This window comes from Haliotis rubra, unplaced genomic scaffold, assembly GCF_003918875.1.
Source record: "Haliotis rubra isolate DU_JTF1 unplaced genomic scaffold, ASM391887v1 Scf195, whole genome shotgun sequence".
In the NCBI taxonomy this organism is placed as follows: domain Eukaryota; kingdom Metazoa; phylum Mollusca; class Gastropoda; order Lepetellida; family Haliotidae; genus Haliotis; species Haliotis rubra.
In genome coordinates this window covers 1,447,919-1,551,032 of record NW_025765947.1, presented here as the reverse complement: position 1 = coordinate 1,551,032, position 103,114 = coordinate 1,447,919, and the positions used below count along the sequence as shown (strand labels likewise).

Here is a 103,114-nt window from a genome sequence, read left to right as displayed (position 1 = left end):
AGTCATACTCACTCACTCACTCACTCGCAACCCAATGGTTTATTTATTCATTATGATCTTGAGGGAACAATGATTTCACAATGCAACTTTGATGAATGACATACGCGAGGATACTCTTTTCTTCACAGATTATAATAACATCTGCATAACATCAAGGAAAACTAAACTCAAATGTTACCTCTCCACTCACATCTTCAGCAGTGGATGATTGAGGCATTTGATTTGTATGTATGTGTGCTACGATAGGAATAGAGGTGAAACAGAAATCAGCTAATCATGTTGTGTGCCTCGTTAGGAATAGAGATGAAACTGAATTCAACTAATCATGTTATGTGTGCCATGTTGGGAATAGAGGTGAAACGTGTGAGTGTATTCACGTGGCGCAGAAGGACTGTTGTTCGATGTCCTGGTTAGCGTCATACCAAAGACGTTACATGGTGATATGTATTGTTACCCCTCCTGGTACTCAGCAATACGTATTTATCAAAGGGAGTGATCGCCTCGGTGCCATTACAATGTGTCTGAGTTGATATCAACTTCCGGGTTGTATCATATAAAGATGGCTACTAAACGTGCTGATAAAATAGGACAGATGTCTTTACACGGTGCTTTGAGAACGGTGAATATCCGGGTCAGAATGTGTCTTCAACAACCCATGTTTGTCGTCAGAGGCGGCTAAGGGAATTGGGTGGTCAGTTTCGTTGACGTGGTTGACACATGTCATCGTATCCCAATTGATGCTCATGAAGTTGATCACTAGATCACTGGCCATATAGCTGGAATATTGCTGAGTGCGGTGTTAAACAACGAACAAAATAAAGATGTGAAGAGAAATGTTACGAATGATATGCTGCATTAATTAGATTAGATCGGAGATTTGTTATTCCTGCAAGGATTGTCTGTTCCTTACCGTTGGTTGGCAACCAAGAGACAAAAGCTATGAAACGTTGTTTGTCACCGGAAGTACTGAGATCTCGCGAAGTGCCGTGACCTTCTTACGGATCCCAGTGTCGTCGGAAGGACATGTGAATAGAGGAATTGGCATATTTAGACGGATAAACACAGTATTGTCACAATGAATATGTATAACAATCACTACATTATTTACAGTAGATTTTGGTATACGTTCTTCTTTTGTTCTGAGCCGCTTCAACTTGACAACATCTCAGTTCTGTCCTCTACCAACAGCTCCACAGTCTCACCTTTCTGAAAGTGGTAGATTCCATGAACACAAATTAAATTTTAATTAAAATTACAACAAGGCTATATGTTTTATATTTAATCCGCTGATAAGATTTCAAAACTAAGGAATGCTGAAACAAAAGATAAAAACGTTTTCAACATCATATCTAGTTTCAACACACTAGTCCATATTCATGGTATAGTTCGTGTTTTCCCGAATACCCCTCAAGTAAATAGCATGTGGAAATTAATCACGAGTAAATATCCTGAGTAAAATATCCTCTGGACGTAGAGGGACAGCCAGTCCGTAATACGGTGTTTCGGTCAAGTTCACCGTCGTTACCCGAAAGAAAGGCAGGACATGTGGCCCTCTCAAAATAACTTTTAGTGATCAAGTAAAAATAATTCGTATTGGGTAAGATCATTTAGTTTACATAAGGTACATGAAGTATTCACATTCATTTGCTACGTGGACTATAAAAGCACTGATATTATTCATTGCCCTCACGACGCGTGAAGATCCGGATTAGAATTGATCTTCAGTAACCCATGCTTGTCGTAAGAGGCGACTAACGGGATCGGGTGGTCAGGCTCGCTGACTTGGTTGACACATGTCATAGTATCCCAATCCATGCTCATGATGCTGGATCGTTTGGCCCAGACTCGATTATTTACAGACCGCCGCCATATAGCTGGAATATTGCTGAGTGCGGCGTAAAACTAAACTCACTCACTGTCTTCACGTTATGACTTGCCCGGATAACTATGGTGTCCTATAATTGCCATCGCGTGGGGCGTAAAAAAAGAACTACGTCGTGGGCGACGTCGCCCACGACGTAGTTCTTTTTTTATGCGCCACGCGATGGCAATTATAGGAAACCATAGATAACCCACATTCGCTTGTTAAATTGTCAGGTCATAATCTTATAAATTCGTTAAACAATACTGACAAATAATGCAAACACTGAATGATTCAAAAGATTCACTTAGCACAAATAATATTAAATGATATGATTGATCAATAGCGCAAATACTGAAAGGACGTGTACATTTAGTGGGAAAATACCTCCTTGTTGTAAAGAGAAGCGACAAAATCTTTTCCACATTCATAAAAATGTCCGTCCTCAGACAATGAGTGAATGTGGTTTACGCAACTTTTAGCAATATTCCAGCAAGATCACGGCGACTGACTCTGGAAATGGGCTTCACACTTTGTCCCGTGTGGGGAATCGAACCCGAGTCTCCAGTGCGACTATTTGGCTCCCCACCGCCCTTCCTCTGACAAAGAAGATGTACACCAGTGGAGTCAAACATAATCTTTTTTCGCCAAACCATAAAAGTGACAGCTGTTAAATGTACGATGAAATGTAATTACAGAAAGATTAATTTCGCACATGTTATGTTCGAAATGTAATTACTTACTTAGAAAGAGAGCAGTGGCAGCCACAATGAGAATGACTATTACAGATCCCAGTGTGGCGGAAGCAACGATTACTGGCTTGGAATCTGAAACTGTCAAAAGATTTGAAGTTATTATGGTTCCAATGATAATGAAGTAAAACCTTCGCGGTTATGTATGGTAATGCTTAGAGACGTAAACAGTAACACTGCACCTTACGTGTCACAGCTGCGCTTGAATTTGATGAAAATCCGTAAGACATTTCTGAAAATAGCATTGTTATCGTTATAGTTTTTAGGGTTTTTTGGTTGTTGTTGATTTTATTTTTTTGGTTTTGGTTTCTTTTCTTTCTTGTTGTTTAGCAATATTTCAGCAATATTCCAGCTATATGGCGGCGGTCTGTATTAATCGAGTCCGGACCAGACAAATCAGTTATGAACAGCATGATCATCGATCTACGCAATTGGGATACGGTGACATGTGTCAGCCAAGTCAGTGAGCCTGACCACCCGATCCCTTTAGTCGTCTCTTACCGTTAGTAGCTTAAATATTCAGAACATAGTTTTTTTACCAATTGTATACACCTCATGAATGAGTAAGAATTAGCCCTGAAGCGTTGTGATAAAGAATAAAAAGACGTTGTTATCCATAAAACGTGTCATGTATTCATGTTCGTCCTGTGGCGTATTTCTGTTATGAATTTCTGGGGGGTCCACAAAAAGACGTTGTTATTCATAAGACGTGTCATGTATTCATGACATACCTCTAAATGCCTTTCAAAAACTTCAGTTATATGCTCTTCAAAAATAAAACTTGACACAGGTAAAGAGAAATGTGATTATTGTTAATAAATGAAATAAATCGTAACGGCGAAGAAGTAAGTCAATGATGCCTAAACGGTAGGAAACACGCCCGATTTGCATAAACATAGCTCTACTGAAACGCAAACCTCAGAGATGCACCATGGTGTTCCGTTACTGCGCATACCGATCCCTGTGGGCCGGGCAGTGTCGGACCACATGACGACGCAATAATGCCAAGGTCGACTTCGGTTTAATGCAATAACTGGGAGAAGGCAAGCAGGAGGAAGTCAGCAAGATTTGGCAAGATACTCTGATGTGTACTGACAGGGCATCTCTGCTTTATGGACAAGGTACAACACCATTCAAACCGTCAATGACAGGGCACTGTCAGGTCAGAGTAACCACTGCCGCTCAAGATCTAGGAGTAGGACTGGCAATGTGCCGGACTGTTGGGTCTCGTTTTCTCCTGTCTATAAACGTCGACGGGAACGTTATGCCCCAAAGTCGATTGTTTTGGTGTTTGCAGTGTAATGATGTAGACAGGTACGACGCCTCCTGTGCATGTAGCAGGTGCACTGACGGACATCAGATATCGTGACGTGAAGCTGCAACACCAAGTCATGCTGCTCAACGGAAGACTGTTCCAGAATGACAACGGTAGGATGAGTTTCTACAGTGCCATAACCTGCACAAATTGTCTTGCCCGTTCGCCCAATTTGTCTCCAATCTAAGATTTATGGAATGCACCGGATAGCGTGTGCGCCGGAAGAATCCACCACCCCAGACATTTTCGCAACTTCGTACGCCACTGCAGCATGAAAGGCAGAACATTCCACATGGTGTTGTGCAACGTTTGATTGTTTCCGTGCGTCTCCGCTGCATTGCTGCCATTGCTGTCATGGCTCATGGTCGTCATTACTGATATTGGCATTTTGCCTTATGTCACTCTCATGTCTGTTTACATGTTTCAAGTAATTTCATGTTGATACTTTTGGGGGCATGTCTAGGGTTATCCCTTTCCCATGGTGTCAGGATCGATTATTGCTTGCAACATTTATATTTTGTCTACCAGCTTTTTAATTTCGAAATTGATGGTCAAGTTTTCTTTTTTAAGGGTATATATCAGAGAATGTTATCATATTGACACATGTATGCTTATAATGTTGAAATATAAAAATGCAGACAATGCAAAAACTCTTATGTTGATTAGTGAGAATAGAAGTCAAATGTTATAATCGAGATTACACTATGCTAATAAAGTACAAAGGTTGAGTTGAGTCCCATTCAAGTTTGATCCCAAATGTAATCCCATTTAATGTGGAAAGGTCTCATTTACCTGATATTTTTTACTTTCTTTACGAGAATACAAGTCATAGTCCCAATGTACAAAACATTATTCAGTTATCCCAATGTAAAAAACAGTATTCATTTACATTCACAACTTTGACTTACGTTCTCGATCTGCAAGAAATACCATGGCTGCTTTGTCTCCCTTGAATTATGCAAGATCATGCATATGCAAGAAATCAGTGTAAGTGAAACTGTTCTACGATAACGACAACCATTTATGAGAATGTATATGTACTATTTATGCCGCGGTTCATATCTACATTCTGTGCATGCTTGCCCTTCTTGTGAACACATTGAGTCATCACTAATTTTCAGTGATCCATTCATATGATTTAGGTAAGGTTTAAATTGGTCTTCAGTAACCCATGCTTGTCGTAAAAGGCAACTAACGGGATCGGGTGGTCAGACTCGCTGACTTCGTTGACACATGTCATCGAATTTAAGTTGTGAAGATCAATGTTCATGCTGTTGATCACTGGATTGCCTGGTCCAGACACGATTATTTATAGACCGCCGCCATATCGTTGGAATATTACTGAGTGCGGCGTTAAACAACCAACCACCCAACCAACCACTAACGCTCTATATTTGAATGCGAGGTTAAAGTTTTGTGCCGAGGATTTCCTCATTGTTACACATACGAAAAAATATATCCCACACGGAAAATGTTTTTGTAATCATATTGTATAACACAGGTATGTCAGGGTGTGATTACTTGTTGCATGAATACACGGTCATGTTTACTATCATGAATAGTTGGTTCGTGTATGTAGTAACTAACGAATTATACATGCCTCGATAGTGATCTTCCCACCTGGGATAACAGGGAGATACACCGAGTGTGTGTGTGTGTGTGTGTTTGGGGGCGTTACATGGATCCTTTGGATAGAAGCTGTCTGCCGTCATCGTCATGGACATCTGTAGGATAAAGAGTTTCCTTCATAAACTCATGCTAATAATGGTTGTCACCCCCTTCAATTTTTTTAATTGGAGACGGGTGGGGGGTGGGAGGGGGGTGACAACCATTATTGGCATGAGTATACTTCCTTCATACAAACTCCCAGTTGCATCTACTCTTTGAGTCGATAAAGCACATAAACCCAGCATCACTCTTTTCTTTGCAATGACAATTAACGATGTTATTATCTTAATAACAATACCTCGAAGAAAGCCTCGCTCACATTTCAGGCTTTCAGAACAACCATACAGTGTATTATCTACATGACTCGTGAGAAGGTCACGGCACCTTGCCAAACGTTAGTACTTCCGGTGACAAACATCGTTTCATACCTTTTCGAATGGTCTCGTGGTTGCCAGTTGACAGTAAGAAACCGATAACACTTGCAGGAATAACACATTTCCGATCTAATCATCTCCAAATTAGCCTACTATTACGACTGTCAACAGGTGGGACAGCCAAGCATGGCTGTATACTTGGTCCATTTGGAACCAGAGCTGGTTCTTGAGTATACACTTGTCACCGGAAATCTGCTAAGCTCGCATATCGCAAGTTGGCTCGCGCAAAGGAATCGTGAACCAGCTCAGCACCGGAAGTAGCGCCTTGCGAGACTTGTCACTGTGCTGTCACAGAGACGCAGTGTAGTATTATATTGCCTCTATATTGATCAGAAAGATACATCAGCATTAGGTTCCAGAATCTTTTCTGTTAGGAGTTCCCCATTGATATTCCAAATGTCTGTGTAATTTCACAGTTGTAGGTAGTAGACCCTAATACCCCACATACTTCGTGCCGTTGTATGTGCAGAGTTCTTCAGCTATCTAGTGATGGTTAATATTATTGCAGAAATAGTAGTCTCACATTACGTACCGTTGTATGAGCAATATTCTTCAGCAATCTAGTGATGGTTAATATAAATGCAGAAATCGTAGAGTCTGACATTCATTATGTCATACCTAAATGTACTTTGATGGTCACATACAATTTTTTATTTCTTACTTGGAAACAGGTGTACCAAAAGCCCAGGTCTTATAGCTACACTAGCCAAGTGTTCCATATATATCTTACATTGCGAGGTGAGTCGGACTGCCAAGTATTGACTGGGGACAAACTTCACGTGGATGTTCTGCACGGCACTAGGGGCTACACAAGTAAAACAAGTCTTTGTTAACGTCATCGACATGTGAAAATGTTCAATATTAAATATGTGAAGCCAGCTCGAATTATCCTTAGCTATAGGCTACAGTTGACTCGCAGAATATTGGAATATTATGTGTATAAAGATTGAATCTTAGGTTCGTGCTCACTGCCATGGCACATAGTGCTTACAAAACTGTTTTATGGGTTAAATATATTGATAATTTACAATATCCGTTAATCTATGTGTGACCAAATGAATTCTGTATTTTACTTATAGTTTCTCAACGACACTAACTGCTTTGTGTCGTTGTGGCAGATTTGGATTTTGCCATTGGTGAGCTAAATATATTGATAATTTACAATAATCCAAATAGATTCTGTAATTTTTTAGTTTCCCAAAGATACTAACTGCTGTACAGCGTTGTGACAGATTTGGATATAGCCATGGGTGAGCTAAACATATAGATGATTTACTATATTCTTTTATCTATCACTGAACAGATTCAATATTTTACGTATAGTTTCTCCACGATACTAACCATTGATAATTTACAATATCCTTTTATCTATGTGTGTCCAAATAAGTTCTGTATTTTACTTACAGTTTCACCAGGATACTGACTGCTTGGTAGCGTTGTGACAGATTTGGATTTTGCCAGTGGTGAGTTTCCAGCGATGGTACCAGCTGTCGTGGTGACCATGTACCTCCAGGAGGTCAACAACCTTCAACTTAATATTCACGATAGGCAATGAAGCTACTGGACATCCTGTTTATGGCCTGAAGAACTGTAACTTTGTATGCCGTAGGTCCAGCATTGTGTGAAGGAATATCCCATTTAATATAGATGGCTGACTGATTCACAGCAGTAAGCCGGATGTTGGTTGGTGGTGCTGGAACTGAAGACAACATACAGTGTGAGATAATGAGACAATACTTTGTTTAATAACTAATAATAATACTAATTATTATGATAATAATAACAATAGTGCATGTTTATAATGAGCAAATAGCCAAGCTCGTAAGCATGCTGATGGCGCTAACACATTATTACCCCGAATAACCCAAGCTGCCTGTAAGAAGCTAGAAGATTATGATCACATGACTTATCCCACCGAGTACCCATTTTCTGCTGTATGAACAGAGGCAATTTTGAACAAACTCCCTTGCCTACGGTGAGACCACATGCATCACGTGTGCTTCGTTGTAACGACTGATGTCCTGGAAACTCTCATGAGTCAAGCTGCCAAACACGGTCACCCATCCAATAACACTCCGCGCCCAATGTTGCTTAACTTCAACTGATTTGTGACCTGAGCTCTATGCTGACTGACTGAGTTTTAGTTTTACGCCGCTTTTAGCAATATTCCAGCAATATCACGGCGGGGGACACCAGAAATGGGCTTAACACATTGTGCCCATGTGGGGAATCGAACCCGGGTCTTCGGCGTGACGAGCCAACGCTTTAACCACTAGGCTACCCCACCGCCCCTGAGCTCTATGCACAGGTCCACACACCACAGCTATATTGCAAGTGACACCGTGGCATCAAGCAACACTACTTGCGAGAGGAAAATGATGAAAATGCTGGTGGAATTATTCATAAGAACTGACGACTAAACATGGCTGCACCGCTTTTTTATGTTAAGGGAAAAATATATTAAAGTCAGTTCTAAAATAGAAGAGGAGCAACCTATTCTGAAGAGGCGACTAACGGGATCGGGTGGTCAGGCTCGCTGACTCATTTCATCCCAACTGCGTAGATCGATGAAGCATTGTTGTTGATCACTGTCTGGCCTGTCCGGGATGACGGGGACAGATTTTCTTAGAAACCGTTATTGATAGGGAAACCAAATTTGGTATGTGTGTTTAGGACATGAATGCCTTGATGGAGTTCAAAAACGGGAACCAAATAAACGAGTTATGGCCCTTGCCATGCGTTTCATGGCATCGGCAATGAGGACAGATTTTCTCAGAAACCGTTATAGATAGGGAAACCAAATGTGGTGTGTGTTCTCAGGACATGAATGTCGTGACGAAGTTAAAAACCAAATAGGAACAGAACACTGTGGTGGGGGATATTGATGACCATGTCTTCTTGTTTACAGCTTGAATTGCTGAGTTAAACAACATCAATCAACCACATTTAAATGTCACATCTTTCCAGTCTTCTTTCGTCAAATACCCGTTGTACAATAATAATAAAAAAGACGTATACAATACTTTATTCTTAGAACAGTCCCTATCTTTGAACCATTTGTCGTAGGCACTTTGATGGGGTATGGGTTTTATCGGGAAATATAGACATGTTTGTATATTCTCTGAGTTAAGTTAAAGTTGTGTTATCTTAATCTAAATCACAGTGCTGACGATATACATGAAATAATAGCAGCTTATTATCATGACCATCAGCACAGCCATGTACAGATCAGCTGCCTACGTGTAATTAACCCTAATGAACCTTAGTGTATGGCAGGTTGGCCACGGAAGTTTAACATTGTGGATGAGGTGCATGCTGGATACTGCAGGTTGACCATACATGTATCGTAATACGATACAGGGCAGCCTGACAGTCAGTAGTATATAGACAATGAATTCCTAATGTAACGGGACTTGACCCTCGGACAGCGGCTAGGCAGGTGGGCTGACGATCGCCTCTGTGATGCCGCCTGGCCGTTGCTGCACTACCATGTAATTACATATCTAGCTGCCGAATAATGTGTTGTGGACCCACTGGTGGACTTCTGTATTTGAAGAGACAGATATCCCCCAAAAACGCTTTGACCAGCCCGGGATACTTTATAACATAGACTCTACCTGTTCAGATTGAATGGTTATTGTATAAAACTGAGTCTATATAGCGACATGTACCTCCAATATCTGTCTTCACAGTGAGTGTGACATTTTCCCCGATAGCGGCGTCAAAAGCAGCGGCGACAGCGATAACGTAGTCTGTGTACGACGTCAGTGACTTGACGTTGTGAGACATGTTTCCATGACACTCATCATATGAAACTGTGGTACCCGCATTTATGGTGGAGCAAGTCTACAGGTGAGAAAACATGCCAACGATCGATCTTTCACCAGTGTACAATATTCTTCAGCTGAAAAAATCTCTTGTGTTAGATGAAGAGCAAATATGGCAAATGTGCTGAACTAATGAAATACGGATTGTATATGCATAGTTGTTTGGAACTATACTAGCCACATAAAGAAACTGTGCACACAGAAAATGCCTTCAGAATTGGAATACAACACACCAAAGACAAAATGATGTAGACACTTTATAAGCTAAAGTATCGGACCACAACGAAATGTCAAACGAACATGAACAATATCCGTAACGATGACGTCAGAAGTTCAAAATCGAGTAGGGGGTGAAGCACAGTAGTGCATCGAAGACGCATAGAGGCTACCAAATGAGCATTGAAGGCCTGGGGAATGGTTTTGGACGTGGTCACTGCTGTCTGGAACCTTTATCTGAGATGAGTCACCCGAATCCATCTGTCCTGTCTTGGCGTCGTTACGTCGGGAACGACCAGAACGTGGGTGGTTCGCGACGTCATTACTGTTTCGATAACGCCTGAGCAATGCAGATATCGTGTTACGATGGCATTGGAAATGTGCTGCCACCTGTTGTGGGCTCATTCCTGCTCGAACCATTCCAATGGCTTCATGACGTTGAGCAGATGTTAATCTTGGCATGATGTGCATGTGATTTCTCATGTGAATTTGTGAACGTTTGAATGACCAAAGATCAAGCTTTCGACAGTGACAGCAATTTAAGAATTTCACATGTTGTGTGCAGCTGCACCGGCTGCACGTGCAGTAACACATTGCAAGGCCATAGGCCACCGTCAATGACGTCACATCGCCTGGCACGTGCATGAGCGTTTGATTGTCTCAATTACTTGCTATGTTCACAAATGTAGTTATGTATAAAGACGCTGTGTGCCTATATTTATATTTTCTATGTGCACAGTTTCTTTATGCGGCCAGTACATAAGCATTTTACACGTTGTACTAACATGGAGAATGGAACCTTTGTCTCTAGTATTACATGCCACACTACCAACCCTCAATACAGGAATACACGTTCATGTACATTTTAAGGTTGGTTGGTTGTTGTTCAACGCCGCACTCAGCAGTATTGCAGCCATGTGGCGGCGGCCTGTAAATAATCGAGTCTGAGCCAGATAACCCAGTGATCAATAGCATGAGCATCGATCTACGCATTTGGGATACGATGAAATGTGGCAACTAAGCCAGCGAACCTGACCACCCGACCCCGTTAGTCGCCTCTTAGACAAGCATTGGTTATTGCTAACTTTTAAGGGATTTGCTAATCAATAAATCAAAAATCTACAAGCTTATCTTGAGATGAGAAATACACTCCAGAGATTGAAACTTTGGATAAAGCTGGAGTGAATAAACTTACATTTACATAAATTGTTTGATTTGGGGAGCAGCTGATTATGTCGGCTTGTTTACATTTGCCCTCCGTCATTACAAAGACGACGGAGTTTGTGAAGGGGATGTTACTTGATGATACCGTCCACGATAGACCAATGGTCGACGATGTAACGGACGTCGTCTTCGCATCGTCGACTTTACCTGGGACTCGGTTACTTCCTAATACCTGGAAATCAATTTCATTTTTGAGTGAGGGGGTATAGTGTTACGAATATTCCAGCAATATCATGGCGGGGGACACCAGAAATGGGTTTTACACATTGTACCGATATTGGGAATCGAACCCGGGTCTTCGGCCTAAGGAGCGAACGCTTCAACCACTAGGCTACCCCACCGCCCTATTTTCATTTATATTGAGTATAAGGGCGTTAGATGTCATCATGTACAGATATGGGTGGAACATGGTAGGCCAGATACTTACATTTCACTCTTTATATTATTTTGTAGGTATGAGGTACTTGATTGAACACTGGATTTAACATCTTTTTGAATAATATACTGCCATTTTTTACACTGATGTATGCCACATGATGTGGCGTTTAATTATAATTTCAACCTCACAGAATATTCAATCTTGATTATCTACCAAAACATGCTCCCTTCAGCGCCACAGTGCGGTGAAAATGATATCAATGGAAAATTTGTGGTGGCACAAGGCGTTTATGAAAAGGATAGCATGGCCTACCCTACCGTTACTACCCGCTCCTCTCACAATTTGCGTGAAACGACAAACATATAATACCCTCTTCAGAAAAAGAAACGCATAATCTAGTTTAGAAGAATTTATTGCGTTAGTTTAAGAGGAATTGTTTCATGTAATTTGAAAGGTAAAAATGTGAAAATCCCCACGTCTATAGACAAAGAGTTCGCCCACACAATAGCAGATCGAGTTTATCCCATAGGTGTTTATGACAGAAAAGTTACAGATGAAGTAGATCACTCCGGTAAGAACGGTAACGGTAAACAGTTTTGGAGGACTCTGAAACGCCATTTTGACCCATTCTCAAGTAATACAATAAACGCAAGCAAATGGCAAACTTATTTCGGGAACTTACTGAACCCCGATGTCATGACAGGAGACAAATCTCAAAGTGTTATAAACCACTTCATAGACCAACACTCATGCGAAGACTAGTGGTTTAGCTGACAGTGATGCCTCTCTGGAAGACGAAATCAAGGAAGAAGAAATCAAACGGTCAATCCACGGCTTTGTCAACGGTATATCACCGGGTCGAGATGGTATACCCCCAGAACTGTTCAAACTGATTAGTGGTTTTTTTCCTTGAAAATCTGAAATTGCTTTTCAATTAAGTATCAGACATTGAAACTTTCCTAGGTGAATCGACAATGGAATGGTTATCCCCATCTTCAAATCAGGAGACCCAAAGGATCCAAACAACTATAGGGGTATCTGATCACTTCTCAAAGTCATTTGGGAAATATTTACTGATATTATCGAAGAGAGGTTTAGACGACGGGTTGAAACAAACGAACTTATCTTACCTTCATGTAAAATACTTTAATTTCATTGGTCAATGACGCATTAGGTTTCCGTGTCACTCCTCCCAGGAGGGTGACAGCTAGAAAATATATTACCGGCTGCCACGGTAACTGCCAAACTCTCCGCCGAGAAACTGTATCGCTAACAATCGTATGACGTCATAATATGACGCATGCAGTGCCCGGAGTTCGAAAAGCTTTCGTTTAGCTGTTTTTGAGTTCACTATGTACACATTTATTTTATAGACTTTCACTGCTTTATTTAAACTATTTTATACACTGAATCGTTTGCACACTTAATTTAAACATAATTAACCACTTTAAAGCAGTTTTAAGCTTGTCAGAATATGTTTCACTGATTTGAAAAACCCAGTCGAGAGGCAGACGGGATTTTGTTTACATGTCTTTTAGTCGGTAGCAATATTCAAAATAAAATAAATTAATATTTTGTACATTTAACATATCAAAAAGATAAATAAGGTGTATGCTTCTCCCTCGGGTAAGACGGTCTGATGTACGCATCGTTGTAGCAGTGTTATCCCTCGCCTACCGGCACGGGTAACACTGCAACAAAGATGCGTACATCAGAATGTATTACCCTCGACAGAACCATACAACTTATATTATATCAGAAAGTCAAGTGGGATTCCGTCCCGGATATTCTACAGCAGATCATCTATTCATGCTTCAATCAATATGCTCAAAATATCTTTGTAAATCAAAGGGTAGATTTTATTGTTGTTTTGAAGACTTCCGAAAGGCCTTCGATCTTGTGGACAGGAAAAGAATGTTGACTCTATTGCTTCAAAAAGGATGTCATGGAAAACTCATTAATCTTCTTAAGAGATAACGCAACTGAAATATTCACAACATCTGCAGGGGTTCGACAAGGTCCATTCTCAGCCCAGTGTTATTTATATTGATATTTTTTCTGATTTTCGTTTAAATTGTGCAAACCCAAATCACACCGAAAAAACTTCAAATAACATGATTGCCTTTTTGGAAGACAGATTTTCATGTCCTTAACAGATATCATGCTTACCTTTAAACTGGGAGATGACATAACAAGTGAAATCAAATTGGAACAGATATATTAGAGTGAGTGAGTTTAGTTTTCCGCCGCACTCAGCAATATTATATCTATATGGCGGCGGTTTGTAAATAATCGAATCTGGATCAGACAATTAAGTGATCAACAGCATGAACATCGATCTACGCATTTGGGATACGAGGGCATGTGTCAGCCAAATCAGCGAGCCTGACCGACCACACGATACCGTTAGTCGCCTCTTACGACAAGCATGGGTTACTGAAAATTGATTCTCACTGGATTGTGTGGTCCAGACTTGATTATTTACATACATCTGGATTATTGTTAAGTGTGGCTTTAAACAACAGACAAAAAAAAACTAAAGCGCTTGCTCGTGATACATTTGGAATCGTACAATCGGTTCAGCATGTACCAGACATGGGGTGGGTTCTATCGCATTTAAACAGACAAGGATGATCCTCCTATGCGTGTCCTTTCTGCTGAAAGACTCAACGACTCATTTTTTGATTGACAGTGTGGACTTTGCAACTGCACGGGATTCCCATTATGACAATTAAAGCATGTTGTGACAGACAGTGTTCTAAATTGCAAATAAAATTGCTTTTGACACTGTACCCATGTTGTGAAGAGCGAACACTTTACCCTCTAAGCTAACCGTGGTGCCTTACACGTGGCTGTCTTATATGATTCGGTTAATGTCCCGATATATAGAAGGACATACAAAGAGACATGTAGGTCTGTACACGGGGCTTGGTGATATTACTAGTATTCATAGAGGCTCAACTGTAAACAGTTATTTATCAAACACGAAACTAAACAAAACCAAAATTAAGCCCACTCTCGAATAGATGTCCATTGTGACTGAATGCTGGGAGCATTACCAGGCACTGTTTATGTAACGTCAAGGCGCGTTTTATTTACATATGTACAACGCCTTTAACTGTGACCGTTGCACTGTTGCACAATACACAGTCAAATGTAGGGCACGTTATCAGCTCGTGACAGTGTTGCTATGCTACCGTCGACCCTTATCGATACCAGTGTGACGTGGTGTGGAGTATGTAAATAAGGAATGGATGCTAATTCATTCTGCTTTAACAGAAGCAAACTAGGAATGTGCAAAACCTAATGATTTATTTGATTGGTAAATTGTATAAATGCACTATTTAAACCTTTCATATTTTGACTGCATATAATGACTTGCAGCCAGCATGTCAAGTTATGAAACGTTGTTTGTCACCGGAAGTACTAAGGTCTCGCGAAGTGCCGTGACCTTCTTACGGACCCCATTGTCGTCGGGAGGACATGTGAATAGAGACGTTGGCATATTTACCAATGACGGACAAACACAGTATTGTCCCAGTGAGTATTTATAAAAATCACTACATTATTCACAGTAGATTTTGGTATACGTTCTTCTTTTGTTCTGTGCCGCTTCACCTTGACAAGATCCCAGTCCTGTCCTCTACCAACAAGTCCCACAGTCTCACCTTTCTGAAAGTGGTAGAGTGATTCAGATTGTTAAAATTCCCTGAACACACATTAAATTTTAAACTTAAAATTACAAGACTGTATGTTTTGTATTTGATCCGCTGATAAGATAAGAACATCATATTTAGTTTCAACACACTGGTCCATAGCTATGGTATAGTTCGTGTTTTCCCGAATACCCTCAAGTAAATAACATGTAGAAATAATAACGAGTAAATATCCTGAGTAAAATATCCTCTTGACGTAGAGGGACAGACAATGTATAATACAGTGTTTCTTTCAAGTTCACTGTCGTTACCCAAAAGAAAGTCATGTTGCCCTCTCAAAATAACTTACAGTGACCAAGTAAAAATACTTCTTATTGGGTAAGATCAATTTGTTGTGTAAGGGAAATGAACTATTCACATTCATTTGCTACGTGGACTTTAAAAGCACTGTAACTGATCATGAATTCATTGCCTTCACGTTATGGCTTGCCCGGATAACACACATTCGCTTGTTCAATTGTCGTAATTCTAGAAGTTCATAAAGCCATACTGACAAATAATACAAGCACTGAATGATTCGAAAGATTCACGTAGCACAGATAATATTAAATGATATGATTGATCAACTACTGCCGACCAAACTTCAGAAACATCGCATGGCACATAAATAGCAGCAAATACTGAAAGTCATTTACAAAGATTCGGCAAATACCTCCTTGTTGTAAATAAAAGCGACAAAATCTATTCCAAATTCATAACATGTCCTTCCTCAGACAGTCAGTGAGTGTGGCTTAATGCCGCTTATAGCAATATTCCAGCAAGATCGCGGCGTTTGACTCTGGAAATGGGCTTCACACATTGTCCCGTGTGGGGAATCGAACCCGGGTCTCCAGCGTGACAATTTGGCTTCCCCACCGCCCCTCCTCTGACAAAGAAGATGTACATCAATAGAGTGAAATAAGTTGAACATAATTTATTTCGCCAATCTGTCAAATTGGGAGATGTTAAATATACGATGAAATGTAATTACAGAAAGATTGATTTCGCACATGTTATGTTCGAAATGTAATTACTTACTTAGAAAGAGAGCAGTGGCAGCCACAATGAGAATGACTATTACAGATCCCAGTGTGGCGGAAGCAACGATTACTGGCTTGGAACCTGAAATTGTCAAAAGATTTAAATTTATTGTGGCTCCAATTATAATGAGGTAAAACCTTCGCGGTTACGTATGGTAATGCTTAGAGACGGAAACAGTAACACTGCACCTTACCTGTCACAGTTGTGCTTGAATTTGATGAAAATCCGTAAGACATTTCTGTAACACAGCATTCTTATCGTTAGGTTTTAGTTTGTTTCGTTTTTGTTGTTGTTGTTGTTTTGCTTTTGTTTTCTTTGTTTTGTTTTTTGTTTTTACTTTCTTGTTGTTTAGCAATATTTCAGCAATATTCCAGCAATATGGCAAGGTCTGTATTTAATCGAGTCTGGACAAGACAATCCAGTGATCAACAGCATGAGCATCGATCTACGCAACTGGGGTACGGTGACATGTGTCAACCAAGTCAGCGAGTCTGGCCACCCTCTTACCGTTAGTAGCTCAGCTGTACCATTCCAGAACGTAGTTCTTTACCAATTATACACATCTGATGAATGAGCAAGAATTAGCCCTGAAGCGTTGTGACAAAGAATAAAAAGACGTTGTTATCCATAAAACGTGTCATGTATTCATGTTCGTCCAACATCTAAATGCCTTTCAAGAACTTCAGTTATATACTCTTCCAAAAATGAAACTTGACACAGGTAAAGATCATGTTATTATTGTTACAGAATGAAATAAATCGTTACGACAAGAAAGTAGATCAACGAATGCCTGAACGGTAAGAAATACGCCCGATTCTCATAAACATAGATGTACTGAAACGCAAAAACGCCAACGTCAGAGATGCATCAAGGTGTTCTGTTGCCGCGCGTGCCGAACCCTGTGGGCCGGGCATGAAAGGCCACATCATCAGTGATGGACCGCATGATGACACAAAAATGTCAAGATCAACGTGGGTTCAATGAGACTGCAATCAGGAGGAACTCAGAAAGCTGTGGCAACTTGAAGGTACTCTGATGTGTAGAGACAGGCCACCACTGCTTTATAGGTACGGTACAACACCACACAAATCGTACAATTCGATCGTTTTGGTGTTTGCAGTGTAATGATGTAGACAGGTACGACGCCTCCTGTGCATGTAGCAGGTGCACTGACGGACATCAGATATCGTGACGTGAAGCTGCAACACCAAGTCATGCTGCTCAACGAAAGACTGTTCCAGCATGACAACGCCAGGAGGAGTTTCTACCGTGCCATAACTTGCCCAAATTGTCTTGCCCGTTCGCCCAATTTGTCTCCAATCGAAGATCTATGGAATGCACCGGATAGTGTGTGCGCCGGAAGAATCCACCACCCCAGACACTTTCGCAACTTCGTACGCCACTGCAGCATGAGAGGCAGAACATTCCACATGGTGTTGTGCAACGTTTGATTGTTTCCGTGCGTCACCGCTGCATTGCTGTCATCACTAGTGGTCATTACTGACATTGGCATTTTGCCCACTCGTATTTCACTCTCATGCCTGTTAACATGTTTCAGCTGGTTTCATATAGATATTGTTTGTGTTATGTTTAGTGTTATCCCTTTCCTATAGTGTCACGATCTTTTTTTGCTTGCAACATTTATTTTGTCAACCAGCTTTTAAATTTTGAAAGAGATGGTCAAGTTTCCTTTTTTAAGGGTATATATCCGAGAATGTTATTATACTGGTACATGTATGCTTATAATGTTGAACTATGTAAATGCATACAATGCAAATATTCTTATGTTGGAACTTGGAAGATGTTTAGTGAGAATGTTATCAATGTTATATTCATGATTACACTATGCTAATAAAGTACAATGCTAGTACTTTTTGATATTGAGTCCCATCCAAGTTTGATCCCAAATTTAATCCCATTTAATGTGGAAAGGTCTAATTTACCTGATATTTTTTTTAACTTTGTTAAAGAGAATAAAAGTCACCGTCCCCAAAGTGAACAAAACATTATTCAGTTAAATTCACAACTTTCACTTACGTGCTCGATCTGCTAGAAATACCGTAGTTGCTTTGTCTCCCTTGAATTCAGCATTTGCCCATATCTGCATGTGCAAGAGATCAGTGTAAGTGAAACTGTTCTACGATAACGACAACCATTTATGAGAATGTATATGTACTATTTATGCCGTAGTTCATATCTTCATTCTGTGCATGCTTACCCTTCTCGTGAACACTTTGAGTCATCATTTTCAGTGATCCATTCACATGATTTAAGCAACTGGATTTCAGTTACATGAAATGAATCTGTTTCTCATAATATAATCAAGATTGGGTATTCTCTTGCACTACTCGTGAAGATCCGGGCTAAAATTGGTCTTCAGAAACCCAAAAGGCAACTAAAGGGATCGGATGGTCGGACTCACTGACTTGGTTGACACATGTCATCGAATCCCGATTTTGAAGCCCGATGCTCATGCTGTTGATCACTGGATTGTCTGGCCCAGACTCGATTATTTATAGACAGCCGCCATATAGCTGGAATATTGCTGGGTGCGGCGTTAAACAACAAACCAGCCAACCAACCACTAACGCTGTATATATGAATGCAACGTTTTGTGCCGAGGATTTCCTATTTGTTACACATATGATAAAAAATATCCCACACGGAAAATGTTTCTTTTTGTTATCTTATTTCATAACACGGGTATGTCAGGGAGTGAGTACTTGTTTCATGAATACACGGTCATGTTTACTATCATGAATAGTTTGTTCGTGTATGTAAACTCAGGGGCAAAAGAAACGCTGGTTTTATAAACATTGACACAATTTTAATCCACACCTAAAACCATGGTCAGATACATTGTAAAAGCATTCTCCCAAACGTAACGGTCATTTCTTTGGCCTCTTATTGAATCTGCATCACGATTTTTCTGTGAAATGTGGGTTTTTCGGGGTTTTTTCGAGAAAATGCATAAGGAAAATTATGTGCAAGGATCGGGTATAAATCATGCCCAGAATCCTTCCTTAGCATTGAATGGTTGGATTTCACCAACAAGAATGTCACGTTTGACGTCTGAGCAGCGAGAGAGAGCGATAGGGATGTTGCAGATGGGGGCAACTCAGGCCAGAGTTGCACAAATCATGTGTTGCCACAAAACCACAATTGAGAGGATGATGAAACGTCTCAGAGATATTGGTCGGACATCAGACAGACCATGAAGTGGAAGACCACGGGTAACCATGGCCAACGAAGACCGCCATCTTCGTCTGCTGCACCTTCGTGACAGGTTCCTCACTGTGACGTCATCAGCACGAGATGCTATACAACACCCCGTCAGCAGGAGGACTGTAGCCCGACGTCTCCGCCATTTTGGTTTGAGAGCTTACCAACCCTTTAGGGGAATGACCTTGACCCGACAACATCGACTCAACAGATTGAGGTGGGCTCGCATTGTGCAACGCTGGCAAAAACAACATTGGGACAGAGTGCTGTTTTCGGATGAAAGCAGGTTCCAGCTTTACAGTGCTGACGGCCGAGTGCGAGTTTACCGGCGTAGAGGCGAACGAACGTCACGTTGCTGCGTCCAAGAAGTGCATCCTCGTGGCGGCGGAAGTGTGATGATTTGGGGCAGTATTTGTGGTGGCACTAAGACCGACCTGGTGGTTACAAATGGTACCCTCAACGCTGACCGCTACATTAACCAGGTCTTGACACCAGTCGTGCTTCCATTCCTGCAGAATAACCCAAGAACGCTGTACCAACAGGATAACGCCACTCCACACACTGCACGTGTTACCAGAGAGTATTTCAATGTCAACAACATACAAGTTCTTCCGTGTCCAGCCAGATCCCCTGACATGAATCCCATAGAACATCTCTGGGACCATCTTTGGAGACGGATTCGGCAACGTCAGCAACGTCCACATGACAGACAGACGTTGACGCAGGCACCGCAAGAACAGTGGCGTCACATCACTCCAGCCATTGTGAGGGGACGGGTAACGTCTGTACGACATCGTGTCAGGGACTGCATACTTGCTATAGGTAGACATACTCGCTATTGATGATGGAATGTGACTTTTAACTGATTTGTGTAATGGTAACATGAAATGGAATGTGAACGAATTATGGACAATCCAACACATGTTACAAGAATGCTCACTATTCCTTACAATGTCATCATGTGGTTGTTAAAGTCGGTCAACCTGATGTTAATTGTTGTGTCTGTGAAATACAATGATATCTGTTGACATACCTTGTCATATGTTTTTATTAGATGAGAAAATTAGAAGCCAGCGTTTCTTTTGCCCCTCAGTTTAGTAACTAACGAATTATACATGCCTCGATAGTGATCTTCCCATCTGGGATAACAGGGAGATACACCGAGTGGGGGGCGGTGCATGGATCCTCTGGGTAGAAGCTGCCTGCCGTCATCGTCATGGACACCTGTAGGATAAAGAGTTTCCTTCATACTTCCTTCATACAAGCTCCCAGTTGCATCTACTTTTTGTGTCGATAAAGCACATAATCCAAGCATCACTCTTTTCTTTGCAATGACAATGAACGATGTTATTATCTGAATAACAATACCTCGAAAAAAAAACCTCGCTCAAATTTCAGGCTTTCGTAACAACCATACAGTGTATTATCTATAGGACTCGTGAGAAGGTCACGGCACTTTGCGAAACGTTAGTACTTCCGATGACAAACAATGTTTCATACCTTTTCGAATTGTCTCGTGGTTGCCAGTTGACAATAAGAAACCGATAATCCTTTCAGGAATAACAAATTTCCGATCTAACATCCCCAAATTAGCTAACTATTACGACTGTCAACATCTGTGACAGCCAAGCATGGATGTAAACTTGGTCCGGTCTAGTAAAGTCATATTGGGCAGTCGCACAATTTGGAACCAGAACTAGTTCCTGAATACATGAATACGCTTGTCACCGGAAAGCTGGTAACGGAAGTAAGCTCGCATATCGCAAGCTGGCGCGTGCAAAGGGAACCGTGAAGCAGCTTAGTACCAGAGACTTGTCACGGTGCTGTTACAGAGACGCAGTATTGTATTTTATAGCCTTTGTATTGATCAGAAGTCTTTTCTGTTAGGCATCCCCCTTTAATATTCCAAATGTCTACGTAATTTCACAGTTGGAGGATGCCCCACATACTTCTTCGTTCGTAATGTCTTTAGCTGGCATTCTTCACGTCATAGATCACAATCCACGCAATGATCCAAATATATGTTTCTATGCATATATACATCCTTGGTAACGGGAGTTTATATACCGTCGTATGAGAAATATTCTTCAGCAATCTAGAATCTAGTGATGGTTAATGTTTATACAGAAATAGTAGTCTCAAATTATGTACCGTCGTATGAGCAATATTCTTCAGTAATCTTGTGATGGTTATTGTTAATACAGAAATAATTATATATTCCATATCTAAATCTACTTTTAACATCACGTACATTTTTTTCTTTCATACTTAGAAACAAGTTAACAAAGGCCCAGGTCTTATTGCTACAGTAACCAAGTGTTCCATGTTATAATCTTACATTGCCTGTGTATTTGACAGTGTAGTTTGTGATGTACCCATTCCTCATCTTCTCGGGGGGACATTCCCAGGTGAGTCGGACTGCCAAGTACTGACTGGGGACAAACTTCACGTGGATGTTCTGCACGGCACTAGGGGCTACACAAGTAAAACAAGTCTTTGTTAAGGTCATCGAGATGTGAAAATGTTCAATATTAAATATGTGACGCCAGCTCAAACTATCGTTAGCTATAGGTTACATTTGACTCGCAGAATATTGGAATATTATTTGTATAAAGATTGAATCTTAGATTCGTGCTCACGGGCATGGTACGTACCAAACTGTTTTATGAGCTTAATATTTTGATCATTTACAGATCATTTACATTTATTCTTTTATCTTTGACCAAATAAATTCTATAGTTTACTCATAGTTTATCAACTATACTAACTGCTTGGCAGCGTTGTGGCAGATTTGGATTTTCCATGGGTGAACTAAATATACTGATAATTTACAATAATCCTTTGTTCAATGACCAAATAGATTTTGTAGGGTTTTTTATTGCGTGTCAACGATACTAACTGCTTGGCAGCGTTGTGAAAGATTTGGATATTACCATGGGTGAACTGAACATATAGATAATGTATGATATCCTTTCATCTACCACCGAACAGATTCAATATTTTTCTCTACGATACCAAACATATTGCCATGGGTGAGCTAAATATAGTGATGATTTACAATATCCTTGTATCTATGTGTGACCAAATAAGTTCTGTATTTAACTTATAGTTTCTCCACGATACTAACTGCTTGGCAGCGTTGTGACAGGTTTGGATTTGCCAGTTTTGAGTTTCCAGCGATGGTACCAGCTGTCATGGTGACCATGTACCTCCAGGAGCTCAACAACCCTGTCACTGGGAGTTCATTGCTTGTCCAACCTGCATCACACAATATAGAATGAACATGGAGGAACAATCAATATAACAGAATGATTTCAAATGCCCCACGTGTCACAGAAACAAGCTAAGAAACGTACACCTTAAAACATAATTTGAATACTGATCTGGTGTTTGTTATGAGTACTAGTAATTCCAGACGCCAAATAGATACTGTCGTTTCCCGAATGTATACATTCATTTAGTATTTACATTTAATGGGAATATGTTCATAGGCCTGTTTAAAATGGTGTTGTTATCAGTTCATACGTGTAGGCATTCTAAATTTAGCGGGGCGATGTGGTACGTAGACACGTGGTTAAAGCGTTCGCTCGTCACGCCAAAGACCTGGGTTCGATTCCCCACATGGGTGAAGCCCATTTCCAGTGTCTCTAACCCCAAATGACATACAGGGCGGGGTCACTTACTTTGTACATAAAATATCAACGATTCCTTAATTACACAAATTCTGTGGAAACTGTAAAATGGCTCTAACCTTCAACTAAATATTCACGATAGGCAATGAAGGTACTGGACGTCTTGTTCATGGCCTGAAGAACTGTAACTTTGTACGCCGTAGGTCCAGCATTGTGTGAAGGAATATCCCATTTAACAAAGATGGCTGACTGATTCACAGCAGTAAACCGAATGTTGGTTGGTGGTGCTGGAACTGAAGACAACACACAATGTGAGACAGTGAGACATTACTTTGATAAATAATAATAATAATAATATTATGCATGTTTATAATGAGCACATATCAACGCCCGTAAACATCGTCATGGCGCTAACACATTATTACCCCGAATAACCCAAGCTGCCTGTTAGGCGTTAAATGACTTATCCCACACGGGTACCCATTTTCTGCTGGATGAACAGAGGCAATTTTGAACAAACTCACTTGCTAAAGGTGATAGCACATGTATCACATGTGCTTGTTGTGGAGCAGGACTGAAGTCCTAGAAACTCTCTGGAGTCAAGCTGCAAAACACGATCACCCATCCAACGACTCTCCGCGCCCTACGCTGTTTAACTTCAACTGATTTGTGACCTGAGCTCTATGCAGAGGACTACACATCACAACTACATTGCAAGTGACCCCCTGGCATCAAACAACACTACTTGCGTTTACATTTCCGAATGATGGTTCCTGGTGATAGATCGGTGAAGGAGGAGAGGAAAATGATGAAAATACTGGTGAAATTCTTCATAAGATTGGACTACTACACATGGGTGCACCGCTTTTTATGTTAAGGGCAAAATATATTAAAGTCATTCTAAACTAGAAGAGGATCTGGAGACTTCAGCAACCTATGCTGAAGAGGCGACTAACGGGATCGGGTGGTCAGGCTCGCTGACTCATTTCATCCCAACTGCGTAGATCGACGAAGCATTGTTGTTGATCACTGTCTGGTCTGTCCGAAATGATGGGAACAGATTTTCTTAGAAACCGTTATAGACAGGGAAACCAAATTTGGTATGTGTGTTTAGGACATGAATGCCTTCATGTAGTTCAAAAACAGGAACCAAATAAACTAGTTAAAGCCTTTGTCATGCATGTTTCTTGTCTTAGTGCATGGCATCGGCAATGAGGCAGATTTTCTCAGAAACCGTTATAGATGGGGAAACCAAATGAGGTATGTGTTTGCAGGACATGAATGTCGTGGTGAAGTTAAAAACAGGAACCAGATAGGAACAGAACACTGTGGCGGGGGATATTGATGACCATGTCTTCTTGTTTACAGCTTGAATTGCTGAGTTACACAACATCAATCAATCACATTTAAATGTCACTTCTTTCCATACCCGTTGTACAAAAATACTAAAAAAGACTGACTGACTGACTGAGTTTAGTTTTACGCCGCTTTTAGCAATATTCCAGCAATATCACGGCGGGGGACACCAGAAATGGTACTAAAAAAGACGTATACAGTACTTAAATCTTAGAACAGACATACCTTTGAACCTTTATGATATAGACTCTACATATTCAGATTGAATAGTTATTGTATAAAACTGAGTCTATATTGCCACATGTACAGTATACCCTGGTTATAATGCCACCGTTTGTCCAGGAGAAAATATGGCATTATATCCAGGGTGGCATTACAACCAGGTAGGGCAGTTAGAGGCCCTATGCAAGCTACAAGGTGATTGAGCTGTACCTCCAATATCTGTCTTCGCGGGTGAGTGTGACATTTTCCCCTATAGTGGCTTGATCAGCAGCGGCGATAGCGATAACGTAGTCTGTGTACGACGTCAGTGACTTGACGCTGTGAGACATGTTTCCATGACACTCATCATATGAAGCTACTGCACCCGCCATTATGTAGGAGCATTGAAACTGAAGGTGAGAAAACATGTCAACGATCGATATTTCACCAGTGTACAGTATTCTTCAGCTGAAAAAAATCTCTTTTGAGAGATGAGTGAGTTACTGAGTTTAGTTTTACGCCGCACTCAGCAATATTCAAGCTATATGGCGGCGGTCTGTAAATAATCGAGTCTGGTCCAGACAATTCAGTGATCAACAGCATGAGCATCGATCGGCGCAATTTGGAACTGATGACATGTGTCAACCAAGTCAGCGAGCCTGACCACCCGATCCCGTTAGTCGCCTCTTACGACAAGCATGATTTACTGAAGATCAATATTCTAACCCGGACCTTCACGGGTGAACTTTCACGGGTTTTGTGAGATGAAAAGCAAATATGGAAAAAGCGTTGAACTAATAAAATACGGATTGTATATGCATAGTTCTTAGGAACTATAAGCATTTTACACGTTGTACTAACATGGAGAATGGAACCTTTGTCCCTAGTATTATATATACACTACCAACCCGCAATACTGGAATGCACGTTCAAGTACATTTTCAAAATATCTAACTTTTAAGGCTGGTTGGTTGTTGTTTAACACCGCACTCAGCAGTATTGCTGCCATGTGGCCGCGGCCTGTAAATAATCGAGCCTGGGCAAGACAACCCAGTGATCAACAGCATGAGCATCGATCTACGCAATTGGGATACGACGACGTGTCAAACAAGTCACCCGATCCCGTTAGTCGCCCTTCACGACAAGCATTTGCGATTTGCTAATCAATAAACGAAAAATCTACAAGCTTATCTTGACAAGAGAAATATGCTCCAGAGAGTGAAACCCTGGATAAAGCTAGAGTGAATAAACTTACGTTTACATAAATTGTTTGATTTGGAGAGCACTTGATAAAGTTGGCTTGTGTACACTTGCCCCCCGTCATTATAAAGACGACGTAGTTTGTGAAGGGGATGTTACTTGATGATACCGTCCACGATAGACCAATGGTCGACGATGTCACGGACGTCGTCTTCGCATCGTTGACTTTACCTGGAAGTGGGTGACTTCCTAACACCTGGAAATCAATTTCAGTTTTTGAGTGAGGGGATAGTGTTTTACGACACTTTAAGCAATATCACAGCGGGAGACTCCAGAAATGGGCTTTACACATTGTACCGATATTGGGAATAGAACCCGGGTCTTCGGTCTGATGAGCAAACGCTTTAACCACTAGGCTACCCCACTGCCTTATTTTCATTATATCGGCATATAAGGGCATTAGATGTCATCATGTACAGATAGGACTGGAACATTGTAGGCCAGATACTAACGTTTCACTCTTTATAATATTTTGTAGCCACCATATAGCTGGAATATTGCTGAGTGCGGCGTAAAACTTAACTCACTCACTCACTAAATACTATTTTGTAGGCATGAGGTACTTGATTGAAAACTGAATTAACATCCCTTTGAATTATATACTGCCATTTTTTACATTGATGTATGCCACATGATGTGGCGTTTAATTATAATTTCAACCTCACAGAATATTGATTCTTGATTATCTACCGAAACAGGCTCCATTCAGCGCCTAACGCCAAACTGCTGTGAAAATGATATAAATGGAAAATCTGTTGTGGCACAAGGCGTTTATGGAAAGGATAGCATGGCCTACCCTACCGTTACTACCTGCTCCTCTCACAATTTGCATGAAACAACAAACATATAATACACTCTTCGAAAAAGAAACGCATAGACCATTTTTAGACGAATTTTAATGTGTTAGTTTAACAGTAATTATTTCATGTAATTTCAATTGCAAAAATGTAAAAATTCACAGCTTCAAAGCGGCCTATGGCGATGTTTCCATTGGCGGCACTCAGTCATGGCCAATCCTCTTTTCCAGGCAAAAACGAATGACAAAATTAAACACAACGTTTGCTTTTTTATAGTGATCGACACCGCATGCTTTTCCGCTTACTTGCACGTGCATTTTGCTTTGTATGTTTTCTCGGTGACGTTTTGGCAAATATTTCTTCAAACGCTTCTAAAACAAGGATAAAGACTTTAAATTGCGGCGTTTTGGCAATCACTCAAAGATGACGTTTTGGAAAGAAATAGTACACTTGTATCGTTTTGGCCGCAGCTACATGAGTCCATTATTGAAGAATGTAAAACTCACGATATGTTTGTCTCTCATTCACTTTGAACCTCAAAGGGTGTGAAGCCCATTTCTGGTGTCCCCCGCCGTAATCGATGTAGCTGAAATACTGCTCAAAGTGGTTTAAAACCCAACTCACTTGAACCTCAAAGTCAGAAAATGAATTTACATAGACCACATCTGCACACTTACATTTTGAACAAGTCAGTTGTCATCGTGCAAAGAGTAATAACACTTTCTCAGGGTCACTCAGCTTATTTCGGTATATCCTCAGTACCATGGATAACACCATTCTGCACCAGTCGTCCCTCCGTAACCTGCACGGCGGTATTCGTCTTCTACCGGAATAACACTTGTTGGTAACGAAGGGTGTAATAATACTGGTGATATTTTGCCTGTTTTTTCGTTAAAATCGTGCAAACCCATATCACACTGACAAAATCTTCGAATAACATGATTGCCTTTTGGGAAGACAGATTTTCATGTCCTCAACAGATATCATGCTTACCCTCAAATTTGGAGATGATATAGCAAGTGGAATCAAATTGGAACAGAGTGAGTTTAGTTTTACGCCGCACTCAGCAATATTCCAGCTATATGGCGGCAGTTTGTAAATAATCAGAAAATCCAGTTGGTCAACAGCATGAGAATCGATCTACGCAATTGGGAACCGATGACACGTGTCAGCCAAGACAGCGAGCCTGACTGACCACCCGATACCGTTAGTCGCCTCTTACGATAAGCATGGGTTACTGAATGTTCATTCTACTGGATTGTGTGACCCAGACTCGATTATTTATATACATCTGGAGTATTACTAAGTGTGGCTTTTAACAATAAACAAACTGAAGCGCTTGATCGTGATACTGTTGGAATCGTACAATCGGTTCTGCTTGTACCAGACATTGCTCATGGGGTGGGTTCTGTCGCATTTAAACAGACAAGGATGATCCTCCTATGCGTATCCTTTCTGCTGAAAGACTCAACGACTCATACTTTGCTTGACAGTGTGGACTTTGCAACTGCACGGGATTCACATTATGAAACAGTAAACCTGAAAGACCTGTTTTCCTGAGCTGTTATCTCAGAATAAGCTAATTTAAGGAAATTGACCTGTACCAATAACTATAAATATCACATATGTATTATTAATTGCTCGTTTTTAAATTTAGGCTTTTAGTCCGTGTTATAGATTGTAAATATACCATTCAAAAAAAGTAGGTGATATTGGATTTACAAGATTTATAAAATGCAAATGATGAATCCAATGAGGAAACAAATAATGAAGAGAAATTAAGGGAAAATGTGACACTTTATTCCATTTCTTTGGAAATGCTTCTTCTGTATGGATATATATTACTTTTTCTCATATACATTGGAATTGGTTAGTGGTATGCTCGCAAAATGGAATATCCCCTACTTTTTGTAATGGTATAGTATTGTCAGAGCCCATTTATTAAAATTGTGAATGATATTGTGACAGCCCGAGTTCTAAATTGTAAATTGTGCACATGAAAACTTGAGTTTGTTTGAGTGAGTTTGTGTTAGTAATGGGTTTGTGTCTATGTGTAAAATGTGGTCTCGTCGCTACATCGCTGAAATAGTATGTTAGCTGCATTACAGTGTAACTCGGTTACTGATTAGTTTTCTCCAATAAGTAAACTGAGATGATTTTATGAGCGCTTTATTCTAGTTTCCACGTGAGGACGGGTCTGAAGCTGCCATCAGCAATATTCAAGCAACACACCATAAAATTCCCGTTCACATTGTAACTTCGTTGTGAATCCATGTGAAGAGCGAACGTCTTACCCTCTAAGCTAACTGTGGTGCCTTACCTCTGTATCGTTCGGGAAATGTCAAGCTACATGGAAGGACATACAAACAAGCATGCTGGTCTGTACACATGGGTTGGTGGTAATACACGTATTTACTAAAGCTGAAGAGGGCAAAAGAAACATAATCGTAAACAGTTCTATCTACTCACCTGAGGTGCAAACGCGAAACTAAACATGGCCAGAATTAAGCCTAGTCTCGAATAGGTGGCCATTTTGAATGAATGATGGGAGTATTACAAGGCCCTGTTTACGTGACGTCAAGGCGCGTTGTATTTTCATATGCACAACGCCTTTGACTATGACCGGTGCACTGTTGCACATAACCCAGTCAAATGTAGGCCACGTTATCAGCTCGTGACACTGTTGCTACGCTACCGTCGAGCCTTATCGATACCAGTGTCATGTGGTGTGGGGTATGTAAATAGGGAAAAAAATGCTAATTAATTATGTTTTGACAAGAAGCAGATTAGGAAAGTGTAAAATCTATTGATTTATTTTCCTAAAATGGAAATGTAAAGTAACTTTAACTTCGTGTACCATTTCGTATGAAATATATTATCAATTATTGTTATCTTCTTTAAATTATGGTAAAATGTATAAATGAACCTTTTGAAACATTTTATTTTTATAATGCATATATAAAAATTGCAGCCAACCTGTTGTAAACGTGTAATTTTCGAATGCATGGTTATTTTTAGCTGAAATGTGAAACTTAGCTCAAATTTTGTTTGAGCAAGGTGACAACAATGTCAGTAAGTCCGTAAGATATCTTCATTCTATTCTGATCAAGTAAAGACGCCATGTCATCAAATGTACTGTAGTGATTTACATATCCAACTTGTTAGATAAATAGTATGGACATATTAGACACCAAAACCAATTTCTTTTTGTCCAGTTCAAATCAATTGTAATGACAAGCGAGAAGCATTTAGAGAGATTTACGATTGTGACTCACTTCGTAAACAAAACTTCGATTGCGAATGTCAACAACATGTATGTTAATCAAATGGAAATGTAATGCATTGCGTAACTGAGTATGGACTTGTTTGTTTGAGTTTCAAGGCTGAAGAGGCTTGTACCCAGTGGGAGTCTGTTTCTTGACGGAAGGTCTCACAAGTCAGGAAAATGTTGGCCATAGGGAAATTAAGCATTTCGCATGTCAAATTTCATGCATTTCTAATCACAGCCTCGGTCGTGGTGTAAATTGATTTACAAGCAAGCTTATCAAGGCACAGCACCTGATTCACCTGTGGGTATTTAGCATGTCGTAAAATCGGGTGTCACTTGTGTCGGTTAAATTTGAGATATACTGAAAGAAACAAATAAAGGAAAATAGGAAAATTCATGTGTTCCTTCAATATTTTCCACTTTTCATAACCAGCTCTGAATAGCGACGTGGGGGGAAATCTGAGAATAAATAAAGGAACACTGCCATGAAGTGGTGTTCCTTATTTATTTCCCTCAGTGTTTATACTCGAATATTTCAATAAAACGATAGCAGTAATATTTTTATTTTCAAAATGTGTTGGTTCGAGAGGGTGAAGGATGGATCCGCACTGTCAATCAACTGAGGACTTAATAAGTACCAATGCAGTATCGTTCAAAGATAACTTTATTGTGACGTTGTTTCTTGTACAATGAACTAGATATACGTTCCACTTTGTTCTAAACACGTCCATGGTGACGATCAGCCCACCAAATACTGTTGGCCTTCAGATGTGAAACCTCTAGATCTTGCTGAAAGTGGTAAAATGACCTTTTATGTTATTTGTTTCAAGTGAAAGAATTTGGACAAGATTTTATATTTGCTACATTGTGTCTCCTTCAAAGTTACACAAATTTCATTACAATTGTAATGGTATCTATAAAATCTTAGCCTCGCCTCAGTTAATATAGCCGTCATTATGATGCATTGAGAAATGCATGTGCCAAAGGAAGGAAGCACGTTTATGCCAATGCATTCATCCCAACATACCGGAACAGTCTAGTTCAAGAGAATACCCCTTCATTTTATTGGACACAAAACCGCGGACTTGTACAGGACTTTTAATATGTTCTAATTTAATTGTAAGAAATAAATGTAGAGAAAGTAGAGAGTCGTCCTGAATTATAATAAAACAATGCATTGCCACAAGAAGGAAGTCGTCAATTTGCGACGCACCCACATACTCCACCCACACATATACCCATCCCACACCTCCGTTTCACATGCCTTCCATGTCAACTCTTTATCGCGAATCATGCTGTATGTGTATCGTTACCCAACCGCGTGATCAATTATCCTTAGAGTTATTTACAATGAGCGAGTATAGTTTTATGCCGCTTTTCAGAAATATCGCGAGAGGGGGACGGGATAGAAGGGAACTAAAAATAGGCTTTACATTAAACCCATGTAAGGAGTCGAACCTGTGTCTTTGGCGTGACGAACCCTTTAACTACAAGGCTACCCACTTCCCTAAAGACAGCTCAAACTTCAAAGATCAATAAGGCCAGGTGAATTACTCAGTAGTATTAATTACTTCCATAGACCCAGATTAACTATTTCACGTAGACGGTCACATGGTCACGTACGACCAGGTGTCTACTCACTCATGATCAAAGGGTAAAAGATAAGCTCACAGGATCATACAATATGCAAAGTCTTTCAGGCCAGTATTGATTTGCTACATGACAAAGTACTCACTTAGATATAGAGCAATGATAGCGACAAAGAGGATGGCTATTACGGAGCCACATGTGGCGGATGCAATGACAAGGTTGTGGGAATCTGAAATGTAGAAAATGAGGTTAAGTTATTGCCTGTGGAAATATGTGAATTCATTATTATGTTGTGTTTGAAGCGGGAATTTTGGAAACATCGAGAAAATAGCATGTGTCGTGTTTACATTTGAACTTCAGGATACCATATCGGGTTAGAGTGAGTGAGTGAATTTAGTTTTACGCCGCCTTCAGCAGTACTCCAGCAATATAACGGACACAAGAAATGGGCTTCACACATTGTACCCATGTGGGGAATCGAACCCGGGGCTTCAGCGTGACGAGTGGACGTTTTAACCACTAGGCTATATCACCGCCCCCAATATTTGGTTACAATTAAAGTTTCCAATAACCTATGCTCCTAGCAAGATCTGATTAGTTGAAATGGACTTATTGTTGAGCTTGCTTGTGATATCAGTCTCTGTTTTCGTTTGTTTGTTTTTTCGTTAACAAAACTTGATTGTTTACCGGTCGCTTTTATACAGTTTGAATAAACATAAATTACTTTCACATTCCATAACGGTGTTAGTATATATACACGAATACATCACTACAGTTTACCTGATGTCGACGCTGTAGTGTTGGTAAACGGTGGTAAATTGAAGGACATTTCTGAAAAAGCATGTTTTCATCACTCAATTCGCTCATTAATATCATCAACGTCATTTGAAATATAATATCACTCCCGTGGAATATAAGCATTCAATTGCCAATTCAACGTTATGATAAATGGTATCAAACATGGATTGAGAAAAAATTAAAACTACCAGGTATATATACTGCTCACAAAAAGTAGGGGATATTGAACTTAAACAGAGCGACAAAAACACAGGAATGTAGATTTCTCCGAGTACGTTCGGTATGTTTGAGGATAACCATTGGCTAGCATGTTGTACATTGACCGCCTGGTGTCCTGAGATCCGAAAACATTGGACCCAAACGCACCGTGGGTGGGTATGAAACATCACACCATGTTTCACACGTGCAAATGATGAGTCAAGGTTCACCTTGGACTTCAATGACGGCCGTCATCGTGTCTGGCGACGCCCTGGTGAACGCCACCAGCCAGCTGCCTTGATTCCATATGATCGATATGGAAGGGGGTCTGTTATGGCGTGGGGTGGGATCACGATGACGGGCAGGACCGACCTCCACATCTGCCAAGGGAGAGTCACTGGTGTCGACTACCGTGACCATATCATCACGCCACACGTACTGCCGTTTTCACGCCGCCACGGACAAGGATTCATTTTCCAGGATGATAACGCCAGGGTTCACCCCCATGACAGGACTTGGCAGAACTGGGCGTTGCACTCCAAGAGGAATGGCAGTGGATTCCTAAAGTTGACATTGGTCACCTCATTAGGATTATTAGACGTCGGTGTCATGCTTGTTTGGCAGCTAATGATGGTCCAACCCGTACTTAACCAGTTTGTGACTTTTGGGTTATCACCACTGGTGAACTTCGCATTGTCTACAAAGAACATCTGCATCGTTATCAAAGTTAATTTGTTGAAAACGGTTGCTAGACATCCTTATTTCCACATGAATATTGTTTCCCAATGACAAGTAAACATACGTTTGCTTTTATTTTATCTTTTCAATATCCCCTACTGTTTGTGAGCAGTAGATTACAATCTATTCACTGTTGTAACGATGTAAACTCACTATCGCGGTCTGCTACAAATATCATTGCTGATTTGTTTCCTTGAAATTCGGCGTTGGCCCAGATCTGTGAAAAACAGGAAATACAGCCATTGAGAACAGCATACATATGGCCAGGGTCATTTTCTTTTGTGTGTGTTTTTTGTATTAACAAATACAATTTCTGATCTATTTCTCAAGTTCGTTCAAAGCAGCATTTCATTTAGTTAGTTTTAGATACCTTGCTTCCATCCTAATACTTTTTTAATTATCTTGAAACGTTCGACCTTTGCGCCACAGTTTTACTTATCTTTATTGCTCTATTGCTCTATTGCTGTCGCTTCACTTAGCCAATTGGCATAAGCCATACGGTTGATGATGGATTCATGAGTGTGTACCATATGAGGAATTCATACTACTGACATATGAAGCTGGGATAAGATATGACGACAAGATAACACGAGGCATTTGATACTTTTTTTAATGTTCTCAACATTGCATTGATCAAAAAGTATGCAATTTTCATTGTAATTTATTTGATCTTAAAATATTATAAACAGCTAATCTTGAAACTGCATATTTATGGCATATCCAAATGAAATCAATGTTCTCAAATTTCTCTCAATAAAAACTGAACGAAAGCAACATATTATGTTACTGAAGATAGTTTGAAGTGCCTTGCTTCTGTCTTGTCTTTGTTTAATCCTGCCTTAGAGTTACATTTACTTTCTTTATTGATATATTTCGTGGATATCGTTTCATACATATAATGGTCTGTCTCAACAATTATTAACATGGATTCGTTATGTTCCACACCGAGGACATACATTTTATGAACCAGAATGAGATACGACCAGTGTTCTTGTTGTAACATAACATGCAAATTTAATCCCTCACTAATAACTTAACACAACGAAATAACTTGCGCCATACAAACCTGAACAACATACTTCCCATCTGGGATGACAGGGAGATACACAGTGTGGGGGGAGGTGCAAGGATCCTCTGGGTAGAAGCTGCCTGCCGTCAACGTCATGGATATCTGCAGTGTCAAGACATATGTCAGTATCTAAATTTAAACAATCCTTTTGTGGGGAACTACTGTAACTACCATTTCAGGAATGTACCCAGCTCAATGAATCGAGAAACGATTCCAGGAGGGTTTTGTCAATGTGCTAAAGGCCATGTGCACGGTAAATACCAAACAAATTTTAGTTGATATACGAGTGAGTGAATGAGTGAGTATGGTTTTACGCCGCGTTTAGCAATATTCCAGCAATATCACGGCGGGGGGACACCAGAGATGGAGTTGACATACGAACATGGACATAGAATGATTTATTTTGTAGCACTTATACTGCCGAAGACGAAGTTTTCTATAAAACGTGGTTTATGCCAAAAGACGAAGCATGCATGACATTTGGCTCAATCGTTAAAATAGTGTTTGTTCACAAAGAAAGGTTCGATTTGCGTCAGACCTTATGTAAGGTTTATATGTTGTTTAGCTCTTTACAATAATCAGCTTATATAGATTTTCTGTGAAAATTTAAAACGAAAGTAGGCACTGATATCTTTAACAATTCTGTGTTAATACAATATCAAGAAAATACGTCATAAGAATGTCAAATTGAAATAAAGCTTATGTTAATTATAAAACACAAATGAATTCTAGTGTATGTTTATGACGACTAGTAGTACTAATTAATCATTAAAGACTGAACATTCAGTTGATGTCAATAGACGCTAATTGTCCCATGATAAAATGTCCTACATTGCCTGAGTAGGAGACTGTGTAGCTTGTGATGCGCCCATTCCTCATCTTCTCGAGTGGACATTCCCAAGTGAGTCTGACGGCTAGGTATTGACTGTGGTCATATTTTACACGGATATTCTGCACTTCACCGGGAGCTGCAAGTGAGAAGCCATAACACATATTTATTAGTCCACACCCAAACATCGTATTTTTATGTGGCTTGAACACACAATAATGTAATACAACTCGGTGTCAACTGCTTTGGATTAATAAGTTGAGCCTTGAAGATCCAGGCTATTTGATGTTCAGTAACCCATGCCTGTCGTAAGCGGCGACTTACGGGATCGGGTGGTCAGGCTTGCTGACTTGGTTTGCACATGTCATCGTATCCCAGTTGCGTAGATCGATGCTCATGCCGTTGGCCCTTTGAATTTCTGACCCAGACTCGATTATTTGCATACATCTTGAGTATTGCTCAGTGTGGCTTTAAACAACAAAACATAGGTGCTTGCTCGCGATACTGTTAGAATTGCACAATCGGTTCAACTTGTACTATGCTTATGGATGGGGTCAGTAGCTTTTAAACAGATGAGGATGAACCGCCTATGTGTATCCCAAGGCTCACCGCCAGCATATTTTGGACTTTGTAGCCGTTTATAACCTGTTGTACGTCTAAAGCAGAATATTTGCAAGCATAGAGATAAAGAAGCATGTTATTAGTCATGCGAACCAATTCCAATTAAGGAAATCACTGTCTGTGCTACTCAGACTGGAACTGATAAGGTGCCCCTATTAGTGATAGGGAAATCATTAAATAAACAAATGCTTAGGCGGAGGAATTAGGACTGGATCATCTTTTTTTCTACATTCATAGACATACCTATGTCTCGAATACATCGATAAGTCGAAATCATTACTTGGTCCCCAGAGATTCGACTCATCGGGATTTGACTGTATTTACATATGGTTCTGGTGTCATGCACAGGCAAACTGTGGCGCAAATAGGGCTGCGCAACAAGGAGAAAATGACCAGCTTTCCTATATGCGAGCGCAGCTTAGCTCGCATTTAGGAAAACTGGTCATTTTCTCTTAGCTCGCACATAGGAAAACTGGTCATTTTGCCTGGTTATTTTCAATCTTTAGGTAACGTACATACCAGAGGGCAGCGTTCTGACAGGTTTTGATATTGCCTCATTTGAGGTTCCAGCCTTGGTGCTGGCTGTAATGATGAATATGTACCTCCAGGAACTCAACAAATCCGTCACCTCCAGGGAACTGCTATTCTGACCTGCATCACAAAATGACATAAGTCAACTCCGTCGACCAATAGAGTTTTAACTTGTTCCATGACATAAGTACTCACAACAAAATATAGATATTTCTGTGAGTACACACCGTTTCTGATATACGGATCACTGCCTGATACTGAAAGTGTTGTACTGACAAACGTAGGAAAAGTTTGGAAACAGATAACGCCGTATTGATAGAAAACATATACCCCATGACTCGCCAGATGAAAGAACGCATAATCAGCGACTTGAACAATTCATGCTACAAGTTAAGATTAGAGACTTCAATGATAATTTCATGGATAATTGGCAGTCCAAACATATGCAAGTCACGCACACATTGCGTTGTTGTTTATTTTATAGTATACTGATTTTGTTGATACGGTAATTTAACTTGAGATTACCCAAAATAAACTAACATAATGTCTCAGTGTTTCACATGGTATAAATTATACTTAACACTTTAGAGACCAGATAGTACCGGCTGTTCCCTCCTTTCAACGCCGTCATTACGAACATTAGTTGGGGGAAAAGATATATCTGGATATAACCATACGTTCGAACCAGGACCAAATGCTCCTGTAGCAAATGCAGTTACCAACAGTTTGCAGTTAGTATTCTAGTGATACATTCCAATGCGCGATCCGTCCCTCAAACAAAAGAAAGGTTTTGTGTACATTTACAGACTTCAAGACAGCTAAAGTCGCATGTATCCAAAACAGTATAAATTGGTCAAATGGTAAAAATACCAGCTCTAACCTTCAACGTAGTAATAACCATCCCACATGAAGTTCCCAGGCATCCTGTCTATTTCTCTTAGAACCGTGACATTGTACCACATTGGCCCAGCATTGTGGGAAGGAACGTCCCATTCAACCAAAATGGCGGACTGGTTCTGGACAGTTCCACGGATGTTTGTTGGCTCTGCTGGAACTGTTTGGTAATATTTAATTTTACAGTGAGATGACAACAAGACACATCAATCAGAAAATGCCAGCAATATCTAGACGCATATGATTATTCAAGGAGTCATTCATTTTCAGTTTTGGTTTGTAGTCAGTCACATACTACGAAGTCTTATGATAAGATAAGATATAAACACTTTATTATCCCGAGGGAAATTTTGGTTACAAAACATGGAATCACAACTTACCATATTTCAACAAGCACTACAATATTAAACAAATAAATAGATAAGAACACTAAAAGAGTGAAAATAGGTAAGAGCACTAAAATAGTGAACAAGTAATATATGACTTAATGTAATGATGAGATAAAACGATAGCAGTGGTGAAAATGGTTTACATGAAGGTAAGATGATAAATGAATGAATATGAAGATGAACTGTTGTTACAAACATGAATACCGGCTGCTGCAAAAGAATGGCAGAACATGTTTGTTCTAGCTATTGGCATGCGCACTTTCATCGACGTCCTGATGAAAGAATTCAAAATCGTACAACAGAAATGATAGCTGTCATGTACAATTTTTCATACTTTGTTTTGTCAGTTTGCTGCTTCTAAAGCAGGCCGAGAGATGTTATTTTGCATGCTGTGTTAACAATTTTGTTGAATTTAGTTGTTTTGAACAGACAGGTTACCAAACCAAAAAAGTAGGTTAAAAATTCAAAATGCTTTGTGTAAATGTTTTGTAAAACAGTACCATAAGACAACAATCAATTCTAAAATTGTTTAAACGACGTAAGAAATACAATCTCTGCTAACCTTTTTTGTATAAGTAATAATTAGCGTTGAGTATAGCGCTAATTCAGCAATACTGTGGTTGGAAATGCTTACAGATTCTCTTACTGTTTCGAGAATGAACATAATCTTGTCGTGAGTGAATTCACATAGTTCCGAACCTTGGCGAAAAAATGATTCATATGACATTATGTTACCTCTTCTTAACAACTGAAACGATCTGTCCAAGCGTCATGAAGCGAACGCCATAATGCTCCGTAAGTATTAGTGAACATAATTTGATTACTATCCGCGACCCCAGTGGTAATATTGACATAATCTACATGTTATACCCAACAGCTGTCTTAACATCGGCCAACTGCCTTGATTGGTCGGTTTATTGTTTAACGCTGCATTTAGCAATATTCCAGTTTTTTGGGCGGCGGTCCATATAAACAATCCAGTGATTAACAGCATGAGCATCGATCTACGCAATTGGAATACGATGACGTGTGTCAACCAAGTCAGCGAGCCTGACCAACCGATCTCGTTAGTCGCCTCGTACGACAAGCGCGCCATAGGTTGAAGAACAATTCTAACCCACACAGGTCCAACTGCCTTGCATATAGCATGACAGTATCTAATTAATATATCAGTCAATTTGAAGCTAGTTATAGGAACTATTAAAAAGTTTTGAATGTTATTAAGCTGGAGTGTTATTTAGGAATTGTGGTAAAAAACGTCAAGTGTTTCATGAAGGCCATAAGTGACACCTTTTATAAACAAAAATATCCATCGTCATCATTTGCTTGATAACGGTGTTAGGATCTACACCGGCCTATATCAGGGACCAGAAACGGTTGGTGCCGTTGTTTAAACGTCGCGTGGACTTTGAATATACACAACCTATTGACAAATAAAGAAGTTTTCTATACACAAAAACTGTACAGAATCACCAACGTATATAGTCTGCAATACGTACTTCCAATAGCTGTCTTATCTCTGATTGTAGACTTTTCCCCTACTGTGAAATTGTCGGCAGCAGCGACAGTGACAACATAGTCTGTGTTGGAATCTAGGCCGGTCACGTCTAACGTCATGTTACCATGGCACTCATCATATGTTGCAGGCGGACCTGCCGTGATGGTATGGCACTGGGCCTGGAAACAACAAATTGAGGGTAAAACTTAAATATGCAAGTATTACATATTTGGAATAGAACATTAAATTTGGATTGAGGGTGGATGGCTTCAAGACATAATATTTTGACCTCTGGTAAGACTAGTAGAGTGCACTATAATGCGCAGTAGTTATCATGTTCCTGGTTATGCCACCCTGAATATAATGCCATGTTTTTGCCAGAACGGATTTCCTGCCTATATAATACCTGGTTATAATGCCAAACTGGATATAATGCCATTTGCCAATGGTTTTTGGAACAAAAAGTCATTTCCCCTCGTTATAATGCCAATTGCACTGGCTGCATGTAGTATACATACATTAATTGGTTAATTGAAATGACTCAAATAATTGACCAAACTTATTAATGCTTTATGTAATGTAATCTCAGATGGGACAACACATGTGACAATACACTCCTGCCACCTACAACAACAAGTCACCAGCAGCCCCTAGACGCTGGGATTATCCAGTCATTCAAGGCTCATCACAGGAGACATCAGCCCAATCACCTTGTTCATTGCATAGGGCCTCTAACTGTCCTACCTGGTTATAATGCCACCCAATATTATGCCATATTTTCTCCTGGACAAACGGTGGCATTATAACCAGGGTACACTGTACATCCTTTATTTTATTTCCCTCAAATCCTAGCAGAACTTGAACGCTTTAACCATTAGGCTACCCTACCGCTCCTGTTCTGAAAAGGGTATTGTGACTACATGTGTGAGAAAATGTGTGAGAACAGTCTTCACATACATTTGCATATATCGCATCGTTGGGTGGACAAACGATGTAGACTGCTAGTTCACAATCGTCTCCCCTGCTTGTCAAGATGACGTACTGGTTGAAGGGAACATCGCTTGACGAGGCCGTCCACGACAGTCCAATAGACGCAGATGTCGTCACTGTTGTCGTCAAGTCGTTGACTCTACCTGGGACTAAAAATACGCCAGGTGCATTACTTCAAAGCAGATCATGAGATGAGTTTTGCATCCAATTTCGAGCGCGATAATCGAACACCAGGACCTAGATTTTTAGCGCTAAGATAATCGTAAAGTGCCATACATTAACATAAACTTACGACTATCTTAACGCAAAGAGAGCTTCGAAAATCTAGGCCCAGGATGATAACATTATCATAAGAACAGATGCGACAAAACCCTTTCCACATCCGTAAGAAATCTATGCTAAAAGCGGAATCGACTGTACAATTCTGACTACATCATTTATTAAGTGATAATTGTTTCAGCAGTACTACAACTGTACGATGTGGTTTGTAAACAATCGAGTTTCGACCACACAATCCAGTGATTGTCACTATGGGATACGAAGACAGAGCAGGTGTTTATGAATCACTATGAAATAGTGAGCGTATCCTGCCCCACCCGCCATAATAACTTACGATTGCTAGATTAAATTATAAGAGTGTATAGGATGAACAGTTCCCACAAGCAATCAATAAATGACAAAAATGAAACATACAACTTTATAGATGACAACTTCTTGTTTACTGCGTAGAGCGACGTTTCAATGTTATCAATCATATACATTTAGCTTGACAACGATATAAGTATCCACACTGAAACGTTGCTCTATGTAATCAACAAGAAGTTGTCACCGATAAAGTTGTATGTTTCATTTTTGACTCACCAACTCCTAGAATGCCGATCAAACAAATAAATGACATGCATACAGATATCTGCCACAAAAATTTTGGGTAGGCATAAGTAATATATGCTAAAAGCATATGCCTGACAATACAATACACGTATGCATATGAACACTATCAAAATATTGATGACCCAAGGTGTTTGCTAAAGGATGGCCAGTACTTTGATACTTTAATCAAATGATAGTAGTACTGCCGTCCACATCAGACATTGCTATCTGAAACAGTTAGGGAGTGAGTTTGGTTTTACGCCACTTTTAGCAATTTTCCAGCAATATCACGGCGGGGAACAGCAGAAATGGGCTTCACATATTGTACCCATGTAGGAAATCGAACCCCGGCCTTCGGCGTGACGGGCGAACGCTTTATAATATCACGAGGCTACCCCATCGCCCCTATCTGAAACCGGATACCTCAGAGAGATCATATGTAAAATTGTTTCTGATAAGTATGATTAGAAAATATTGCAAGCACGTCGTTATATGTCAACTGTAATCTCACAAGTGGTATACTATTGATGAACACTTTACCAAAGCCCGTCAATGTATGACGTGAAAAAAATTGGCGATAAAAGCGTTCAATAATCTCAAATCAAAGCAGCGTCTCATGTACGATTTCGACTATTCAGTAGATGTGTGGATATGAATCAGTATCAAATATAACAATTAAAGTGAGCATATATTGGCACACGTCACAAACACATGCAAAGGCAAGTCAATTGTTAATCTTAAAAGCACGGTAAAATACATACATGTTGTGAAAGTCAAAATAGACAATGGCATAGGACATAACTTTGGTTACCGATACTTTGGAAGTGTGCTCCTATCCAAAGCCTTTACTAAGAGCAAGACATACCAACATCTGGCGTCGAGGTAGAAGTTTCTTCTGTTGTAGTAGTATCTGACGTTGATGTCTGAAATACAAATTAATGGTTTACAACGAAGAGGCAAAGAGAGGAACAGCCAGGTGTACGTGGAGCACGTGCACAAGTGCCGACAAAGTTATTGATTCTTTACCTGTGCTGTGCCGTCTCCATCCTTTCTCGCACACCTGGCTGTTCCTCTCTTTGCACCCCACCCTCGTAAGAAATAGTGGACTGTGTCAAAATTGTTGTGATAGTTTGTAAAAAAACTTTTAGGTTTTAGGACATAAATTCTGCAAAAAAATCACAGAGTTGGTCTGATGTTTTGATTATGATCAGTGTTTCATTGAGTATTATATGTTTAGTAGCTATAGTTTTCGAGTTAGATTGCTATTCATCGGTCCGCTTTTGAGCCAAACGGACTATAGTATAGGGACAATTTCAGTTTTTAGGTTATGAGACTTCGCAACCCTACTGCACACCACTTGACTCATATGTTCTGTCACTATTCAAGGAGATACACGTCATGTACATAAGGAGATATCACCAGGATATAGTAACATAGGGTACATTCAAGTGTCTGGATCACTCCGTTATAACGCCCTACTCAGCAATAATATCAGCTGTGTTACGCTTGCCTGTAATTGTAAGAAATCTCTGCTGGAAGCGGAATCGACTGTACAACTCTGACTAGATCATGTGATAATTGTTTCAGCAGTACTAAAGGACGACACAATCCAGTGATTGTCACTATGGGATACGATGACAGAGCATGCCTCAGCTTTAACTCAAATTTTGAGATGAGTTTGAGAATTTGAAACAGCTGAATTTCCTACTCGGTCGCGTTCCTAAAAACTCACATTGTCCACTAAGCTTGAGTTTAACGTCGATTTCAGTTTATTTCAGGAAATCATTTGCTGATTTTCGAGAAATCGACCTCAGGGGTTCCTCTAAAAGGATAAGATCTACCTGCATCACCCACCACTCACACAAATGGAGTGAAACAGTACGTGTAAGTGTGTATTTTATGATGCACAACATGTGACACTTTAATAAATAATTTTCTTCTTCTTCTTTCTTCTTCTGTGTTGCCTGGCTAAGCACAGCACAACTTCTGCCATGCGACGGCAGCCTGTCGGTGTAAACAATGGGGGCATTAAATGATCGATAATCCATAAACTCCAGTCAGACACTAGCGTACATGACGGAACTAATAAGGTTATGTTAGAAAGGCATTGGGAAGCAGACAAATGAATGAGTTGTACAATTGTTCAGTTATATCAGATTGATGTGTCAGGAATGCTTGAAATGATGCATGACATTTAGACATTGAATACTTTGCTGAAACCCAAGAACTGGCATGTGCGGTAAACCTGGCAACCAAATCAGGGATTCGAACCAATAAACATTGCTTTCTGTTGAGCACCTGCAGGGCGTCAAACGACTGAACGACTCCATTTCCAACAGCAGTAGAGTATAGCGGGTGATAGATAAGTATGGCCGACATCTTCAGCACCTCGTTTGGAAAAGCAACTGAATCATTCTGAGTGAGTGAGTGAATTTAGTTTTACGCCGCACTCAGCAATATTCCATCTATATGGCGGCGGTCTGTAAATAATCGAGTCTGGACCAGACAATCCAGTGATCAACAGCATGAGCATCGATCTGCGCAATTGGGAACCGATGACATGTGTCAACTAAGTCAGCGAGCTTGACCACCCGATCCCGTTAGTCGCCTCTTACGACAAGCATAGTCGCCTTTTGTGGCAAGCATGGGTTGCTGAAGACCACGGGTCCAATCATTCTGAACACTCACCGGAATTAATGATGCGACGCTGAGAGCCGTTAACATAAAACCCCATCTGATATCCATTGTGAATTCTACCCGATACTAAGGTCAGATGTGGAATGCGAGGGCTGACATGAGAGGAGGTGTAAACTGACTGAGAAGCCTATAAAGGGAAATGTAGGGCAGGTCAGCTGCTGATAGGAAGGCGATAGTGTTACTGTGTATCCATTGTGTTTTGCAATAGAGAGACATGTGATAGGGATAGTGTCTGTAAAGAGATTATCAAGGAGTAATATATATATATTAACTGATACTAGATTTTGAAATCACTGGTATCATCATTATTTGATAGTGATTCATAAATACATGTTCATGATATAGACACAACTGTACAATCGACATTGCTTTTAGCAGAGATTTCTCATGGATGTTGAAAGGGTTTTGTCATCATTGGCTTCCAATAAGAGCAAGGATCCAGTTAATAATTCTCTGTCTGACATATAAATCTCTGCACGAGCAATCTCCTCCATACGTATCAGAGCTGATATCAGCCTATGACCCAGGACGGGAACTAAGATCTCAACACCAGAACCTACTGACAGTGCCACAATACAAACTCAAGTCCTTTGGTCAGAGATCTTTGAAACATTATGCCCCCTACATGTGGAACTTTCTTCCCCAAGATATTAAACTTTCCCCAACGTTTGATTCATTCAAAGCGAGTCTCAAAATCTATCTTTTCCGCTAGTTCTATGAATCATAATAACATTGTCATCATCCCTTCCTATGTACCTTGAGCATGCTGCTAGCGTGGAAATGAGCGCATTATAAATGTGCATAATTATTATTATTATCTGGTGTCATAACTTTTTTATAGTTATTCATATATCGTGTCTCATGTTGTCAATCACTGGATTGTCTGTTCTAGACTCAACTGTTTACACACAGCGTCGTATAGCTGTAATACTGCTGAATTCGGCGTCAAACAAACGCCTACTCATGATATAGTCGGAATAATACGATCGATTCTGCTTTTAGCAAAGATTTCTCTTAGATCTAGAAAAGGCCGTTGTTGTTTTTATTTATGGATAGACTGTATTTAGACACAAAGTCGAAACATAATTTTTTAAATCTAATGTTGGTCAATTGTTTAAGTACCGCTGAGGTGTGTCCAAAAGATTTGACCACTATGGAAAATGACATCGTTTTAAGACACAAGTTGCACTTGAACAAACACATTACCATAGGTCTGTAGATGTATTATGCAGTAGGTGTCTTGAGATAGACCCAAGAATAATAATGACTTCCATCTATATTTCTATTCAGAATAATGTACTACAAACCTGACTGAAACTATTCTAAACCTACAGCTTCAACTTCCCTTCTGAACTTGGCTATAACTGTAAGCAATCACATAGTTACGAAGTAATCCCTAAACAATGCATAGCGAGAGAGTATCGCTTACGAAGTGGTAACATGTTGACACACGATAACGATTACAATTTGAATATCTCATGTATCAATATCTAACTTTCGATCAGGTTGTAATTAGTGACAAGATTAACCTGTACGTGTCGTTTCTCAGGTTTATCAAAATTGATAAGAATAAATTACACCCACATACCACGTCCTGTTGTTGCTACTTGAAGTACTTGACCCAGTAGTGCAAGCGATCTTGATATGCTATCTTATTTCAGGTCATCAAATTCGAAACTTGGGCGACAGTTATCATTATCGCCTCAGCAGAGTATCAAAGTTCTGAACATATACTGAACATTTGGTAAGTTTAGATGCTGTTCTAATAAATTTAAAGTTATAAAATACAAATATGTTCAAAATTATTATGTCCATACTGCAGAGAAGGTGAAGAAGACGAATATCATGTTCTGTTTATGTGTCCATATTACGCCGGGAACATTATTCATCTGTGTATTTTTATAGTATTATTATAAATGTACTACACATTTAATTTATACAAATAGACAACAAGAGCCAGTTATCCTTTGCTCCGCTTTGCCTCCAAAGTGTATAAAGTATTCAAATCAACATTATAGCGCTCTGAAAATGTAACAGCCTTACATCTTAAACTGTACTCTAGGCCTCCTGGCCCCGAAATGCAATAAACTTCTGTTATCCTGTTATTCAGTTGGTATCACCACAGTCAACAATTCACATGCACATGATTATTATTAAGTAGGAATGGTGGCATGGACTCTGATGATAACAGATATTTTGTCATAATTAAGGAAGGGTTCTGTCGCTTACATCGTGATGTATTGACGGGTTGTTGACACTGGCCATCCATTAACATTATGACACAATTCGTGAATATATCGTAGACTGACTGACTGCCTGAGTTTTAGTTTTACCCCGTTTTTAGCAACATTCCAGCAATATCACGGAGGGGGACACCAGAAATGGGCTTCACACATTGTACCCATGTGGGGAATCGAACCCGGGTCTTCGGCGTGACGAACTAACGCTTTAACCACTAGGCTACCCCACCGCCCCTTTCGTAGACAGAGGACAGACTGTGCATATTGCATAACATAAGAGATACGTGTCCTTACTGTGATCCTTATGGATGTAGCCGGCGTTCCTTCCAATGTACCACATTATATTTGATAGGATTTTTCTTTAATTTATTTTACGTTAAAGACGTTTTTAAAGGAGGGTGGATGTAAAAATTAACAGGACAAACGCTATTGACTGGAAATGAAGGTAGCGAAATATACTTTCAAAGAAAGGTGCAAGAGTGCATAGGACAAACACTATTGACTGGAAATGAACATCGCGAAATGTACCTTTCATGGAAGGGTGTAAGAGTCCATCGGACAAAACACATTGGCTAGAAATGAACATCGCGAAATGTACCTTTCATGGAAGGGTGTAAGAGTGCATCGGACAAAACACATTGGCTAGAAATGAACATCGCGAAATGTACCTTTCATGGAAGGGTGTAAGAGTGCATCGGACAAAACTCATTGGCTAGAAATGAAGGTCGCGAAATGTTTTCTGTCTGGTCATGTTTGACACTGTCTTCGCCATCTATGATACAACCTTTCCAGCATCTGATCATCATTTTACTTGGGTACAAACGGTTCTTGTCTATCACTTCCATGATCGTATAGAAATAACTTTAATCTGCATCTGTTAATTAACTTTTTCACAACTGTTTGACAAGAGTGAGTGAGTGAGTTTAGTTTTACGCTGCATTCAGCAATATTCCAGCTATATGGCGGCTGTCTGTAAATAATCGAGTCTGGACCAGACAATCCAGTGATCAACATCATGAGCATTGATCTGCGCAATTGGGTTTGACAAGATGGTTGAGACGATTAAAATGTGCATGATATCGAAGCATTGTATTTCTGAAAATGGAATGACATTCCATTGCTGCACAAAATGCAGCCAGACAGTAAGTGGAGTGGGAGTGATACGATTGAAATGTTTCACTCAAGTGGTGTTGGAGCGTACAACGGAGCACCATACACTGATTTTAAGTGATAGTGATGAACGTCTCTGAATTTCAGATTTACGGTTATAGATATATTCTGGGTTCTGCATGTGATTATCAAAACCAGCGCTCGATAAACCGGTAGGTATATTACGAATGCCCAGTGGGTACCATGTTGAGGATTTATTACCCGTCATAACATATGCCATATAACTGCTACCGAGAAATCGCATTCCAATGGGTCAGAGTCCATTGTTATATCTGGGAAGTATTGACTTATCCTAAGCCATACCAAAGGTACAAAGCATTCATGGGACACTCACGCGGATTTTGAGATAATAAACACAACGAACAAATGAGCTGTTTTTTAAGCATTTTAATTTATTTCTTTGGTAACACTTTTGACGAATCAAATCATTTCTTTTACGATGCTGGAGTATTTCATTTCCATCTGTTATACAAAGCATACAAGAAGAAATTGAAGGACATGCACACAAGATAATTGTCCTTGGCAATAGTTGATACAGTCAACCGTGCATAATAAAGCAAACAATAACCTGAAAATCAACAACAACAAAATTCAGATATTATGAGACTAACATCTCCTTTGTGTGATCATTCGAGGCATTTGGGTCTCTCTGTATCATTGGCTCTTGATCAATGCTTCTTTGTATCACACAAAACAAAACAAAGACAACAGAGACACTTAGACTCTTAAATTTCAAAGAAATAGGATCAGTTCATCTCATAGTGTTCCACGAATACCCTCACCTGGTCAACTCTGAGGGAACTGCAAGATGTAACTGCATCTTCCTGAAGAATGTTGACACAATTCTGGTAGACATAGGAAACTTAAAGAACTATTTAGATAAATGTAAACAGGCACATGATAAAAGCCATGAGTTTTGACTGAACGTCTTGAAGTGTCCTCTTTCCGGTTTTCTTTCCGCTGTCCTCATCATCTGATGTAAGGCTTCTCCACATTCTGCTCAGTCTTAAAACTGCGGTACGATTTGTTGCTTGTTCCCAGAGACTTTTTTTGTTGAGCATTCTGTATTCTCCTAGACGGAAGGATGCGCCTGAAGACAAAAACGAGGGAATTTAACATATTGTTGGTGTCGTATCGTCCATGCTGGCACGTAAGTGACATTACATATATTAAAATTGTGTATTCGTTAAATGATCACCAGTTTGAAAAAAGATTGCGGAGTCGATTACGATATGAGTGCATATGTCTTTGGCTAACGAACTGTGTTCAAACTGAAAGAGTATACTGAAGATACATCATCAGAACATTTTACCCTGACAAAATATACAGTCTTAATTGGCGGAAATAATACCGACCTAATGAACCATATACTTCTTGCTGGTAAAAAAATACAGCCATGTATCAAGTATTAAAAAAAATATGTAATCACTGGATGCATTTGTAAAAATATTGTGTGATATTTTCATGACAGAAAAGTTTATTGCCAACAAAACTAAAAAAATATTTGACAGAAAATGGTCATCTCTGTTGCATATATTCCCAGCGTAATATTAATGATATTTCCAGTATGTGTAATGCCTACCCATATGAACGTCTGTCTTATTGTGTACTAGTTCTGTTGCATTAGCTATTGTGTATATTTGTATCTACTGATTTGAATGAAGAAAAGAAAAAAATATGTGGTCTTGTTTTTCTTTATCTTCCGATCAATCAAACCAAGGCTTGGTTACGGTGTGATGGAAAAGAGCGAATGCTCCGGAATAAATTTATGCTTAAAACACTACAGTACTAACTTCGAAGGCAACCTGTCCTTTCTTTGGGGTGTCCCGTAATGAAATTCGAACCACGAACCTTCTGATCCGATGTCGGACGACCTGTCCACGTGACCAAACAGGTTCACCCTGTCAGCAAGCTGACATATTCTGACTAAAGACATCGCTACCCCTGTACCAACCATATGTTTTCATGGTGATGTTATTGCAGTTTATTTACAATAAAACATCTTCCTTAAACAAGTGATACATACGTGTATACAACCAGCAATGCAATCACAGCAAGAAGGATGACAATGATGGTACCACAGACAGCTGAGACGATGAGCAGACTTTTGGAGGCTAGGGGAAATAAATCGATAGTTAATTATTGATGCACACTGACAAGCTGACAAGGTAAGTACAATGGTTCCACACCCTGCAGACCCAATTTAGACCCGGAATCGTCATTTGCTTGAATATTTATGTGCTTTATTTACGCTTTATGGAAATTGCATTTTTTTCCTTTGCTTCTTTGCAGCTGAGTGTCATAATCGAAAAACAGATCATTATTTTACAATACATACTCCATTGATAGATATCAAAAGCAACGGCCCCCGGTGTTTGGGCACGATGTCTCACAGACAAACGTAACCAGACAATCGTTTGTCACTTCTTACAAACAGGGAAGCCAAGATTAGGCTTTACACACTGTACTATTAATGATAATCGGTATGGGAAAGCAATGAGAGCCCCTCCTACAATGGTGGAGACTACACACAATTACAACCTTTAAGTTAACGCTGGTGGAGCAGGTAGTGTCGGGGGCTGGAATGGGCTGTACATAGCATTTAAGTGGGTAATCAGAAACAGGTCAAAGGCAGATTGAACCTGCACTTTAAATACTGCGAAAGTCTGGAACCGACCTATGTAGTTTGGGGAAAGATGGTCAAGATATACATACAGTCGGATGTTTTATCGGCCCTTGCTGGCAACACGAACACCATACCTGTGTAAAAACAGAATACATGTAGGGTCAGTCTACTGGTACTGTAAAGCAAATGTTACCACAGTACGTTTACTTGTGGAATGAGCAACTCAAGCTTGACAAAGTCGCACTCACAAAATACAAGAAGTTGTTATCCAAGAAATTGGTCATCGAAGAACACTTATATCCACAAATGTGTTAAACCTTCACATGGAACGTTACACGATAAGATCATAAATGATGCCAAATATTTCCTTACGCTCAGGATCCATTCTTGAAATAATTGATTTCTTTTCACCCTTAAATTCCGCATTTGCAAAAACCTGTAACAGATTATTCAAGAATATACGTTAGTATGATATACTGAAATATGATTCTTGTATCTGACTTGCACATTACAAAATATCGATTTAATATAACAATTCCTGTTCATCGATTGTGTATAATCATTTCGATCACTATGTACAAAAATATATGATTTAAAATATAAACACAAATACCTTTGACGAAACATTAAAGCATAATTATATCTGTTTTCATGGTAAATCTGAGGCACCCCATCACACCCACATCATTCCATGGTTGCTCGTAAATCACCGGTCATTCTTCAAATCGATATGATATACATCACGTTCTGGCATACTTACTGTAAACGTGTAGTTAATGACGGGAGCCATCGGCACGAACATTGACTTCGTGTCCGTGCAGGGATCCTCAGGCTTGTAGCTCCCGTAATGCTCTTCCTGGGATACCTGCATACACGTACATGTATTTATCTTCATATGAAGGAATTGTTGACATGTTCATATGTTCATATGAGGGATTGTGGACATGTTCACGTGTTCATATGAGGGATTGTGGACATGTTCATATGTTCAAATGAGGGATTGTTGACATGTTCATATGTTTATATGAGGGATTTTGGACATGTTCATATGTTTACTAGTATATGAGGGAATTGTGGACATGTTCATATGTTCATATGAGGGATTGTGGACATGTTCATATGTTCAAATGAGGGATTTGTTGACATGTTCATATGTTTACTAGTATATGAGGGAATTGTGGACATGTTCATATGTTTATATGGGGGATTGTGGACATGTTCATATGTTCATATGAGGGATTGTTGACATATTCATATGTTAATATGAGGGATTGTTGACATGTTCATATGTTTACTAGTATATGAGGGAATTGTGGACATGTTCATATGTTTATATGAGGGATTGTGGACATGTTCATATGTTCATATGAGGGATTGTTGACATGTTCATATGTTCATATGAGGGATTGTTGACATGTTCATATGTTCATATGAGGGAATTGTTGACATGTTCATATGTTCATATGAGGGATTGTGGACATGTTCATATGTTTATATGAGGGATTGTTTACATGTTCATATGTTCATATGAGGGATTGTGGACATGTTCATATGTTCATATGAGGTTCATTTGTTCATATGAGGGATTGACATGTTCATATGTTTATATGAGGGATCGTGGACATGTTCATATGTATATATTAGGGATTGTGGACATGTTCATATGTTTATATGAGGGATTGTGGACATGTTCATATGTTCATATGGGGGATTGTGGACATGTTCATATGTATATATTAGGGATTGTGGACATGTTCATATGTTTATATGAGGGATTGTGGACATGTTCATATGTTCATATGGGGGATTGTGGACATGTTCATATGTTCATATGAGGGATTGTTGACATGTTCATATGTTTATATGAGGGAATTGTGGACATGTTCAACTGAGGGAATTGTACACATGTCCATACGTTCATATGAGATAATTGAATGGTAAAATTGAGAAATAATAATGCAAGAACAAACGGGAACAGAGAAGAGTAATTTATCGTGTATTTCTTGCAAAACATTTTGAATGCATTACAGTTTGGTTACAAACGCCACTGACAGACCAAAAGGAAGTGGTATATATGCTTTACGAGTGAGTCAATGAATAACTGAGTATGGTTTTACGCAGGTTTTAGCAATATTCCAGCAATATCACTGCGGGGAACACCACAAATAGGCCTCACACATTGTGCCCATGTGGGGAATCGAACACGATGATGTTCGACGTGACGAGTGAACGCTTTAACTACTGGACTACCCTACCGCCCCTATTATGATGATTACGACAGATACAAAGTATCCACACCGAACTGTTTAAGCGGTGAAAACCACATGATCCACATCGTGACGAGAAATATTAATAATAATTTGGGATATCAAACAATAGTCACTTTATCAAGTGTTATGGAAGTGGAATCATGCATTGGTTCATAGTAAATGGTCCTTTTACCTAGAGCTATCTTTGTGTTTCGTGATGTTATCATCGAGTTGAAAATGTGTTCATTTTATGAATAAATGAATGAATGAATGAATGAAAACCTTCACATCCGATATACATACATCACCCTTGTAATGTACGGTGTACTTCAGAATACGCCCATTCCTCTGTTTCTCCTCGGGACAATTCCACGTGAGTATCGTGCCAAAGTAGGGCTCGGGTACAGTGGTGGCTGTCAGGTTCTCAACAGGGCCAGGCGCTGTGGTTGAAGAGGAAAACCTCATGTGATGTGCAACTCTAATAATATATTTCAAAGTGACTACAAAAGGTTTGAGAAAGAAGTACCCTTCAGGGTGGGACGGACGTCAAATAACTGAGGTGTATATTGTGATTTGAAACCTCTGATTGACAAGTCTGAATCGCGAATTTCCAAATCCATGGCAGATTGTAGAATAAGGCCAGGATAAGGATACATGCTTTAGTATAAGTGAGTGGTTGAGTGAGGTCTTAGGCTTTTAGCAATACTCCAGGGGATTCTAGAAGTGGACTTCACACGTTGTACCCTTATGAATTCGAAGAATCGAACACGGGACAGGTGAACGCATTAACCACCAGGCTAGCCTTTCGACATAACTGTCATTGACATACAGTATGATTATTTAGTATGTTGGGGGGGTGGGATCGGGTGTATCTTTTGGGGCTATTTATTTGTTGCTAGTTTCATTCCCTCTGTTTGTGGTAACATCAGGATAAGACACAAGTCCAAAGTCGGCGTCGTTGCGTTCAAACCTTAAATACTTAGTTTAAACATATTTTATTCACAATGTGAAAAGGATCGGGGACAAGTTCTTTCAACTTATTAAACCCCCCTCCAAGATATTTACAATAACTAATTACATCACAAGCAATTATTAGAAACAGAGACAGAGAAAGACTGAAAGACTGACTGACTGACTGAGTTTAGTTTTACGCCGCTTTTAGCAATATTCCAGCAATATCACGGCGGGAGACACCAGAAATGGGCTTAACACATTGTGCCCATGTGGGGAATCGAACCCGGGTCTTCGGCGTGACGAGCGGACGCTTTAACCACTACGCTACCCCACCGCCCCAAAAAGACTGAAAGATAACAGTGGGAAATGTTATAATACAAAAGGTGTATAGAGAGACGACTACTGGAATCGTTCAGATTTGCATATATAGTGATGTACAATTTCATTTTTATGATTTGTCAGATCTACATTGCCGTTTAAAATAACAGATAATGTAATCACAGAATTACTACCACATACATCTTGAATAGCTTTAAGCATGATCTTTCTATGGTGATTGTATAAAGAACATTGTAAGAAATAGTGATGAGCATTTTCGCATGGGTTTCTACATGCGCAGGATGGATCAATGATTAGCCCTACTCTGTACAGATCGTAACTTAATCTACTAGCTTCATGACGTAGTTGAGTATGGAATATGTTAAATTTTCTAATACGTAAGAAAAGTACAGTGGAGCTGCTTTATATGATGTTATTATGCTCGATTTAAACTTTGATAATTTGTTCCACAATCTTATAGTCGATGGGAAGAACGACTCATGAGAATTTTTTATTCTTGTTCTTGGCAAGCAGATATTTCCTGAATTTCTTAGATTATATTGACTCCTGGAGCCCACGAACTGAGGAATTATTTCTTTTAGGTAGATTGGACTTTTGTTGTTTTGAATATTATAGAACAAAGACAATTTTCTTATTCTTCTACGCTCTGATAGTGCTTCCAAGCCTGTTTCATAATATAGTGAATTAAAAATAGTGAATTAAAAGAAGAATATTTGGGAAGTCCTGTAATACTTCTTGCAGCTTCCATCTGGAGCCTTTTAATTTTAAACTTAGTTCTTTTCCGCAGCCATCCCAGACTTCGCATGCGTACTCAAAGTGAGGTCTTATAAAAACTGTGTAAATCTTTAGAAGTGTATTTCTATTAAGAATATATTTAAGTTTTCTCATTGAGTAAATCATTTTAGAGGTTTTGGAAACAATATTAGATACAAGTGATTACCATTTGCCGTTCGATGAAAGTATTATCCCCAAATGTTTATGATCTTCTACCGTTTTAACAATCTTATCGTCAAATAATAAGTTAATCGAGCAAATATCATCTTTAAGTGAGAAAAGTACTGATTCTGTCTTATCTGGGTTGTATGATATCAACCACTTGTTTGCCCAGTCGTTTAACCTTCTGAGATTTACGTTTAATGAGGTTTCTATTCTGTTAAGATTTCCAGAAGCCTCGCCTAATGATGTGTCATCTGCAAATAGTCGCGTTATGCAATCTAAGTCATCAGCAATATCATTTACATAAGCAATGAATAAAAACGGACCCAACACTGATCCCTGTGGGACGCCAGCTTGGAGTAGCCTTGGTTTAGACAGAGTTCCATTAACAAAGACCTTTTAATAGCGATTACATATGTAATTACATAACCACTCTAACAATCTACCTTTAATGCCATATATTTCCAATTTATGCATAAGCCCTCCTCTGTGCCTTAAATACTTCCGACCCAGACAACATATAATCCGTACTATTACGTTACATTTGATAATCATACCTGCTGGGGATGTCATTACGACACTTGACGCGTTTGGAGCATGCGCAGAGCCTGCGGGAGTGTAAGCCGTCACCGTGAACTTGTACTCCCACGAACTTAGGAGACCTGGCACCTCACATGACGTTGTATTGAACCCTGGAATGTAAAGATTCACCTTACACAAATATATGCCAGATGGAGAAAGTGAGTGAGAGAGTGAGTTGAGTTTTACGCCACACTCAGCAATATTCCAGCTATATGGCGGCGGTCTGTAAATAATCGAATCTGGACCAAACAATCCAGGGATCAACAGCATGAGCATCGATCTGCGCAACTGGGAACCGATGATATGTGGCAACCAAGCCAGCGAGCCTGACCACCTGATCCCGTTATGCCAGATGGAGAAACATTGTCAATTCGAACACCATGTTCTTGATCAAATGACGTTAAAGACGATGCACGTTTGGAGTCTTTTGGACAGAATCCAGTTTTACGCCGCTTTTAGCAATATTCCAGCAATATCACGGCTGGGGACACCAGAAATGGGCTTCACACATTGTACCCATATGGGGAATCGAACCCGGGTCATCGGCGTTACGGGCAAAGGCCTTTCACCACGACGCTACCCCAACGCCCGATAACCTTTTAGAATCCTAATCCTTAATCCTAATACTGACGTTTGTTTTCTAATTCCAGTTCTTAAGGTAACACCATAAACAGACTTAATTGTGGTCGGAAGATATTTTTGTCAAACGTTCGTGATGAGATCAACGATCTTCCGTAGGGTTTAGATACACAGGTCTTTGTTTCAACATTGAGCTGAAATATATCATAATTGTTCAACATTATTTGCAAATGTATGTAAAACATACAGTGTAAAATTAAATTATTCAATCAGGCGCAAAAACAATAATCCATTTCCGAACATTAAGGCCAAATTTGACTGTTCAATATCACGGGAAAATTAAGATTTTTAATACTCTGTAAAATCAAATTCCATAATCAAAAGTAAATACTAATATCCCGTTGAATATTATCTTAAATATGTCAGCTCACATTTAGTAACACCGTAACTGTAGCTATAATTTTAAAACCAACAAATGCATGTCCACCCGCCATTTCTCAGATGTATACACCTGTGCACTGCATTGATCATGCTGAAGGCTGATCAGAATGGATCAGTTATATTATTGCACCCTAAGCTGTTAGTCCCGTACCATCGACCAGTATTATAGTCTTGATGGAGAAGTTTGACGAGCGTCTCCCAGTCGCCTCCAACACTGTGACGTTGTACCAGGTGGGGCCGTTGTCTTGTGTCGGCTGTACCCAGGTCACCTTGATAGTGGAGGTGTTCAGAACGGTTGCATAGACGCCTCTTGGTTGTAAAGGGGCTAGAAAATATTCAAAATGTATTAATAATGAGTTCAACAAAAAGGTAATCGGCGGAATATTTCACGGATCCAAAATTAATTTTATTACATAATACGTTTTCTTCGTGATATCGGGAAACTATGTAAGTTAGTTTTTTATCATGGAATGTGTTATTTTTAATGTCTTAAACGTCAGTGAAACTAAAATAAATAATGATTTCGTATCTGTACATCATGCAATTATTTAATGTTATCCGAAGCTGCAATTAGCCCAACATATTCAGTGTTAATACAGTTAATTCATGAATCGCTTACCCGATACAAGGCCTTATTCTGTATTCTTAATAATTGAGTATGAAGCAGACAAAATTGTGATCGATATAATGAACACAAAACGATTCCAGTCTGGGAAATACCACGCAGCCACAGAGCCTGATCACCCACAGCAAGCATAGAACAAGCACAGAACAAGAACTGCAACCATTTGCAAAGACTTCAAGTATAATAACCCAAAGGGATTTAAATAAACTAGTGAATATACGCAATGTGATAAGGTAAGTATCTCTCAGGGGTTTACGAAACGCGTCAATGTGCGTCTCCTACGCCCACATGTAGAGAATGAACGCAGAAAAAAATCACCGAGTCTAAAGGGACGCATAATATCATATTTGTACTCAAAACACATCTATTACTTTGCTGATTGTTTGGTTGTTTCTTTCTGAGCAGTTGCATGCATCGTGTCGACAGTCATGACCTGTGTCCATATGATCAATTATCAATCTCTCAAGACTCAATAAATTATCAAAACGTAGTTCTCTACACTGATACTTCACCGGACCCTCATACTGCCTGCAATGACCCTTAACACTAATAATTAGGGCTCCCCGGGACCACCATGTATGTGAGACGAGAGAAAACGCTGGATCTCTGAAGTCAAGTTAAAACTCTCGTGCACTTTTGCATGACAGGCAACAACCAGTTACCAACCTGATATTTCCGTTTGTATGAATAACGTTGAATTTGGTCCACTATATAAATCATTCCTGGCACTGATGCTGACGGTGAAGTTTGTATATGGACTTAACGACGATACGTTGTAAGACATGTCGCTCTGGCAATCGTTGGGAGCAGTCAGCATCGTGACCCTGCATCCTTGCTGAAAAAAAACTAATCTAGCGTAAACAGTTTTACCTCAAATCGGTGCTTTTATATCATAATGATAACTATGAGAGGCAAATGAATGAATGGATGAGGTTAGCTTTACGCCGCAGTCAGCAATATTACAGCTATATGGCGGCGGTCTGTAAACATTCAAATCTGGACCAGACAACCCAGTGATCAACAGCATGAGCATCGATCTACACAAGTGGGATACGATCATATGTGTCTACCAAGTGATATGTGTCGAGCCTGAACACCCGACCCCGTTAGTCGCCTCATACGACAAGCATGGGTTACTGAAGATCAGTTCTAACCCGGATCTTCACCGGTGAAAGGCAAATGAAGTTCACACTTCATTTTATACATGTTTGTTGAAACGTGGTAATTATTGGTCTAGAAACGTGTCGATTAAGTATGAATTTGCTGTTTTGTCTTTTTCCGAATGTTTGTGGGTGGCGGTTTCTGAGTGAACAACATTTGAAGCCCATTGCTGGTGTCTCCCGCTGTGAAATTCATTCATTCATCATCAAGGTTGTTACATGCACATTCTTCAAAACAAAATGTCATGGTCTTAATATATTCGAGGAAGGAATGTTATGTGTTGTTTATTGACTTGTTGTCAGAAGACAAGAAGTGTTCGTCAATGCTAGTTTCCTTAAACGAACAATTGAAACACTACTTTAACATTATTCATCACAAAAAGGTTGCTTTCTTAACCATTTGTACTAATTAACGTGTGCCTCGTCATGCTCCAACGCACACAGTGACTTGTTCATTCCCAGCGCAACTTCGGCTGCGTTTAACAGTACTTCAGCCAGTGTTTTGTATTAGTCGGAATTTTACAATGAATGAAAGAACGAATTAAGAGCAAGAATTATATGTGAATGAATGAAAGAAATAAAGAAAAAGAACAAAAGAAAGAAATACATATGTGAATGAAAGAAGAAATGATACACCACGGCCATCCCTCCCCAAACATGTTAAAGAACGCAAAACTATCGGTAGAAAACATGTGTTAACATCAGCTGTCCTTTTTTTAAAATCTACTTTGAGACATCTTTTTACATTAGTAACTAATTCAGATATCTTATTGCATGTGTGGAATGGCATGGACATTGACAGAATGTTATCTGACACTGTCACAGACCCCTCAAAAACAGAAAGTTTAGAACTATCACAAAGCGTTGTAAACACCTTTCCAGCTTTGTCAAATACTAAGATCAACAAGAAAGAAAGAAGTTTTAGAACTATAACACTCAAGCATCACAAGCATCAATGGCGTATCAGAACAGATCGGCGATATGTCATATTTTTCACACACCTCAAATACACCCAAACAAAAAAATTTAAATTGTAATACTATCACTGTTACTTGCAAACACCTTTCACCAGATGGTATATTCCCCTTATGAAAATTAAAGATGTATGTGAAAGATGTTTTAGAACAATAACTAGAAACACTCAAACAATGCCCTGTAGTATTTCAATGGCTGATCGGCGATATGTCATATTTTTCACACACCTCAAATACACCCTAACAAAAAAATTTTAGTTATAAAACTATCACTATTACTTGCAAACACCTTTCAACTAAAGGTATATTTCCCTTCTAAAAATTAAACGAATATGTGAAAGAAGTTTTTAGCGATAGAATTGAGTCTTTCTTCGCTGTGTACTGAGAATTGAAGCCAGTGAGCTACAACATGCCGACTTGGAACTTTACTACAAATCTACTGTACTAATACTGACACTAATAACAATTATTTGACTTAAAATGAAGTGACAGAATAGGTAACTTATCTTCAACATGTAGGTTTTCAGTTGTCACAACACTCAACGTATGTAATCAGCTGCTGAAAATATACCGGGCTCAATCTTAAAACCTACGCTTCCGCCATATTACCTAAACTGGTCACGCGACGAGCCGAGGCATACGCTTAGGGGCTTTCCGAGGAGTGACCTCTCCCCCTTATATAGTCTCCCTGTTATAAGTTACGTTTGCTAGTTTCCTTAAACGAACTCTTGAAACAGAATGTGAACATTATTACCCACAAAAAGGTACTTTAAAATAATGCAATAATCGGTTGCCTTTTATAGAAAATAGAATAATAAGTTCTTATAAGTTACATTAATTCAGTATTTTATGTCAAATGTTATTACTCGTCTTCTGTGTTAAGATGATATGGTTAGAGTGGCCAAGATTCACATACCGGTTGTCGTGAAGTCTCCGTGCACTTGTACACAACCTCTTGGGAACATATTCCATTTGCATTGAAAACTATATCATAATACTGTATAACACCGGGTGTCGTGGGCGCTTCCCAAGACAGACTCACAGAGGTATTCGTCACATCGGTAGCGTTGAAGTCCCCAATGTTACCTGGTTCTGTAAAAGACCGATTTGTACAGAAACGTAACCGGGGCAAATTGTAATAGTGATGATAATGGTGTGATAATAATGACGGTAGAATGATTCCGCCGGTGTCTAGAATAAATCCAAATGCCGAGACTGACAAACAGGGTGCGATGTTTGTTGTCAATATGATATACACAAGTTAAATGTTTCATCTCGCTCAAAGTGTTGCATGTCATTGATGATACATATATACAGTCATGAAAACACAAAGTGTAAAAAATGAACTTTGAATTTAGTGGTATTTGAAGAGGAATTTTGTTTTCATTTCATATCGTTTTTGAGTAGTAATAGTGGTAGTAGTAGTAGTAGTAGTAGTAGTAGTAGTAGTAGTAGTAGTAAGAGAAGAAAAAGAAATAGCAGCAACAGTAGTAGTACTGTTTCGTAGTTGTACTAGTACTGTGTTGTAGTCGTCTTTGTAGTGGTAGTAGTAGTAGAAGCAGCAGCAGTAGTAGAAGTGCAGCAGTATTAGTCGTCGTCGTAGTCGTAATGGTAGTAGTATTAGTGGTGGTAGCAGAAGCAGCAGCAGTAGCAGTAGTTGTAGAAGTAGAAGCAACAGCAATACCAGTAGTAGTAGTTGGACTAGTAATAGTAACAGCAGCAATAGTAGTAGTATAGTTGTAGTCGTGGTAGTAGTAGTCGCAGTAGTATGGTAATAATAGAAGTAGAAGCAGCAGCAATAGCAGTAGTAGTAGTTGGACTAGTAGTAGTAACAGCAGCAATAGAAGTAGTATAGTTGTAGTCGTGGTAGTAGTAGTCACAGTAGTATGGTAATAATAGAAGTAGAAGCAACAGCAATAGCAGTAGTAGTAGTTGGACTAGTAGTAGTAACAGCAGCAATAGTAGTAGTATAGTTGTAGTCGTGGTAGTAGTAGTCGCAGTAGTATGGTAATAATGGAAGTAGAAGCAGCAGCAATAGCAGTAGTAGTAGTTGGACTAGTAGTAGTAACAGCAGCAATAGTAGTAGTATAGTGGTCGTAGTCGTGAGTAGTAGTCGCAGTAGTATGGTAATAATAGAAGTAGAAGCAGCAGCAATAGCAGTAGTAGTAGTTGGACTAGTAGTAGTAACAGCAGCAATAGTAGTAGTATAGTTGTAGTCGTGGTAGTAGTAGTCGCAGTAGCATGGTAATAATAGAAGCAGAAGCAACAGCAATAGCAGTAGTAGTAGTTGGACTAGTAGTAGTAACAGCAGCAATAGTAGTAGTATAGTTGTAGTCGTGGTAGTAGTAGTCGCAGTAGTATGGTAATAATAGAAGTAGAAGCAACCGCAATAGCAGTAGTAGTAGTTGGACTAGTAGTAGTAACAGCAGCAATAGTAGTAGTATAGTTGTAGTCGTGGTAGTAGTAGTCGCAGTAGTATGGTAATAATAGAAGTAGAAGCAACAGCAATAGCAGTAGAAGTAGTTGGACTAGCAGTAGTAACAGCAGCAATAGTAGTAGTATAGTTGTAGTCGTGGTAGTAGTAGTCGCGGTAGCATGGTAATAATAGAAGTAGAAGCAACAGCAATAGCAGTAGAAGTAGTTGGACTAGCAGTAGTAACAGCAGCAATAGTAGTAGTATAGTTGTAGTCGTGGTAGTAGTAGTAGTAGTAGGTATGGTAATAATAGAAGTAGAAGCAACCGCAATAGCAGTAGTAGTAGTTGGACTAGTAGTAGTAACAGCAGCAATAGTAGTAGTATATAGTTGTAGTCGTGGTGGTAGTAGTCGCAGTAGTATGGTAATAATAGAAGTAGAAGCAACAGCAATAGCAGTAGTAGTAGTAGTTGGACTAGTAGTAGTAACAGCAGCAATAGAAGTAGTATAGTTGTAGTCGTGGTAGTAGTAGTCGCAGTAGTATGGTAATAATAGAAGTAGAAGCAGCAGCAATAGCAGTAGTAGTAGTTGGACTAGTAGTAGTAACAGCAGCAATAGAAGTAGTATAGTTGAAGTCGTGGTAGTAGTAGTCGCAGTAGTATGGTAATAATAGAAGTAGAAGCAACAGCAAAAGCAGTAGTAGTAGTTGGACTAGTAGTAGTAACAGCAGCAATAGTAGTAGTATAGTTGTAGTCGTGGTAGTAGTAGTCGCAGTAGTATGGTAATAATAGAAGTAGAAGCAACAGCAGTAGCGGTGGTAGTAGTAGGAGTAGTCGTCGTCGTCTTCGTGAAGCAGATCCTCTACCTACCGGTGACACAAAAGGTGCCTGTACTCGTCAGTGGAGGTTTACACACACACACGTTGTGCTCACACTGCACCATGTCGGGTGGACTGCACTCCGTCGTGCAGTTTTCGTTAAGGCCGGGGATAGGATTTGGTGATGTCAAAGATGAGGAGCTCTGAAACGAATAATGATCGCGGTGTAAAACATGGAGAATATAATACTCCACGAGAAACATCGGATTGTCGGATAATCAGATACTGAATAGTGTAAGCCCAAAGTTTCCACAAAGCAATGCACACAACCTAACACGACATAAACTACATAGATTCTATTGACACTATGTAGGACACTAGGACACTAATTACACTACACCAGGTAAACAGACAATAAGCTACTACATATATAACACATAGTAAAGAATTAGGATGTCACATACATTATACCATGTAAATAATAGAACGCTATGGAAACCATGGAAACAATGGTCCTTGTTGAGGGTAAACTTCTCACGTAGCGTATATAGTGTCCTTGTTGAGTGAATACTTATGTAGCGTGTATAGTGTCCTTGTTGAGTGCATACTTCACATGTACTGTGTATATTGTCCTTGTTGAGTGCATACTTCTCATGTAGTGTATATAGTGTCCTTGTTGAGTGCATGCTTCTCATGCAGTGTATATAGAGTCCTTTGTTGAGTGCATACTTCTCATGCAGTGTATATAGAGTCCTTGTTGAGTGCATACTTCCCATGCAGTGTATATAGAGTCCTTGTTAAGTGCATACTTCTCATGCAGTGTATATAGAGTCCTTGTTGAGTGCATACTTCTCATGCAGTGTATATAGAGTCCTTGTTGAGTGCATACTTCTCATGCAGTGTATATAGTGTCCTTGTTGAGTGTATGCTTCTCATGCAGTGTATATAGTGTCCTTGTTGAGTGTATGCTTCTCATGCAGTGTATATAGTGTCCTTGTTGAGTGCATGCTTCTCATGCAGTGTATATAGTGTCCTTGTTGAGTGCATACTTCTCATGTACTGTGTATAGATTCCTTGTTGAGTGCGTGCTTCTCATGCAGTGTATATAGAGTCCTTGTTGAGTACATACTTCTCATGCAGTGTATATAGAGTCCTTGTTGAGTGCATACTTCTCATGTAGTGTATATAGTGTGTATAGATTCCTTGTTGAATGCATACTTCTCATGTTGTGTATATAGTGTCCTTGTTGAGTGTAAACTTCTCATGTAGTGTATATAGTGTCCTTGTTGAGTGCATACTTCTCATGTAGTGTATATAGTGTCCTTGTTGAGTGCATACTTCACATGTAGTATATATAGTGTATTTGTTGAGTGTAAACTTCTCATGTAGTATATATAGTGTCCTTGTTGAGTGCATACTTCCCATGCTCTATATATAGTGTCCTTGTTGAGTGCATACTTCACATGTAGTATATATGGTGTCCTTGTTGAGTGTACACTTCTCATGCAGTGTATATAGTGTCCTTGTTGAGTGTACACTTCTCATGTAGTGTGTATAGTGTCCTTATTGAGTGTACACTTCTCATGCAGTGTATATAGTGTCCTTGCTGAGTGTACACTTCTCATGTAGTGTGTATAGTGTCCTTGTTGAGTGTATACTTCTCATGTAGTGTATATAGTGTCCTTGTTGAGTGAACACTGATCATGTGGTGTATATAGAGTCCTTGTTGAGTGCATACTTCACATGTAGTATATATGGTGTCCTTGTTGAGTGTACACTTCTCATGCAGTGTATATAGTGTCCTTGTTGAGTGTATATTTCTCATGTAGTGTGTATAGTGTCCTTATTGAGTGTACACTTCTCATGTAGTGTATATAGTGTCCTTGTTGAGTGTACACTTCTCATGTAGTGTGTATAGTGTCCTTGTTGAGTGTATACTTCTCATGTAGTGTATATAGTGTCCTTGTTTAGTGTACACTTCTCATGTAGTATATATAGTGTCCTTGTTGAGTGTACACTGATCATGTGGTGTATATAGAGTCCTTGTTGAGTGTATGCTTCTCATGCAGTGTATATAGAGTCCTTGTTGAGCGTCAGTTTCTTGTATATAGTATTAATTTATAGACAGATAGACAGACAGAAGTGTATTTCGTAATCTCGGCCTCTTGGCCCATAATAATTTATGGCATGTAATGTGTGTAGTAGTCAAATGATATGATGTATAAGTATACGGTGTCAGTGTTAGTGTTAATGTCAGTGTCCATGGAATCTATATGTTTCTCCGGTGGTGTATAACGTGATCTAGTAGTGCACATAGTATTCGTTTAGCTATTTTAGTGTCCATGAAGAGAAATATATCTCCCTGCGCTGACAACAGTGACCTACTGATGTGAATATGTTACGTACTCTATTTAGCGCAGCGTATACATACCTCAAGGTGTGTATAGTATATATGTGTAGCATACATAGTATGTCTATACTGTATATTATATTCCTCCGGTAGTGATCGTATAGTGTCTCCAGTGTCCATGAATGTATAGAGTGTTTATGTGTTAAAGATTTCTCATGTAATGTTTTCAGAATCCGTGAAGTTTATACAATGTCCATATGGTGTATACAGTTACCATGTATGGTATGTGATTACCATGTAGAGTATATAGTTACCATGTAGTGTATATAAGTTACCATGCAGTGTATACAGTTACCGTATAGTGTTGTTTATAGTGTGTATGTAGCATGTATGGCATCAACCTAATAAATATATTGCCCATGTTGTGGGTTTGTGGCCATGTCTATTCAGACCGGATTTCCTTTGGACGTGGAAAGAATGTTGATGCTTTTATTTTGAGTGAGTGAGTTTAGTTTTACGCCGCACTCAGCAATATTCCAGCTATATGGCGGCGGTCTGTAAATAATCGAGTCTGGACCATACAATACAGTGATCAACAGCATGTGCATCGTTCTGTGCAATTGGGGTACGATGAATTTGACCTCGACCCGTCTCTGATTTAACTGTGCTGATGAAATTCACTATCTACTATCTAGGTGATGTCAGTACGCGTGTTGGTCAGTGAGAGTCATGGTTGTGGTCATCGGATGTGGTCCAGGATGTGTTACAATACATGAGTAAGTGAGTGGGTTTAGTTTTAAACCGTACTTAGCAATATTCCAGCTATATGGCGGCAGTCAGTAAATAGTCGCGTGTGGATCAGACAATCCAGCTATCAACAACATGAGCATCGATCGATGCAATTGGAGTACGATGACATGTGTCAACCAATTATATTAAGTCAGCGAGCCTGACCACCCGATCCTGTTAGTCGCCTCTTACGACAAGCATGGGTTGCTGAAGATCAGTTCTAACCCAGATTTTTACGGGTCCCTTTATTTTGAAATGATTCAGGTCTGTATCTATACAGAATACCTTCCATGCACATCAGTTCATTTTATCTGTACTTAACTTACATATAGTCAGTCGAGTAGATTTGTCTCCCTTGAAATACTAACGCGCTCGAGGTAATAAATGCTCTAACGATATCTGAACGAATTCAGTGAGACCTACAAAACAAGCAAAACAGTAGCCGTGTTACCTGAATCCCAGCTAGAAAGATGACTTCCACTAAAAGCAAGCCGTATCGCAGAGTGGTTGTCATCTTGAAAGTCAGTTTGTGTCGACTGTGGAGAAATTCACCGCTGCTGGACCAGAGCGAACTGAGGTGACACCTATAGAACCCTTACACCTGAACACGATACACTACCGAGTTCTCCGTCCTGTCATACGGTAAAGTGGGTCACGATAAGAACGGACAATTTACAATCATGTGATACCTTTGGCAAACGTGAGCAGATTTCGCAATCTGGCGAGGTGTTATTCGATCGCCTAGATCCCTCGTATCTGCACAGCACTGAACGTGGACTGTACGAGTGGGCTGGACGCACCTAATACTGGCATAGCCGCAAACATGATAGCTTTATGCACTTCCTTATGCAGCCTTTGAATCGTGAATGTAAACAATGCAATAGTATATCCCTATAGGATGTCAAATGTCACATTCACCGATGTTGAAGGACGTCGTTATTAAACAGGTGTATAAGACTGTTATTTAGGTATTAAAGTCGCACTGCATATTTCCTGTCTCGCCTCCCACCGGAAGTGATGCCATTAATGTGATGCCGGAAGCGGACATAGGTTTCTATTAGGGTAACTTTCAGCTATAAATCACAGAAAAGAAGAACAAAGTTCAGACGTGTAAAAATATTTTAATATATTCCACACCTTGTGATTCTTGGAGCATGTTTCATTAAATGTGATGACCGTACATAGTTATTCTTCAGAGGCCCAGGATACTTTGACGAAAATGAAAGCACATTTCATCTAAAGTTCACTTAGTACATAGTTTATCAGCTATCTATGCGTGATACTGATGGCATGTACGAGAAACTGATAACACTTGGGACAAGAAAAGGACTCAAGGTGACAAAGAGTTTCCAGAAATACCCACTGAGACTGAATGACAAAAGAATGTGACATGTGAACGTGACAAACTAGAGTGACAATATTCAATACCTGTTAAGATTCTGTGAGAAGTGATCTTCAGCGACCCATGGCTGGTTGGTTTGTTGTTCAACGCCGCACTAAGCAATATTCCAGCTATATGCCGCTGTCTGTAATTGAGTCTGAACCAGACAATCCAGTGACCAACAGCATGAGCATGGATCTACACAATTGGGGGGATAGGATGATATGTGTCAACCAAGTCAGCGAGCCTGACCACCCGAGCCTTTTACGACAAGCATGGGTTGCTGGAGACCAATTCTAACCCGAATCTTCACGGCTCGTTAACTTGGCTGATGAATGTTGGTCCTAATCAACGATCCTCCCACCTCGTTGATCCCAATGGCGTATTGGATGCTCGCAGCGTCACTCATTAGATTGTCTGGTCCAGACTCGATTGTTTACAAACTACTGTCGTATAGCTGGACAATTGCTGATTGCGGTGTTAAACGATAAGCAAACACAACATCCGATGCATCAGTGAAGCTTTTAAAACGTGTTACGGTAGTTGCATGGAGTACCTCTACAGATGTGACGCATCAATAACAAAATAAATCCTGTCTTATAAAAATTCCAGTTTCGCCTTGTACCTGAAGAGCTGACTTGCCTTTGCATATTTACGTCATGGGTATCACAGGTGACGCAGTTACACTCACCTCGCGAACACCCGGTATCACCGATATTTGACACTGAAAACACCCTCAATATACGGTCGAAATCCTACAACTCTGATTTTAGAAGAACTTTCAATCTTATTATTACGGAAAGTGTAATGATTTACTATTTATGTGTTTAGGTGCAATGTCCCACAGTAATTATGTGTAACTGCGTGTTCATAACACCTAATTCTGGAGCAAAGGATTAGGTAGTCAAAAGAACGTAATCTTGAATCCATCCATTTATCATGCATATTTATCAAGCATAATTGTCAAGACCCGGACATTATTCTTGATGTCTATGCACTGTTCCAGTTATGCAGCTTATGAGCTGCAAGCCCAAAGCTTCTATATGTAAAAAAATAAAATTGTAGATATAGATTTCGTGTGTGTTTGTTTGTATTTGCTTTTTATAAGAGTAGGCCATTCCAGAAACCAAAAGTTAAGTTTTACATAAATAAGGATTGGTTGAAATGCGATATAACGCTAAGCTAATCTAGTGTATCACACATCCCTTATATTATGATACACTCGACCTTTTCGCCTCCAAATCTATCAATTACAAAATTACCACGGTTAGAGATAATAAGAGATAATAATATCGCAGCGTTGATTCCTAAACAAAAGATATCCAATGACCAAACATAATATATATTGAAAAACTGGGGTTATACTTCATGGAGTAATACATGACTTCGTAGTTTGTGTAGTCATTTAAATTGAATTTAACATAAGAGCGAGATGTTACATTGCCTCAGCGACTGTTAAATGAGATCCCTTTGGCGGTTGCAGATTCTTGTCAGCCTTGGCAATAGTTTCATCAAGATGTTGGCAATCAGGTAAGTCATAATTTCTTACATGACATTCTTTTTCTAATGTAGACCTGTGAAGATCCGGGTTAGAATTGATCTTCAGTAACCCATACTTGTCGTAAGAGGCGACTTCCAGGATCGGGGGGTCAGGCTCGCTGACTTGGTTAAGACATGTCATCGTATTCCAATGGCATCGATCGATGCTCATGTTGTTGATAGCTGGATTGTCTGATCCAGACGCGACTATTTACAGACTGCCGCCATATAGCTGGAATATTGCTGAGTACGGCTTAAACCTAAACTCACTCACTCACTCTTGTATTGTAACACATCCTGGACCATATCCGATGACCACAACCATGACTCTCACTGACCAACACGCGTACTGACATCACCTAGATAGTGAATTTCATCAGCACAGTTAAATCAGAGACGGGCCCAGGATTGTTAAATTCGAGGTCACCCATTCCATCATTGTTGGTGGTGTCAGTTGACAAGTTGCATCAGTATTTCACTTCAACTGAGATATTTGGGTCATTAGTGTTCATAATATACAACTCACACCTTGCTAAGGATCACAAAAATTCACAACTTTACATAAACGTAGATTTATAATTTGAAATTGTAACAGTCACTTTAATCTAACCTTATGCACTTGAGGCATGAGTAACCACAAAAATGGGAGCAGGTATGGGATCCACAAGACGAAATGACATACTGAAACCGAGGATCCATGCTTACAATAAGCTTAGATATTTAAACCAGATTTGACCCCACATCATAGTTTTCTGTTGAATCCATGATTTGATCCTAAGTGAGCAAAGTGTGAATAGTATATTGTGATATTTTCAAAAGGTGGAAAGAAACATGAATTGAATTATAGGATATTCAATAATTTCAAATACAGTATCGTTCCAGGATAACTTTATTCTTTGTTCTAAAATGATTTTGTTAATTTTGTTCCATGCAGGTTCGCGCCGATGATCAGATAGTCCTTTGTCCAAACTTCAGTCCTTCTTCAGGTAAAACACTTCTTGGCCTTGCTGGTAAAAAAAACAGGAGCATTTGGTTTGGTGTGAAAACAATAACAACATTTTTGTATACATCTATGATTTTTAACAAAAATTTGTTCTTCTTTTTGTTCCCATAATTGAGTACAAGCATATAAAGTAAAGCAATAAATGTACAAATACATGATCAAGGTTAGTTTAAATCATGATATGTTTCGCGCATTGGTTATTTTAATGTAAATAATTATTACATATTAATATTAAAGATTAAGATTAAATATGTGCAAAAGGAAGTGAATCTGTCATCGATGAAACGGAATGGTACATGGTACTTACTTTCTTACTTTAATGGAGGAATCTTAAATGAAGTACCAATTTGAGTGAGTGAGTATGGTTTTACGCCGCTTTAGCAATGATCAGACAACATCACGGCGGGGGACACCAGAAACTGGATTCACACAGTGTACGCATGTGGAGAATCGAACCCGGGCCGAACGTTTAAACCACTAGGCTATACAACCGTCCCTATTTATTTTTAGATATGACAAAGTACTCACTTAGAACAAGAGCAATCACAGCCACAATGAGGATTGCTATTATGGAACCACATGCGGCGGACACATCTATTAAGCTTTGGGCATCTGAAATATAGAAATTGAAATAATAAATTTAACCCCTGCCAGCGTTTATTGCAATATCTGAACTGGTGATCAAAACTCGAGAAAACATGTCTCATGTTTTAGTATAGCATAAATATCCATATCCGGTGTTCGAACAGGGAATCGGGGGTTAGGATTGGTAAACTGGACAATCATAATCTGACAGCATGGTATATGCTCATGATATCAGTCACTGGTTTGTATCATTAAGACTGTTATTAACAGTTCGATTTCATGTAGTTTCTGAAAGTGACGTTATTGAGTTCTTGAAAGGCCTTTAGAAGTTGTAAGAACATAAATCCATGACATTTGTTTATGGATAACAACTTCTTTTTATTCTTTATACCAGATGAAATGAAGTTGTTATCCATAAAAACGTTACGCCAACAGAACATAGCGAAAAATCTGACTATAAATGACATTTTGAAATCTGATATATCAGAGAGTGAATTAAATAGTGCTATAAACAGGCTGAAATGTGGGACTGCACCTGGCCCCGGAAATAATCATGAAATGTTGTAGTATTTTAGTTCTATATTTGACAGTATTGTTCAATTGTGTCATGCGTACGGGCGTGTTTCTTTCTATTTGGGCTAAAAGTATTATTATACCTTTACATAAGAAGGGAAGTGTGAAAGATGTTAATAATTATATCTTTGATAGACACATTAGGAAAATGTCTGACTGTGGTTTTGAATGAAAGATTAGCTCAGTTTGCCGATTTGTATGAGAAGATCCCAGAAGTACAGGCTGGATTTAGACGTGGTTACTGTACTGTTGATAATATCTTTCAAAAATATCTATCTAAAAAGGGAGGAAGGTTTTATTGCATTTTTGTAGATTTCAAAAAGGCTTTTGACTCTATTAACAGGAAACTTCTTTGGTATTCTATAATGAAGAATGATGTTCATGGTCGTATATTAGTTCTTTTAAAGAATATGTATTCTAAAATTCATTGTGCAGTTAAACTTTCTAATACTTCAGTGTCAGAGTTCTTTGATTCATTAAGTGGTGTTCGTCAAGGGTGTATTATTGGTCCATTTTTATTTTCCATGTTTATGTTAGAAGTTCAGAGCATGATAGAATCTTCTACTCTAAGAGGTATATCAGTTGGTCAAGAGTTTATGGAAATAATGTTATTATTATATGCGGATGACTTGTGTTTTGTTGATGCTAGTGTCATTGGTTTGCAGCGGAAGATAGATATTCTTGATAGTTTCTGCAATAAGTGGGGTCTTCAGGTTAATTTAGATAAAACAGAAGTTATGGTTTTCAGAAATGGTGGTATATTAAGGCATTATGAAAAATGGTTCTTTAGTGGCTCTCAGATAACGGTTACTACTTATTATAATTATTTGGGTATTTTGTTTTCAAATAGATTGTCTTGGCCAAAGTGTGTAGATACGTTAGCTATCAAAGGTAATAAGGCTCTATTTTTCATCAAAAAGTTACTATTTAAGTTCCCAGGATTGCCAGCTAATATTTCATTCAAATTGTTTGACATTAAAATTAAACCTGTGTTATTGTATGGTGTCGAAGTTTGGGGATTTCAGAGATATCCAGTGCTAGAATCATTTTATACTAATTTCTGTAAGTTTGTGCTAGGGGTTAGCAAATATAATTCTAGTAATGCTGTTTTGGCGGAGTGTGGTAGACATCAATTGTATGTAGATTATCATGTTAAATGTGTTAAGTATTTGTGCAAACTTTTGAGGATGGATAATAGTAGGTATCCCAGGCAGAGTTATCTTTTAATGAAACAACTCGATGAATCTGGCAGGACAACATGGGCAAGTGGTGTAAGGCAATTACTTTTCAGTTTCGGATTTGGTGATGTGTGGCTGTTTCAGGATATTGGTAATGTGGATATGTTTTTAATTCTATTTAAGCAACGCATATGTGAATGTAATATACAGGTAATTATTAATAACATAAGTAAATCTGATAGGTTAAATAATATCTCCAGTTAAAATCGTGTTTCGATACAGAATATTATATCATGAATATTAGAAACTGGGAGTTGAGGAGATATTTATGTTTGCTTAGATTAGACGAGTTACCTATTCAAACAATTATTGGTCGTAGGCAGGGTATAGATAAATGTTTGTTTCTGTAAGAATTGTAATGATAATGTAGTTGAAGATGTTTGAGTGCCCAATGTATAATTTGATAAGGAGAAAATATATACCATCTAAATGTTCTGATAACCCTACTTCTTATTCTTGTAAGTTACTAGTATGTAGTAAAGATCATGAAATTATTCTAAATGTAGTAAAATATTTTAAACATTGTTTGTCTCTCCGCAATGTAAAATCATTGTCACTTTCACTAAATCATCATATATTAATGTTCAACGATGTACATGGGCCGATGGCCTAAAAACGAATAAACGATATTGACTATCGAAATATAATATAATCGCATTAATGCGCCTCTACAGTTTACCTGCTGTTGAAACAGTTGTGTTGTAATCCTTGTAGTACATTTCTGGAACAAAAGGTTGAAGTCATCACTTTGTATTAAGTTATTTCAACAGTATAAACATCTATAAAATACAGAAAACGTCACTTGTTATGTTGTTACGTATGAACTGAGATATGAGCATTCCATTCTCGACATATTTTCTAATTAAGTGAAACAAACATGGATTGAAATTCTATAAGGTGTCATCACAACGTAATGCGGTATACTCACTATCACGGTCTGCTACAAAAATCATTGCTGATTTGTTTCCTAGAAATTCAGCGTTGGCCCAGATCTGTAAAAACCAGGAAATACAGACATAAAGAACAGCATACATATGGCAAGACTCATTTTCCGTATTTACTCATTTATTGTATTAACAGTTAAAGTGCGATTACAAATTATGTTCTATAATTTCTCACGCTCGTTCATTAGAGATAGAAAGCAAAATATCATTTTACGCAAGTTGGTTTAAATATCTTGCAGTCATCCTAATACCTTGTTTCAAATCACCCTAAAAGGGTCAGCGCTTAAGTCAGACACTTTAGATACCTTGCAATCATCCTAATACCTTGTTTAATCGCCCTGAAAGGTTCTACGTGTAAGTCAGAAGTTTTGCATAACTTGCTATCATCCTAATATTTTGGTTTATCTTCTTGAAAGGTCACATTTTTACTTATCTTTATTACTCTATTGTGCTGCTGTCGCTTCTCTTTGCCCACTGGCTAAGGCCATTTGGTTCATGTGGATTTATTATGCGTCATGTGAGGTATTCATACTATTGACGGCCATATAACATGAGGCATCTGATATTACTTTACTATGTCTTCGACATTACATCTACCCAAACATTTAAAAAACCGCAAACACAAGTACAATTGTTACCAGTCCCTGTTTACTTCTTCGAAATGTTTCACTGCTTTTAGTCAACTGTACTTACTTTTTAGATGGCACTATATTACAGTTAACCATGACGTATCAAAAATCATTTTAAGATTTCTTAATTTCTTTCATTAACTTTTACACTATTTTGAATAACATTATGATCTGGAGGTTTATTTATGAAAAAAACCTTCTGTTTCTTGATCTCGATTTGGATGCCTTGCATATCTTCCTATTACTTTGTTTAATTCTCCCTTGAAAGATTCGACTCTTGAATAACACTTTCACCTTTAACTATTGCTATATATGTTGGTATTCTCGTTTCAAATATCCTACTATCTGCCACTATAAGGCTCATGGTAGAATATCGTGTACAATCTTTATATATAATGAAATATTACGTTATGATAAGATACGACCCATAGTCTCGATACAGCAAGATGTGTGCTTCTTCATTACACTAATAATACAACACAACCAAAGGTGCTTTACATCATACGAACCTGAACAATGTACTTCCCGTCTGGGATAACAGGGAGATACACCGTGTGGGGGGCGCTGCAAGGATCCTCTGGGTAGAAGCTTCCTGCAGTCAACGTCAGGGATATCTGCAGTGTAAAGACATACGTCAATATATACAAGTAACAGCTCATTTTGGTGGGAAAGGTATATTGCAGTAATATTCCCAGCTCACTAACATTTCCTTGTCATGACTTTCATTAGAGACCAAATGCATCGGATGGTCAGTCCAATGCATGGCCTCGTATCATGATAATTCAGATAATAACCAAATATACAATATGGATCCACTATGGATCTACTTTATATTTTCTGTTAAATAAACAATAAAAAATGGCTGGTAAAAATAACTATGTGTTAAAGCTTCGAAAGTTTTAACAGCCTTACTGCGGCCTTGGATGTCGTAACTGACAACGACTTCTCAGAGTTGACGCTCACTGAAATCTTGTTGTAAAGAGCATGCTCGATTGTTCCTCAAAATTTGTGAAATGTAAATATGTTGGAATATTGCTCGATATAAAGGAAACGTTACCTACAGGAAATGAGAACTCATCCTTTTTCTGTCACTCTGAAGCTTTATGCATGTATCTAAACAGCTTAAATCAGAGGAAGAGAATCAGTTATTTGCTATATCATCGACATTCCTGGCGCTCAAATGATCTTCCATTGATTTGACCAACCCAATCAGAAATTATAATTCATAGTATGCATAAAGAAACAGGTCCACGTTCATAGAGGATGCAAAACGTGCGTATATTTGGTGGTCATACCTGGCTGAAAATTTAACAAATGCAAAGGACATTGACTTAGTGGAAAAGGAAACTAAGTGTTCCATACTAAAATCTCCTACATTGCCTGTGTAGGAGATTGTGTAGCTCGTGATGCGCCCATTCCTCATCTTCTCAGGGGGGCATTCCCAGGTGAGCCTGACGGTCAGGTATTGATTGTGGTCAAACTTTACACTGATATTTTGCACTTCACCTGGAGCTGCAGTAGAGAAGTCATAACAGGTAAGTTCAGTCAAATTAGAAATATTCAAAATATTATACATATATAGATGTCATTCGCAAGTCAAGTCGTGTACATTCACAAAAGACGTGTGATTTGAATATTCCCAATTTGAATAGTCTGCATGAGTTGCGTGAAAATGAATTAAATGACGACGACCCTGAATTCAAATTCATCTTAAATCAACGATATAGTAATACCTAAATTGTCTTTTCTGCATGTCCAAAATTTGCATGTAGCAAAAAAAGGGCAAGTCGGGCCCTTCACCTATTTGATTCTGGCGTCATGTTATTATAAGGTAATTTTCAATCTTTAGATTGTCTTACTTACCAGAGGGCAGTGTTCTGACAGGTTTGGATGTTGCCATGTTTGAGGTTCCAGCCTTGGTGCTGGCTGTAATGGCGAACATGTAGCTCCAGGAGCTCAACAAGTCCGTCACCTCCACGGAACTGCTATTCTGGCCTGCATCACAAAACGACACGAGTGAAAACGATATAATAATGGGTCACAGAGTTTTACCTTGTTCCATGACATAAGTAAGTACTCGCAACACACGCAAAGACAAGCAAAACTTTAATTTCTAACTGCGCCAGTACTATTCTTACATGAAACACAGGATCCAAGTACAATTATTTCAGTGAGATGGGTTACCATCCGTTGTTTTCTGATTCAAAGTTTTATCATATAGATTTAACAATTCTTGATCACCCTAATTGTGGAAACAATGGTATTAATTGCAATGTCTGGAACATGAGACCGGCTTCTGACACATGATCCTCTGATCGTTTTTTTTGTGTATCAGTTTTGTAACGAAATTGATGTGGTGGAGGTGGGGTATAAGCTCGAAGGGGTGCTGCTGTAGGACCTCGATAATGGTGATGCTCATGCTGTTGCCCCCTAGATTGTCTGGACCAGACTCGATTATTTACAGGCCGCCGCCATATTGCTGGAACATTGCTGAGTGCGGCGTTAGACAACAAACCAAAAAACCAACGTCGATAATGGTGATGAAATAGGCTCCTTAATATATACAAATAATAGAATAATATTTTGCTTTTTGTATACTGTAAGTGATATACTGCACACATTATCTGCAATAAGTCGATATGTTTATAAGACATTTTCTTGTTAGTCACAGCTTTGTTTTATTTATTCTTCAAGCCAAGCCCTAAATGTTCATATTTCGAACCTCGGATAACTCGAAGTATTTAAGTAGGTTCCTTCAACTTCGAAACAACGGTGTTTAACTGTATATTCATTTGTTTCATCGAACGTTTCATAATCGCGTAGACTGTTGAAATCACATGTGCTCAAAAGAACATGAACTGGTGAATGGAAAATGCCAGCTCTAACCTTCAACTTTGTAATAGCGATCCGCAACATAATCACCAGACGTCCTCTCGAATTCCTTAAGAACCGTGACATCGTACCACATTGGTCCGGCATTGTGGGAGGGAACGTCCCATTCAATCAAGATGGCGGAATGGTTCAGAGCAGTTCCCCGGATGTTGGCTGGTGACGCTGGAACTGAATCGTAATACGCAATGTTACTTTGATAGGACGGAAAAACATAGATAATATGAATACCAGAAATTGCTAATTGCTTACGATTTAAGGAGTCTTGTAATTCAATGTTGTAAGAAGCCAGCCAGAGAAACACGAACTAGTGTAATATATACTTAAACAAGACCTTCGTTCGTAGGTCATTGTCGTGCGTCACCGAGATCAATGAGCATATATGTAGGTCATAGATATGATTGTAGCAGTGAGGGAATTCACGCCGTGTTTAGTAGTATTTAGCTTGTTGGGGCAATAGCTTAGAGAATTATTATAGGGCCATTAGGAAATAAGGTTTATGTAAGGGACTGTTCATAATTTATAGCTAGGGGGGTGATGATGATTCTTTGGGGGGTCACCCATTTTGTTCTGGGGAGCTGGGGGGTCATCAATTTTGTACACACATACTAGGGGGGTCAGCAATTTTGTACATAAAAATATGTTTACAATTATGCTTTGAAATTATGGGAAGGGGATGGGGGTCATTGATTTTGTACATGACATGCAGGAGGGTCACTTATTTTGTACATAAATTTTAGGGGGGGTCATCCACATTGTACATGCTTCTCCATAAAAATCATCATCACACCCCCTAGCCATAAATTATGAACGGTCCCTAAGTGAACTTATGCTGTATGACCCGCGCCTGGGCTATCATTGTTAACGCCATCTGCAGTTTACAACGATGGGTTCTTTTAATGACGCTGCATTGATCCTTTCTCAACACATAAAACTCAAACGATCTCATCAGTCTAAACGAAGCACGCAAAGTTAAGATCAATGTACTAATATGTTTACCTATATCCGTGACTCTGTGTATAATGGGCAATATCAGTAATATACTGAACAGTTTGTATTAAAAGCAACACAACACGGACTAACATCTATGAGGTTATTACTAAATGTCTTAATATCCCACTCATAAACATCCCATCTGTACCTGTAAAACATCGAGTCTTAACAAGACAATCCTGTGATTGACATCATGAGCATCAGTTTGCACCACTTTGGTACAACGACACGGTCAACAGAGTCAGCCTGTCTGATCACCGGATCAACCAACTGTCCGGGTTAGAATGAGCCTTCAGTAACCCATGCGTGTCGTAAGAGGCGACTAACGGGATCGGGTGGTCAGGCTCGCTGACTTCGTTGACACATGTCATCGGTTCCCAATTGCGTAGATCGATGTTCATGTTGTTGATCACTGGAATGTCTGGTACAGACTCGATTATTTACAGACCGCCGTCGTATAGCTGGGATATTACTGAGTGCGGCGTAAAACTAAACTCACTCACTCATTCTACGTGTTGTTAGCTCAGTAAAAGTCATGTCAAAAAGGTTACAGTTTTATACAACAATATTCATTGTAAAGACGTGTATAGAACAACCACTATAGACACTTTATTACTATACTTACTTCCAATGTGAGTCTTGGCTGTGATTGTAGAGTTTTCCCCTATTATAAACCTGTCTGTGGCAGCGACAGAAACTGTGTAGTCTGTGTTCGAATCCAGCTGAGTAACGCTGTACGTCATATTACCATGGCATTCGGCGTATGTCCAAGTAGTGCCAGCAAGAATGTAATTACAGTTGGCCTGGAAAAGAAACACAATATCACATATGAGACACCGACCAAAAAAGAGTGAGTGAGTGAGTGATCTGCGCAATTGGGAACCGATGACAACCAAGTCAGCGAGCCTGACCACCCGATCCCGTTAGTCGCCTCTAACGACAGGCATGAGTTACTGAAGATCAATATTCTAACCCGGACCTTCACGGGGAAGAAGGGAACGAGTTTTATCCCGTGTTAATTGTGTTTGTGTTGTATGTAAGTTATTCTTTTAGTTGAAATTAATCCCTGAACATTAAGTGTGTTACCTTTCTTTTGTACGTCAGTTTCGTGCGATATTTAGCTTTTGTTTGTTTGTTTTTGTTTATTTGAAGTTTTGGGTTATTTTGTTGGGTAATGCACGTGTTTTTTGGTTGCTTTTGGTTTTAATTGAGTTTTTTCACAAAAAAATTTGGTGTTATTTTGTTGTTGTTTTGTTGTGTGTGTGTGTGTGTGTGTGTGTGTGTGTTTTGTTTTGTTGTGTTTTTGTTGTTTTTGTTGTATTGTTTAGGGTTTTGGGGGGGCTTTGTTGGGTTTTTTGTTCTTATTTGTTGTTTTCTTTTGTTTTGTTGTTTTGTTTTGGTGTTTTTTTCGGGGTTTATTTTTGATGGGGGTTGGGGGGAAAGGGGGGTATTATTAAGATCGGTAAACGGATACATAAAAACGTGTTCCTAAATGGTAATGTGATTTGTGTAAATAATAACAATATAATGAAGCTCAGAATTCACTTACAACTGAATAAGACTCATTGTTGGGGAGGCACAGGAAAATTGCCGCTTGGACACATTCGTCTCCCCTGCTTGTGTAGACGACGTACTGGGTGAAGTGAACATCACTTGTTGAGGCCGACCACGACAATCCAATAGACGAAGATGTCCCCACTGTTGTCTTCAAATTGTTGACTTTACCTGGGACTTAAATATGTCAGCATTATTACTCCCAAACAGATCATGAATTGCTTTTTGTATGTAAATAATAATGTTCGAATATGTAACAAATAATTTTTCCATGATCAAACATATTTTGAATGTGAATTACCTTTTGCTCTGAACAACTTATCATTTTAAACCTAGTATAACTACTATTAGGTATTGATTCTTAATAGCATACAACTATTAGGTATTGATTCTTAAACACATCCGACTGTTAGGCATTGCTTCTCAAACGCATACAACCATTGGGTATTATTCTTAAACGCATACTTATACAATGATTGTTTTTTTTGTCAACTCCGCACTGAGTAGCAATATTTCAGCTATATAGCGACTGTTTGTAAATTAGACCATCCAGTAATTAATATAATGAGTTTCGATCTACGCAACTGGAATACGATTACACGTGCCAACCAAGTCAGCGAACCTGACCACCCGATCCCGTCAGTCGCCTCTTACGACAAGTATGGGTTGCTGAAGATCAAATCTAACCCGGATCCTCACGGGTAGCTTATTCAAGGATGAGACTCGTACAACTGGAGTCCGCTTTCTGCAGATGTTTCTCAAGAATATGGACACGTTGTTTTCAGGGCATGTGTCAGAGAAATGTACCAATCCATGGATGGCCATGTATATCGCCTGTATTGTAATCTATAGGACAAGACATACAATATGGACACGTTGTTTTCAGGGCATGTGTCAGAGAAATGTACCAATCCATGGATGGCCATGTATATCGCCTGTATTGTAATCTATTGGACAAGACATACAATATGGACACGTTGTTTTCAGGGCATGTGTCAGAGAAATGTACCAATCCATGGATGGCCATGTATATCGCCTGTATTGTAATCTATTGGACAAGACATACCACACATGTGTCAAGAAATGTGTCGGATGGTAGCCTGTAGTAATCTCCTCAAGACATACCCACAAAAGGTGTCGGCTAGTAGTTTCCTCTGTAGTAGACGGCTTTGTTGTTGATGTCTGAAATTTACATTAATGATGATAATAACTATATAAGGTGGCATGGGGTAAACGTCTCATTCAAGAAAAGTACATTTATGTGACGAAATGTAAGACGTGAGCACACTTTCCAGTGCTTATCCGGGACGGTGGGATAGCCTAGTGGTTAAAGCGTTCGCTCGTCACGCCGAAGACCCGGGTTCGTTTCCCCACATTGGTACAATAAAAACCCATTTCTGGTGTTCCCCGTCGTGACTTTGGTGAAATATTGCTAAAAGCGGCGTAAAACTAAACTCACTCACTCACTCATTAGTGTTTACCCACTGTACAGCCATCATACACTTTATATAAGACATCAGGCCAGGTAACAACAAGTACATCTTTCTGTGTCTTTTGGTATGACACGATCACAGGATCCACTTCCTCGATACCGATGAGGCGGTAGGTCGTGAGTGAGTGCGTTAATTTTTTAGCAATATTCCAACATTATCACGGCGGGGTACACCAGGAATGGGCTTCACAAATTGTACACATTTGAGGAATCGAACCCGGATCGAACGCTTTAACCACTTAGCCACCCCACCGACCCAAGTAAACAGTGAAACATTAGGATGACACATAATTGGTAGAAAGGAGTAACAGTGCCTATAAGGGACATTAGTTTGCATCATATCCAGTATGGTTTGTCTGTTCTTTTAGACCCTAATCATCAATTTCAGTGAGTGAGTGAGTGTTACCTTTTCACCATGTACCATGAGGAGAAGTGAACTCGATTTTGTTTCAATATTTTAGTTTTACCACTTTCGCCTTAATTTCGGGCAGAGAGGTAGCCTAGTGGTTAAAGCATTCCCTCGACATGCCCAACACCAGGGTTCGATCCCCACATGGTTACATTGGCAATGGGTAAAGCCCATTTGTCGTGTCCCCCCAGTAGGAATTTTGCGGCGTAAAAGCGGTAGCCTCGCTCACTCACTCACTCATGTGAGAATGTCGTTAGACCGGTGCACAGGATATAGCACGTAGTATGTGTAGTGTAGAAGCATTTGGTGTAAATGTAACTAGAGCACCCCGCTTGGCTAGATAGGTCTAAACACTTACCGTAAGTACAGATCCGATACTAATAGCTGCCAACATGAAACACCATCTTGAAAATACATGTATGGCCATTGTGAATGAATGCTACACGACGCTAAGGCCAGTCACAGTGGGACAAGGAATTCTGTATCAGGGTGATTTACAGGGACTGTCCACCCAGCGCTGTAGGTCAGTCAACTGCTGATAAGCGGGCGGCTGTGTCGTGTTGTGTAGTGTGTAACTAGCGATCGAGAGAAATATGTCAGCAAAACGCAGAATCCCTTTACGAGTCAGAGTACATTTCATAAAAACGTTTGTCCGTTATTTCGGATTGTAAGCAAATAATATTTTGAAGGAAAACTAAGTTCTATGGATAGAAGAAAATAATATATTAGTACATAAGTTAACTTTCTGATATCCATACTCTTAAGACCTATCTATTCCATCAAGCTTTCGACTACTGTTTTCCTGGCTGCGCTTTGAGCATGATATGGAGCATGTTTGTTTTTTGCTTTGGTTGCTGTTTTACGCCGCACTCAACAATATCCCTGCTATATGACGGCGGTCTATAAATAATCGAATCCAGTGATCAACATTCATGAGCATCATAAAGCGCAATACAAATTGACTAATAATGCTATTAGTATCAATTTAAGTTATCAAAAATCAACTAGCCTCTCAATTAAGAGTGAGTGAGTTAAGTTTTACGCCGCTTTAAACATCCCAGCAATATCACGACGGGGGACACCAGAAATTCGCTTCACGGACTGTACCCATGTGAGGAATCGAACCGGGTCCTCGGCGTGACGAGCGGACACTTTAACCACAAGGCCACCCAACCGCCCCCTTAACTAAGAACGCAAAGCAAGAATTTATAAAAGAGTCAACGTGTTGGAAGATAACATCATTGTGATCAATTTATATCTCATGTATCAACACTGTAGCAGTCAGTAGCTGCGTCTTTACGTAGGCGTGTGGCTTGTCAGGATCATCGAGGTTGTTGAGTGCGAGATACACCGACATATTATAAAGTCCTTGCATTGTTGTCCTAATTTGAGACTCGCGACACAGCCTAACAGCTAATTTCCATGATGTATCATGTTTAACATATCAATATTTATATGTGGGCGAGAGTTACCTCCGTCACATGAAAGTTTGACAGTATTGCACATGCTTTCCCAAACACTCGATATAATCTCTGCTATGATAGTGAGGGACCTAACTAGGACTGGGACGGGTAGGAAATAATGGAATCGAGTACCCGCATGTACTTACCCGAATCGGACTCGAGTACCAGGAAATGTAAGGAATACAGCGCTTCTGACAACTGTCTGAATATTCAATCACGAGTTGACAGAGATTATTATAGAAAACTCGAAAGGATGGCAATAAGACATTAAAACAGATCTTAGGCTATTTAATTTACATCGGCTTAACAGATATAGAGAGTAACACCATTACTTACATTCATCGTTAAAACACAGAACTTTCCGTTCCCGCTGTTACTGTAACTTTCACTACTCACTGCTCATGCGCAGATATATTACAGTCGTTTATAATAACCTTCATTAATCGGACAATACCAATGATGTAAATGAGTGTTGCGTCAATTATGAAAAAGACAAGTTGTTATCTGCTCTAGTCATTACAGAGTTCTCTCCCTTTCCGGGTAATCGATTCCAATAAATAGGACTCGATTCCATCTGTACCCGACCCGGATTCGAGTACCCGAGTACCCGTCCCAGCCCTAGTCACAACTAAGCGTGGTTGACACATTATGATAGGATAGGACAGGATATTTATATAGCGCGCATAGTAGATAGCAACTAGTACATGCTCAAGGCGCTTGTCACCGTATCCCAACTGCGTAGAAATATGCTCATGCTGTTGATCACTGGATTGTCAGGATGTACATACCGACGCCATGTTGGACTCTTACTGAGCACAACTGAGCAATGAGCATTTGATGACAAATGACAGCATGTCTAATTTCCCTGGTGATAATTTGATGAATCTAAATCACATATTGTATGAAGTAGTGTATTGCACTGAAATATCACTTACATGAGTTATATACGTTTGATTGACCTTGCTGAAATGACCTTCCATTCCCCTCGGCAATATATTTCTGAAATAAGAACCAAGTACCCTCTATTTCTGAAAAAAGGTCGGGTCATGGACCCAGACAAACTGACCTTCCATTTTTGAGCAATATGCATCAAGAACCCTCTATTTCTGAAACAGGCCGGGTCATGGGCCTAGACAAATTGACCTTCCATTAAGATCTTAAACTTTCTCCAACGTTTGATTCATTCAAAGCTAGTCTCAAAATCTATCTTTTCCGCTAGTTCCATGAATCATAATAACATTGTCATCATCCCTTCCTATGTACCTTGAGCATGCTGCTAGCGTGGAAATGAGCGCATTATAAATGTGCATAATTATTATTATTATCTGGTGTCATAACTTTTTTATAGTTATTCATATATCGTGTCTCATGTTGTCAATCACTGGATTGTCTGTTCTAGACTCAACTGTTTACACACAGCGTCGTGCAGCTGTAATACTGCTGAATTCGGCGTTAAACAAACGCCTACTCATGATATAGTCGGAATAATACGATCGATTCTGCTTTTAGCAGAGATTTCTCTTAGATCAAGAAAAGGTCTTTGTTGTTTTTATTTATGGATAGACTGTATTTAGACACAAAGTCGAAACAAAATATTTTAAAATCTAGTGTTGGTCAATTTTAAGTACCGCTGGGGTGTGTCCAAAAGATTTGACCACTATGGAAAAGTTGAACTTGAACAAACACATTACCATAGGTCTGTAGATGTATTATGCAGTAGGTGTCTTGAGATAGACCCAATAATTACTTCCATCTATATTTCTATTGAGAATAATGTACTACAAAACCGACTGAAACTATTCTAAACCTACAGCTTCAACTTCCCTTCTGAACTTGGCTATAACTGTAAGCAATCACATACTTACGAAGTAATCCCTAAACAATGCATAGCGAGAGAGTATCGCTTACGAAGTGGTAACATGTTGACACACGACAACGATTACAATTTGAATATCTCATGTATCAATATTTAACTTTCGATCAGGTTGTAATTAGTGACAAGATTAACCTGTACGTGTCGCTTCTCAGGTTTATCAAAATTGAAAAGAACAAATTACACCCACATACCACGTCCTGTTGTTGCTACTTGAAATACGTGACCCAGTAGTGCAAACGATCTTGATATGCTCTCTTATTTCAGGTCATCAACTTCCAAACGTCAGCGACAGTTATCATTATCGCCTCAGCAGAGTATCAAAGTTCTGAACATATACTGAACATTTGGTAAGTTTAGATGCTGTTCAAAAAGTTTTAAAGTACAAATATGTTCAAACTTATTATGTCCATACTGCAGAGAAGGTGAAGAAGACGAATATCATGTTCTGTTTATATGTCCATATTACACAGAGAACATTATTCATCTGTGTATTATTATAGTATTATTATAAATGTACTACACATTTAATTTATACAAATAGACAACAAGAGCCAGTAATCCATTGCTCCGCTTTGCCTCCAAAGTGTATAAAGTATTCCATTATAGCGCTCTGAAAATGCTAATTAACAGCATTACATCTTAAACTGTACTCTATGCCTCCTGGCCCCGAAAAGCAAAAAACTTCTGTTATCCTGTTATTCAGCTGGTATCACCACAGTTAACAATTCACATGCACGTGGTTATTATTAAGTAGGAATGGTGGCATGGACTCTGATGTCAACAGATATTTCTCATAATTAAGGAAGGGTTCTGTCGCTTACATTGTGATGTATTGACGGGTTGTAGACACTGGCCATCCATTAACATTATGACACAATTCGTGAATATATCGTAGACTGACTGAGTTTTAGTTTTACGCCGCTTTTAGCAATATTCCAGCAATATCACGGCGGGGGACACCAGAAATGGGCTTCACACATTGTACCCATGTGGGGAATCGAACCCGGGTCTTCGGCGTGACGAACCAACGCTTTAACCACTAGGCTAACCCACCAGCCCTATCGTAGACAGAGGACAGACTGTGCATATTGCATGACATAAGAGATACGTGTCCTTACTGTGATCCTTATGGATGTAGCCGGCGTTCCTTCCAATGTACCACATTATATTTGATTGGATTTTTCTTTAATTAAGTTTACGTTAAAGACGTTTTTGAAGGAGGGTGGATGTAAAAATTAACAGGACAAACGCTATTGACTGGAAATGAAGGTAGCGAAATATACTTTCAAAGAAAGGTGTAAGAGTGCATCGGACAAAACTCATTGGCTAGAAATGAACATCGCGAAATGTACTTTTCATGGAAGGGTGTAAGGTGCATAGGACAAACACTATTGACTGGAAATGAACATCGCGAAATGTACCTTTCATGGAAGGGTGTAAGAGTGCATCGGACAAAATTCATTGGCTAGAAATGAAGGTCGCGAAATGTTTTCTGTCTGGTCATGTTTGACACTGTCTTCGCCATCTATGATACAACCTTTCCAGCATCTGATCATCATTTTACTTGGGTACAAACGGTTCTTGTTATCACTTCCATGATCGAATAGAAATAACTTTAATCTGCATCTGTTAATTACCTTTTTCACAACTGTTTGACAAGAGTGAGTGAGTGAGTTTAGTGTTACGCTGCACTCAGCAATATTCCAGCTATATGGCGGCTGTCTGTAAATAATCGAGTCTGGACCAGACAATCCAGTGATCAACATCATGAGCATTGATCTGCGCAATTGGGTTTGACAAGATGGTTGAGACGATTAAAATGTGCGTGATATCGAAGCATTGTATTTCTGAAAATGGAATGACATGCCATTGCTGCACAAAATGTAGCCAGACAGTATGTGGAGTGGGAATGATATGATTGAAATGTTTCACTCAAGTGGTGTTGGAGCATACAACGGAGCACCATACACTAATGTTAAGTGATAGTGATGAGTGTCTCTGTATTTCAGATTTACGGTTATATATATATTCGGCTTCTGCATGTGATTATCAAAACCAGCGATCGATAAACCGGTAGGTATATTACGAATGTCCAGTGGGTACCATGTTGAGGATTTATTACCTGTCATAACATATGCCATATAACTGCTACCGAGAAATCGCATTCCAATGGGTCAGAGTCCATTGTTATATCTGGGAAATATTGACTTATCCTAAGGCATACCAAAGGTACAAAGCATTCATGTGACACTCACGCGGATTTTGAGATAATAAACACAACGAACAAATGAGCTGTTTTTTAAGCATTTTAATTATTTCGAATCAAATTATTTCTTTTACGATGTTGGAGTATTTCATTTCCATCTGTTATACAAAGCATACAAGAAGAAATTGAAGGACATGCACACAAGATAATTGTCCTTGGCAATAGTTGATACAGTCAACCGTGCATAATAAAGCAAACAATAACCTGAAAATCAACAACAACAAACTCCAGATATCATGAGACTAACATCTCCTTTGTGTGATCATTCGAGGCATTTGGGTCTCTCTGTATCATTGGCTCTTGATCAATGCTTCTTTGTATCACACAAAACAAAACAAAGACAACAGAGACACTTAGACTCTTAAATTTCAAAGAAATAGGATCAGTTCATCTCATAGTGTTCCAATAATACCCTCACCTGGTCAACTCTGAGGGAACTGCAAGATGTAACTGCATCTTCCTGAAGAATGTTGACACAATTCTGGTAGACATAGGAAACTTAAAGAACTATTTAGATAAATGTAAACAGGCACATGATAAAAGCCATGAGTTTTGACTGAACGTCTTGAAGTGTCCTCTTTCCGGTTTTCTTTCCGCTGTCCTCATCATCTGATGTAAGGCTTCTCCACATTCTGCTCAGTCTTAAAACTGCGGTACGATTGGTTGCTTGTTCCCAGAGACTTTTTTCTTTGAGCATTCTGTATTCTCCTAGACGGAAGGATGCGCCTGAAGACAAAAACGAGTGAATTTAACATATTGTTGGTGTCGTATCGTCCATGCTGGCACGTAAGTGACATTACATATATTAAAATTGTGTATTCGTTAAATGATCACCAGTTTTAAAAAGGTTGCGGAGTCGATTACGATATGAGTGCATATGTCTTTGGCCAACGAACTCTGGTCAAACTGAAAGAGTATACTGAAGATACATCATCAGAACATTTTACCCTGACAAAATATACAGTCTTAATTGGCGGAAATAATACCGACCTAATGAACCATATACTTCTTGCTGGTAAAAAATACAGCCATGTATCAAGTATTAAAAAAAATATATAATCACTGGATGCATTTGTAAAAATATTGTGTGAAATTTTCATGACAGAAAAGTTTATTGCCAACAAAAGTAAAAAAATATTTGACAGAAAATGGTCATCTCTGTTGCATATATTCCCAGCGTAATATTAATGATATTTCCAGTATGTGTAATGCCTACCCATATGAACGTCCGTCTTATTGTGTACTAGTTCTGATGCATTAGGTATTGTGTATATTTGTATCTACTGATTTGAATGAAGAAAAGAAAAAAATATGTGGTCTTGTTTTTCTTTATCTTCCGATCAATCAAACCATGGCTTGGTTACGGTGTGATGGAAAAGAGCGAATGCTCCGGAATATATTTATGCTTAAAACACTACAGTACTTCGGAGGTAACCTGTCCTTTCTTTGGGGTGTCCCGTAATGAAATTCGAACCACGAACCTTCTGATCCGATGTCGGACGGACCTGTCCACGTGACCAAACAGGTTCACCCTGTCAGCAAGCTGACATATTCTGACTAAAGACATCACTACCCCTGTACCAACCATATGTATTCATGGTGATGTTATTGCAGTTTATTTACAAAAAAAACATCTTCCTTAAACAAGTGATACATACGTGTATACAACCAGCAATGCAATCAGGACAAGAAGGATGACAATGATGGTACCACAGACAACTGAGACGATGAGCAGACTTTTGGAGGCTAGGGGAAATAAATCGATAGTTAATTATTGATACACACATATATATCGGACGCCCTGTCCACATGACCAAACACGTTCACCCTGTCAGCAAGCTGACAAGGTAAGTACAATGGTTCCACACCCTGCAGACCCAATTTAGACCCGGAATCGTCATTTGCTTGAATGTTTATGTGCTTTTTTTACGCTTTATGGAAATTGCATTTTTTCGTTGCTTCTTTGCAGCTGAGTATCATAATCGAAAGACAGATCATTATTTTACCATACATACTCCATTGATAGATATCATAAGCAACGGCCCTCGGTGTTTGGGCACGATGTCTCACAGACAAACGTAACCAGACAATCGTTTGTCATTTCTTACAAACAGGGAAGCCAAGATTAGGCTTTACACACTGTACTATTAATGATAATCGGTATGGGAAAGCAATGAGAGCCCCTCCTACAATGGTGGAGACTACACACAATTACAACCTTTTAGTTAACGCTGGTGGAGCAGGTAGTGTCGGGGGATGGAATGGGCTGTACATAGCATTTAAGTGGGTAATCAGAAACAGGTCAAAGGCAGATTGAACCTGCACTTTAAATACTGCGAAAGTCTGGAACCGACCTATGTAGTTTGGGGAAAGATGGTCAAGATATACATACAGTCGGATGTTTTATCGGCCCTTGCTGGCAACACGAACACCATACCTGTGTAAAACAGAATACATGTAGGGGTCAGTCTACTGGTACTGTAAAGCAAATGTTATCACCAACTTGTGGAATGAGCAATTCATGCTTGACAAAGTCGCACTCACAAAATACAAGAAGTTGTTATCCAAGAAATTTGTCATCGAAGAACATTTATATCCACAAATGTGTTAAACCTTCACATGGAACGTTACACGATAAGATCATAAATGATGCGAAATATTTCCTTACGCTCAGGATCCATTCTTGAAATAATTGATTTCTTTTCACCCTTAAATTCCGCATTTGCAAAAACCTGTAACAGATTATTCAAGAAAATACGTTAGTATGATCATGATGTACTGAAATATGATTCTTGTATCTGACTTGCACATTACAAAATATCGATTTAACATAACAATGTCTGTTCATCGATTGTGTATAATCGTTTCGATCACTATGTACAAAAATATATGATTTAAAATATAAACACAAATACCTTTGACGAAACATTAAAGCATAATTATATCTGTTTTCATGGTAAATCTGAGGCACCCCATCACACCCACATCATTCCATGGTTGCTCGTAAATTACCGGTCATTCTTCAAATCGATATGATATACATCACGTTCTGGCATACTTACTGTAAACGTGTAGTTAATGACGGGAGCCATCGGCACGAACATTGACTTCGTGTCCGTGCAGGGATCCTCAGGCTTGTAGCTCCCCGTAATGCTCTTCCTGGGATACCTGCATGCACATAGATGTATAGATGTATGTTCATATGAAGGAATTGTTGACATGTTCATATGTTCATATGAGGGATTGTGGACATGTTCATATGTTTACTAGTATATGAGGGATTGTGGACATGTTCATATGAGAGCATTGTACACATGTTGATGTTCGGGAATTTCCAACATGTTGATATATGGGCAAATTGTAGACATGTTCATATGAACCAGTTGTTGACATGTTCATATGAGGGAATTGTGGACATGTTCATATGTTCATAAGAGGGAATTGTAGACATTTTCAAATGAGGGAATTGTACACATGTCCATACGTTCATATGAGATAATTGAATGGTAACTGAGAAATAATGCAAGAACAAACGGGAACAGAGAAGAGAAATTTATCATGTATTTCTTGCAAAACATTTTGAATGCATTACAGTTTGATTACAGACGCCACTGACAGATAAAAAGGAGGTGGTATATCTGCTTTACGAGTGCGTCAATGAATAACTGATTATGGTTTTACGCAGGTTTTAGCAATATTCCAGCAATATCACCGCGGGGAACACCACAAATAGGCCTCACGCATTGTGCCCATGTGGGGAATCGAACACCATGGTGTTCGGCGTGACGAGCGAACGCTTTAACTACTGGACTACCCTACCGCCCCTATTATGATGATTACGACAGATACAAAGTATCCACACCGAACTGTTTAAGCGGTGAAAAACACATGATCCACATCGTGACGAGAAATATTAATAATTATTTGGGATATCAAACAATAGTCACTTTATCAAGTGTTATGGAAGTGGAATCATGCATTGGTTCATAGTAAATGGTCCTTTTACCTAGAGCTGTCTTTGAATTTCGTGATGTTATCATCGAGTTGAAAATGTATTCATTTTATGAATGAATGAATGAATGAATGAATGAATGAATGAAAACCTTAACACCAGATATACATACATCGCCCTTGTAATGCACGGTGTACTTCAGAATACGCCCATTCCTCTGTTTCTCCTCGGGACAATTCCATGTGAGTATCGTGCCAAAGTAGGGCTCGGGTACAGCGGTGGCTGTCAGGTTCTCAACAGGGCCAGGCGCTGTGGTTGAAAAGAAAACTCATGTGATGTGCAACTCTAATAATATATTTCAAAGTGACTACAAAAGGTTTGAGAAAGAAGTACCCTTCAGGGTGGGACGGACGTCAAATAACTGAGGTGGATATTGTGATTTGAAACCTCTGATTGACAAGTCTGAATCGCGAATTTCCAAATCCATGGCAGATTGTAGAATAAGGCCAGGATAAGGATACATGCTTTAGTATAAGTGAGTGAGTGAGTGAGGTTTTAGGCTTTTAGCAATACTCCAGGGGTTCTAGAAGTGGACTTCACACGTTGTACCCTTATGAATTCGAAGAATCGAACACGGGACGGGTGAACGCATTAACCACCAGGCTAGCCCTTCGACAAACTGACATCGGCATACAGTATGATTATTTAGTATGTTGGGGGAGGGATCGGGTTATCTTTTGGGGCTATTTATTTGTTGTTAGTTTCTTTCCCTCTGTTCGTGGTAACATCGTTTCATACGTTGCTACATCAGGTTAAGACACAAGTCCAAAGTCGGCGTCGTTGCGTTCAAACCTTAAATACTTAGTTTGAACATATTTTATTCACAATGTGAAAAGGATCGGGGACAAGTTCTTTCAACTTATTAAACCCCTCTCCAAGATATTTACAATAACTAATTACATCACAAGCAATTATTAGAAACAGAGACAGATAAAGACTGAAAGATAACAGGGGGAAATGTTATAATGCAAAAGGTGTATAGAGAGAAGACTACTGGAATCGTTCAGATTTGCATATATACTGATGTACATTTTTTAATCTAATTTCATTTTTATGATTTGTCAGATCTACAATGCCGTTTAAAATAAAAGATAATGTAATCACAGAATTAGTACCACATACATCTTGAATAGCTTTAAGCATGATCTTTCTATGTTGATTGTATAAAGAACATTCTAAGAAATAGTGATGAGCATTTTCGCATGGGTTTCCACATGCGCAGGATGGATCATTGATTAGCCCTACTCTGTACAGATCGTAACTTAATCTACTAGCTTCATGACGTAGTTGAATATGTAACATATGTTAAATTTTCTAATACCGTAAGAAAAGTACAGTGGAGCTGACTTATATGATGTTATTATGCTCGATTTAAAGTTTGATAGTGAAGTACAGTTTCTTACATCTGTAGATAAATTGTTCCACAATCTTATAGTCGATGGGAAGAACGACTCATGAGAATTTTTTATTCTTGTTCTTGGCAAGCAGATATTGCCTGGATTTCTTAGATTATATTGACTCCTGGAGCCCACGAACTGAGGAAGTATTTCTTTTAGGTAGATTGGACTTTTGTTGTTTTGAATATTATAGAACAAAGACAATTTTCTTATTCTTCTACGCTCTGATAGTGCTTCCAAGCCTGTTTCATAATATAGTGAATTAAAAGAAGAATATTTGGGAAGTCCTGTAATAATTCTTGCAGCTTCCATCTGGAGCCTTTCCAATTTTAAACTTAGTTCTTTTCCGCAGCCATCCCAGACTTCGCATGCGTACTCAAAGTGAGGTCTTATAAAAACTGTGTAAATCTTTAGAAGTGTATTTCTATTAAGAATATATTTAAGTTTTCCCACTGAGTAAATCATTTTAGAGGTTTTGGAAACAATATTAGATACATGTGATTACCATTTGCCGTTCGATGAAAGTATTATCTCCAAATGTTTATGATCTTCTACCGTTTTAACAATCTTATCGTCAAATAAAAAGTTAATCGAGCAAATATCATCTTTAAGTGAGAAAAGTACTGATTCTGTCTTATCTGGGTTGTATGATATCAACCACTTGTTTGCCCAGTCGTTTAACCTTCTGAGATTTACGTTTAATGAGGTTCTATTCTGTTCAGATTTCCAGAAGCCTTGCCTAATGATGTGTCATCTGCAAATAGTCGCGTTATGCAATCTAACTCATCAGCAATATCATTTACATAAACAATGAATAAAAACGGGCCAAACAGTGATCCCTGTGGGACGCCAGCTTGGAGTAACCTTGGTTTAGACAGGGCTCCATTAACAAAGACCTTTTGATAGCAATTACATATGTAATTACATAACCACTCTAACAATCTACCTTCAATACCATACATTTCCAAGTTATGTATAAGCCCTCCTCTGTGCCTTAAATACAGGTACTTCCGACCCAGACAACATATAATCCGTACTATTACGTTACATTTGATAACCATACCTGCTGGGGATGTCATTACGACTCTTGACGCATTTGGAGCATGCGCAAAGCCTGCGGGAGTGTAAGCCGTCACCGTGAACTTGTACTCCCACGAACTTAGGAGACCTGGCACCTCACATGACGTTGTATTGAACCCTGGAATGTAAAGATTCACCTTACACAAATATATGCCAGATGGAGAGAGTGAGTGAGAGAGTGAGTTAAGTTTTACCCCGCACTCAGCAATATTCCAGCTATATGGCGGCGGTCTGTAAATAATCGAGTCTGGGCCAAACAATCCAGGCATCAACAACAAGACCATCGATCTATGCAACTGGGAACCGATGATATGTGGCAACCAAGCCAGCGAGCCTGACCACCCGATCCCGTTATGCCAGATGGAGAAACATTGTCAATTCGAACACCATGTTCTTGATCAGATGACGTTAAAGACGATGTACGTTTGGAGTCTTTGTAACTCTGTAAAATCAAATTCCATAATCAAAAGTAAATACTAATATCCCGTTGAATGTTATCTGAAATATGTCAGCTCACGTTTAGAAACACCGTTACTGTAGCTATAATTTTAAAACCAACATATGCATGTCCACCCGCCATTTCTCAGATGTATACACCTGTGCACTGCATTGATCATGCTGAAGGCTGATCAGAATGGATCAGTTATATTATTGCACCCTAAGCTGTTAGTCCCGTACCATCGACCCGTATTATAGTCTTGATGGAGAAGTTTGACGAGCGTCTCCCAGTCGCCTCCAACACTGTGACGTTGTACCAGGTGGGGCCGTTGTCTTGTGTCGGCTGTACCCAGGCTACCTTGATAGTGGAGGTGTTCAGAACGCTTGCATAGACGACTCTTGGTTGTAAAGGGGCTAGAAAATATTCAAAATGTATTAATAATGATTTCAACAAAAAGGTAATCGGCGGAATATTTCACGGATCCAAAATTAATTTTATTACATAATACGTTTTCTTTGTGATTTCGGGAAACTAAGTTAGTTTTTTTTTACGGAATGTGTTATTTTATTTTCACATATTATTTCTAATGACTAAAACGTCAGTGAAACTATATTAAGTAATGATTTCGTATGTATACATCACGTGATTATTCAAGGTTATCTTACACTGTAATTAGCCCAACATAATACAGCTCAAGTAAATCATGAATCGCTTACGCGATACAAGGCCTATTCTGTACTCTTACTAATCGAGTATGATTACTATCAAGCAGACAAAATAGTGATTGATACAATGAACACCATACGATTCCAATCTGGGAAAGATACGACGCAGCCACAGAGCCTGATCACCCACAGCAAGCATAGATAATTGGAATCATTTGAAAAGGTTTCAAGTGTAATAGCCCCCAGAGATGTGAATATATTAGTAACTATGCGCAATCTCATTTGGTATCTCTCAGAAGACGCACACATGTAGAGAATGGACGCAGAAAATAATCACTGTGTCCAGAGGGACGCACAGTATTATTTTTGGTTGTTTCTTTCATTCATCGTTTCATCCTTCAGTCATGACAGGAAAGGTACGATACTTTATGGATAGCAACTTTTTTATTATATTATGACGCAACGTTTCGACATAGATTGTCATACTTTTGCTTAACAACGGTATGAGAATCTATATCGAAACGTCGCATCATAATGTAATAAAGAAGTTGTTATCCATAAAGTATCGTACCTTTCTTAATAGTCATCTAATATATACTGGACAAAAAAAGTTAGGGATATATTTTATCAATGAATAGATCAATGAATAGAAATGATCATTATTCATAATTTCATAATTACATATATCCCTAACTATTTTTGTCCAGTATATACTTCTAAAATGCCAATCAAACAGATCAGTCATGACCATTGTCCATAATCAATCTCTCATGATCTCTCAAGACTCTAAATAAATTGTTAAAAGGTAAAGTTCTCAACACTGCTACCTTATAGACTCTCATATTCCCCGCAAGGACCCTTAATACCAATAACTGGAAGTCCCCGGAACCACCTTGTATGACTTTATGACTGTATGACTTTTGTATGACAGGCAAGAATCAGTTACCAACCTGATATTTCCGTTTGTATGAATAACGTTGAATTTGGTCCACTATATATATCATTCCCTGCACTGATGCTGACGGTGTAGTTTGTATATGGACGCAACGACGTTACGTTGATAGATATGTCGCTCTGGCAATCGTTGGGAGCAGTTATAAACGTGATCATGCATCCTCGCTGAAAAAAAATTATCTAGCGTAAACAGTTTTACCTCAAATCGGTGCTTTTATATCATAATGATAACTATGAGTGGCAAATGAATTAATGGATGAGTTTAGTTTTACGCCGCAGTCAGCAATATTCCAGCTATATGGCGGCGGTCTGTAAACATTCGAATCTGGACCAGACAACCCAGTGATCAACATCATGAGCATCGATCTACACAAGTGGGATACGATGATATGTGTCTACCAAGTGATATGTGTCGAGCCTGAACACCCGACCCCGTTAGTCGCCTCATACGACAAGCATGGGTTACTGAAGATCAATATTCTAACCCGGATCTTCACCGGTGAAAGGCAAATGAAGTTCACACTTCATTTTATACATGTTTGTTGAAACGTGGTAATTATTGGTCTAGAAACGTGTCGGTTAAATATGAATTTGCTGTTTTGTCTTTTTCCGAATGTTTGTGGGTGGCGGTTTCTGAGTGAACAACATTTGAAGCCCATTGCTGGTGTCTCCCGCTGTGAAATTCATTCATTCATCATCAAAGTTGTTACATGCATTTTCTTCAAAAGAAAATGTCATGGTCTTAATATATTCGAGGACGGAATGTTATGTGTTGTTTATTGACTTGTTGTCAGAAGACAAGAAGTGTTCGTCAATGCTAGTTTCCTTAAACGAACAATTGAAACACTACTTTAACATTATTCACCACAAAAAGGTTGCTTTCTTTACCATTTGTACTAATTAACGTGTGCCTCGTCATGCTCCAACGCACACAGTGACTTGGTTCGTTCCCAGCGCAACTTCGGCTGCGTTTAACAGTACTTCAGCCAGTGTTTTGTATTAGTCGGAATTTTACAATGAATGAATGAATGAATTAAGAGCAAGAATTATATGTGAATGAATGAAAGAAATAAAGAAAAAAGAACAAAAGATAGAAATACATATGTGAATGAAAGAAGAAATGATACACCACGGCCATTCCTCACCAAACATGTTAAAGAACGCAAAACTATCGGTAGAAAACATGTGTTAACATCAGCTGTCCTTTTTTAAAAAATCTACTTTGAGACATCTTTTTACATTAGTAACTAACTCAGATATCTTATTGCATGTGTGGAATGGCATGGGCATTGACAGAATGTTATCTGACACTGTCACAGACCCCTCAAAAACAGAAAGTTTAGAACTATCACAAAGCGTTGTAAACACCTTTCCAGCTTTGCCAAATACTAAGATCAACAAGAAAGAAAGTTTTAGAACTATAACACTCAAGCATCACAAGCATCAATGGCGTATCAGAACAGATCGGCGATATGTCATATTTTTCACACACCTCAAATACACCCAAACAATTTTTTTTAAATTATAATACTATCACTATTACTTGCAAACACCTTTCACCTGATGGTACATTCCCCTCATAAAAATTAAAGATGTATGTGAAAGATGTTTTAGAACAATAACTAGAAACACTCAAACAATGCCCTGTAGTATTTCAATGGCAGATCGGCGATATGTCATATTTTTCACACACCTCAAATACACCCTAACAATTTTTTTAGGTTATAAAACTATCACTATTACTTGCAAACACCTTTCAACTAAAGGTATATTTCCCTTATAAAAAATAAACGAATATGTGAAAGAAGGTTTTAGCGATAGAATTGAGTCTTTCTTCGCTGTGTACTGAGAATTGAAGCCAGTGAGCTACAACATGCCGACTTGAAACTTTACTACAAATCTACTGTACTAATACTGACACTAATAACAATTATTTGACCTAAAATGAAGTGACAGAATAGGTAACTTATCTTCAACATGTAGGTTTTCAGTTGTCACAACACTCAGCGTATGTAATCAGCTGTTGAAAATAAACCGGGCTCAATCTTAAAACCTACGCTTCTGCCATATTACCTAAACTGGTCACGCGACGAGCCGAGGCATACGCTTAGGGTTTTCCGAGGAGTGACCTCTCCCCATTATATAGTCTCCCTGTTATAAGTTACGTTTGCTAGTTTCCTTAAACAAACTCTTGAAACAGAATGTGAACATTATTACCCACAAAAAGGTACTTTAAAATAATGCAATAATCAGTTGCCTTTTATAGAAAATAGAATAATAAGTTCTTATAAGTTACATTAATTCAGTATTTTATGTCAAATGTTATTACTCGTCCTCTGTGTTAAGATGATATCGTTAGAGTGGCCAAGATTCACATACCGGTTGTCGTGAAGTCTCCGTGCACTTGTGCACAACCTCTTGGGAACATATTCCATTTGCATTGAAAACTATATCATAATACTGTATAACACCGGGTGTCGTGGGCGCTTCCCAAGACAGACTCACGGTGGTATCCGTCACATCGGTAGCGTTGAAGTCCCCAATATTACCTGGTTCTGTAAAAGACCGATTTGTACAGAAACGTAACTGGGGCAAATTGTAATAGTAATGATAATGGTGTGATAATAATGACGGTAGAATGATTCCGCCGGTGTCTAGAATAAATCCAAATGCCGAGACTGACAAACAGGGTGCGATGTTTGTTGTCAATATGATATACACAAGTTAAATGTTTCACCTCGTTCAAAGTGTTGCATGTCATTGATGATACATATATACAGTCATGAGAACACAAAGTGTAAAAAATGAACTTTGAATTTAGTGGTATTCGAAGAGGTATTTTGTTTTCATTAGATATCGTTTTTGAGCAGTAATAGTGGTAGTAGTAGTAGTAGTAGTAGTGGTAGTAGTAGTAGTTGGACTAGTAGTAGTAGCAACAGCAGCAATAGTAGTATTATAGTTGTAGTCGTGGTAGTTGTAGTCGCAGTAGTATGGTAATAATAGAAGTAGAAGAAGAAGAAAAGAAGAACAAGAAATAGCAGCAACAGTAGTAGTACTGTTTAGTAGTTGTACTAGTACTGTGTTGTCGTCGTCTTAGTAGTGGTAGTAGTAGTAGTAGCAGCAGCAGTAGTAGTAGAAGCAGCAGCAGTATTAGTCGTAGTCGTAATGGTAGTAGTATTAGTGGTGGTAGCAGAAGCAGCAGCAGTAGCAGTAGTTGTAGTAGTAGAAGCAACAGCAATAGCAGTAGTAGTAGTTGGAATAGTAATAGTAGCAACAGTAGCAATAGTAGTAGTATAGTTGTAGTCGTGGTAGTAGTAGTCGCAGTAGTATGGTAATAATAGAAGTAGAAGCAACAGCAGTAGCGGTGGTAGTAGTAGGAGTAGTCGTCGTCGTCTTCGTGAAGCAGATCCTCTACCTACTGGTGACACAAAAGGTGCCTGTACTCGTCAGTGGAGGTTTACACACACACACTTTGTGCACACACTCCACCATGTCGGGTGGACTGCACTCCGTCGTGCAGTTTTCGTTAAGGCCGGGGATAGGAGTTGGTGTTGTCAAAGATGAGGAGCTCTACAACGAATAATGATCGTGGTGTAAAACATGGAGAATATAATACTTCACGAGAAACATCGGATTGTCGGATAATCAGATACTGAATAGTGTAAGCCCAAAGTTCCAACAGAGCAATGCACACAACTTAACACGACATAAACTACATAGATTCTATTGACGCTATGTAGGACAGTAGTACGCTAATTACACTACACCAGGTAAACAGACAATAAGCTACTACATATACAACACATAGTAAAGAATTAGGATGTCACATACATTATACCATGTAAATAATAGAACGCTATGGAAACCATTGAAAAAATGGTCTTGGTTGAGGGTAAACTTCTCACGTAGAGTATATAGTGTCCTTGTTGAGTGAATACTTATGTAGCGTGTATAGTGTCCTCTTTGAGTGCATACTTCTCATGTACTGTGTATATTGTCTTTGTTGAGTGTATACTTCTCATGTAGTGTGTATATTGTCTTTGTTGAGTGCACTCTTCTCATGTAGTGTGTATAGTGTCCTTGTTGAGTGTATACTTCTCATGTAGTGTATATAGTGTCCTTGTTGAATGTACACATCTCATGTAGTGCGTATATATAGTGTCCTTGTTGAGTGTATACTTCTCATGTAGTGTGTAAAGTGAGCTTGCTTAGTGTACACTTCTCATGTAGTGTATATAGTGTCCTTGTTGAGTGTACACTTCTCATGTAGTATAGATAGTGTCCTTGTTGAGCGTACACTTCCCATGTAGTATAGATAGTGTCCTTCTTGAGTGTCCACTTATCATCTGGTATATAGTGTCCTTGTTGGGTGTATACTTCTCATGTAGTGTATATAGTGTCCTCGTTGAGTGTACACCTCTCATGTAGTGTATATAGTGTCCTTGTTGAGTGTATACCTCTCATGTAATGTATATAGTGTCCTTGTTGAGTGTATACTTCTCATGTAATGTATATAGTGTCCTTGTTGAGTGTGCACTTCTCATGTAGTGTATATAGTGTCCTTGTTGAGTGTACACTTCTCATGTAGTGTATATAGTGTCCTTGTTGAGTGTATACTTCTCATGTAGTGTATATAGTGTCCTTGTTGAGTGTATACTTCTCATGTAGTGTATATAGTGTCCTTCTTTAGTGCACACTTATCATGTGGTATATATAGTGTCCTTGTTGAGTGTATACTTCTCATGTAGTGTATATAGTGTCCTTGTTGAGTGTATACTTCTCATGTAGTGTATATAGTGTCCTTGTTGAGTGTACACTTCTCATGTAATGTATATAGTGTCCTTGTTGAGTGTATACTTTTCATGTAGTTTATATAGTGTCCTTGTTGAGTGTATACTTCTCATGGAGTGTAAATAGTGTCTTTGTTGAGTGCACACTTCTCATGTAATGTATATAGTGTCCTTGTTGAGTGTATACTTCTCATGTAGTGTATATAATGTCCTTGTTGAGTGTATACTTCTCATGTAGTGTATACAGTGTCCTTGTTGAGTGTACACTTCTCATGTAGTGTATATAGTGTCCTTGTTTAGTGCACACTTATCATGTGGTATATATAGTGTCCTTGTTGAGTGTATACTTCTCATGTGGTATATAGTGTCCTTGTTGAGTGCACACTTCTCATGTAGTATATATAGCGTCCTTGTTGAGTGCACGCTTCTCATGTGGTGTGTATAGTCTCCTTGTTGAGTGTACACTTCTCATGTAGTATATATAGTGTCCTTGTTGAGTTCACACTTCTCATGTGGTGTGTATAGTGTCCTTGTTGAGTGTACACTTCTCATGTAGTGTATATAGTGTCCTTGTTTAGTGTACACTTATCATGTAGTATATATAGTGTCCTTGTTGAGTGTATACTTCTCATGTGGTATATAGTGTCCTTGTTGAGTGCACACTTCTCATGTGTCGTTGTATAGTGTCCTTGTTAATGTACACTTCTCATGTAGTATATATAGCGTCCTTGTTGAGTGTACAATTCTCATGTAGGTATATAGTGTCCTTGTTGAGTGTATACCTTGTTGAGTGTATACTTCTCATGTAGTGTATATAGTGTCCTTGTTGAGTGTACACTTCTCATGTAGTGTATATAGTGTCCTTGTTGAGTGTATACTTCTCATGTGGTATATATAGTGTCCTTGTTGAATGTATACTTCTCATGTAGTGTATATGGAGTCCTTGTTGAGTGTACACTTCTCGTGTAGTATGTATAGTGTCCTTGTTGAGTGTACACTTATCATGTAGTATATATAGTGTCCTTGTTGAGTGTATACTTTTCATGTGGTGTGTATAGTGTCCTTTTAGTATGTATAGTATGTAGTGTACGTTTAGTGCTTATAGCGTCAGTTTATAGCATATAGTATTAATTTATAGACAGACAGACAGAGAGAAGTGTATTTCGTAATATCGGCCTCATGGCCTATAATAATTTATAGCATGTAATGTGTGTAGTAGTCGTGTGTATGATGTATAGGTATACGGTGTCAGTGTTAGTGTTAATGTCAGTGTCCATGGAATCTATATGTTTCTCCGGTGGTGTATAACGTGATCTAGTAGTGCACATAGTATTCGTTTAGCTATTTTAGTGTCCGTGAAGAGAAATATATCTCCCTGCGCTGACAACAGTGACCTACTGATGTGAATATGTTACGTACTCTATTTAGCGCAGCGTATACATACCTCAAGGTGTGTATAGTATATATGTGTAGCATACATAGTATGTCTATACTGTGTATTATATTCCTCCGGTAGTGATCGTATAGTGTCTCCAGTGTCCATGAATGTATAGAGTGTTTATGTGTTGAATGTTTACAGAATCCGTGAAGTTTATACCTTGTCCATAGGGTGTATACTGTTACCATGTATTGTATGTGATTACCGTGTAGAGTATATAGTTACCATGTAGTGTATATAAGTTACCATGCAGTGTATACAGTTACCGTATAGTGTAGTTAATAGTGTGTATGTAGCATGTGTGGCATCAACCTGATAAATACATTGCTCATGTTGCGGGTTTGTGGCCATGTATATTCAGGCCGGATTTCCTTTGGACGTGGAAAGAATGTTGATGCTTTTATTTGGAGTGAGTGAGTTCAGATTTACGCCACACCCAGTAATATTCCAGCTGTATGGCGGCATTCTGTAAATTATCAAGTCTGGACCATACAATCCAGTGATCAACAGCATCTGCGCAATTGGGAACCGATGACATGTGTCAACCAAGTCAACGAGCCTGACCACCCGATCCCGTTAGTCGCCTCTTACGACAAGCATGGGTTGCTGAAGATCAGTTCTAACCCAGATCTTTACGGGTCCCTTTATTTTGAAATGATTCAGGTCTGTATCTATACAGAATACCTTCCATGCACATCAGTTCATTTTATGTGTACTTAACTTACATATAGTCAGTCGAGTAGATTTGTCTCCCTTGAAATACTAACGCGCTCGAGGTAATAAATGCTCTAACGATATCTGAACGAATTCAGTGAGACCTACAAAACAAGCAAAACAGTAACCGTGTTACCTGAATCCCAGCTAGAAAGATGACTTCCACTAAAAGCAAGCCGTATCGCAGAGTGGTTGTCATCTTGAAAGTCAGTTTGTGTCGACTGTGGAGAAATTCACCGCTGCTGGACCAGAGCGAACTGAGGTGACACCTATAGAACCCTTACACCTGAACACGATACACTACCGAGTTCTCCGTCCTGTCATACGGTAAAGTGGGTCACGATAAGAACGGACAATTTACAATCATGTGATACCTTTGGCAAACGTGAGCAGATTTCGCAATCTGGCGAGGTGTTATTCGATCGCCTAGATCCCTCGTATCTGCACAGCACTGAACGTGGACTGTACGAGTGGGCTGGACGCACCTAATACTGGCATAGCCGTAAATATGATAGCTTTATGTGAAAATTGCACTTCCTTATGCAGCCTTTGAATCGTGAATGTAAAGAATGCAATAGTATATCCCTATAGGATGTCAAATGTCACATTAACCGATGTTGAAGGACGTCGTTATTAAACAGGTGTATAAGACTGTTATTTAGGTATTAAAGTCGCACTGCATATTTCCTATCTCGCCTCCCACCGGAAGTGATGCCATTAAACCGGAAGCGGACATAGGTTTCTATTAGGGTAACTTTCAGTAATAAAGAAAAGAAGAACCAAGTTCAGATGTGTAAAAATATTTTAATATATTCCACACCTTGTGATTCTTGGAGCATGTTTCATTAAATGTGATGACCGTACACAGTTATTCTTCAGAGGCCCAGGATACTTTGACGAAAATGAAAGCACATTTCATCTAAAGTTCACTTAGTACATAGTTTATCAGCTATCTATGCGTGATACTGATGGCATTTACGAGAAACTGATAACACTTGGGAAAAGAAAAGGACTCAAAGTGACAAAGAGTTTCCAGAAATACCCATTGACACTGAATGACAAAAGAATGTGACATGTGAACGTGACAAACTAGAGTGACAATATTCAATACCTGTTAAGATTCTGTGCTAAGTGATCTTCAGCGACCAATGGCTGGTTTGTTTGCAATATTCCAGCTATATGTCTGAAATTGAGTCTGAACCAGACAACCCAGTGATCAACAGCATGAGCATGGATCTACACAATTGGGAGATAGGATGATATGTGTCAACCAAGTCAGCGAGCCTGACCACCCGAGCCTTTTACGACATGCATGGGTTGCTGGAGACCAATTCTAACCCGAATCTTCACGACTCGTTAACTTGGTTGATGAATGTTGGTCCTAATCAACGATCCTTCCACCTCGTTGATCCCAGTGGCGTTATTGGATGCTCGCAGCGTCACTCATTAGATCGTCTGGTCCAGACTCGATTATTTACAAACTACTGTCGTACAGCTGGACAACTGCTGATTGCGGTGTTAAACGACAAGCAAACACAACATTTGATGCATTAGTAAAGCTTTTAATCTTGTTACGGTAGTTGCATGGAGTACCTCTACAGATGTGAAGCATCAATTACAAAATAAATCCTGTTTTATAGAAATTCCAGTTTCGCCTTGTACCTGAAGAGATGACTTGCCTTTGCAT

General features: G+C 39.1%; 5 protein-coding genes across 9 annotated transcripts; all 5 read right to left on the bottom strand.

Moving 5' to 3' along the window:
- Window positions 1–1,092: 1,092 nt before the first annotated feature.
- Window positions 1,093–29,499, bottom strand: LOC124274866. Of its 4 annotated transcripts, none has more exons than XM_046710236.1 (11): window positions 29,350–29,499; window positions 26,079–26,279; window positions 25,055–25,233; window positions 23,386–23,559; window positions 22,762–22,892; window positions 21,973–22,109; window positions 20,754–20,858; window positions 18,450–18,513; window positions 16,606–16,650; window positions 2,605–2,688; window positions 1,093–1,206 (listed from the first exon to the last, which is right to left on the bottom strand). In XM_046710236.1, the coding sequence occupies exons 6-11, from the start codon at window positions 22,018–22,020 to the stop codon at window positions 1,199–1,201; spliced, it is 354 nt and encodes a 117-aa protein (XP_046566192.1). In that variant the 5' UTR covers window positions 22,021–22,109; window positions 22,762–22,892; window positions 23,386–23,559; window positions 25,055–25,233; window positions 26,079–26,279; window positions 29,350–29,499; the 3' UTR covers window positions 1,093–1,198. The 4 variants fall into 4 exon arrangements, 3 of the variants coding, with proteins under 3 accessions (XP_046566192.1, XP_046566191.1, XP_046566193.1); XM_046710235.1 differs by lacking the exons at window positions 1,093–1,206; window positions 2,605–2,688 and adding exons at window positions 15,209–15,348; window positions 16,410–16,493; XM_046710237.1 differs by lacking the exons at window positions 1,093–1,206; window positions 2,605–2,688; window positions 16,606–16,650 and adding exons at window positions 15,209–15,348; window positions 16,410–16,493.
- Window positions 29,500–30,794: 1,295 nt separating this feature from the next.
- On the bottom strand, window positions 30,795–43,952 carry LOC124274863 (fibronectin type III domain-containing protein 2-like). The gene is made up of 12 exons (XM_046710233.1): window positions 43,852–43,952; window positions 42,029–42,086; window positions 40,261–40,442; window positions 39,305–39,482; window positions 37,403–37,576; window positions 36,511–36,642; window positions 35,373–35,509; window positions 34,539–34,643; window positions 33,626–33,689; window positions 32,519–32,569; window positions 31,884–31,967; window positions 30,795–30,937 (listed from the first exon to the last, which is right to left on the bottom strand). Exons 1-12 carry the CDS (start codon window positions 43,906–43,908, stop codon window positions 30,888–30,890), a joined length of 1,272 nt encoding a protein of 423 aa, XP_046566189.1. The 5' UTR covers window positions 43,909–43,952; the 3' UTR covers window positions 30,795–30,887.
- A 3,690-nt stretch (window positions 43,953–47,642) lies between these two features.
- Window positions 47,643–66,623, bottom strand: LOC124274862 (receptor-type tyrosine-protein phosphatase F-like). 2 transcript variants are annotated; one of them, XM_046710232.1, is made up of 12 exons: window positions 66,533–66,623; window positions 62,018–62,168; window positions 59,652–59,827; window positions 57,268–57,436; window positions 56,128–56,301; window positions 54,932–55,066; window positions 52,449–52,585; window positions 50,657–50,761; window positions 50,269–50,332; window positions 49,986–50,030; window positions 49,297–49,384; window positions 47,643–48,360 (listed from the first exon to the last, which is right to left on the bottom strand). In XM_046710232.1, exons 2-12 carry the CDS (start codon window positions 62,088–62,090, stop codon window positions 48,240–48,242), a joined length of 1,287 nt encoding a protein of 428 aa, XP_046566188.1. In that variant the 5' UTR covers window positions 62,091–62,168; window positions 66,533–66,623; the 3' UTR covers window positions 47,643–48,239. The 2 variants fall into 2 exon arrangements, with proteins under 2 accessions (XP_046566188.1, XP_046566187.1); XM_046710231.1 differs by lacking the exon at window positions 66,533–66,623 and adding an exon at window positions 65,556–65,804.
- A 2,274-nt stretch (window positions 66,624–68,897) lies between these two features.
- Window positions 68,898–78,604, bottom strand: LOC124274864 (receptor-type tyrosine-protein phosphatase F-like). The gene is made up of 10 exons (XM_046710234.1): window positions 78,428–78,604; window positions 77,504–77,681; window positions 75,883–76,056; window positions 74,860–74,991; window positions 74,372–74,508; window positions 73,506–73,610; window positions 72,352–72,415; window positions 72,103–72,144; window positions 69,556–69,639; window positions 68,898–69,031 (listed from the first exon to the last, which is right to left on the bottom strand). Exons 2-10 carry the CDS (start codon window positions 77,619–77,621, stop codon window positions 68,973–68,975), a joined length of 915 nt encoding a protein of 304 aa, XP_046566190.1. The 5' UTR covers window positions 77,622–77,681; window positions 78,428–78,604; the 3' UTR covers window positions 68,898–68,972.
- Window positions 78,605–85,965: 7,361 nt separating this feature from the next.
- On the bottom strand, window positions 85,966–101,824 carry LOC124274861 (receptor-type tyrosine-protein phosphatase F-like). Its single transcript, XM_046710230.1, has 12 exons — window positions 101,564–101,824; window positions 97,905–98,055; window positions 96,865–97,040; window positions 94,482–94,650; window positions 93,106–93,279; window positions 92,411–92,545; window positions 90,063–90,199; window positions 89,001–89,106; window positions 88,607–88,670; window positions 88,331–88,375; window positions 87,597–87,684; window positions 85,966–86,664 (listed from the first exon to the last, which is right to left on the bottom strand). The coding sequence occupies exons 1-8, from the start codon at window positions 101,624–101,626 to the stop codon at window positions 89,068–89,070; spliced, it is 1,044 nt and encodes a 347-aa protein (XP_046566186.1). The 5' UTR covers window positions 101,627–101,824; the 3' UTR covers window positions 85,966–86,664; window positions 87,597–87,684; window positions 88,331–88,375; window positions 88,607–88,670; window positions 89,001–89,067.
- Between the last annotated feature and the right edge of the window lie 1,290 nt (window positions 101,825–103,114).

Excerpts from the sequence above, each read along its gene's own strand:
- LOC124274866 (XM_046710236.1), bottom strand. The coding sequence starts at position 22,020 with ATGAGGAATGGGTACATCACAAACTACACTGTCAAATACACAGGCAAT. Across the intron at positions 18,514-20,753 it reads ATGGGAAGATCACTATCGAG|ATATGGGCAAATGCTGAATT; the intron begins GCATGTATAATT and ends TTGCACATGCAG. Across the intron at positions 2,689-16,605 it reads TTCAAGCACAACTGTGACAG|ATTCCAAGCCAGTAATCGTT; the intron begins GTAAGGTGCAGT and ends TGACAGTTTCAG.
- LOC124274863 (XM_046710233.1), bottom strand. The coding sequence starts at position 43,908 with ATGGATATCAGATGGGGTTTTATGTTAACGGCTCTCAGCGTCGCATCA. Across the intron at positions 37,577-39,304 it reads AGATAAGACAGCTATTGGAA|TTCCAGCAGAGCCAACAAAC; the intron begins GTACGTATTGCA and ends ATTACCAAACAG. Across the intron at positions 36,643-37,402 it reads TGGTTATTACTACGTTGAAG|GTCAGAATAGCAGTTCCCTG; the intron begins GTTAGAGCTGGT and ends TTTGTGATGCAG.
- LOC124274862 (XM_046710231.1), bottom strand. The coding sequence starts at position 65,618 with ATGACAACCACTCTGCGATACGGCTTGCTTTTAGTGGAAGTCATCTTT. Across the intron at positions 49,385-49,985 it reads GGCCGATAAAACATCCGACT|CCTCCAAAAGTCTGCTCATC; the intron begins GTATGTATATCT and ends TATTTCCCCTAG. Across the intron at positions 48,361-49,296 it reads GCATTGCTGGTTGTATACAC|GCGCATCCTTCCGTCTAGGA; the intron begins GTATGTATCACT and ends TTTTGTCTTCAG.
- LOC124274864 (XM_046710234.1), bottom strand. The coding sequence starts at position 77,621 with ATGACGTACAGCGTTACTCAGCTGGATTCGAACACAGACTACACAGTT. Across the intron at positions 76,057-77,503 it reads AGCCAAGACTCACATTGGAA|TTCCAGCGTCACCAGCCAAC; the intron begins GTAAGTATAGTA and ends ATTACGATTCAG. Across the intron at positions 73,611-74,371 it reads CAATCTCCTACACAGGCAAT|ATATCCCTGACGTTGACTGC; the intron begins GTAGGAGATTTT and ends TTTACACTGCAG.
- LOC124274861 (XM_046710230.1), bottom strand. The coding sequence starts at position 101,626 with ATGACAACCACTCTGCGATACGGCTTGCTTTTAGTGGAAGTCATCTTT. Across the intron at positions 98,056-101,563 it reads TCTTTCTAGCTGGGATTCAG|AGCTCCTCATCTTTGACAAC; the intron begins GTAACACGGTTA and ends TATTCGTTGTAG. Across the intron at positions 90,200-92,410 it reads CGTAATGACATCCCCAGCAG|CGCCTGGCCCTGTTGAGAAC; the intron begins GTATGGTTATCA and ends TTTCAACCACAG.